Source organism: Hyperoodon ampullatus (assembly GCF_949752795.1).
Source record: "Hyperoodon ampullatus genome assembly, chromosome: 2".
Lineage (NCBI taxonomy): Eukaryota > Metazoa > Chordata > Mammalia > Artiodactyla > Ziphiidae > Hyperoodon > Hyperoodon ampullatus.
This window is the reverse complement of record NC_136915.1, coordinates 118,010,718-118,135,164: the sequence shown is the minus strand read 5'-3', so window position 1 is coordinate 118,135,164 and position 124,447 is coordinate 118,010,718. Positions and strand designations below refer to the sequence as shown.

The 124,447-nt window shown below is 50.6% G+C and overlaps 6 protein-coding genes across 7 annotated transcripts in view; 1 reads left to right on the top strand and 5 right to left on the bottom strand.

Annotated features, from left to right (window-relative positions):
* The window catches only part of PEA15 (proliferation and apoptosis adaptor protein 15), a gene marked incomplete at its 3' end in the record, with an annotated part of 7,287 nt that extends 6,096 nt beyond the window's left edge, over positions 1–1,191 (bottom strand). The window contains exon 1 of the mRNA XM_079696948.1: positions 1,099–1,191. The remainder of the gene's footprint in view (positions 1–1,098) is intronic.
* A 3,487-nt stretch (positions 1,192–4,678) lies between these two features.
* Positions 4,679–13,041, bottom strand: CASQ1 (calsequestrin 1; the record flags this gene model as incomplete). The annotated part of the gene is made up of 11 exons (XM_079697855.1): positions 12,742–13,041; positions 10,860–10,944; positions 9,999–10,099; positions 9,667–9,778; positions 9,242–9,315; positions 8,764–8,894; positions 7,566–7,611; positions 7,098–7,152; positions 6,763–6,863; positions 6,039–6,113; positions 4,679–4,813 (listed from the first exon to the last, which is right to left on the bottom strand). Exons 1-11 carry the CDS (start codon positions 13,018–13,020, stop codon positions 4,679–4,681), a joined length of 1,194 nt encoding a protein of 397 aa, XP_079553981.1. The 5' UTR covers positions 13,021–13,041.
* Positions 13,042–16,999: 3,958 nt separating this feature from the next.
* On the bottom strand, positions 17,000–47,698 carry LOC307065324 (sodium/potassium-transporting ATPase subunit alpha-4-like; the record flags this gene model as incomplete). Its single annotated transcript, XM_079722147.1, is given in 24 exon segments — positions 17,000–17,028; positions 17,312–17,419; position 20,033; positions 20,036–20,138; positions 20,232–20,252; positions 20,254–20,360; positions 23,146–23,291; positions 24,555–24,678; positions 24,835–24,989; positions 26,803–26,971; positions 27,292–27,442; positions 27,842–27,978; positions 31,917–32,089; positions 32,455–32,644; positions 36,949–37,083; positions 37,274–37,383; positions 37,620–37,818; positions 39,311–39,381; positions 42,703–42,820; positions 43,046–43,180; positions 44,771–44,884; positions 45,480–45,683; positions 47,247–47,306; positions 47,555–47,698. Coding segments are annotated over 24 exon segments (2,904 nt in total).
* An 8,721-nt stretch (positions 47,699–56,419) lies between these two features.
* Positions 56,420–80,588, bottom strand: LOC307070074 (sodium/potassium-transporting ATPase subunit alpha-2; the record flags this gene model as incomplete). Its single annotated transcript, XM_079728350.1, has 23 exons — positions 56,420–56,448; positions 57,419–57,510; positions 57,608–57,709; positions 60,163–60,293; positions 60,499–60,644; positions 60,851–60,974; positions 61,596–61,750; positions 61,986–62,154; positions 62,243–62,393; positions 62,849–62,985; positions 66,479–66,654; positions 66,770–66,959; positions 67,686–67,820; positions 67,962–68,071; positions 68,207–68,405; positions 69,562–69,830; positions 71,543–71,660; positions 72,359–72,493; positions 72,746–72,859; positions 73,361–73,564; positions 75,044–75,103; positions 75,289–75,393; positions 80,577–80,588. 23 exons carry the CDS (start codon positions 80,586–80,588, stop codon positions 56,420–56,422), a joined length of 3,063 nt encoding a protein of 1,020 aa, XP_079584476.1.
* A 21,579-nt stretch (positions 80,589–102,167) lies between these two features.
* Positions 102,168–109,304, top strand: IGSF8 (immunoglobulin superfamily member 8; the record flags this gene model as incomplete). Of its 2 annotated transcripts, XM_079697078.1 has the most annotated exons (7): positions 102,321–102,372; positions 105,473–105,850; positions 106,550–107,011; positions 107,338–107,745; positions 107,966–108,379; positions 108,743–108,873; positions 109,057–109,304. In XM_079697078.1, 6 exons carry the CDS (start codon positions 102,321–102,323, stop codon positions 108,856–108,858), a joined length of 1,830 nt encoding a protein of 609 aa, XP_079553204.1. In that variant the 3' UTR covers positions 108,859–108,873; positions 109,057–109,304. The 2 variants fall into 2 exon arrangements, with proteins under 2 accessions (XP_079553205.1, XP_079553204.1); XM_079697079.1 differs by having other exon boundaries at positions 102,168–102,372; positions 108,743–109,304.
* Positions 109,305–112,681: 3,377 nt separating this feature from the next.
* KCNJ9 (potassium inwardly rectifying channel subfamily J member 9) lies at positions 112,682–116,446 on the bottom strand (the record flags this gene model as incomplete). The annotated part of the gene is made up of 2 exons (XM_079697599.1): positions 112,682–113,013; positions 115,597–116,446. 2 exons carry the CDS (start codon positions 116,444–116,446, stop codon positions 112,682–112,684), a joined length of 1,182 nt encoding a protein of 393 aa, XP_079553725.1.
* Between the last annotated feature and the right edge of the window lie 8,001 nt (positions 116,447–124,447).

Below are 124,447 nucleotides of genomic sequence, written 5' to 3'. Positions count from 1 at the left end.
ATACTCATTCTTTCTTTTTCTCTCTCTCCCTTTCTTCCATCCCCCCTCCATCCCTTGGCCACTCAGATGCCCAGAAGCCAGCCACTCCTAGCACCCTAAGCTCCAACTGGACCCAGCAAGAGAGGCCACCAGCAACCCCTACCCTCACTACTCACCCAGTTTCAAAGCACCAGGCTCACTCACCCTCAAGATCCTGTCTCCCTGTCCTGGATTGAGACCAGGATTTTCTACCATGTTTTCTCAGTGTTTTAAAGAGGGGCGATCTGAAGCGCAGGGCTGGGAGAAGATGCCCAGAAAATCAGGGTGGACTTGGGGACGGTGGCCCCCACTCAGCTGTCCTGTTAGACTGATATTCTGCCAGGAGACTTGCACATGGGAGACAGTGGGAGTGAGGTGGGGGCTTGGATGCGTAGTGCAGGGCCCTTTGTGATTTGCTGTGTGCAGTCGATGTGTGTAAGAGTCACATGGGTGTGTGTCACCGTGTGTGCTGGCGTGTCTCTTGTAGGTGTGTGTGTCCCTGTCAGTTTTGACACAGATTATATGAAATTAATTAGGGGCTTTACGTTAGCTGCTTCTCTCCTGTACACCCCCCAGCTCCCGACTCCTTCCCTCTGGACAAGCCTTCGACAATCCCACCTCTACCCCCGGTGCAGAGGACTGGGTGAGGGCACGTGGTGCCAGCCGCTGGGTTTGAGCCCTCGGAGCAGGGGCGGCTGCCGGCGGAACTGAGGCAGGGCTGGGCCGGGAGACCGCCAGCCGAGGCGAGTCCAAAGCCAGAGAACGGGAGGGAGGGGCGGGAGATGGCCCGGCCGAGCCGGCTGGGCGGGAAGCAGGCTCCATCCTAATCCCCAGGCCCCGGTCCGACTCCCAAACTGCTGGTCAGAGTGGAACGGGCGGCCGGAGCCACGCCGCCTCCAGCACACACCGCGCTCGGAGCGCACCGACAGAGACGGAGCCCGTGGGGCCTGACACGGAGCGGACCCCTCCGGGGCCCCCACGCTCCGCATCTGTCCCCAGGCGTCCCGGATCGACGCCCCTCCAAGCCCAGACCCCCAAATCTGCCCCTCCCCGCGACACGTCCCCTCTCGGCCCTCTCACCGCCTCCGGGGCTGAGCGCTCGGGGAGCGGGCACTCCGGCGTCCCCGGTTCCTGAGCAGCGTCCGGAACCTCCTCCTCGGCTCCCGCCGCCGCCGCCGCCGCCGCTTCTGCTGCCGCCGCCGCCTCTTCCGCCCGCGGAGCCAGAGCCCGAGCCCAGCGCCGCCTCACCCCACCCGGCTGGCCCGTGATGTCAGAGCCGGGGAGGGGCGGGGGGCGGGGAGCGGCGGGAGAGGGGGGAGGGGAGGCAGCAGGGGGTTGGGGTTCTGGAAGACTCCTGGGACGGGGGCAGAAGTGCGGGAGGGCTCGAGTAGCGACGCCGCCTCCTCCCCTAAACAGCGAACCCCAATTCTCAGATTTAATTCTTCCCAAAGGGACACACTCCTCCCCTTACGACCTTTCGGTGACCACAGTGGCTGGGACCCTGGGAGGCAAAGAGTAAGTTAGGGTTTAAGGGTTTGGAAGTCGTTTGGCCTCTTGATCCTCTTCGATGCTTGACTCAGTATTTGTAAAAACCTCTTCCCCTTCTGGGTCAGGGGAGCCGTAGTAAAAGACTGCTCAGATTTATCCACCTTGGAAGGTGGGGGAGGAGGAAGGAGTAGGGCAAGAAGCAAAATGGGGGCCTCCTTCGCCTGCTCTGGAGCCACAGATCTTCTCTCTCCAGGGTGATGCCAGCTGGCCCCTTGTGTTCCTCTCACCTTTCCCAAATATACCACCCTCCCGCCCTCCCCCCACCATGATGTAATTTTATTTCTGGGGAGAAAAAGAGCAGCAGTGAGCTCAGCATGCAAATATAGACAACTTGCAGAGCCGCGCTCAGCTCTGTCTCCTAGCTCTGCCCCTCTGCCCAGGCCCGGCACGGCCTCTCTCACTTCCCTTCTACCCCAGGGACTTTCCTCCCCCAGATTCTCAGCCAGACTGAAAGAGGGAAGGAAGAAGATGATCTATTATCATCTCCAACCTAAGAGGTCTCTCCTCAATTCTGGCAGAACCTGGTCCTCTGAGCCCCATCGGTGTCTGTGCCACCTCCAGGAATGCCCCGGCTTCTCTTCAGTTCCAGCCTGGCAGAGACCCCTCAGGAAGCCTCAGGTGAGCCCATCCTTTCTTGAGTCTACACTGCCCCTAGAAGAGGCTCAGACTGCTGCTGCTTTGGATTTCACAGCCCTTCTCTTTGCTTTCGCCATCCTCTTCCCCCAGTGTGCCATGTCACTGCCCCTTTGATAGCAACACACCCTCATAATTTGCCTTTGCATATATCTCATTTGTTCTGAGTGGTAGGGCCAAAACTCATTTTGTTGACCCATCTCTGAGACTCAGAGAAGCTGAATGACTTATCTACAGTCAGTGAAAGGTCCAGGTCTTTCAGGTACAGGGGATTTGGGCTTCATGCTGACTCCGCTCCTTTCTTAGGCAGGTTATGCCTCTGAGCCTCATTAAGGGCAAGACGGGGACACTGATGCCTATCTCACAGTGTTCTTCTGAGTTTTAGAAATTGTTAAGTCTCTAGTGACTGGCACAGATGGGTGGTTAAAACATGGGAGCTATTATTTAGCCTGGGGCCTTCCACTGACCTATGCTAGAGAGTTAAGTTCCATAATATTTTTGTATTGGCCCAGTGCCCGTACTGTGTATTAAACATTTATTAAATGGGTGCAAGTTGGATGAATACGTGGTTTCTACTCTATACTCCTGCCACCAATTCCAGGAAGACTTCCTGGATTTGTCTGTGGAGGGTGAAAACTTCTCTCACCTCAGGTCTCATTCTTCCATACTCAGAGATCCTCTAAGTTGTCCAGCAACACGTTTATACCCAATCCATGAAAGCTGTAACATCTGTTAGTTACGGGCTTGTTCAGTTGTGTGGTTCCTCCCCCTGCCTACTCCTGACTCCTTTACACTTACCCCAGCCTGGGCCTGTGCTGGAGAGAATGTGGGTCCTTTCTGCCAAGATCGCCAGCAGGCTTAGGTCTGGGGGATGCCCTTTGAACAAAGCTCAGCGCCTCCTCTGCATTCCCATGGCCACCACTCTGATCCGTGTTCTCCCACCTCCACCAGATTATTATAACTGTCTGATAAGAGTTGGACTCCCTGCCTCTGGTATCTCCATCAGCTTCCTTCCTTCCATCCATCCTGCTCATCACTGCCAGATTAAACGTTGCCCTTCCTCCCCAGCTCACAGGACTAAATCCAAACACCTCTGCGACCTAGCCCCGGATGCCCACCCAACCTCGTGGCCACCACTTGAACCTCTCTTCTTGTCTCTTTGGTCTACTCTGTGCCCCAACATGGCACACGCATTCTGGCAATGCTTTTGATGTTTTCACTACTTGAAATGTCTCCTCCCCAACTCCTTTGCCCTAATCAAATCCCACTTAAGGCCTAGAAAATGCTCACTTCCTTTATGAAGCCGTCAAAGCCCACTCTCATCTCTCTCTTCTGAGGCCATTCTATTCATTTGTTCCTTCTTTTAACAAACATTTATTCGGGACTACTTTTGGTGTGCCAGGCCCTGTGGACACAGAGAAAAAGCCTGGGGTCCTGCCTTCAAGGGGCTCACAGTCTGGTGGGGACGACAGACATGTAAATGAAGAGCTAGTACTAGAATAGAGGTGGACAGAGAGAGTGCAGTGGGACCCCAGAGGAGGGAGCTGCTGGAGGGGCCACCTCTGGGCAGGCCGCACCGAGGAAGTGTTTTTTGGGCTCAGTCTTGCCATTCAAATAAGAGCTGCAAGGGAGGGTGCTATCAAGCAGCACATAATCACTTAATTACATATTGCTTTGTATTTTTCTTCAGTTCTTCAGTGTGCTTGTCTTGACTTCCCAGTGTCTTGACTAATCCGCTGGAGAGCAGGGACAGGCCCAGCACTCTCTGTTCTCCCAAAGCCTGACAGTGGTGCTGGACAAACACCATGTGTTCAGAAAAGCCTTTCTGACTTGCAGCAGATAAATAATCCAAGTTTCTCTGGGATAACTGCCTGGAGGGAGGAGCCCCACCCCCCTGCTCTCACAGTCCCCTAACAAAGTACCCACACCTTAATTCCCCCATCCTCTGGCTGCCTCCCTCCTGCCCTAGGGGTGAGACCTCATCAGCAGACACTTGCTCATGTTGCTCCAGATCCTTTATTGAGGTCTCTCATTTGACCCAAGTACATTAACAAGAGATTGCTAAGATATAGCCCCAAACACAGTACCCTCCCGTCCCCCTGGCCAGGGACAGGACAGTCAGAAGGATAGAAGACTTGAGAGAGTGGGGGAAGAGTGTGCTCAGCTGGAGGGAGCAGAAGAGAGACGGGGGCCCATAGATATGGCAAGAGGGAAGTCACAAGAAAGCATGTAGGGAGTGATGGAAGAAACAAATAATAGATACAGGGACATGGTGGGCAGGAAACAGAAGTCAGATGAGATAGCTGGGCTGGTGTGTGGGGAAAAGTAGCTCCTTGAATCTCAGCACACAGCATAGAGACCCCAATGGGCCCCATGGCAGAGAATGACCTAGTGTCCCTGGAGGAGCTCAGGGAAGGACAGGGAAGGAGGAGCGGGCAGGAGGACAGCAGGTGGGGCTAGGGGATGGCTGCCACAGCAACTAGTCATCATCGTCATCATCGTCATCATCCTCTGTGTTGATCTCGCCCTCCAGTACATCCTCCAGCCAGTCCTCCAGCTCCTCAGTAGAAGGCAGGTCCTCTTCATCATCCATCTCCATCCATATGCTGTCCGCCTAGGACATGGCACAGACAAGGCATCAGAACTAAGCCCGATTCAGGTCTTTAGACCTGTCCTCCCACTCACTGGACTCTGTACATCCTCTGTCCCTTCTCTTCATCTGTCACTGGGCAGGAAAACTGTCCAGGTGGGGGTCTAGGTTGGAATAGTGACAGTGGGAGTAGAAAGAATTGCTGGATCAGCAAATAGACCTTCTCCCTTCAGTCTTTCTTACAAGCTCTTGCCATGCTGAGCTTCCTAAAACAGACCTCTCTATCATGCCCTTAATGCAAAACCACTGGTGGCTCTTCATGGCCTGGAGAATAAAGTCAGCAACTCTTTAGCATTCAAGACTTTCCAATACCTGCTTTTCTAGCACCATCCTCAGAGATCTCTAGACTCTCAAGCCGTAAGAAACAACTTGCCCTTTCCCAAATCTGATATTCATTTTCCTACTTTTTGACCTTTTGCACCAACTTTTCCATCAGTTTGGAAATGACTCATATAATTTTCACTTGTAGAACTCTTATACACAGTACAATCTCCAGTGTGTTTTAATTTTTTTAATTGTTTAGCTTTAATTAATTTTTTATATTTTAAAATTGAGGTACAGCCTGATTTACAACAATCTCCACTTTAAACTCTACCCCTTTTAAACCCTCTCTGATTCTCAAGCAGAAGTCACTTTGATTTCTGTGCCTTCCTGGTGTTTTATTGGTATCTCTATTATAGAGTTTATCAGATCTGGCCTGGTAGTTAACAGAATACCTACCTCCTCAGTTAGACTGAGAATTATATGAAAGCAGGCTGTGACCTATTCAACTCAACAAATATTTTTGAAGCCTATCTGTGTGTGGGTGAGAAGATTTCTGCCCTCAAAAAGCTCAAAGTCTACTGGAAGAGACAGACATGATACATAAATAGCCATATAAAAGTCATGTTCTCAATGCCACATGGGCTCTGGGAGTGCCAAGGAGGGAACAATTCCAAATGGGAGATCTGGAAAGACTTCATGGAGAAGAGAGGATTTCAACTGGGCTTTGGAGGACGAGCAGTCAGTTCCAACAGGTAGAGGCAGGGGTGTGTTCAGGGCAGGAATCTCTCCCTCTTTCCAGCCATTAGACTGGGCATGTCTAACTCCTGTGGGGAGGGCTCAATTCCTAGTTAGCAGAGCAGAGGAGGACTAGCTATGTTGGGAAGGAGAGTTGGGGGTCAACCGGGGATGAGGGAAGGAAACTCACATCAGTAACATTGACGACTCCTATTTGTGGGGCTGACAGGTCGATGTTAAACGTCTTCTCCCAGTATGGAACCAGCTGTGGAGAGACCACATATGGCAACGTAATGGAGGCTAGGAGCACCTGAGTCCAGGAGGGTGAGTGTGAGTGTGAGGGTCAGCCAGGGGGAGGGGGAGGGCACTGAACCCACGGTAGATTGGTGGATAGGTCCAGCTATAGTGCCTGAAGGGAATGGGTAGAAATAAGCAGTTAAAGCGTAGATATCCCAAAAGGAAAGTATCAAGAGGGTCAGCTGGGGACATTGGTCCCTCCTTTCTGAGGAAAACTTGATAGGAAACCTTGTTCTGATCCTGAACGAAGAGTGTTAGGTGTTGGGGATTCAGCTGGGAACAGAGCCGTGCCCTGAGACGTGGAATTTCTGTGCTTTGATTCTGTGATTGTGGACACCCACATGCAGGGTTAACGTGCCCTTCTGCTCCCCCAAACTCTGGTTTTCTCTAGAAGGAGCCAGCCCTGGGCACATGAGCTATCTGCTCAGCCTCTGCTCTGGGAATCCTGTTGTTCCCACACTTCCCATCATCCTGTGTCCCCTTTCTCAGGATGTGCTCAGTGCCCCTGAGCATGCGACAGGCTCCTCCACTAGGAGATGGGGATAGGAACTCTGAAACAGGCTCCACCTTGGGATGTGCCCTGCCTCGGACAGCAGTGCCTGAGTGATATCTCTTACCAGGGGGAAGTCATCAGGGTCAATCCAGATGATGCTCAGGTCAGGATTTTCAGTGTTATCTTGGGCCACAGACTTGAGAATCTCTAAGAACTCATAGCCATCTTGGAGGGAACACAGGTGATAAGTGCACGGTGGGGCACAGAGGAAACAGGAGTCCAGCTCTCTTTTCCCGCCTCCCACAACTCCGCATGTCTAGCCCCAGGCTGCTTGTAAACTGTGCTCTAAAAAAACCCGTCTTATGTGTTAAAAGCCTATGCTCTGATAAATACCCCATCTCCCTCTCTCACCAGTGCCCCCGCCCCTGCCCCAAATCCAATCCAGTATTCCTCCCTCACCAGGATCAGCTTCCTCTGCAAAGGCCACAATATGGGTTCCATCCAGATCGTCCTCCTGTGCGGGGCAGGGAGGGGAGACCTTAGCTATACTCACTGAAGTTAGAGAGCCCAGAACAGGCCCTAGATCTACCTTGGACCTAACGTTTGTGGAAATCCACCTTCTGGAGCAGGTGTATTCTTGTGGTGGTGACCCTTTTCCAAGTACACTGCCCCCTTCCACTCCAGGGTCCCCACACCTCCGCTGGCAAACCCTTCAGCCCCAGAGCTTAGAGCTCCTCCCTTGTCATCGTCATCAAGTTTTGTGTGTCCCCCAACTCCTGACATGTTCTTCAGAACAGAAACCCTCCACCTTTGTGGTGCACTGTCTTTCCTATAAGCAAGACATGAGGAGCAGCAGCGTTGGATGTTTCTAGGACTTGAGTTTTCCCATGCTCCTGCGAGGGCCTGGGCCCCATCTGGGACACTCACCCAGGTCTCATACATACTCTCAGGCTTCAGTTTCCTCAGGGTTGATCTAGAAGAGAAAGAAAGTCACTACTCAGTGGGCAAGAAGGACACCCTTGGCTCCAGAGGGTCCCCATAGCAGAGGCTGCCACAGGGTCATGCCTAGGGCATAGACAGCTTGCAGTCCTGAACAAAGCCATCTGGCAAAGTCTAAGCTCTGGGCACCAGGCCCAGATAATTGCATGGTTAAAGCAGGTAGGAGAGAGAAGCGTGGGCAAGGGGACTGGAAGAGAGACTTTCGGGAGAAAGAACTGGACATTTGGGTGTTCATTCATTCATTCTTTCATTCACTCATTCATTCAATAACACTGAGTGTTGGAGATGTTCTCAACGTTATGCTAGGTGCTGTGTGCTGTGTAGACAGAGTTGGACAAGGCAAACCTTCCTGCCCTGATGAAGCGGACCATAATCTAGTGGGAGGGAGTAAGAGAAGTAGTGTTTGCACTGATGAATGGGTATTTCCAGTTGTGGAGTACTGTGAAGGAAGAGAATTATGTGTGAATGCAGGGCAGGGTTTCTCAACCTCAGCACTAGTGATATTTGGGGCCAGATAATTCTTCATGGTGGGAGAGCTGTCCTGTGCATTGTAGGATATTTAGCAGCATCCCTGGCCTCTACCCACTAAATACCAGTAGCTCTCTCGCCAACCAAAAATGTCTCCAGCCATTGCCAAATAACCCGCTGGAAGACAAAATCCTCCCCCTCCCTCGCCACTCCCTCCACCCCTGTTGAGAGCCACTGGTGTAGGTAATGTATGAGAAAGAACACAGGCCAAATCTGGATTAGAATCCAGTTCTGACACTACTCGTGGACTCTTTTTAACTGAGGTTGTTAAAAGGATTAAATATAATAAGAGAGAGAGCACCTCGGAGTTCCTGGCAGACCACAGGCACTCAACACTGGTCTCGGTCAACATCACAATGAACCGTACACATTCATGGAGCACCTTCTATGTGTGCTCCAGGCTCTGGGCTAAGTGCTGGGGTGCAAAATATTGTGCAAAATGGTCAGTATATCAATAAGAACTGATACCACAAGTGTATTCATCTCTAGGAGAGACCCGCCTCCTGGTTGGCTGAGATTCCCCTAGCCCATGTCACAGACACGTGTTCTAGCCTGGGGAGGAGCCTACCCTGCTCAGAGGGTTGCCCCTGCTGCCCACCTCCTGTGCTCCTCCACGAAGTTGACAATCTCCTCTTCGCTATTGGGCTTGTCCGGGATGGTCACAGGCTCTTCTGTGAAGGCCTCGTAGAAATCGATCTCGTTCAGCTTCAGGGTCAGCTTCTTTGCCACCTTTTCGGGGAGGGGATGGGGGGGTGGGGCAGGGGACATGGGGTCATGGTGAGAAGAAGTATTATGGGGGAGAAGATGTCAGGCAGGGAGTGAGACAACCTGGGCCCTTGTCACTGCCTCTGTGACACTGGACAAGTGTCTTAACTTCTCTGGGCTTTGGTTGAAGATGAGAGAGGGGTGGGTTAGATAATTTAAAATCTGTGGGATGGGGGAGGCCCGAGGAGGGGTGGGGTTGGGGAGTACTGATGTGTAGGGAGGGAGGAGGTCCCCCATTGATTCTGGGAGAGGGGGCTGGAGGGCAGCTGAGGGGAGTGAGGGAGACCCAGTGCAGCAGCAGGGAGGAGAACCTTGCTGTCGAAGGTGGCGAAGAAGGGGATGTAGGGATGAAACTCCTCCGCTGCGTCCTCGAAGGCTTTGTAATCTGAGGGGGGAATGCAGAGTCAGTCTCTGGGGAAACCAGGGTCTGCCAGGGAACCATCCCCCCTCTGTCATTCCCCAATTCTTCTTCGGCAGGTGGGGTTCATTCTGAGACTCACCCCCTCTAGTCCTCTGAGAGTGGTTACATACAGTGGTGGGGTGGGGGTAGGGGAATGCCTTGGTGCCTGTCTGTGAAACCCGCAGAGTGCAGGGAGATCAGAGCAGTCGATGGACCCACCATGGCAAGAAGAGTGAGGAGGTAGGGATGCTGAGCCAGCGGGTGAAGTGGGGAGGTAGGAGGATAGGTGAAGTGGGGGACCAGCGGAGGGGACAGTGGAGTCTGAGGGTTACCCACGCTCTGAGTCTTTGCTCTTGAAGTAGCCAATGAGTTTGTTCTCATCTTCGATATTCTCAAATGCCTGCAGCTCTCGTTCACCCTCGATGAATTCCACAGGGTCGTCTAGGACCTGGAAGAGCAAGGACATTGAAGGAAGAGAGTGAGTTTCTGAACTCAGTGGTAGAGGCAACGAGAGGGATCAGGGAAAAGAGGGCTGGGAAACGGGGAGGAAGGGGCTCTCTGTTGCCTTGTGTGTGTGTGTGTGTGTGTGTGTGAGAGAGAGAGGCTGCAGTTGGTCGGAAGGGTGTGAGGTCTTAAAGCAAGGCTATTAGGTCCAGCGGAGTCCTCACATCAAGCAGAAACTCCACCAGGGTGTCAGCAGAAAACTCGCCATCATACTCAATGACTTCATCTTCCTTGAATACATAAATGCTGTCCTCTTCAATTAGTCCTAGGGAGTGAGCCAGAGGTGTGCCATGATTGCAACCTTCCCACAGGTCCAAGGGTCCAAATCCAGGGTTGCAGCCCATTCCATAATCCTTCACTAGACCACACATCTTGCCCTGTCCCCGACCCTGCTCACTGCCTCTCAGCCCCTCCATCCCCGGTGTCTGTACCCCTGGATTTAGCCTAGGTGGCTAGTCTGGCCCCAGGGGCTCTCCAGGGGGAAGCTGGGGTCAGGTGGGAATGCTAGGGGAGGACGTAGGGAGATATAGGTCCTAGCAAGATGTCTCCCCCCTTTCTCTGCCTGCCATAACCAGAGACAGATCTTCCTGTTACCTCCTCTGAAGACTCTAGTTGCTGATTCCCAATCCAGCACTTTAACCTTCAGCTATTACTGACCAGATGACTTCATTACTGGCCACCCCTCCCCCATCCACTTCCGGAGTCCAGTCTCAGGCCTGGGCTGCCCCCTGGTGGCTGGTGCTGTAATACCCAGCCCACGGCTCTGGAGGGGGAGGGGTTGGAAGAGGAGTTTGCAGAGGTCTCTCCAGCCCCACTTGTGTTCCCTGATTCCCCCTTTCCTCCAGAACCTAGCCCCCTTTTTTGGGTAGGTATAAAGAAGGCCACCTTCTCCTCTTTCTGGGATTTGAGCATGGGTCTCTATAAGGAATAAAGGAGAGGCTGGAACCCCCAGCCATAACCCTCCAAATTTCAGTGTTTTCTCACCGGTCACCTTCCCCTCCCTGCTCTTCCCACCCCTCCCTTACCTAGTTTCTTGGCTACAGCCGCGTCCTTCTCAGAGTCCACCATCCCGAAGCCAACACCCTTGTCTTCTAGGACTTGGGCTGCTAACTGAAGGGAGAGTTAGGGTTAATATCAGCCTCTGGAATTCTTAGTAACCACTATTCCCGGTCTCATGCTTTCGAGCCGGGTCATTTGGGATGCAGGGAATATAAGTTAACCTGGACACGGTGCTAGGATGCAGGATATCTCCACTTTCCCTACCACGCCCCCCTCCACCCTTTTGGTCTGTGGTCCAATTTTAATTCCTGAACACCTATTGCTCATTTACAATGTGCTTATTCTGTTGAACTTTAAGGCACTGTGCATGTACTTCCAGGTTCCTTAGGGATGCTGAGGGGTCTAGCTTCAGGATGACTGAGGCTCTTTCCTCCTTCGGAGCTGAGCCCTGTACTCCATACTGATCAAAGACCGCGCTCAGTGTGGGGGTGATGTTACACGTCCCTGGGGTTCTTCTGAGTGAGTCCCAATGGGGAGAATTTTGGAGGGCAAGAGGGTGGGGGGCGTGGGGCTCTGTCCATGTTGCTGAGGAGCAGCGAGAGCCAGAGAGCTGAGAGTAGAGGTCACCGTGGCCCCCACTGGTCACTCTTGAGGCAGAGAGACTGACAAAGAGATTAGAGATGAAATAGGCCTGGTTTTCCTCAATGGGGTGGGACTTTCCCTTTCACTCTCTACTTCAGGCTGTCCTTAGGCTATGGAGAGTCACACCCTAGGTCCCTGTCCTCATGGGCCTCCCAGCGGGGCTCTCAACCCTGATGCACTCTGCCTTGGCATGGTTCGCAGCTTTTCCCCACCTAACACAGACTCGGGGCGCTCGGATTCTCAGGAGGGTGGGACAGGTGGATGGCCAGGGATGCTGAGCGCTCAGGATAAAAATACTCAGCTCATTAATCAGGCGGCGGGTTCCAGCACCCGGCAGGGGCACACAGAAATGAGAACCTACAGTCCTGGTGTCTTGCCCTGAAATACTCCAAGCTCTGGGCAAGCTGGGGCCTCTCCATCCTGCCAAACTTGAGGAGGGGCTGCGGCAGCTTGGACAAGGAGACTCCAACACATCCCGGCTCCTGGAGGGCTGTGTGACCACATTTTCCAGTCATCTCCAAACATGGGCTTTTTTCTTGTAACAATAGGCTCTCTCTCTCCTTTGTGCCCCAGCTCAGCTTGGGGGTGAGGAGAATCTTCCCACAAAGACATGTTGGGGAAGGCATGGTGAAGCCTCCTCCAAACACAAGAATTTTCCAATCGGGGTGCCCAGCTTGATCCAATAGGGGCAGATGGCAGGGGAAGGGGACTGAGAGGCCAGTGGGAGGCATGGTGGGCTCTATTAAACCTTTAGCCATTAAATCAGTGACATGCAAGTAAAATGTCAATAACATTTAAATTTATACTCAGTTTGGATCTCTTTGGGGCGCAGCCCCTGAAGTGTATGGAGAGAGGGTACGTTTTGGTTAGGAAAGTAGATTTGGGGGTGTACTGCAGTTCTTCACCTTCCCCTGAAGAACCTCTCTTTTCCTTTTTTGCCCCCCTTCCAGGGTCACCCCAGTCCTAGCCAAACCTAGTACTACCACCCTCCTCTAGCATGGAGGAGAGATTCCCCCTGCAGCACCCCCCTCCCTCCTTAAATTGCCTGACTACGGTGGTACTTTGGGGGTTCCTGAATCTCTGTTTCTCTTCTGGCTCAGGTCATATGCCACTTGGGTCCTGTTGGTCCTGTTGGTTGAGACAGGGTCCTGCCGCCCTGCCCCTCACGCCCAGATCCCACTCTTAAAGATCTACATGGAGTTGCAGGATAGAGGGGTGCAGAGAGGGACTGGGCTGCTCTGCAGGCCTGCGGAGCCCGCCACTCACCTCCAGGATCAGCTCCTCCATCTCAAACTGTCTTTGTGAGGCCTTGTCGTCCTCGGGGGGTTCGTGGTAGAGCAGTGCCAGCACCTCGTACTTCTTGAACACATTCTTGTAGTTCTTTGCGTTGACATTGACCACACGGTCCACACCATCATACTCGGGGAACTCCAGCCCGTCCTCCCCCTGCACCCCTGACTTGGGTGTCCCTAGCACCAGCAGTAACAGCAGTGCCAGCCGCAGGCCGGGCACAGCTCTGGCCCCCATCCTGTCTGCAGCATTCATGGAGGTAGTGGGATCTGGGTCGGCTCTCCCGGTCCAGAAGAGGTTAGCTGGGGTAGGGAGAGGCCCCTGGGTCCCAAATCCTGAGTTAGGGGCTCACGATGGGGGTGGGGTGGGGAATGGCCCAGAGCAGTGGACAGAGGACACTGCTAGGTCCTGGAGAAACTGCCGACAGAGCCAAGAGAAACAGGGTCAGGGGGAGGGCTAGGAACAGGGGGCGGGGAGGGAACCGGAGCTGCCCTTGAGGTTGGCACCCCTCGGCCCCCACCTGGTCCTGTCTAAATATGTCTCCAGGATTGGCAGGAGAGACGGATAACCTCCTGAGGCCAGGACGGCCCCGTGAGGGCCAGGATCCTCCTACCTCCAACACCTCTCACCCAGGCTCCCAGAGCCTCCTCCCCTCCCCCTCCCCCTCCCCCCCAATGTCCAGGGCTCCTCGGCCCCTGTGCCCACACCAGCCTAGGAGCTCATCGCCATATTAAGAAAGGAAAAAGCTGGAGCTAAAAATAAGACCAGATGAGTCGGAGGTAAATGAAGCTGGGGCTGGGGGAGGGGAGGCTTGGGGGTAGTTAGGGAGAGTGGAGCGAGGGCAAGGGTACTCAGAGAGAGGGAACTGGGGCCGCAGAGGAGGAGGAGGTATTCTGGGTCAGAGGTTAAATTTGTCGTCCATTTGTAAAAAGGGGGGCAAATGTGGTATTGCCTCTAAGTCCTAAAAGCTGGGACTCTCCTCTAGGTCAAGTCTGTTTCTTTGATCCCGTGGAGGAAGCGGGGGGAGTACAAATGCAATCCAGGCTGCAGGAAAGAGACCCCCTGCACTTCCCTTTAAAGAACCAAGACCAAGGATGAGGTCATTCTCTGAATAAAAGATGGAGCCGAGTCCAGGACTGGCGCCCTGGCTCAGCTCCAGCCAGTTTCCTTTGCTTCACTCAACACTCCTAACTGGAGTATGCAGAGGAAGGACGGGGCGTGGGGCGTGAAGTGCTGGCCCACGTCCATCCTTGGAGATGCGCATCTGGGGCTTCTCTGCCCACAGACCCGAGAGGAGAAGGAGAAAGTCGTTGGGCTGCTGCCTCCTGCTTGTACTCTCTACTCGGATCCTACGGGACTGGTTTTCTAGGGCACAGTGGGAAGGAGGATTCCCCTGGCTGAATGATTCCAAGGAGAGCGAATTGTGACTGTTCATTCCTACGTCTCTGACAAGACAAAAAGGATCAGGTATCAACGGTAGGGGAAAAAATTAACACTAGGAAACATGAAGAGGTGGTGCCCTGTGCCCTGAACCAAGGATGCTGCTTAATTCTGTGCATTGAGAGCCAAAGCAGAGCCGGCGCAGAGGGGCTCGAACTTCCTGGATCCCAGCTTGAGGGTGAGGGCGGAGTGGATGGGCTCAGCTCTGGGTACCTTCAAGGACCCTCTTCACGGCCCTCCAGGGCTCACGCACAGGTAAGCAGAGGCACGAGGGAGACCAGAGAGAGGCTAGATCAAAGTCAGAAGCCCCCATGCCCACCCTGAGGTGTCTCCGATGTTGGAGGCACAGCGGGTGTTTTGCACCATGGAGTTATGTTAGAGGAATGACCTTTCCGCACTCCCACAGGGCAGACCTTACACGGCTAAGCAAGGAAGGCCAGGGAAAATCTCAAGAACGTGGCAGGAGTGGGTCCAAGAGAGACAGCTGTCATTGGCGCAGGAGAGGCCAGAGGTAGCTAGGCAGGGCATGCTGGAGCTGGAGAGACCTCAGAACCCATCTCAAGGGAGTGACCAACGTGCCCACAGCCCCATGACCAGAGCAAAGACAGCAGCAGAGACAGGTGGACCCGCCCGTACGTATATGACCTAGATGACGTTCCGCCCCAGTTTCTCCTTCTGCTGCGCTCTGGAGGAGGGGGGAACACTGGGACAGAGGCATTGGGACCTTAGACTCGTTCCATCCTGAATCTGACCTCTCGTACCCCCAGGTTGTGAGATGGGACAAAACGGTGACCCAGGCCTGCCCCATTCCCTCTCTGCTTCTGCAGCCACCAGGCTGTTTCATCCCATCCTCCTCCCTCTCCTTGGCCCTGGCTCTCCAGAGCCACCCGGATCCCTTTCAGCAGCTGCACCCCTCCCCTCCTTCCTGTCCTCCTCTCCCATACTTTGCTCTATACTTTCTATTCAAATCCTTCCCTCTAGGCCCCTGCCTTCAGGCTCAGCCACCGATATCAAATGACCCTAAATTGGGGCCTCTGTATTTTTAACCCACCAGACACCCAAAGCTCCTGCTACTGAAACTTGAGGAGCTGGCCCCGCCATGCTCCCCCACCCCAACTCACTCACACACACCCTGGCCCCTCCGTCTTCCGGGCTCTGGTTCAGCCCTGTCAGCATCGGGGAAGGACCCCAGACTGATACAGCCCTGTCCCTAGGAGACCTTGTGTTGGAGGAGGGAGGGGAGCAGGTGGGAGAGAGACCTCTGAGGAGGGCCCGATGTAGGGGGAGAGTGGCTGGTGTACCTTATGACAGCCTTCCCTTTGCTAGTCCATGGCCTCTCATCCTCCAGACTCGTCCACAGCCCTTCCTCTATCACCATCCTATTTTTCTTCTTTTGCATTGGTATATTTTTGGCCCAGCCTTCATCATAAGACTAGCCTGAAAAGTGGTTGAGGGCACCAGTTCTGCAATCAGACAGACCTTGGTTTCCTCATCTATAAAACCGGGTGGGGTGGTAAGAATGTATTTGTTGTATGGATTAATGGATGGTGTGAGTAAGGCCTTTGTCTACCGCCAGACAGAATGTGCAGTCACCTAACACATGTGCTTTGTTTTTGGTGACAGTCTACGATTTCCACCAGCTTTTCTCAGCATTTCTCTCTCTCTCTGTATGCGGTTCGGCACAGCCAACCCTCTCCTCTAAAAGAAGCCTGAGAGCGAACCGATCCACAGGGTAAAGTGGACCAGCTCACAGGGCAAAAGCCAGCGAGTGGGTGAAGAGGAAGGAAGAGCTGCCACCAAGGGTGGGCAGGAGAGAAAGGCTCCCGGGGACTCCTCACGTGCCTGAGACGCAGCAAGTGCTGGGCCCAGGCTCGGAGGCCAGGCTTTGGGGAACATCCATCACCTGTGTGGAGCTGGGGCATGAGGGGGCGGGTGCTTTGCCTAGAGTAAAGGCTACAGGGATCCATTCAGCGTTGTTCCAGCCTCTATTTCAAGGTTACGCCAGAGAAAACAGCTGAGGGCTGGCATGGGGTCGAGATGCCCTGATGACTGGGGCTACGGGAACACCAATCCCTTCCTCAGAGGCAGGGCAGCGGCCCCACATTCACCACTCACCACGTGGCCCCTTCCAAGTCATTTAACCTCTCTGGACCTCAGGTTCTTCATGATGAAATGAGGTCTAGCACGAAAAGTCTATGCGTCTGTAAGTTGATCTGAGGACCTGAGTGGGCGCTGTGGCCCCGCTGTGAGGTGTGGCTCCCTGCTCCTCTCTCACCTCCTCTGTTTCTCTGATCCCAGGACTTGTCCTGTCCTTGCTCTCTGTCGGGTTGGAGAGTGACTTTGAGGGGGTAGCCCTCAAGGGGCAAGGATGCTTGATTCTGATCCCTTCTCAGCCTTGACTCTGGTCCCTGAAAGACTTCCCCTGCCTGGCTCCCATGAAGATCTAGGGAGAGAGTGTCACAGTAATCCCCATTCTCCAAAAATCAGATGCGACACATCCAGGAGCTAAGGGCTGTTGCAAACATTTACTCTCTTGACTGGCTACTGAGCCCCCTGCTGGGCTCCAGTCAGATGCAGGCTGGGCTCCCCTCAACCCACCTCATCTCCTATCCATGGTGCCCTCAACCCAGCCCTAGGATCACCTGTCTCTCTCATCCAAGGTTCTTCCTCCTGACATCTCCCTGCCCCAACTAATGTGCACTCTCAGATGTTTTCCCAAACTCATTACCCCAACCCTCCCCCACCTGGCGCTCAGGACACCCTGATGTCATGTGAAGATCTTCCTCTGTTGAGTTTAGTAGTAGGTCTCCTTCTCCAGCCAGCCTGTGGAAGAGAAGAGACCAGAGTGAACTGGGGAAGGCCTCAAGGGGAGAAAAACAGAAGGGTGAGCCAGGACAAGGTGGGAGGCTTGAGGGTGGAAGGCAGGGCCCTGAGGGTTAGAAGGAGCAGCGTGCTGGGGTCAAGGACTAGAGGGCAGGATCCAGGCACAGCACAGGCTGGGCAGTGAGCTGGGGAGAAGGGCAGTGGGCCTGGAGGAACCAGGGGGAGTGGGGCAGCTGGTCAGGACGCTGGCAGACTCTCAGGCCAGGGTGCAGGGGAGCCTTACCGCCAGGGTGACGACGGATGATGAGTTTTCTGATTTCATCATAGACAAAGATGAGGACGCTGTAGGGAGTGGCACAGAGCCACCAGGTTATCCTCAAGAGAGCAAAAGCTGGTCAGCGGGGGCGGAGATAGAGGGGCCAGTGAAAGGCAGGTGCAGAGAACAGCGCCTGGGAATCGAGTGTTTGGTTTGTTGTGTGGGAGGTTGATCCCTACCTTTGAGGAGGTCAGAGCCTGGGGAGTGAGGGCAGAGGGGCCAAGACAGGAGTGTAAAAAGCCAGTGAGAACAGAAAGGGATAAATGCCGTGTTAGAGGTACATGCAGTGTTCACAGAGATTGTCTACCAGCTTTTGTGGAGTCTCTGAGGGAGACTTCCTTTGCTTTCTGGGTTCTCTAGACCTTGCACCCACAAACTCCAAGCAGGATGGGTCTGAGACTAGATGTGGGGTATATCTTGCCAGGGAATATATACACTGTTCTATATTGCAAAGATGAGGAAATCTTTTTCTTCCTGAATCTCTTCTATAGACCAGGAAGATGGACTCTGGGGAGGGCTTGAATCAGGACCGCATTTGTCCCTTGGATGATAGAGAGATGGCTTAGAGCAGCATTGTCCGATAGAAATATACTGTGAGGGCTTCCTTGGTGGCGCAGTGGTTAAGAATCCGCCTGCCAATGCAGGGGACACGGGTTCGAGCCCTGGTCCGGGAGGGTCCCACATGCCGCGGAGCAACTAAGCCCCTGCACCACAACTACTGAGCCTGCGCTCTAGAGCCCACGTGCCACAAATACTGAGCCCACATGCCACAAATACTGAAGCCCGCATGCCTAGAGCCTGTGCTCCGCAACAAGAGAAGCCACCGCAATGAGAAGCCCATGCACCGCAGCGGAGAGTAGCCCCCACTCGCCGCAACTAGAGAAAGCCCGCGCCCAGCAGTGAAGACCCAACACAGCCAAAAATAAATAAATAAAATAAATAAATTTATATAAAAAAAAAGTATACTGTGAGCCACATGTGCTAGTTAATATTTTCTAGTAGGCACATGAAAATAAGTAAAAAGAAAAAAGTCCAATTAATTTTAATATTTTATTTAACCCCAAATATTATTGCTTCAACATGTAATCAATATAAACATAATTAATGAGTTAATTTACATTCTTCTTTTTATCCCGAGTCCTCGAAACCCAGTGAGAATTTTACACTGACAGTGTATCTCAAGTTAGACACTAAATTTTCAGTGGTTAAAGGAAAATGTAGTCTAACCAAAACAATAAAGTTGTATTTAATTGAAAAATATTTGACACTGGTTTAGTTTTTAACATTCAGTCAACTAAAATTATAAATTCAATTTCTCAGTCTCACTAGCCATATTTCAAGAGCTCAATAGTTGCATAAAGATGGTGGCTACCATATTGGACAGGGCAGGCCTAGGCCATGGTTCATTACACACACACACACACCCCTCAACCAATATAAACAGTTACGGACATACAGCCATGCATTCATTCAACAACAATTATCATGTCTACTCTGTGTATGTGCTAGGTCCTGGGGAAATAAACATGATGACACGATGGTCTTTGATCTCAAGAAGCTCAAGCAATCAGGGAAAAGAGGTTAGATAAACACACAAAATAAATAATCACAGTATTAGGTGATGAGTTTTATGGTCAAGGTACGTACAGGAGTGTTTGGGAGCACAGTTAATGCTCAACCATGTTTACTATCATTTATATGTTGACATTAATAGCAGCAACAACTGAGCTACTATTAACAAGGTGCCCACCGGGACCCAAATGTCGTGCTTCATGTATTATATGCATTTCTACCTGTAATTATCAGAACAATCTGCCAGGTGTGTGTTATCGAGACTTTGCAGTTGAAGCTGAGGCTCAGAGCGGTTACCAGCTTGTCCAAGGTCATAGAATAATACACAGTACAGCCAAAATTCAAACCTGGAATTGTCAGTATCTAAGGGCAGTGCCAATGTCTTTTATTAAACATTAATTGAGCAGCTACAGAATACAAAGCATTGTGTAAAGCACTGCAAGGGACAGAAAGCTACAGAATACAAAGCATTGTGCAGAACACTGCAAGGGACAGAAAGGTGAGCAAAGTGTGTAAACACATAGAAAATCAGTTGGAAGACTACACACTAAATTATTAATAGAGGTTACCAATGCAGGGTGGGGGAGGAGTGGGAATGAAATGGGAGTTTTGCTTTTTTCTTTATAAAAATGTTAAATGGAAAAGTTTCACAAGCATATACTAATGTAAAACCACAAAGAAACAAAAACTTGGGACTTGAACCAAACAAGGTACCAGACAATAAGAATTTCAGTGTGCCCACCCACCTATATGAACATTAAAACGGATTTGCAGAAGTACAGCAGAGTTAGCCATGCATAGATTAGGCTGTTTTATGATTACACCAGCTCCAAGCAATGTGTAGCCTGGGACAGCTATACCACACATTATCATAGAAAAGGTACCACTCTGTTAAGCACTGGCAAATCTGCTAAGTTTGCATGTCTAGTGGGTTGCGATCACTTGGTACAGTCCCTAATTCCTCCCCGGATAAGATGCCCTTCTGGGAGCACAGGCAGTTCTCTCTACATCACTGAGTGGAGCCTGCTCCCCTCTTGAATTCCTTGCTCAAACATGCCTCCTCCCATGTGCTCTCCCTGTGCCCAGAGACACCCTGCCTTGCACCCCTCCCCTTACTCAGTTGAGTGGGTACATTCGCAGGGCCACGTCCATGCCTGGAGTGTAGGACAGAAAAGCAGCCAGGAACGTCTCCTCCAGGATCCCAAATATTAGGATCTTGTTTCTGAGGGGAAATGTTTAAGGGTGTGTTGGAGGTCGGGAAGGAGAGTTAGGGGTGCAGTTTGGGAGAGTGTTGGGGCCGGTGGGCGGTGCTCACTTCATGCCCTGCTGGAAGACAGTTTCTGCGGGTCTTGCAGATGATGAGGTCAGCCCACTGCACAACCACGATGCTGACAAAGAAGGCCGTTTGGCATGTGAACTCCAACACCTTACGCTGCTCATAGGTCTAGGGGAGGGCGGGCAGAGGGGAGCCATCAGTGTCAGGAGGGATTCAAATATGCCTCAAAGGCTTCTTCCTTCTCCTGCCTCCCCGGACCCCAAGGCTGAGATAGGTCCTCTATTTAGATTCCTGCAGCCCTTCACATGTATCTCTGTCTTAGCACTTTCCATGTTGTAATTGTGAGTTGTTTATATGTTTGCCTTCCCTGACTGAGAGCCCCTCAAGGGCAAGCACCTCGTCTTACTTATCTCTGTGTCTCCTCTCCCCATGCTTCATTCAGTGAATGGCAGGTACTATGGCTCAATAAATATTTACTAAGAAGAAGGGTGGTGTAAGGGAAGAAGGTGGACTTCAAGAGGAAAACAGGGTCAGAGGAAAAAGGTAAGGAAGATGGGGCCAGAGGGGAATCTGCATGCAGAGGGGAAAGGGATACCCGAAGAGTGGTACCAGATGGGAGGCATTCACTCATCCATTTGTTCATTCTTTCATTCACATTTTACACAGAAGGAACTTAGAGTCCGGTGGGGAAGATAAATATGCTATGTCAGCACAGTAGGTAGGTTACAAGAGGGAGATCACAGAGGGCTATGGAAACACAGGAGAGGAGCATCTAAATTAGACTGGAGAAAAAGCCCATTAAAAAAAAATAAAACAGCATGTTTATAAATAACTTGTAGATCGAATAAAGAATTTGAAAATATGTAGGACTAAACAATAATGAGATACTACAGATAGACCCTCATGGGATGTGGTCAATGTTGTACTTGGAGGGAAATATAGAGCCCTAAACAATTAGAAAACAAAGGCTGGAAATCGATGAGCCAAGCACTGAATTTAGAATGAGACCTGTCAGCACATTTCTGTGCATCAGATCATACCACCACTATCCCCTGCAGCCAGCTACCAAAACTGAGCCACTCCCAACATCACTTGAAAATTTTAGCTCCTGACTCACCATCACTCTAACTGCTGTGTCCTCGGTTTTGGAGATTTAAATATACATGTTGATGATCCTCCCCGTACCATGGTCTCACCGTCTTGATCTTCTCCTCCAACTGTATCCTCTACTCCCCACCCGGCTGCTTACTTCCATGGTTAAACTCCAGACATTGTCTTTTCCAATAGCCACAATTTTTCTGTGATTTTAATTTCAAGCACCTCTTTTCTCTCTGATCACTGTCTTTATCTTTCCATCTCACCTACTCTAATATCCCAATTCCAACACTTCTTGGACTTGGACTTAAAATCCATGGACCCAATATGTTATATATTTGGCTATTATCTTTCTCCCCTCCCACTCTGTGCCCCTAACTAGAATATAAGCTCCATGAGAGCAGTAACTTGGCCAAATTTGTTCACTACTATATTCCAGGGACAAAACAGTACCCGGTGCATAGAAGATGCTCAACAAATACTTGCTGAATGAATGAATGAAAGAATGGTGATCAATGGAATTACTGCTAGAGGTATTTAGAAGATAAGGAGCTATCTAGCAGTATGTAGGGTACTTCCTGGGTGGGCAGCTATATACTCGATTATCTGAAGATTACAGCAGTGGAAGAGGCAGAGACCTTGCCTTATGGCCTTTATTCCACAGGGCAATTGTTCTCAACCCATTTTGGAATATCTCAAGACGTCACTGATGTAATTTGACGTTAATTCAAATTAATTATCTTTAATTTATTGTAAATAAACATGTGTCAAGCTTCATCTTGGTAGCAGGGAGATGGTATCAAGATATAAAACTAACAAGGGTCTTGATCTGAGGACTGAGGAGATGTTGACAAGGTACATAGCAATGAGGACTCTGGGCATCTTTGGACCCTGGAGCAGTGTTGGTAGCTGGGAACATTGACATCTGTTGGTCTCATGAGGCTCAGATAGTGGAAGCCTACTGTGTATGAGGGGCAATGTTCCAACAGCCCCGATTTTAACATACTTTTGAGAGACCTGCAGTTATCTTGGTTTGGAGACATCATGGTGAAGTGGGAAAGTGCCAGGCAGGAATCAGTCCAGATTTCTAGTCCAACTGTTATAGGGATTCATTGTGGGACTTTAAGCAAGTCACTAAATCTTTCCAGTGGACCATAATGTCCTCTGTAGACTGTGTGAACTCTATGGTCCTATGATTCTAGCAAAAATTGGCATCACATCTCCCACTGTCTTAGAAATTGGGATGGGAGTGTTCACAGATGCAAACAAGCATACTCACTAAAATTCTTAAGCAAATATTTTTGGTTGGAGGGCTTCAGTTTGGACCTTATTCATCTTGGGTGTTAGGAATGACTAATACAGAGACGCATCCCCTAAGTTTAAAAAGTTTAGAAGAACAAGGAAGAGATATACAAAGAAAATACATTTTCAGATTTAAAATCATACTCTTTGACTACCCATAGAAAAGGAGCATAACAGGAGAAAGTGGACCCAGCACTCATTTCTGGGACAAAGATGATTAGAACCTGGAAAACCAGAAATCAGCTCCAAAAAGTTGATTGACAAAGTAGACTTCCAGGTCCAAGGAAGCCAAAAAGACCCAGGAAGATAAGGACAGACAACAGACAGTAAGAATGAATGGAAATGAAGTCATCGTAAACAAAGAGAAGCATATTTGCGGATGTGATTGGAGACTGAGGACAAATGTTAGAAAGCTCCTGTAGGACTGAAGATGAGGATCATCTCTGTCTGCCTGGTGCCTCCATTCTCCTACTCTGCAAAAACTTGCTACACTCACTCTTCCTCATTACTTCTTCACTCTTACTGGTCACAATCTACTACCCTACCTTTTACTCACCCACTGTTGTCCATAGCTGTCCTCCAGGTCATTGAGGTATCGATTTTCCCAGCTGATGCGGATGCCCAGCAGATCAATAGGTTTAAAACCATTCTCAGCCAAGATCACAAAGTAGGTGAAGAATCCTGCCAGAGCCTGGATTATCCCTGTGAGTGATAGAGTCTCAGGTCAGGGGAACCTGATTCAGAGAAGGATCTCAAAAGGCAGACCATGGAAGGGGTGCTGCCTGGGGCTTGCTTCTAGCAGGGTTGATGTGTGTCTGAGCTGTATTGCTGAAGATTCATGCCATTAATGATCTGATCCCACCATCTCTGTAGGACTTGTCTCCAAACTCTGACATTTCTTTCTAAGCTGTAATCTAGAGTCATCTTTTTATCATATAAGCTTAAAACTGGAAAGGACCTTAGAGGGGATTTGTTCCCTCTCCCCACTGAGTGAGTGCTGGACTCCTCCCTGTCCATTCTTTCTGACACCAGGACACTCATCAAGTCCTCTCATCCCCTCGCATCTCTCCCATCTGCCCCTTGTCTCTCCCTTGGTCAAAACCTCCACCACCTCATGCCTGGACCACGGCTATGGCTGACGTTAATGTTTGCCTACTGACCACAGATCTGTGCACTGTGTAGGTACTGGTGGACATTGATTCTTACAACAATTCTGAACTATCATTTACATTTCATAAGTGGGAAAACTGAAGCACGAAAAAGACTCAGTCATTGTCCAGGGTCATACAGGTCGTGAAATTGGGATTCAAACATAGGTATGGATCCTAAATCTGTGCTTTTTTCCTATGTGTTTCCACCTCTAGATATTAGGATTGTCTCCTCTGTCCCCATCTCTTTCCTGTACCCCTATCGTATCTAGGAACTAAAGAACAAAGACCTCTAATGGCTCTCAAATGTCTTTCAAGGCTGGCCCTGCTATAAATGCTACCTGTGTCCACAGCCTCATTTTCCACCACTTCTTTATCAGGAATAAGCACTCCACCAAACTGGTTTATTCACTCTTCAACAATCAGGTATCCTCTGGTCCCCCACACCAGACCATCCATTTACTAGTCTAAGCCCTATCTTCCAGCACCAAGTTTAAGTCCTGCTTCCTCCATAAGGCCTCTCCAACTGTCCTCAAGATTGGTGAGTCCTCTTGCTTTGTACTCCTGCAGTATGTCCTATCTATACTCATTTGGCACTTGGAGAACAACTTGCCATCATTTTATGTACTTTTGATCCTTTTTGACTAGACTCTTAAGTCAAGGGCAGATCAGAGATCAATGTTTTTTTGTGTCCCAGAGCCCAGCACAGTTTGTTGTTAAGAAAATCTCTCCCTGACTTCCAAGCCAAGATTGGTCCAGTGGCCACGCTGGTGCAGCCGCTCCCCGCTCCCTTCACCCCTCATTCCTCTGGCCACACCAATCTGTCCGTAGGCCATGCCAGTGAGACGGTCATTCACCAGCTTATCAGTCTTTGGATTCCGTGGAGCCCTCTTCACGATGTCACTTTCAGCCGACTCATAAGCCAAGGAGATAGCAGGGACCTGGAGGATGGAGGGTGGAAGCGACAGGGAACACACAGTTCAGAAGGAAACTCAGAAGTAACTCGAGCTCTGTCCCTCTCCCGGGACACAGATTTTTCCTACTCCTCAGTCTATTTCACAGGAGTTCCATGAGCTAGATCCCAGCTTAGTCCTCACCATGTCAGTGCCCAGGTCAGTGCAGAGGATGGTTATGGTGCCCAGAGGCAGGGGGATACCGAGGATGATGAACAGCAGGAAGGGGGTGAGCTCAGGGATGTTGCTGGTCAGGGTGTAGGTGATGGATTTCTTCATGTTGTCAAAGATCAGGCGGCCTGGGAAGGATGGTCAACCTTCTGTGAGAAGCACGGAGACATCACGCCTCCCACAAACCAGCTCCTGGACAGAGAGACCACTACAAAGCAGTGTCACAGTCCATGAAAGGGTCCGAAGGTCTTAGGCCTTGGCAGCCCCAGTTTTGTTTCTAAATTGTGTGACTCGTAATTAGAGCCGTGATTTATTAACGTGCCATATCTGTATACTCTTTGTTCTTGGGTTCAACATGGCTACTATCATCTGATCTCTGAAAATTAAGCAGGGTGGGGCCTGTTAATACTTAGAGATGTGTGAGAATGCCAATATAAAAGCCATTAGAAGATTAAGGCTGATTCACAGTAACATGGATGGACCTAGAGGTTATCATACTGAGTGAAGTAAGTCAGACAGAGAAAGACAAATATCATATGATATTGCTTATATGTGGAACCTAAAACATGACACAAATAAACTTATTTACAAAACAGAAACAGACTCACAGACATAGAAAACAAATTTAGGGTTACCGAAGGGGAAAAGGGAGAGTCAGGGAAGAGATAAATTAGGAGTTTGGGATTAGCAGGTTCAAACTACTGTATGTAAAATAGATAAACAGCAAAGTCCTACTGTATAGCAGAGAAAACTATATTCAATATCTTGTAATATACTATAATATGAAAAGAATATGAAAAAGAATATATGTGTATATATATGTGCATACATATATATGTATGTATCTATCTATCTGTATCTGAATCACTTTGTTATACACCAGAAACCAACACAACATTGTAAATCAACTATACTTCAATTGAAATAAAAGTCTGAAGTGGAAAGAGCCTGGGCTTGGGTTCCAATTCCATTTTCTGCCATAACTAGCTTGTGATCTTGAGCACCCCTCACCTTCATTCCTCCTGCCTTGCAAGATGGCTTGAGTCCTTCCCTGACAACCTTTTCTAATATTGTCATCCCTCCCTCCACTCCCTGCTTTACTTATTTTTTTCCATTGCACTTGTCTTCTTGTATTATACTGTTCAGTTTACTTTATTGTCTGTCTGTCTCCACTGGAAATTAAGTTACACAAGGGCAGGGATGTGTGTTTTTATTCCCAATTATAGTATCCCCAGCATCAAGACTAGTGCCTGGTACATAGTTGATACTCAGAAAGTTAATTGAATTGAGTGGATATAAAATACTGAGGATCATACAAGGTCTAAATAAAATGTTAACTATTACTATTATGTGAATTGTCATAGATTTTAATAACATAGCTCCAGGCAGAAATCAGAAATCAGGGAGCCTGGGAAGCAGAATTCTGGGGTTCTCCTGTACGCTAGTGGGTATTGTCTCTGGGAAAGAGGGGGCTTAGTTTAGCTCATGCAGTCACTTCATAGATCAGGCTCCAGCTGATCTTGATATGTCAACATCATTCAGACAACAGGTTGCTAGAAAGTCCTCCTGAGGTTGTGGAGTACAGAGTAGTCTCACGGTATAGCTACACCCTGAAACTTACTGTAGACCCACTTGAATCCCCATGAGAGAAGAAAAACAATGCTGTGCTGCACTAGAGCCCCACTCTCCCTAGAAAATCTGGACTTTCCTCCAATCTCATAAGGGCTCCAGAGAGTGATGTGCTAAGTACCAGCTGAATCTAATTTGCAAAATTTTGACTTACAGTGATTTCTCCCAGTCTGTACAGGAGGTTGGAGGATGGGCAAAGGGAATGAGAATAATGTATCCCAACTCTCACCTGAGTCCGAGCAGGTGAGAGTTGGTACCTACCAACCTGGGCACCTGCTTCCTCACCCTACCTTGGGCACCCTGCTTCCTCACCCTCCTCCACACCCATGACGATGGAGGCAAATTTGTCGTCCAGCAGGATTATGTCAGCTACCTGCTTAGACACATCAGAGCCAGCAATGCCCATGGCAATGCCGATGTCCGCCTCCTTCAGCACTGGGGAGTCGTTCACCCAGTCCCCTGCCACCGCCACAATGGCTCCCTGGGTGAAGCACAGAGGGAGTGAAATAATTATTGTGTCAGATTGAGGACCCATCCCAAAGGTCAGTTTGATTCCATCATCCCTTGTTTCTTGATGTAATCATGCTTGCTTTAGGCCTCTTGGCCCTTCCTTCTCCCACACGTCCTGAGATAGCAAAACTCACAGGGAGCCCCCAAATGGATGCCTGTCTCAGGGGTTCATGATTGGATGCTCTCTGGAGCCTCCTCTAGCCCAGCCCACACATTCCTATGCTTGGTTTGGGGCTGGGCTGTGCCTTGTGATTCCCTCCAGATTCTCCAAGCCTCCTTGGTCTCCCTTACCAGCCTCTGACATCCCTCTACAATGATGAGCTTCTGCTGGGGGGAGGTCTGAGCAAACACGATCTCAGTGTGGTTTTGGAGGATCTCATCAAGCTGCTCTGAGTTCATATTTTTTAGTTCTGAGCCGTGCACTACAATGGCTTTGACATCCCTGAGGGAGAGGAATTTCAAAAGACTAGTTCAGAGTGTTGAGAATTCACCAGGTGTCCTGGTGCCCTCTAAGCCATCTTTGCTTTAACCTCATTGTTTCTCCTTTCAACCTCATCTCCTCACTTGTCCCCAGCCATGCACTGTCCCCAGATTGTCACATTGCATTCCTTCCCTCCTCTCCCACCTCCTCCTCCCTCTTCTCTACCTCCTTCTTTGTCCCACCTTCATCGGAAAACCCACTGACATAGTTGCTTGGTCATTTTCCTATTATGTTTTACTTTGCAGTAAGTAAACTCTGCACATCCTACCTATAGAAAGAACCTCTGAAAATTTAGTGGGTGGGGCAGGCTAAGGATGGAAGGAAAAAAATGGCAGATCTGAGTCCTTTCAGGGATCTCACCCGGCATTGACCTGGCTGACAGGGATCTTGAGCCGGGCAGCAATGTCCTCTGCTGTCTCAGTGCCTTCTGATATGATGCCCACACCCTTGGCAATGGCCTTGGCTGCAATGGGATGATCCCCTGTTACCATAATCACCTGGGTTGGAAGGGGAGGGAAAAGGAGCAGAATCATCTTCAGGGAGGTCCCGGGTCCTTCAGCTCTCTCTCTAAGAACTAACAGATCACTGCTATCATTCCACAGGGGTTTAAGTAGCTCATTCCCAAGAACTTGTGCTGTCAATCAAAAATCTTGCTACGGTGGCTTCAACCCATGGGAGTGGGTCAGGGCCATCAGAACATAAAACATAGGATAATTTGAGCTCTAGTTTTCCCAGGAATAAATCAGGGATTTGGGTGTATCTACTGTATTCAGAATTTCATTTAATTGCTCCAGAAGATATTCTGCTTCTTTAAGCTCAAAGACAGAAACACCTACCCGCAGAACAGTGGTAATAAAGGAACATTTGGAATAATCCATCTGCCTAGCAAAATTTCATCTAGGCCCTCATTCATCTCGATCCTCAGTCTACCTCTCTTCTTCCCACTGCCTCCTTGTGCCCCTGGATTCCAGCCCTTTTCTGGATACCTGGGGTCAGCCCTAGTCCTGTCCCTTTCCTCCCCAAAGATCAGGTGCTCATGCTCTGTGCTCTTCTAGCCTTCTGTTCGTTTAGTCCTCCTCACATCTCTGTGTGATGGCTTGTCTGTCTCTCTCCCCTGCTGGAGAGAGTGGGGCCGTGCCTATGATTCCTCGTTAAGCTTCCAGCCATAGCATAATTCCTAGCACATAGTAATCCATCAACAAGCAATTACAGAATGAAGGAAAGATCGCTTCCTGGGAACCACTGCCCGTGGGTCCCAAGTGCCCTCCAAGCACATAATTCTCAGGCTCTGGTGGGAGGGAGAAGGAAACTATCTGACTGTGGCTGAACTAAGAACAGAGGTCCTGGAAAGGTCAGTCTGTTTACTTCCAGAGCGTGGAAATAAGCTTTGAAGGAGTTTTCCCATGAGCCCTCCTCATTCCACACTGGCACAGCGGGCTTGCTGGAAGGAGTGCTAACTAATCTGGGATCACCAGAGACTCAGGAAAGGTGTGCTGTGAGCAGTTACCCACACCACTGGTTTCAAGTGCCCTGGCTTGGTTGTGGGGCACTGGGGCCTCACCAAGTTCGGCCTGTGGGGCACGAGGTAACTGGTGAGGATCTGAGAGGGAACTGCACAGAAGATTAGAAGATTCCAGAGGTGGTTCAGATTAAGCCCTCAGTGATGCCTTTCCAGGCTTACAGTGCCCTGAACGTTTCCTACTGGTTCATCAATAATGACCTGTAGGACACGTGTGGTAGCTAGCCCAGCTTGACCACTCAGATGGGCCGATCTGCAGTAGTTTCTGGAAGTATCACCTCCATGCCAGGCCGGAGAAATAAAAACAAAGTCAGTCATCCCAAGAGTGAGTTCCTAGGACACAATTTAACAGAACATTGAGATGCATACATACAATAGAAGTGCAATTCTACAAAGAATGGCTCCCTTTGAAGTAAAGAGCATCTAGTGGTTTCTGGAATTTGTCAAGTACTAAAAGAATTTCATTTCCAACTTCTCGGTGCTGACTGTACCTCTGGTGTTCCCACGCAATCTTGCCAGCTGCCCTCTTGTTCCCTTGGACTCTCTTCCCCCAGATCAGACCCATCTGAGAGAAACGGTCCAGTGTTGGTGACCATTCTGTAGGCCCTCACGGCTCAGCTGCAGTTCTTAGAGGGGGCTGCGTTCATAGCAGGGGCCAAGTATCTTTGTACTACTAAGGGCCTCAGGTAGTGGCAAAGAGGATGGCATCATTTTATTTTAGTTTTTTTTTGTTTTTTGTTTTTTGGCCACGCCAGGCGGCATGTGGGCTCTTAGTTCCCCAACCAGGGATCAAACCTGCGCCCCCTGCACTGGAAGGGTGGTCTTAACCCCTGGACTGCCAGGGAAGTCCCTTATTTTAGTTTTGTAAAATTAAGTTTATTCCAAAGGTCTGAACACGTGGCTCTGAGAAATACCAGTCCCACAGTCAATTGTAAAAACTTTGCTGCCATGCAGCCGTTAACCAGCCTCTTTCAGCAGCCTCATCATATCCATTAGCTTGGCATCAACACCATTTTGGAGTTGACCTTGGAAGGGTCTCCCCTATGGGAAAACCCCCTGTATAACCATTACATTTTGTCCTCCTTGAAGGATGGCCTCATGTGTTCGTCTTACATTTCCTTAGAGGGAAAAGGGTGTGATTCAAAATTCCTCACCAAGTCTGCCAAATTCCTGTCAGCTTCAGGTCCAGAAGAAGTAAGAAATTAAAATGTAAACCTGTGCCCAGAACAAGGGCTGGCCCAGAAAGCACCAGGCCTCCTGCTTCAGGTGTCAGCTCCAGGCCAGCCGGAATCTTATTCAGACGGTTACCTATCACAGCTCGCCCTGCCTCAGGCCGTGACTGTGTCCTGCTCTGGCAGGCTACCTGGCTCAAATCACCTCTTTGTCTCCTGGTTGGGCCTCCCCCCCACAGTAGGCACAATTGTAACTCTCCTTCTTGCTAAAGAGATCCATAAATTCCCAGGTGAGGTGAATTTTAGACTGTGTTATTATGTGCACAGCAATAACACAATGCACAATAATAACCACAATTTTATTCCTCATGCTGGCAGCCCACCTTGAAGCTGAGAAAATGCAAATGAACCCCTTCTCCATTTATCTCCCACAGTATGTATGACGTGGTAGCTTATAGAACCACGGAGGAGTATCAAGATACGTGGCTATCCTATGCAGACGTGTTATAATAATGCTGTCTCCGCAAAGAACTGTACCACCCCAAACATCTTGTAGTAATTAGGGAATTCACTCAGAATAATATCCTATATCCATTCCTTGGTTCCCACTGTAGTGACGAATCATTGTACTTAGTGCAGCCCAGGCTGCTCCAAGACAAACTGCCAACAGTTAAAGGTCAAGATGAAGCCATCTCTAACAGATAGCATCCAGTTCTCCTTAAATACTTCTAGCCCCACTCCCTCCAACCTGCCCTCCCAGATATTCCCAGAATATCAAGTATGAGCAGGGAAGGTGACAATACCTAATCTATGAAGATGTATAGGAGTCTTAGAATTTGAAATGTGGGATACAGAGCATCTCAGAATTAGAGGAATTTTACTGCTGCTATCCCATGAAGTCCAAAGCCCACCCTGATTAAAGAGGAATTCCTATCTCTAGGTTTGTTCTGCAGCTGCGTTTTACTCTTGAACCACTTCGTTTTGGTTTCTAGCTTTTACTCCTGGACGTACACCTGTTAGGGCAGCTTCTCACCCTGAGTCAGATCCGTTGAGGGGCCCCAGCTCTCAATCTCTCATTCTCACTAGTGCCTGCTCCAGGCCCCCAGCCCTCTTGGCCTCACCCTTTTTACAACCCATCCAGCAGTACATTTATAGGACACCTTCTACCACTTTGCTACTCCTAGTGTGGCCTGCAGACCAGCCGCAATGGCATCAGCTGGGAGTGTGTTACAAATGCAGAATCTTGGGGTGTCCTAGTCCTACTGAATTAGGATTTGCATTCCAACAAAAACCCCAGGCGATTCACATGCACATTCGTTTGAGAAGCACTGTCCTAGGGTGATGGTTCTCAAATTTGTCTGCACATCAGAATCTCTAGGAAAGTTTTTAAAAATACAGATGCCTGGGCTCCACCCTGAGCGTTTCTAATTGAAAGGGTCTGGAGTATGGCCAAGACATCAGATTTTTAAAGCTCCCCTGGTGATCCCATTTTATTTTTTAATTTTATTGAAGTATAGTTGATCTATGATGTTGTGTTCATTCCCTGGTGATTCTAATGTTCAATGCAAGGCAGGATTCTAACTACAGAGGACACTTACTATTAAGTTCTCTCTTAAGACTGCAACTCATAAGCTCAGGAGGAGAAATCAGTTCAGTTAAACCAAGAACCTACTCTGTCCGAGGTTTTCTACTGTTGATCCAGTTTATGACAAGTGAGGGGCATCTGGGATGCTCCAGTGTTTACCTTAATCCCGGCACTCCGACACTTGCCCACGGCATCAGGCACTGCAGCTCGGGGAGGGTCAATCATGGAGATGAGCCCCACAAAACAAAGGTTATCCATGGGAAAATTGATTTCATCAGTGTTAAACTTGAATCCCTTGGAGTAAGTGTTCGGCAGATTCAAGAAGCAGAAACCTAGAGAGAGAGAGAAGAAAGGACCAGTAGTCATTCCACTGTCTATGTCTCTATCCTGCTCGCCCCAACCTCCTAGATTTTTCACCCCACAAATAATGACTGTTTGTTTTTTTGTTTGTTTGGTACGCGGGCCTCTCACTGTTGTGGCCTCTCCCGTTGCAGAGCACAGGCTCCGGACGCGCAGACTCAGCAGCCATGGCCCACGGGCCCAGCCACTCCGCGGCATGTGGGATCTTCCCGGACCGGGACACAAACCCGTGTCCCCTGTAACGGCAGGCGAACTCTCAACCACTGCGCCACCAGGGAAGCCCAATAATGACTGTTTTGATGCCACTCTTCAAAGGCTTCTCCCGCAGCCCCCTCACCTAGCACGCGTTCCCCCAGACCTCCCAGTTCCAAGTAGGCATTCTGGAAGGCTTTCTTCATTTCATCATCCATTGGGTACTCCTGCCCTTTCAGAAGGTAAGTAGAGCAAAACTCCAAGATCCTCTCAGGCGCCCCCTTCATCATCAGTATGTGGGTCTGGGAGCCGTCCTCCTGAAGGTGGATGGACATCTAGGGAGAGGAGAAGAGTAGGAGGAGAGAGCGAGGTTTGGGGCAAAGAAGCAAGGGTAAGTTTTCTGAGGGTAAAGCCGACAGGCAAGCTGTGTCATACCTCCATTTCCTTTGTCCCCTAAACCAGCGCAGCCCCCCTCCCTCCAGCAAAATCCGACCTTTGGTTGAGCCCACCCCTCCTCCCTTGCAGGAACCTCCAGCCTGGTATTATTTGCACAGGAATCTGTTATCTTCTCAGCCAGACTGGCGTTAAGGGCAGCCCAGGCACTCTCCCCTCCCTGCTTCCTCTCTGTCTGGGTGGCTAGAAGCAGAAGTCATGGGGACACAGAGACAGCAGAGTAGACAGGAAAGAAAACTTAGAGTCAAACACCTGTGCTAGGGCTTCCCTGGTGGCGCAGTGGCTGAGAGTCCGCCTGCCAATGCAAGGGACACGGGTTCGTGCCCCGGTCCGGGAAGATCCCACATGCCGCGGAGCGGCTGGGCCCGTGAGCCATGGCCGCTGAGCCTGCGCGTCTGGAGCCTGTGCTCCGCAATGGGAGAGGCCGCAGCAGTGAGAGGCCCACGTACCACAAAACAAACAAACAAACAAAAAAAACCACCTGTGCTCTAGGGCCAGCAGGAATGCTTTCTTAGCTTTATGACCTCAGGTCAGTCCACTTAACCTCTCCAAACTTTAGCTCCTTTGATAAAATGTAAAAGGTTCTACGTTGCCCACTTCATTGGGTTTTTATAAAAGAAAGATAATATTTGTAAAGAATATATTGAAAAACACTGACAGTTCTTTACCATGGTTGTTTGAGCCTGAAGGACAGGATTAGGACGAATAGTAATAACAACACTTATTGAGCACTTACTATGTGCCAGCCACTGTTCCAAGTGCTTTACATGAATTGTCATTTAATCCTCTCAGCTACTACCCTGTAGTAGTACTATCAATTTCTTTATTTTGTAGATGACAAAATTACGGTTAAGCTGTGTCCAGAATCACACAGCTAGGAAGTAGATGCTGTCAAGGAAAGAACTCAAATAGACTCACTTTAGAACATGCTCTCTTAACCATCCTATGCTCTAAGTTCTTTGTTAACTCTGTCATCACATATTTAGTGATGAAGTCTACTTAAAATTTATGATCGTTGCTTTGTTTCTATTAATGCTGTCTTTTATTTTTTCCCAAAAGACTAAAGTTATCTATTCACTTTGAGTTACCAAACTCTTTAAGCATTCTGACTTGTTTAGTTTGACACTGAATTGTGGTTGCTTCTTATATTTTTATGTTCATTTTTGGGACTGATGAATAAACTGTTTTCCAAGTGTTGCCAGTAGAATTTGTATAATCACATCTTTAAGAATTTTGTTTATATGTTGAATGTACTGTTATTTTGTGTTTATGAATTTTTTTACCAATAAACAGAACACGTCTCAAAACCAAAAAAAAGAAAAAAAAGAATATATCGAAAACTGTGAAGCACAGAGCAAAAACTGGTTAGCCGTTCTAGACCCATGTCTCCTGGAAACATGGCACGGCCCCTGAGAGGGGCTCGACGGTGTGAGTTGGGGGTCCCTGTGGCTCAGCTGGGGAGGGGAGGGCGTAGTCAGGAAGAGAACCTGAGGAGACAACTTGAGGACAGAGAAATAAGATCAGTTTCATTTTTCATTATCCTGTGATCTCTGATCTGGGAAAAGGAACTGTCTCTGGGTTTCCTCTTATGATCGACAGGAAATTCCTGCTACGTAGCCTGTTGGGTAACAAAATCAGCACATTGAGAGGAATTGAGCTTGTGGTACCGAGGGGACCAGACTGTACTGGCCCAAGGAGAAGCCGGGTGGGAAACCTGGGTGTAAAATGTGGTTAAAATGGCTTCTTTGGAAACTTGCCCAAAACTGTTATATTCAAAATATGCTTAAGCCGTTAAGAGGGAAAACCTTAACTCATGTAAGCAGAAAGCTGTAAAAAAATTTTTTTTAAATTTTCTGAGCACTTAAAACCTATTTGTTGGGCTTCCCTGGTGGCGCAGTGGTTGAGAGTCTGCCTGCCGATGCAGGGGACACGGGTTCGTGCCCCGGTCTGGGAAGATCCCACATGCCGCGGAGCGGCTGGGCCCGTGAGCCATGGCCGCTGAGCCTGCGCGTCCGGAGCCTGTGCTCTGCAACGGGAGAGGCCACAACAGTGAGAGGCCCGTGTACCACAAAAAAAAACCAACAAAAAAACCCCTATTTGTTGACTATTTATTGGAGATTCTCAGAGATGACAGCAAGACCTGCTTAAGCTAGTAATTTGAGCACAGAAACATCACATCTTGATAGAAAATTACAGGTGAAAAAGATGGGAGAAATCTGGAAATATCAGAACAGAGAAACTTCTTCCTTTCATTTTGATCTCAGAGACGGAAAGAGACCAGGCCTTGCAAACGACCGCCAGGCTAAGATGTCCCTTGCAGACCGGAGCCTCTGACTGTCCCAAGAACAAGCTGACTAAGGCAAGTTGTTCTTGGGTACGGAGCAAAAGGAGCCAGAGGTGTTTTCTTGGACTCCCCAAGCAAGCCCCGCCAGAGCTGGGTAGCTTGCAGGCTGGCCAAGCACACTTGGTGCAGAGAAGGATTTTGCTGTTTGAACTTGATATTCGGTAGCTCAGAAAAGGCACTAACGTTGTCATTTGGGGGAAAGGTTGCTATTTTGTTGGACGTCCCATCAAATGTCATGGGTATGTTTTATTTTATTTTGAATCTTGTGGAAGGAGAGGTACCTAATTCTTTCCAGTCGAAGGCTTTAATTGGGCCCTGCCAAGCACAAAATTCCTGTCTGGTTAGTGAGGTCACTAAACGTCAGGAAAAAGTGGAAATAAATTTGCAGTTTGGGCCTAGGGGACCTATCTTATTACACTGATGAAAAGTCAGATGAGACAAAAAACTATGGATCTGTTTCTTTAACTTTTACTCGTTCAGCATTCAGGGTGAAAATATAGATAATTTGGTTTAAAAAGATCTATATAGCTTTTGTTATTTTGTTATGGCTTTTATTTTTCTTTTTGGCGGTACGCGGGCCTCTCACCGCTGTGGCCTCTCCCGTTGCGGAGCACAGGCTCCGGACGCGCAGGCTCAGCGGCCATGGCTCACGGGCCCAGCCGCTCCGCGGCATGTGGGATCCTCCCAGACCTGGGCACGAACCCGCGTCCCCTGCATCGGCAGGCGGACTCTCAACCACTGCGCAGCCAGGGAAGCCCTGTTATGGCATTTTTTTTTAGTTACAAAAATTGTTTTTTCTTGTGACAAAAATTTTAAGATCTATTCTCTTAAGAAACTTTCAAATATAAAAGTATGGACCGCCTCATGAATTTGCCTGTCATGGGGGGGCCATGATGATCTTCTCTGTATTGTTCTAGTCTTAGTGTATGTGCTGCTGAAGTGAGCACTATTATGTGTTTTTTAAGACACAAAACCAAAGCTGACTTTTGGGAGTTGACTTTCTTCTCTGTTACCCACACCTGATGTCTGACCTTTAGGGCAGTACCTGAATTTGGAGAATTCCACTACCCTAAGTAAATCATGATTGTCCCATATGAGTCAAAGCTTAGCTGCTAGAGCTCCCATCATGGTGATGCCACCATTCCCTCCTTTCCACACTTTCCTCAAAGTGTGCCAGGGTTCTCACGTGGGAGGGAAGTACTGGGTTTCTTGTCCCAGTAAAATCCCACATGGATTTTACTGTCAGGGCCACCACTGTCCCTCCCCCAGCAATTTTTCCTTCCCTTGTCAGTCCTCCCTGGATCATGGACAAAATGGCCCTGGGAAAACAGCTTCGCAAACACTCTGGAAAGCCCTGACCGCCTACCTGATGGCAGCTGCTAGAACTGCAGGCACGGAATGAAAAGAAATACTTGATGACTAGTGAGATAAGATGCCTCAGGGAAGTGACTGGCAAATCCAACATATTCTGCAGAAGCAAATTTCACAGCTGCCGCGGAGACGCCTTTAACGTGACTTTCCCCAGCTGGCCTTTAAAGTGACTTTTCCCTGCCAGCCTTTGCTGCCTATGGACATTTCAGAGAGCACTTTATGACTTGCTCTCTGCACAAGTGGCGTACCCTCAAGTCTGCTTACGACTGAATGCCTCTTCCTTTATCATCTATGCCTGCATTTACCTGTTTTCCACTTTCCCTTAAGGTGACCCTTCCTCCTAATTGGGGTGCTGATTATCCACTGTATCTGTTCTACAGCTCAGACATAAAGGCAAAGGCAAAGCTCCCGTTTCCCCAGATGACAAGCCCATCCCCCACTGCTATTTTCCTACCTTTGTCGGTTCTGTGCCTGGTACTTGTTGGTAGAATTAAAGGGAATTTCTGCCACCTTGGGGCTTTTCTCTCTCATCTCCTTCACAGAGCTGTAAGACTGCTCGATGAACTTGAGGAGGGCTGACTCAGAAGCATCCCCTGCTGTTGCCCGCTGCGGGGATGGGGTTGGTATAATGAGCCCGAGAGGCAAGGCACCTGGGCTTGCCGGTGGTGTCAAGGAAAGGAACAGAATGGGGAGGGGTGCTGGGGGCATCACCGAGGGTCAGGAAAGAGATATTGAGGGGAGAGGGCAGGTTATACCCTGAACACTGAGGTACCCTTTACTCCCTTGGGCCTGACACCTTAGCTATGGGAAGGTACTCCTGATTAGCTTTAAAATCAGCCCGGTTGCAGAGGCCAGCGATGCGGGCCAGGATAAACCAGGTATCAGAGCCCTTGGCAAATGAATTCCCTAGGGAGAGAGAACAGAACAGTCAGCAGGGATAGGAGAGCTTAAAGCAGGAGTTTATTCACACCCCTTCTGCGCCCAGATGCTTCTCAGAGACAACGTTTCATCTCCTCCACACCTCCCTGCTCTCCTCTCACTTTGCAGCTACCTTCTTGCTGTCTGGACTCACCACGCCCTCTCAGCTACTCATCACATTCCCCACATCCTTCCACTCTCCGACCACCAACGCCACTAGTCACCAGTCTGTTCTTCGCTGGTGTCGGCCTCACAGATGGTCCTGTCGAACCACAGGTGGGCGACGGTCATGCGGTTCTGGGTGAGGGTGCCAGTCTTGTCGGAGCAGATGGTGGAGGTGGAGCCCAGCGTCTCCACCGCCTCCAGGTTCTTCACCAGGCAGTTCTTCCGAGCCATGCGCTTGGCTGTCAGGGTCAGACACACCTAAGGCCGTGAACAGGGGAGAGGGGAAACGGAGAGGAGAGCTCGGCTGCTCACAGCGCTTTGTGTTTTTGGAAATCTGATCGCTTTTACTGCTCTTCTAATTTCTTATATTTATTTCCCTTTTGTTACCACCTAGTCTTTAGAAACCCCATCTGTGGCTATGGGAAAGGAAATTAGGAAAGTGATTTCGGTTTGTACTTTATGGCAGAATTTCAAAAGAAGAGTGCTTTCCTTTACCAGGGTATCGTAGAGAATGATCTCCTATTCCTCCTGGAATATTCCTCTCCCCCTCGATCCTTTCGTCTTTTCTATTCTGCAGCCTCTTCTCCATTCAAGTTCAAGCCACACTTCTTTCTCAAGTCCAGTCTTTCCAGGGACCACGGTGAGAGCTAACCTTTGACTGTGGTATAAGATGCTCTGTGTGGAGGAGGGTTGTACCAGTAGTTTAAAAAAGGAATGGGGAGGAGAGAATGATGAACCTGAGAAGGACTGTTGCAGCAGTGAAAATGACTTGAGAAGTCACTTAAACCAAAAGATTTTTGTTGACCATAAATCCAGTGAAAGTCAGGTGTGGGGCAAGGTTATTTTAAAAACGAATGAATTCTTAGGCTGCGGTTATGTACAGAATTCTAATCATGGAGTTATTATTTATTTACATAATATCATGAATACTGATGTTTTTGTGCTAGTCTAACCACACCGTGCGTATTTTTCTCATTTCCATTTTAAGAAGGGTATTGATAAAAGAGAGCATACCCCAAACAGGTGATCAGCAAGACAAGGGGTCTGAAGATCGTGCCACAGGAAGAAGGGCTAAAGGAAAAGGGATTATACGACCTCTCCCCTGGAGAGTTTGAGGGGACATAATGGCTACTGTCAAAGATCTAAAGGGTAGGTTTGTAGAAGAGAGAGAATTGACTTATTTTGTATTTCTTCGGATGGGAAGACTGGGACCAAACAGGGAACCATATGTCTGCTCAACATAATGAAATCTAACTAGAGCAATCCAACAATGAAATGAGGTCAGATAAAAAGGGGTGGGCTTCCCATGACTAGAAATCATCATCATCTCCTACAGATTTTATACAGGGTATTCGGCATTGGTTGAAAGGTTGAATTTATATGGGCTTTGAAGTCCTTTCCAGTAAGATTCTATAATCCTAAATTAATCTTCTTCTATGAACTGATGAATAAATTGAGGTCCGGAGTGCAGTGAGTTGGCCAGATTCACCAGCCAGTACACCCAGGACTGGAACTCACTCCCCGTGATTGATAATCTATGCTTTCTGCATCGTAACTCACTTCTTTTCTCATTAAAGAGAGAAGGCACCAGAAAATAGGGGTGAAGGAAGTCAGTGTAATTTGGGAGCTCAGTGATTTGACATTTGTATACGCATCAGAGTACTCTGCACTGAAGAGGTTCAGCCACGAAAGAGGTACTAGTGATTTCATTTCCTTGGGGTTGTTTGTCTGCCCTGGGGCCACACTCCACCTTGGTCAGCGAGGCAATTTGGCCCATCACCGTGGAGTCCCCTGTGGCAATCATGATGCCCCGGGCTGTCCCTGTGGATGAAGGGGGAAGTCTGAATTGGAAAGGCTGTTGGGTCTGGTTCCTACAAAGAGAAAACTGTCAACAGTCAAAAACAAGGTGGAAACTCAAGGTCCTCTGAGAGGTCATAATGTTCTACTGTCTTTACATTTCGCTTATGCAAGTGAAGGTCTCCTCATCTGAAAAATCTCTGAAGAGGTTTCACAGTTCTCCAGAGATACCCAATTTTATTGCCTAATTGCCTTCACTGTCAAGAAGGTCTTTGTTACGCTTAGTCTAAATCTCTTCCATTGCCTATATGTTTCTTATTTTGTCCTCAGCAGCTGAAGAGCCTCTCGAGCCCCAGGAATAGTGGTTACCCTTCTGCTAGAATCCTATGTTCCAATATCTCCCCATCCTCTAACCCAGGGCTACTCAATTTGCCGCCCCCATCCGCAGGAGACATTTGGCAAGGTCTGGAGGCATATTTGGTTGTCACGACTGAGGTTGCTACTGGCACCTAGCGGGCAGAGAGCAGGGATGCTGCCAGGCATCCTGCAACTCACAGGACAGCCCTCCTCTCCCGCTACCACGAAGAACAACGCGGTACAATTGTCAGTAGTGTGGAAGCTGAGAAACGCTGCTCTGACCGAGCCTCTTCCCTGTTTTGCTGGCTGGAGCCAGTCTGCCCCCTGCTGGGTGGCACAGGCCATAACATGGCCCCTGAATCAAGGGGAACTTGACACACCCAGGCTGTAGCTTGAAATGAGGGGCCCCACAAGGTTCTTTGCTCAAAATAATTCTTCCTGCTTTACCATGATGGCTGAAATTCCTACCATTAAAGTTACAGTCAGAATCACCCAGAAAAGCAACATATTATAGAAATAGCACTTATTTTCGAATCAGAAGGACTCAGGGCTAGAAGTTCAACTTTCAATGTACTAGCTGTTCACACTGGGGCATGTTACTTAAACTCTCTGAGACTCAGGTTTCCTCATCTTTAAAATGGGGTAAAAGCATCTACAAAGCTGTGAGAATTAAATGTTTTTAAAAGAGCCTAGAACAGGGTTGGGCACATAGTAGGCACTCAAATATTTGTTTCTTTTTTTTCTCCATTTAGATGAAGTTAAGGTCTCCAGAAGGATGGCTAGAAAATCACACACATGCCTTGCAGGGTAGCTCTAATCTGGCAGCTCCCACGAACATCATAGCATGGAGCGGCCAGTCCATTTTCAAGGTCACCTTCAGCATTATGAGTCTGAGAGCAGGTTCTGCTCTGACCGACAGCAGACGAGTGAGGTCACTGCTATGTGAAGAGTGGTTCTGGAACGCCTCACAGTATGAGGCACTCTGCAGATGAGCAGGAAGATACTAAAATAATTGAGAGGTGCTGAGAGGGTTTATTTTGGCAGGGGGTAGGGGTGGTTAGGGTATGGTGTCACTTATAGTCATTTTGTGCCATGGTTTAATCTAGTTCTTCATTTTTCTTCCCTCTGCTATGGTTTCCCCATGCTTGGAGGGACAGGATTTAATAACTAATCCCAATGTGTCTAGAGAGGGGAAAGGTTGATGTCAACCTTGGGGAAGGTTAAGAAGGCCAAGCCTCCCATATTCCAGGCTAGACTGACTTCTCCCTACGCCTTCTATGCAATGCCAGAGAAATAGCTTACCATCTCCCCCTACCCTGCATGAAGATACATGAGAACCCAAAGAGAGATGTTTGTACCAGCAGCCCCATCAAGGGCCACAGTGATGAAAGCAGAGAGGCAAGGGCCTAGGATAAAGGTTAAAGTGATGCTACCTGTTTGCAGATTGCACAGGGATTCCTCAGTTGAATAGTCAAGAGCTCTTTCAACCTAGCTCCACCCTCTTGGTCACATCTTGGGTCCCTCTAGTCTCCTATTAGAGTCTTCTCTATTCTAGTCAGATCCTTGTTTCTTAGATGGAATTCCATCATCCACTTTCCCTGTTATTTGAAGCATATAATTTGTTGATGAAAAGCCTACTTTGGAAGGACAAATCTGAGCAAATTTCTTCCTCAAATTTAATAATAGGAATCTCATGTTTTTGGAGGAAGCTTGCTAACTTGCATCTTTCTGTTCGATCAAGTTAAAAAAATTTTTTTAAATATATACTTTATTTTCTAGTTGGATTCTTCTTCAGTCTTAATGGCACTCTACTCCTTTAAGCTATTTCCAAATTAAATAATTTTATTACCAGAGGGGTCATTAGCAAGCTTTATTCCAGGGGAGGCTCTGTGGAAAGAGCATGGGCTTTGGAGACAGACCTACATTAGAATCCTTGACCCTCCTCTTTTTTGTTGAGTTGTGCTCTCGGGTGCTGCATTTAATTTCTTTGAACCTTGGTCTTTCATGTGTAAAATAGGAATAATATCTGTTGTATAGTCTTGTTAGAATCAGAGATTTCTGTGGCACTTGACACGTACTAGGCATTCAAATAAAGAATAGCTATTTCTTTTTTTTTTTTTTTTTTGGCCGTACACGGGCCTCTCACTGTTGTGGCCTCTCCCGTTGCGGAGCACAGGCTCCAGACGCGCAGGCTCATGGGTGCAGCCACTCCGCGGCATGTGGGATCTTCCCGGACCGGGGCACGAACCTGTGTCCCCTGCATCGGCAGGCGGACTCTCAACCACTACGCCACCAGGGAAGCCCGTGAATAGGTATTTCTTAGACACCCAAATATTTATTCTTAAGCATAAATGATGGTTTTCATGTGTGTTCCAGAGAGTTTTGCAGGCCTTCTTAAGCAGAAAGGATGAAGGAGAGGTTGACATAATGATATTGAGCCAATTGGTACCACTTTGGCCAGAACTGCCTCCCAGTTCAAGGATGCCCTAGATTCTAAGAACAAAGCCAAAGGTGTGAGTGGCACCTCTGGTAACTCAGATTTCCAATGCCAGTACCCTCTCTTGGGATAGTGAGAAGTTAGGGCTTACTTCAGGAGAAGAGTGACCTAGCAGAACTGAATAATTTTCCTCCCTTCTGTGCTATTTTCAGCTCATAGAGCATAGTCCATTCACTAGATAGAATAAAAATAGCTACAATTATAGGGCACTTACAGTGTGTTAGGTCTTGCGCTAAGCATTTTATTATGTATTATCTCCTTTAACCCACATAAAAATCTATGGAGTAGTGACTTTTAGTATCATCAGTGTACAAATGTGGAAATGATGGCTTTGACCTTTCATCAAAGTTTGTATAGCTCATGAGGGATGAAGAACATAGACTATTTACTGGCTGTTACCTTCCCTACTGCCCTTAGAAGACAGAGAGGTCTGGAAATCTTTGTTTCAATCTTTGCTTTTGAATCTAGGCTACTTATGATGTGATATTCACCTTCCACACAGTTGGTGGAGAAGAAGCAGATATTTTGGGTCTCCAGGGGGTTCTCATTGGTGAAATCAGAGGAACGGGATTGGGGCTCTGACTCTCCTGTCAAGGACGAGTTGTCCACCTGGGATGGGAGAGAGGACAGGTCATAGAACAAAAGCACCAACATCATCATTATTGACATGCAGAGAGAAGCATAAACTTACACACCACTGTAACCTCAAATCTGCACTTGTGACTTCTCAAGGTTCTGAACAATAAGATCATATTTTTTTGAACAGAGTCCAGGTCACTGCAGTGCTCTAAGACCATATTTGGCCCCCTTCCATAGTGTTTCACATCCCCTCACCTTACATCCTTGTGAAGAGATAAGCCGGATGTCAGCAGGGATCCGGTCTCCCCGCTTCAGTTCTACCAGGTCTCCTACCACCATGTCTTGTACAGGGATCTGAATCTTCTCTCTGCCTCGGATTACCAGAGCTTGCTGTGGGAAGATAGTGTAGGGTCATTTCCAAAGCTTTTTGCTCCCCTCATCCAGTTCCTGGTCTCTTTCCCTCTGATTCCCTTTTCTTACATTGTCACTCACCACATCATTCTCGAAGGTCTCTTGGGTAGATTGCAAATTCTTACTATCGCTGTCTACAGGGCCCTTTGATGTTCCTCTCACTAAATTATGAGGTCTATCTTTCCATTCCTACACTTAGGCTTGGCTGTTGGCTTGCTTTGGCCCATAGGACATTAGCAAATGTAGTGCAAGCAGGCGCATAGAAAGTGCTTGCACACTGGGGTTTGCCCTCTGCCACCATATTGAATGTGCTCAAGCTACCCTCCTGGAGGGAGAAAGATGATAAGGAGAGAGGCCCCAGCTGTCCATGACATCTCAGCTGAGGCCCCAGACACCTGAATGAAGTCTTCCAAGGCCACCCAGCACCAGCCAAAGTCAGCCCAGATCAGAAGAACAGCCCAGCCACAGAATTGTGAGAAATACTGTGTTCATTGTTTTGAGCCACTATGTTTCGAGGTGGCTTGTTTAGCAGCAAAAACTGATAGTCTCCAAACTCCTACTTCATTCTACCAAAACGTTTCCCACTGAACTCTTACCCAAGGAAGGAATTAAGTTATGTTGACACCAAAGGGAGAAGAAGCTCCTGGGCTATAATGCTAGAACATGATCGTGTCATTGGGAAACTTTGGAGCCTATCCCTTTCCAAGTTTTCAATCCCTGTGCCTAGGAACCCCCTTCTACTCTCATATTATTTCCAGGTTCTTTAGAAAAGTTTTATTTGAAGGTAATCTAAACTTTCAAAAGAGTTGCAAGAATAAAAATTGTACCAAGAATACCCATATAACCTGTACCCAGATTCATCTGTTAGCATTTTACCCCATTTGCTTTGTCATTTGTTCCCTGTCTCTATATATGTGTGTATGTAAATACATTTTTTCCTGAACTATTTGAGGGCAAGTTACATACATCATGATCTTTTATTGTACATACTTCAATGTGCATTTCCCAAGAATTAAGATATTAAATAACCATAATACAGTTATCAAATTCAGTAAATTACACATTGACACAATACTTTCACCTGCTGTCTGCATTCCAGTTTTGTCAATTGACCCAATATATCTTTTACAGCATTATTTTCTGCTCCAGCACAAGATTTGGTCTAGAGTCAGAGATTACATTTAGCTGTCATGTCTCTTTAGCCTCCTTTAATCTGGATCACTCCATCGTTGTTCTTTGTCTTTAAGGCCACCGACATTTGAAGAATCCACCCTCCCTTTGCCCCCACCCCACCTTTTTGGAATAGGACCCCAAAAGTTTTGGGGTTTCAGATTATGCTCATTGGATTCAGATCATGCATTCCAGACCAGACCACTTCATGGATGTTATTGTGTTTTTCTCAGAGTAGTTTTAAGGCCTGATAAAGTAAAACCTAAGTGAATGTCACCCTCATTACCAGCCTCACTCAGTTCACTCACTGTAGGAAATAATTCTTCAGGGGACATACAAATCATGTATTTGGCTACATTCTACACATCCTCCCACTATATCCTTCCACATGAATCTTACCTGAGGTACCATGTTCTTAAAAGATTCCATGATCTTGGAGCTCTTGGCCTCCTGATAATAGGAGAAGCAGCCGGTGATGATGACCACGACTGTTAGTACAATGCCGAGGTACAGCTGAGGGTTGGGAAACAAAGGGCTCATCAGTAGGTCCTTTTCTTCCTCTTCATCCTCAGAAAGTCAGCTTTCAAGGGTAACAGCTGTTTTTCCAGGTGGAAGAAACCATGGGACTCAGTGGGAGAGCACAGGGGCTGAGAAGAGTCTGAGACTGGCCCAGTTCTCTGGGCTTCCTTGTTAAGGAACCCGGAGCTACAGTGAGGGGCCAGCAAAATCCCAGGCCCGAGAAAGCCTATATCTTCCTCTCCAGGAAGGCTATTCATGGGGTCGAGTGTGGCTATTGAGGGAGATGGAGAGGAAGGATAGGAAGAGATTAAAATTCTATGAAAGAGAATGGACAGCAAAGTGCTTTGATGACCAGTTGGGAAGATAATAAAAGGACAGCAAGTTTCTGGGGGGAATGTTATATCTCAGGGAGCTGAATCAGGAGCTATCTAGATAAGAGGGAAACCAGGAAGGACAAAAGCTTCCTTAGAAAATCCTGGGAGTATAGGGATTTGGGCCAGAGGACTTCAGGAGTGCTAGGCTGCTGAGCAGAAGAGTATCGAGGGCTAAGCAGACACTGGACTTGGCAGTAGTAGTTGAACAGACTCACATTATCTTTGGTAGGGTCCTCATGGAAATATAACTGGATGCCATAGGCCACGAAGCAGAGACTGGCACCAGTCCACAGTAGGAGGGAAAAGCCACCAAACAGTTGTTTACAGAATTTAACCCATTCTGGAGCAGTAGGGGGTGGGCTAAGTGTATTGGGTCCATCTCGAGCCAGGATTTCCTGTACCTCTTCAGGGCTATGGCCCTGTGTGGAAAAGAAATAGGAATGGATGGAGAACCATGAAAAGAAAAGCAACTATAACAAAGGAAAACCTGGCTTCAAAACTCAAGTCTGCCATTTATTGTGCTAGGATAAGTCTAGAGACTGGTCTAGAGACCAGTTCTCTGAAGGTCATCCTGGAAGTTCTTCCTACATAAGTGGGATTCTAAAATTTGCATTATAGAAGGATCTCATTTAGCCTCCTTACATAGGAAGAATTTTTAGTTTATGGGTTGACTCACAAATCTTTTGAACACCTATCCTGGGCCTGGTACTGTGGTAGGGTACCAAAGCGAGTAAGAATGATCCCTACCGTTATGGAGTGCCAACTCTAATGAGATACATATAAATGATTTATAATAAAGTGTGCCAGGCTGATGGAATGATGAGATATGATACATAATGTTGATAACATATGGACCTCCACACTTTGACTCTTTAACTTAGAAATAGGAAAAAATACCAACTAAATCCAACATGAATGTGTAGATCCTCACTCTAGCCTTGTGCATAAGCTTGTGTGCTTTTTCCTCTTAGTGAAAATGAGAGTAGAACCTACCAGAGGATAGTAAAAAAAAAACCAAAACACTCCTTAATTCCCATCAGCCACTCCCCAACCTCCCCTGGAAAAACATGCAATTTTAATAAAAACCGGAACAGTCTCCCATGCTCCTCCTTGGTTACCAGATGGCCATCCCAAGCCCCTCCAATGAAGAAATTCTAGAGCTAAGAGGAACTTACATTTTGAGAGCTTTTATTTAAGTTTATTTGTGGTCATTGTATTAGTGGTTATAGTAGCAGCAGCAGCAGTAATAGTGATAATAGCAGTAATAAATGATTTTGCTGTTGAACCAGCAGTTCTCAAAGTGTGGTCTGGGGACCCATGGGGTCCTGAGACCCTTTCAGGCGGGGTCCACAAGGTCAAACAATTTTCAAAATAATACTAAATTGTTTGTCTTTTTCACTTTCATTCTCTTAAGTATACTGTAGAATTTTCCCAAGGCTACAGGGCACATGATAGCACAATAGCGTTAATGCTGAAAATATATGAGAATCTAGCTGTCTTCTATTAAAAAGCTAGACATTAAAAAGATTTGCAAAAATGTAAAATGCCACTAATATCTTTTTGTTTTGAAAAACATAGTTATTTGTCATAAAAATATTATCTGTACTAATATATAATGGTTGTTTATAAATGAGTTAGGAAATACTTTTTAATTTTCTCAATTTTAATTTCTAATATGATAAATGTAAGTAGATGTAATCCACATAAGCAAAAGCGATTTGGGGTCCTTGATGGGTCCCGAGGACAAAGGTTTGAGAAGTGCTGCCCTAACCCATCCTCATTCTCTCATCTAATCCTGAACTCTCTTTGGGTAGTTACCATTTCATCTTTTTCTGAGTGTGTGTCCTTGGCTGGGCGCAGGTTAAGGGTAAGAGAATTGACCTTGAATTTAGGGGCTAGATTTCTAGCCCTGCTTTTGTCCTGGCAGCCTCAAGGTCGGGAATGGAGACCCTCTGCCTCCCTCAGGGAGTTCCTTCACTCACCTTGGTTAGGTTCACAGAATATTTGGTGCTCAGCTCATCCAAGGTTAATTTGTGATCATCCTGAGGGGACAGTAGAGTCATCGAGGGACAGGGGGTGATGCATCATTTCTAGGGGAAACATTTTGGGGAAGAGAGGTGGCCCTGGTTGAGGGACAGGTGGTGATGCATCATTTCTAGGGGAAACATTTTGGGGAAGAGAGGTGGCACTGGCCTGTGTGATCAGTTTTCAAGGTGAGATGTTAGAAGCCTGAGGGTTGAGAGAGGTTTTTGGAGGGCAATTTGTCAGCATCCATTTCGGGTGTTCTTACCATGACCACTTCCTTCTTCAGGTCCTCCATCTCTCTCTTTTTTTCCCTCTTCATCTTTCTTTTACTCATTTTAGTACCCTTAGGTCTTGGGCTTGGATTCTGCTCATGAGGTGTCACGGTCCCTTTTCTCCCTCCAAGCACCATGGCTTTCCCTGGATATGGCTGCCCCAGATCAACTGGTGGAGAGAAAGCAAAGAGAGTGAGGGGTGTGAGGGAATCAGTAGGAAGGAGGGGGAGAGGAGTGAGAGGAAGAATGGCTGAGGCAGGGGGAGGACTGAAGGAGAGAGAGAGGGAGGGTGGGCGGGCGGCAGCAGTGAAGCCCTTGATGGGGGAGGAGGAGGTGTCAGGAAGGAGGGCATGGAGGGATGAGAGGAGCCTGGGGCCTGAGGTACAGGAAGGAGAGGGGTGAAGAGAGGGAGTCGAGGAAATGAAGTGTGGAGAGTACTACGTGCCTAGTGATGAAGATGCTGCAGGGCCCTGAGCAGGGGGCAAGTGCGGTGGGCTTCAGGGCATGCTGGGAGCTCCCTCCAGCACCAAGGCAACAACCAGGCCTGTTGTCACAAAGGCCTCAGGAAAGTTCTAACTGAGAATCCACAAGTCTCAGTCTCTGGGTTTGAGAATGATTGGAGAAGTTTCTGCCACAGAGAGAACTGCAGTCTGATGACAAGGCTAGAACAAAGTCCCAGTCTGGTCCTGCTGACTTCCGAGACTCAGAGGTACCCTAGATAGCTGACTCAAAAAATAAAGCAGGCAGTCTGTGTGTGTGTGTGCTTTTGCTGAGGTGCCCTTCCCACAGACATTGACTTTGAGCTTTTGATTGTAGGAGATCAGATAGCAGAATAGGTCAGATCTTTTACTTTTGAATCTGTCCTGGGTTTGGGTCCTGACTCCTCTGCTTACTGGCTGTGTGGCTTTGGGCAAGTTACCTAACCTCTCTGTGCCTCTCTTTCTTCATTGGTAAAGGGGGATACCATCTACATTGTAAGGTGGCAAAAGTAAGGATTAAAGGAGGGTGCTCCATGTAAAACATGATGTCTGACTTATATAGTATGTGCTCAATATATAGCTTGAATTAAATATTATAAGTCTTACTTGCAGCTTAATGTGCAGCTCTTCTCAGTGAGAGTAAAAATATGCTTTTCATGTAATAACCCTGAATTTCCTCACTTTAGTATGACATATTTCTCTCTTCCATTAACCTTCTTTGACATCTCAGTAAGTGGTTTGACTGTATTAACTTTATATGTTTTACGTGTAAATTATACTCTCCCTCCTTCTGTAAAAGGATCTGAAGCAGCTGTATATTTCTATAATTTACACATTTTTTTTCAGTTATGCATGTCAACATACATTTTCCCTTTCTATTTTTGGGTATTTATTTAATTGCATTTTGTCTTGGCATGCTTTTAAAAAATATGACTGTATCAGAAAACATCCATCTTGGTGCTGATGTAACCCTCCTTCAGTATTCAGAAATAGAAATTTTCTCTTCCCAGCTGGGTCAAATAATAGTCTGCTTCTTTAATAGATTGGATAAGATTTTTCTTCTCTATTAAAAGTGTACCAAATAAAAACGGAAAGTCCCACTTTCTCTCCCCCCAGACTCAGATTCCCCACCACTGATGTTACTGCTGTTGGCAGTGTGCTGGGTATCCTTCCAGTCTTTTTTCTACATTTATACCAATAGTATCTATAAGGAGGTACAGTCTTACCTTTTACAGCATCATTCAACTCCCCTTTCATTTATGTAAAGATTTGCTTTTTAATGGCCACAAGGCATGCCATATTCTGTATTGACGGCGGTCTATTCAATTATTCTCACTATGGATGGATTTACAGGATATTTTCCTTTTTTTTTTTTTTTTTAACCACTGAAAACACTGCTGCAGTGGCATCCTTATATATAGTACCTTTCGGCCCTTGAGCTTCAATTTATGTAGAATCGATTCCTGTTGCTGAATCATAAGATACTCTTATTTAAAATCTTAAAATGTTCTACCAGATTGCTCTTCAAAAGAGCTCTTCTTATCCATATCCCAGCAACAAGATGAAAAAATGTCCACTCCCCACACCTTTGATTATATTGGATGACCTTGACTGTTTTCATTTTTCCTATTATAATTGGTGAAATTTGGTATCTTACAGTTTTAATTTGCATTTCTGTATTGTCCAGGTAGCATTTTTTTCTTATATTTATTGGCTTTCTGGAGTTCATTTTCCTTTTTCTGAATTGTTATTCTTATCATTTGCCCAATTTTCCATTGTTTTCTTTTCCTTATTGATGTGTTTGAAGGGGTTCCAATGCCTTGTCATATACATTACAAATATTTTCTCCCAGCCTTTGTGTTTAATGTAGATCATAAAATCCCTAAGAGCAAGGTTAAAATTAAAGTTACAATTGTTAAGTTAATCTATGCATCATCTATGTGACAACAGCATTTAGCCCAGCCTTGAACATAGGAGATCCCTCAAGGCAACTTTATTGACATAAAATCAAGTGAAATTAGTTTTGGAAACCCCGTTCTGTTCCACAGTTCTTAGCTCAAAAGTCTACCTCTTCAGAGAGGCCTTCTTTAATTGCTAAATCCAAAATAGCCACTCTCACACGCAGCCCTCAATCCATCACTCATTGGCTTCACTGCACTTTTTACCCTCTGAAATTATCCTGCCCATTTATCTGTTGACTTCTTGTCTGTTTCTCCATGACAGTGGGGACCTTTTCTGGCTTATTCACGGCTTTACACCCAGCCCTTAGAATAGCACAGAGTGGTTCATCCACAAATAGTTCCTAAAAATAAGTTGAATGATGAATTTTCAGGTTGTATCTTAATGTTATAAGGTTTGATACCCATCATTTTGGTCTGCTATGTTTTAAAACCTATTAGGGTAAATATGCTAGCATCACAGTTATCTACTCATTTGCTTCATAATCACTTATAAAAAACTCTGATATTCTTGCCTGATCACGCTTGCTGCAGAATGTCACAACCAACATGTCATGTTTTATAAAAATACAATGAGGCTTTTAATTGATACTGGATTGGCTCTTTATAGCAACTTATTTTTATCTTTACTACATTCTGTCTTCCCAAACAGCAGTTAAGTTTAGCTCTCCATGTATTCTTTTTTTTGTTTGTTTGTTTGTTTGTTTTGTGGTATGCAGGCCTCTCACTGTTATGAGCTCTCCCGTTGCAGAGCACAGGCTCTGGACGTGCAGGCTCTGGACGCACAGGCTCAGCGGCCATGGCTCATGGGCCCAGCTGCTCAGCGGCATGTGGGATCTTCCCGGCCCGGGGCACGAACCCGTGTCCCCTGCATCGGCAGGCGGACTCTCAACCACTGTGTCACCAAGGAAGCCCTCCATGTATTTTTTTTTAGTACTCTCATTGTGCTTTTTTTTTCCTAATATTTTAATTTTATTTATTTATTTAGCTGCGCCAGGTCTTAGTTGCAGCAATCGGGATCTTTTTTAGTTGTGGCATGTGGGATCTTTAGTTGCGGCACGTGGGATCTTCGTTGCCTCGTGCAGGATCTTCCTTGCGGCACATGGGATCTTTAATTGTGGCCTGCGGGATCTGGTTTCCTGACCAGGGATTGAACCCGGGCCCCCTGCATGGGGACTGCATAGTCTTAACCACTGGACCACCAGGGAAGTCCTCATTGTGCTTTTAATCTTCTTTAATAAGTACCATATGTCACACGCACTAAATCTTGAGTATAATTTGCTCTGGTTCTGTTGTAAATAAAAGCACTTTGTACTGTATTTTCTAATATTTAGGGCTAAATTTGATTTTTTAAAAATCGATATCTTGTACCCTGTAACTTTGAACTCATTACTTCTAGGACTTTTTTTTGTTGTTGCTGCTGTTGCTTTGTTTTGGTTGACTTCTGTGGATTTTTTAGGTATTTAATCATGTCCTGTACCAAAAAAATATGTTATTATTTCTTCCAGTTTGTCTCTTTATTTAGACCATATAAATACAAACTTCTTATCCAAGGTTTCAAATGTTGCTGCTATTGCTTTTGTTATAGTTGTTGTTATCATTGTTTCCTAGACTTATGCATCCCTTCCTTGCTTCTCTGAACATGATTACAGTTTCCTATATGCTTTTTCCTCCAACATTTTAATCAGGAATAAATGTTAAATTTTACTGATAACCTTCTAACATCTTTTGAAATGATTATGTAATCATTTTTTCTAGTGAATATTCATGGTTAGTTTTCTGTATAGTATACCGTCCTTGAATTTCACTATTTGGTAATAAAGTTATATATATATATAAACAAATGTGTATATAAGCAAATATATACATTTGTTTTTATTTTATTAAATTCTATCAAAACTGTATTTGTCTCATTAAATAGGCTGGGCCATACAAAATTTTCTTCTACATTGTAGTACAGTTGAAATAATATAAGAATGTTCTTTGAGGTATTTGGAAAAATTCTCCACTGAATTCACTGGAGCTGAGGATGTCTTTGAAATACTCATTTTATTTTTTATTATTATTACTTTTTTGCGGTACGCGGACCTCTCACTGTTGTGGCCTCTCCCGTTGTGGAGCATAGGCTCCGGACACGCAGGCTCAGCGGCCGTGGCTCACGGGCCCAGCCGCTCCACACCATGTGGGATCTTCCTGGACCAGGGCACGAACCCGTGTCCCCTGCATCGGCAGGCTGACCCTCAACCACTGCGCCACCAGGGAAGCCCTCATTTTATTTTAAATGTCTTCCTTGAATATTGATCTAATCATTTTTTCTATTTCATCCTGCATTCTTAGCATTATGAATATTTAGCTTGTTGTCTGTCTCTGATGAATCATCATATTTCCTATTCTGTAGGTAAAAAGGAAATGGCATGGAAAGCATGTCTGCCCGGGTCAGAGGTTGGCCTTAACCTCTAACACTATATCCCATAGTAAGATTCTCTCACCTTTTCAGTAAGATCCTCTAAGATGGTTGACTCTTAATCCCCTACCGCAGGTCATACCCTCTCCCTTTCTCTGGTTCTAATCACTTGCGTCTGCCCAACCCCTACTGGTCAAATGTTCATCGTCCACAGATTCCTGGTTCCCCTTGCAGCCTCCCCAGTTCACTAAACCATTGTGCTAATCAGGCTCACTCCGTGCTCACAGGTTTACTGTTCCCACAGTTGCCGATAAGTATGGCATGGTGGTGAAGAGGGCTGCCCTGTAGCCAGACTGGTCTTGGGTTTGAAACCTGATTCTGATGCTTACCATCTTTGAAACTGAATGCATACTTTTGCCTTTCCAAGCCCTAGTTTTCTCATCTGTAAATTAAAGATAACAGTAGTCTCCCTCTTACTGGATTAAGAGGATTCTTTCAGTGATTCAACCAATATTTATTAATTGCCCAATACATGTCAGGCATCGTTTTAGGTGGTAAATAAAGGTGGTGAAGAGAAAAAAAATCCCTGTGTACGTGGAACTTATTCTGGAGAAGGAGTCAGGCAAATAAAGTATAAGCAAAAAACTATAGATATATATTTGTATACATATGAATATATGTATATATTTTAATATATTATCTATATCTACCTATCTATCTAAATTTGAGGAAGTTAGTGTTTATGACTAGAAACAAAGAGAATGGTGAAAGAGGTGCGAGAAGTGTTACTTTATTTGGTGAGGTCTGTGAGGGCCTTGCTGAGGAGGTAACGTTTAAGGAGTGATCTGTGTAAAGCGAGGAAGCCAAGCATGTGAGTAACTAGGGAAAAGTGTTCCTGAGAGAGGGACCATCAAGAATAAAGGTCCTGAGGTGGGATTAAATGAGACTATACAACTAAAGGTCTGACGTAGTTATGGCACAGAGTGAGCTGCAGTTAATTCTCCTAAAACTCCTATTACAATCACCATCACCACCACTGCTAGACTTGTAATAAAGGGGCCAAGAACTGACTCCTGATTGGTATTCCAAGATCCTGGCACAGGGCTGTAAGTTTGGTGTCTTCCTTTCTCCAGTTATTAGGGAGAAATGCACACCACCCAGCCACCCCTCCATCCCCAGCATAGAAGCATTCCTCCTTACTGCCCATCACACCCTGTCCGTGAAGGTTTTAGATGTCTGCTACTTAGATGAATTTCAAGGATTGCATCTACTTTTCCCTCCATCCCCTGCTAAAGACAGCACCCAGAACAGTATAGACTGTTAATTGGTGTTGGCTATCGGGGCCGCCTCAGCCCATCTCCTTCCCCTATCTGCTCATATTGAGAGTGGCCTGATTTTGGTCTGGGACAGAAAAAAGCAGAAGTGGCCCTGAGGGTTTGGGCCCATAGATTCATGGGCTCTTCCCTGTGCTAGAAAAACCTTTATGGTTTTTGGGGTGGGTTCACCTGTGAGGAAGGAAGGCCCCACTGTATTTTCGTCTAGGTTGTTTTGCAACCTAGTTTCTTCCCCTCTCTCTTGCTCCACTGACGTCGTCTGTTCCCAGATTGTTTCCCTCCTGTCCTTATCTCCTGCCCTCTCTTTATTGCTTCCTCTGCAAGCCAAATCTTGCCACAGCACACACTTCAATACCACAGTTTGGGAGGGAGGCAAGTATTAAGGATAGAAATCTGAATTATGGAAGGGATTTCTTCTTTCATAAAGAAATGCAACTTTATTATTTTCAAGTACATACGTAGTGCCTCAAACTAATGTCTTACAAAAGGTCACCAAGTAAAGGTCTTGTAGATGTTTCTTAACAAATACATAAGAACTGATGACAATTAGCCCATGCATTCACTATTTCTAAATGGATATTCCTAAAGTGCCCCAAAAGTATTGTTTTAGGAGACTACATATGCCACCCTAGCAATATTGTTTATGCTCTTAATTTACTAAACAAATGCCATTTTATTGATTGTGCAAAGATAAACTTTTGTCCATGGTCAATAAATCTCAAATTAATCAGGCCCAAATTCATATGGTTTCCCATTTAGTTTTCCAAGCCCAAGGCAATGACTCATTATTTCAAGGTACCTTTGATAAAGTAAAGTTCCAGTGTAATGAAGTAATAGCCCTTGGGAGGTTGTTTACGGGCCTGATGTTTGTCTTTTTTGCTTCCTTCCTTTCTACCTTAAGTCTTCCATTTTCCTTAGGTGTCTCTCACACTTGCTTGGTTCATCTAGGATTCTCTCTACAGGACATTCCCTAAGCCTTCTAAGCCAGGCTTAGACAATGGGCAGAGCTGCCTGCAGAGCAAAGTGGAGGTGGGGAGGGGGTTAGGGAGGGAAAAGCATCTTCCTGTAGGAACCTGAAACCAACTCCTCATCTCAGGGGAAAGTGGGTACAGTGATCATCAGCGTGAAGGGCGTTGGTCTGGGAAGAACAGCCCTGCTGTCCAAGAAGGTCAAAGGCAGGTCTCCTAACACTCTCTCTTGTTGTCCAGAGTTTCTAACCACATCCATGACCTAAGCTGATTCTGCATGTCCCTGGAAGAGAGGACGTTTCTGGGAACTTCTCTACCCGAATTCCAGCTTATGGCCAGGGACCTCCTTTTCCAGGGCTGGCTTGGTAGTGCCTGGGAGTGACGCAGGTTCATCCGGATGGACATGAAGGGGAAGGGGGGAGGGGCAGGGAATGAGCTGGCAGCTCCCCCTCTCAGCACCACTTGGAACTTCTGAGGACTTAGCATTCTAAGGGTGGGGTGTTACCAAGCACACTGGTGGAGAGAACTGGAGCATCTGTGACACCTAGGCCTTGGGGACCAACAGACCACACACCAAGGGTCAGTGGGGAACACCACGGGCACATGGTTGTGGAATCTCAGTGAAGCTCCTCAGATAGCCTCCTGGTCCTGCCTCTGCTGCTACTCTGGTGACATTGGAATTGGTTCTACTGGCAGGGTGCTCTAAAGCAGGGGTCCCCAACACCTATCGGGCCTCCAACCGATACAGGTCCACAGCCTGTTAGGAACTGGGCCACAGAGCAGGAGGTGAGTGGTTGTGAGTGAGCAAAGCTTCATCCGCAGCCCCCCACTGCCCCCCATCGCTGGCATTACCTCCTGAACCATTCCCCTGCACCACCCTTCCCCGCCTGTGGAAAAATCGTCTTCCACGGAGCCAGCCCCTGGTGCCAAAAAGGTTGGGGACCACTGCTCTGAAGGGCAGGTCACAAAGCTGGACCCCAGAGATCTATGTCAGACATCCTGAACTGACATTCTCTCTCCTTTCCTGTCCCCCTGCTCCGCCATACCACCCTCTCCCACCTGTCCGCCCAGCTCTCTTCTGGCGCTTCCTAAATGGCTTTGACTGGGAGATGGGCCAGCCTCTCCAACTGGCTGGCTTCCCTTTCTGGCCTCAGGTCCTAGCACTCACCAGGAGGCACCATTTGTGATTTGCAGGTCTGAAGGGGAAGCAGGGGACAGAGTTGGGCAGGAAGCAAATGAGGGGTGAAGGTGGGAAGTGGGGTGAGGTTGGAGAGATAAAGGGACACTGGTGATCTGAGACAGTTCCCCTCCTGGTCTAGACAGACCCTTGCCTTTCGGTGTTGATGTGTTCTAGTGGGAGGTGAGGGTGAAGGAACAGGGACCAGGGAGGGCTGGGGTACCCCTCGGGTCCTCAGGTGAGATAGACAGCACATGGAGTGCAGCAGAGCAGGACCTGGGGAGGGACCCCTGACATGTAGTGTCTGGGCTGATTGCTCCTAGACAGGCCTCTGGGGCAATCACCCCAAGCTGAATTACCCACTCCCCACGACTCGGCCTGCTGAGTTGCCTCATTCTCTCGCCCCAAGTCTTCTCCCCAAATGCCACCCCACTGTTTCCCACCCCTCCCCAACGCCATCCCTGTGACTACTTCGGGGACCGCACACCCCGCCCCCCCCCACCGTCTTTCCCATGCTTGGCTCTTCTTTCCAACGGGCTCAGTAGTACGTCTCCTTCTCCACCCAGCCTGTTAGAGAGATTAGGCACGGGGGTTGCAGGGTGAGCTTAGAGAAGACAAGAGATAAATGCCCTAGGGTCTTGGTGGTTGAGGCCAGGCAGAACAGGAGCCTGGGGGAGGGGCTGAGGAAAGCAGCTGTGGAAGGGGAGGGGCAGAGGGGACTCCATGAGGCCATGGATTAGGGGGAAGGAGAGACTTGCATTTAGCACAGGGGACGGTGGGCCCGGAGTGGTTTTGTTGGGGGTGAAAATACAAACGGCAACAGGTGCTGTTCAGGCAACAAGTGAGTTTCTAAAGGGCAGCCGTCCGTTGTTGCTGTCCAGAAATGGGGCCCTGGGATCGACAGCACCTGTGATTTTTCAGGAGAAGCCAGAAACTTGGATTTTATGTGAAAGCCCCTACGTTTTAGATATTAAGCCAATTGAAAAACAAAAAACAAAAAACACCCATGCAAGATAGGGCAGCCAAACCAAACAATATCCATGGACCATATTTGGCTTGTGGGCCATCCATTTTCAACCTCCAGTAAGTGATCAAAAATGCTTGTTGGGGAAAAAAAAATACTTGGTTGATGACTGGGAATTAGGAGGGCTGGGTTGTAGTGCCAGTTCTGCTGCTTCTGGCTTTATGACCCTGAATGAATAAATTCACCTCTGCCCCTCTCTTTGTCTGTAAAATGTGGAGGTGGGACTAGATGACCTCAGAGGGCCCTTCTAGTTCTGATGTTCTGTGATTTCAGGTGGAAGGCGGAGGGCCTCAGAGACCAGTTGTGTGTTGGGTGGGACGGGAATCTGAGAGGAGGAGTTTCAGCAGAGTCAGGGCTCCTAGGACCCCGGACCCAAAGATCCGAGGGCACTGAGGAAAAGGAGCAAGGATCCGTAGTAGGAATGGAGTTCAGGTTTGGAGCCCTGCATGGGTTGGTAGCCACAGTGGGGAGTTGCACTTTGCTGGGGTAGGGGTGCAGCGCCGAGGTGCTTACCACCTGGATATCGCCGCAGAATCAGCTTTCGGACCTCATCGTAGATGAAGATGAGGAGACTGTAGGGGAAGGCACAGAACCACCAGGTGACCCTGAGGAAACAGAGGAGAGTGTCAAGAGCATCAGCGGTTGCTTCAAAGGGACCAGAACTTGGATCCTAGCAGGGGGCCCTTCTAAAGAGACACTCACTTGAGCGGGTACATGCGCAGGGCCACACCCATGCCCGGGCAGTAAGACAGAAAGGCCGCCAGTGCTGTCTCCTCCAGGAGCCCAAAAATCAGAATCTTGTTCCTGGAAAGGCAAAGGGTAGGTAGCGTTGGAGGGGAGGGCAAGGAGGGGCAGAGATCCAGGGTGACCCCTGGTGGTGGAAGGGAAAGAGGCGGGAAGAAACGCTGGGGAAAGGCTATAAATGACGTCTTCCCATGCCTTCTTCAAATGCTTCTTCTCATGCTAAATGTAACCAAAGAAAGATTGTCTTTAATTTTTCTGCTTACTGATTTTACCTCCGATTATTGTTTATAACACATACTTTCATTCATCAAATACATGTTTCCTATGTGTTGGGTGATACGCTCTGTGCTGGAGATGCTGTGGTCAATGCAAGCTTCCTTCTGGAGACCTGGAACCTGCCCTCACGCAGCTTATAATCTTGTTATTGATCCAGGCACGTGGCCTTTGAAAGTGTCGTCTCCCCAGCAAGATGCTTGTTCCTTCACTTCAGGACTGAATTATGTCTTCTACCCTCTGTGTCTCCTACAGCCCCAGGTAGTTGTTGGTCATAGATATTCAATAAAGAAGGGAATGTTTGTAAAGTACTCAGAAAGGGAAAGCTCACTGGATAAAAAGTGCTGAATATGTATTCACCACATCAGAACTGAAGAGCAGGAGAGAATAAGGCTCTGAGGACAGTGTCTGGAGTCGGACGGGGGGGTCTAGTCCCAGCCAGGCCACTTACTAGCTTCTGGTTGGAAGCAATGCTGCCTAACTTCTCTGACCTTCATGCTCCTTCTCTGGAGGAGATAGTGTCTTTATATCCTACGATTGCTGGGAAGATTGTGGGAGATAATGCGTGGAGAGCTCTTGAACGTGGAACATTCTTAGCTGTATTTTATAATCTCATGCACTGCACCTCTTCATGGCTTAAGCCAGTTGTTCCCAAACTTTTCACTCATTAAGCATCCCTCTTGTTTTTCCTCTATAAAGACCACATTTTAATTGATTTTTGTCTCTCCAGCTGCATTTGTTAATAAGTAATGAATACAGGGAATTCCCTGGCAGTCCAGTGGTTGGGGCCCCGTGCTTCCACTGCAGGGGGCACGGGTTCGACCCCTGGTTGGGATCGAATGCTCCACAGCGAGGCCAAAAAAAAAGGAATGAATATATTTTCCCAGTTAAAAAATTAATTAGTCATACACACGACTTCCAAAAAGAATCGTGCATTAACATGTGATCGCTATAGTTCATACTTAGGCTTCTGCCTGACAATGACACTTTGGTAAGCTTGGGAGGTGCTTTATTTCCATAAAGGTGTTTGAATAATGCACAGAGCATCTCTGAGGACCCCTGAGGGTCCAGACACCCCAGGGTGGGGCATAAGGTGCTAAGGCTGCCTCGGGCCAGGTTTCTTGTTGGTATTAGTACTCCTTCCCTGTCCCAGTCTGACTTTTGTTTAGTTTCTTTTCCACTTGCCTCTCAGATGGGCAGGATTTAGCTGGTCTGGTTATGTCCCCTGCTTGCTCTGTCACCCATGCCCTGCACAGTCAGTCACCTAGTGTCTTGGACCCTCTGCTCCTTGTTCTCTTCTCACTGCCTTGTCCCCATTAGTGTTTTTAGCCCAGTGGAGTCTCCTTCCTTCATCTAAGAGACTTTTCCCTTTCCTCTCCCTAGGATCTCAAACGCTATTAAATTCACTGGAGTTTTGGCATTTTTTTCCCTCAAACTAAGAAATTGTGACAAAACTCACGTGGGGAATTGTGCCCATTGTTTGCAGTAGAAGAAAAGAAAGATAATGGGAGTGATACCTTCGGCACAGACCACCATCCAGGCTGGAGCTGCAGAGGAATCACTGGGTACCCCTCAGGTGCCAGGCTCTGTGACAGGTGAGACACCCAGTGTAGTAGTCACAAGCTTAGGCTTCAGAAACAGAGCTGGCTGAGCTATTTCCAGCTGGGTGACCCCAGGCACACCATTTAACTTTTTGCGGGGGTCTCTTATCCATAGAATGAAAATAATACCTCCCTCACAGAGCTACTGTGAGGTTTGACGATGTCTGTGAATCACTTAGCACAGTGACTGGCAGGTGTAACTCACACTACAAGAACTTGACCCTGAGCAGCTCACAGCTCCCACAAGGCCAACATCACAACCACAAGGCAAGTGCTGTAAACTCGAGCTACCTGCCGAGTGGAGGGGAGCCCAGGGGACCCTGTATTTAGGGCTGGGCCAAGGGGTGGGGGTGAGTATAGAGTATAAGATAGAGGAAGGAAGGGAGGAAGGAAGAAGGGAGGGAGGGGAGAGGTATGGGGAGAAGATGAAAAGGAAGGACGATGGAAGGAGACCATATGAAGGAGATTTTAGGAGCAAATGAAAACTCATCAGAAAGAGTCATAGCCCTCCTTCCTCTTTGCTCATCTATTTCCAAAAAAGGCTACGGATATACAGCCGGGCAACTACAATCGGAGACCCCAGCCGATGTGGGTGGGTGAGTGCGCCCTGAATGCGCTCTGCCTGGTGGGCATGCTCACTTCATGCCCTGCTGGAAGACTGAGTTGCGGCGGGTCTTGCAGATGATGAGGTCAGCCCACTGCACGACCACAATGCTGGCAAAGAAGGCCGTGTGGCACGTGAACTCCACCACCTTCCGTTGCTCATAGGTCTGGGGGAGGGAGGGAAGAGAGAGGTGAGAGTGTGAGAGGAAAAGGTAGGAACAGGGTGCAGCATGGTCCAGGGCAGATGTTAAACCCTGGGCACCTACTCCACCCTTAGCCCCCAATCCCATTGGCCACAACTGACCACTCCTGCCACACGTTCAGCCCTACCCTCTCATATGTGTGCATCTGCACTTACACAGCTCCACTTACCCACTCCTGTCCGTAGCTGTCCTCCAGGTCATTCATGGACCGGTCGTCCCAGTCGAGGCGGATTCCCAGCAGCCGTGAAGGCAGAAAACCATTCTCTGCCAGGATCACGAAGTAGGTGAAGAAGCCACCCAGCGCCTGGATCATCCCTGTGGGTGGTGGGCAAAGGACAAAGGGCAGGGCCTGGGTCATAGAAGGTAACAGGATGGGGCCAGCCCCTATGGGCCAGAGAAGGACATCCCTGACCCTCGGCGAGTTGGCCCGTGTCCTGGAATTTTGCAGGGATATCATCCCTCCAAAGGCTGGGAAAAACATCTTCTTGGGGTTCCCTCCTGAGCCCCGGGCCCGGCCGCACCGATCTGTCCATAGGCCATGCTGATTAGCCTCTCGTTCACCAGCTTGTCTGTCTGCGGGTTTCTCGGCTGTCGCTTCATGATGTCACTCTCAGCTGCCTCATAGGCCAAGGAGATGGCAGGGACCTGTGCAAGGGGGCAGTTGGGGAGAGGACGGCATTTGAAGGGAGAGGGTGGGAGCAGAGGATGATCAACAGCGAAGAATCTTTGACACAATTCAAACACTTATAAAGACCCAAGACCCTGGACTTCCCTGGTGGCGCAGTGGTTAAGAATCCACCTGCCAATGCAGGAGACCCGGGTTCGATCCTTGGTCCGGGAAGATCCCACATGCCGTGGAGCAACTAAGCCCGTGCGCCACAATTACTGAGCCTGCGCTCTGGAGCCCACAAGCCACAACTACTGAGCCCACATGCCACAAATACTGAAGCCCGCGTGCCTAGAGCCTGTGCTCCGCAACAAGAGAAGCCACTGCAATGAGAAGCCCATGCACCGCAATGAAGAGTAGTCCCCGCTTGCCGCAACTAGAGAAAGCCCATGCGCAGCAACGAAGACCCAACACAGTAAAAAAAAAAAAAAGAGACCCAAGGCCCTATCATCTTCCAGGCTTTGAGCTCATCTTCTCTGCAACCCTCACAGCCTGCTCAGCTGTCCCTGATGCACCTTTCCTTCCATCTGTGGCCCACCCTTACCCACTGTGCTCCCATGACTGCCTTGCCTGTCCCCTCCTCCAACCCATGGCCTCACCATGTCAGTGCCCAAGTCAATGCAGAGGATGGTCACAGTGCCCAGAGGCAGGGGGATGTTGGCGATGATGAACAGCAGGAAGGGGGTGATCTCGGGGATGTTGCTGGTCAGGGTGTAGGCGATGGATTTCTTCAGGTTGTCAAAGATCAGGCGGCCTGTGGGGAGGTTCTGAGGGCATCAGGGAGATCAGAGGGACCCTCCCCACCCCTAGCCCCTGAAGCATGGCTGCTCATCTACCCAACAAAGGGAGATTTTGTGTTAGAGGGAAGCTAAAGCAGGCGGTGGATGCCTGAGATCCTGAGTTGAGTCTGTAATTGGGGTAAAAGGCAGGGAAGCAGATGTGCCAGCTCAGACATCCTGGATGGCATCCCAGCCCGTGTAGCCCCTCACCCTCCTCCACACCCGTGACGATGGAGGCAAAGTTGTCATCCAGCAGGATCATGTCGGCTGCCTGCTTAGACACGTCAGAGCCAGCGATGCCCATGGCAATGCCGATGTCCGCCTTCTTCAGCGCGGGGGAGTCGTTCACTCCGTCCCCTGTCACTGCCACAATGGCTCCCTGGGGAGAAGGTACAGCCAGGCTGGGGGTGCAGCCCCTGCACGTGCCTGGCCCTGGCCCTGGCCTTGACCCTTACCCCTTTGCTCACCTGCCTCTGACAGCCCTCCACGATGATGAGCTTCTGCTGAGGAGACGTCCGGGCAAAGACAATCTCCGTGTGGTTCTTGAGGATCTCGTCCAGATGCTCTGACGTCATGTCCTTCAGGTCAGAGCCATGCACCACACATGCCTTGGCCTCTCTGGAGGCAGAAGCGGAGCCTGTTGATTCCCTGGTACCCCACCACCCCTCCTCGCCACTGCCGGGTCTTCCCCAACAGCTTCAGTCTTCCTCTCCCTGACCCTCAGTGACCTGTCTTTCCCATTTCTCTCTTTGAGGGGGTGGTGCTCAGTCCTCACCACGCAGCAGCATCACAGTCATCAGTACAGTGTGCTGGGCCAGACGCTACTTCCTTTATATGTATCTCGCTCCTATAGCAACCAGCAGTGTGGATACTACACTAATTTTGAAGTTGAGAAAATGGAGGCTCGGGAAGGTAAAGTGACAGGTCCAAGGTTACACAGCTAATCAGTGGCACAGTCTGGCCACAGGCTCGGGACCAGGGAACCGGCAGTTAGGACCAGATACCCTCAGGGGCTGTTCAAGCATCTGTGGGAGAGGCTGAGTCGATGGGGGAGGGGTCCTGCAGAGCCTCACCTGGGGTTGACTTGGCTGACAGGAATGTTGAGCCGGGCTGCAATGTCCTCCACCGTCTCGTTGCCCTCTGATATGATACCCACACCTTTGGCAATGGCCTTGGCTGTGATAGGGTGGTCCCCGGTCACCATGATCACCTGGCAGGAAGGAGAAAAGAGAAAAGGAAAGCAGCATTAAGGTTTTTTTTTTTTTTTTTCTCCTTTTATTCCTTTCCCAAAGTCAGAAGAGCTAGACCACTAGACGGTGGGACTGGAAGATCCCAGCCAAAATAATGGAACTCTGTGTGTGTGTGTGTGTGTGTGTGTGTGTGTGAGAGAGAGAGAGAGAGAGAGAGAGAGAGAGAGAGAGAGAGAGAGAGAGAGAATGGGTGATGGGAAGAGACAACGACAAGTTGTTTTCAGGAGATCAGAGATAGTTTGCCTAACTGGAGGAAAGCCTCTCTGACAGAGTTAACAAGTTAATGAGGGTCCCTTGGAAAAGCAGCCTCAAGGATTGTTTAAGAGTTTGAATTTCATGGGATATGAGGTTGTCACAGCTGGGAGGACCCCTAACAGCTCCTTCATTTTACCAATGAGGAAACAAAAGCTTAGCAAGGGGCCCATGATTTGCTCCGGGTCCCAGGGGACCAGAACAGACATGGTTTACTTAGTGCCCAGTGTGAGGTCTGATGGGAGGGAGACATTCCCTCCCATCCCTCCCTGCTGCCTTCCACCACCTGTTCCTCTGCCTCTGACATCCCTTCACAATGTGGGAAGAAGGTGATTCCTGACTGAACCATGATATTCATTGCTGCTGTTGCAGAATGGATGAAGCCGGATGGGGAAGGTGGTTAGCATCTGAGAGGCTGGTGAAGAGGATGTTGCAAAAGCATCAGGAGGTCAGAGCTGGCTTAGGAGACCATTTGCCTGTGGGGGTTTGTGGGGCAAATCCCACACATACTGAGAAGGAAGCCTCTTCATGCCCTGCTGCCTTCTCTTCCACCCCCAAAAGTCACATGGGCCTCCCAGCGGAAAGACAAAAGCATCTTGGCAGTCCTCATCCTACTCAACCCTCTGAGGGGTTTCGCACTGTCCACCACCCCCTCCTTGAAGCCCTGTCCTCCCTTGGCTCCCATGGACTCCTTCATTCCCAGTTCCCCTCCATCCCTCTTCAGGTGCGCTTTCCCACCTGAATAAGGAAGCAGCTTTGGTGTCGCCTAGCAGACCTAAGGTGAAACACTGACCTTCCCCAAGTGCCTTCACTGAGTCTCAGCAGAATGGAGATGATGAGTCTTTCCTTCAGGGTTGCCTTGAGGAGTTAGCGGCCTTAGGTGGACACTCACTAAGGGTTACCTGTCACCACCTTCCCCCTCATCACTGTTTCCTCCTCCACTTGCCCTTTCTGTTGGTGTGGCCCAGGGTTTCCTTCCCCTCCCCTTTCTTCACCCCTGCTCTTTTCCTGAGCAATAGAATCAAGCATACTAGCGTGTCTTTAATCTGTACTCACGTGGGAATGAGACTGAACTCTCCTGTCCTGGCCCGCTTTCTTGAGCTCTCAGCCATATTCCTACTTTCCCTGAAACATCTCCCCCTGGGCATCTTACAGACCTTCTGATCTCAGGGCGAAGTGAACTCCTTATCTCTACTCCCCGCCCCCATGGAGCCTTCCCTTCTGCTCCCCACCTGAGATACTACCCATTCAATTCATTCAGTCCCTTTATCTCCTGGATCTTCTCGCCTCCCCATTTGAGTTTGCTCACCAAGTTCTCAAAACACCTCTCAAAAGTAACTACTCCACTCCTTTTGTCGCTGCCCTAATTTGGGTCGTCATCTTGCCATCATCTTGCTATTGCAATAGCCTCTTATGCTGTCTCCCCAACCCCAGTTCTGCTCCAAATCCAGCCCCTTCTCCATCCAAGTAGCCTCCTAAGGGCTAGCTCTGCCCTGTGACACCTGCGGCTCTCTGTGGCTCTCAGGATAAAGCCCAAGTCTGGCATTTAAGCAAAATCCTTCCAACTGGCCCTGGCCCTGATTGCAGTCTCCATCTCCGGTGCTCCTCGGCCACCTCCCACTGCCACGCGCACATGCCCCGTGCAGTCCAGCCACGGCTGGGTACACGCTGTTCTCTGCTCTTGACATGCCTCTGCTCCCTCCCTGCCTTACAAAATGCTCTTCACCCTTCGGGGCCCAGATCAAATATCATGCCCTCTGTAAAACATTGTCCAGTGCTCCGAGGTGGACTTAACTGCCCCCTGCTGCTCTGAGTTCCCTGGACATGCTTTCACCAGGCCTCGGTGACTGTTCTGATCATGGTAACAGGCTGCCTGGTGAGAAGGGGTGCACGGGCTTTCCGGATGAGCTGGCCAGGCTTCCTATAGCCAGTCTCCCTCTTACTAGAAGCTTTATTTTGGGAAAGCTACTTACCCACTTGGAGTCTCAGCTTGTTTTATTTTTAAATGGGGATAATGATGCCTACCTTAGAGACAGAGTGGTTGCAGGGGTCAGAAATCACATATATGTGCATATATACATATAAGCCCTCTAGTGTGATGGTTAAAAAATAGCAGATATCTCAGTTCAAACCCTGGCTCTACCACTTACTAGCTCTGTGGCCTTGGGCATGTTACTTTGCGTCTCAGTTTTTGTCTCTGTAAATAAGGGAAAATACTAGTGCCTACTTGTAGGGTTGTTGTGAAAATCAAATGAGATCATACAGGTTTGATGCTTAGAATAGTGCCTGATGCATATAAAGCCTCACAAAACAATAGGCTCTTTTTATTATTAGAATATCTGACCCTTAGCGGGTGCTCAAAGACCCTATCTGTTAAAATTGTTCTGTGATTAATTTAAGGGCATTTGTTTCCCCTGAGGGATCATGAGCTCCGGAGGCCAGGCACTGTATCTTATTTGTCTTTTGTTTCCCCAGTGCCTGGTGCAGTCCCTGGCCCTCAGTAGACAGGTTGAGTTGAATTGATTTGGAAGTAGGTGAGAAGTTGAAAAAGGAGGAACAAGCAATGGCATCAGAATTGGTAACTGGACAGGTTAAGAGTGGTAAAGAGCTGTATCTTGGAAACAGAAAGTACAAGATGGAAGGGATTTTTGTTTGTTTGTTGAACTCCAGCACCTTGAACAGTGCTCAGTAAACAATAAATATTTGTTGAATGAAGCACAGATGTCGTACAGAGAAGGGAGTGGTCATTGAGAAGCAATTGCAGTTGGAGAAAAGAATGAGGGAGAGGTAGGCTTGGTGGAATGAGGACCGGAGCTAGTCTACAGGGTTATGGGGCGGAGGTGAGCGGCCAGAGGCGAGAGCCTACTAATCTCATCCTAAACGGCTAGAGAGAGTAGGAGCTAGCTGGGAAGGGGAGGACAATCAGATCTCCAAGATAAGAGTGACTGATGGGCTTGAAACAAGAATGGAAGGAGCCGTGCGCCAGAGAGAAAGGATGGGTGTGGGAGACTGGTCACTCTGAGCAAAAGGGACAAGGGTGAGAGCTACAAGGCAGGGACCGACCTTTCCTTGAAGATGGATGGCTTCTCCTCTCAGTCAGCAGGAAGTAGGCCAACAGTGGCCCAGGTCTCCCCAGGGCAGCAGCCTCTCCGGCCCCTGGACTTTTGGTGTTTGGGAGGAGGGACGAAGTGAGGCTAGTACCTTGATGCCTGCACTCCGGCACTTGCCCACAGCGTCCGGTACGGCAGCCCGTGGAGGGTCAATCATGGACATGAGCCCCACGAAGCAGAGCTTCTCCGTGGGAAAGTTCAGCTCATCTGTGTCGAATTTGAAGCCCCGAGGAAACTTTCCAGAGGGCAGATTCAGTTGACAGAAGCCTGAAGGGGACAGAAGGGAGGAGTGAGAGCAGCAAGGTGGCTGCCGGGTTGCCCCCAGAGCCCCTCATCCCAGGGAAGGCTTTCTCAGCCCTGCTCCCTGCTTCTGGCCCCTCACCTAGCACTCGCTCCCCCAGTCCTCCCAGCTCCAGGTAGGCATTCTGGAAGGCGTCTTGCATCTCCTTGTCTAGAGGGACCTCCTTGCCCTGCACCAAGATGGAGGAGCACCGGTCCAGGATGCGCTCGGGGGCCCCCTTCATGACCAGCACGAAGCTCTGGGGGCTGTCTTCTCTCTCGTGGATGGACAGCTGGAGAGAGGAAAGGCAGTTACAGAGGGGCCACACTTGTCTTGAAGCTCCAGTGCCCAGCACGGGGCCTGGGACAGAGCAGAGGCTGGTAAGGAAAACTCTCTTAATAAAATAACCCCTGATCCATCAACCCTTGTCAACATAGGGAGAGTCTCCATGTGTGGATGGGTGTTTGGACCTCATAGTCCTAACCCTGTAACCTGAGAGTCACCTTCCCATAGGACATTCATTCACTCAGCAAATATTTACTCTAATCAGTTAGGACAGGCACTGTACTAGGGCTGAGGTGGCTTTGTCATCAGCATGCCCCATCACCACACTGGCCTTAGGGGATTTTACCCCTATGGCTTTTACAGGACATAGCTGAGACTGCATTCTTGGCATTTAACAGATGCCTGTAGGCTGAGGGATACCCTAAGGAAATTTCCAACGTATGGTTCAACTGAATGGGATGGAAGGGTTGGGGGACTGGAGCCAGAGGATGTGGAGCCCTGGGAAGAGGAGTTGAGAAGGTGACAGGTTGTAGTAAAGGAATGAAGGTTTGGGAGCTGGGTGTGGGGTTGGTCATAGCAACCAGACATCTGGTCACCCACGTTGCCCCGGGGGATGATGCAGGGGTGAGAGGGTGATCAGATGCCTTCTCTCCTGCTGTTGATTCCCCTTTGACTCTGTGTGCCCCTCACTTCCATCTCTCCCTCTTTCCTTGACCTGGCACCCAAACCAGACCTGGTACTTATTGGTTGAGTTGAAAGGGATCTCCGCCACCTTGGGATTTCTATCCCTCATCTTCCTCACGGAGCCGCAGGACAGCTCAATGCACTTGAGCAGAGCTGACTCGGAGGCATCACCAGCTGTGTCCCGCTGCCAACAAGGAGAATTCAGTGTCACAGTGGAGGACCAAGGCGGGAGGGCACTGATGTCCCCGAGGCAGCCACAGGGTGCAAGAGAGGAAGCTGGGCATCAGCAAAGTGGGCAGGCTGTGGCGATCCCCCGACCCCCTACCTTAGACACAGAGATGTTCTCCTGCCCTGCCTTGAAGACAGCACGGTTGCAGAGACCAGCAATCCGGGACAGGGCGGTCCACGTGGGGGATCGTTTGTCGAAAGTGGCCCCTGGGAGGAAAGGAGAGAGAAGCAGGAGCTTGGCTCTCCTTTAGACCTCTTATCTCACCCCACCTGCCCCGCCAGTCCAGTGCCCTGAACATCCTCCGGTCCCCTCCTCCCACTCTGGGTAGAGCACCCAATCACCAGACTGATCTTCTGTGGTGTCGGCCTCATGGATCTGGTTGTCAAACCACATGTGGGCGACGGTCATGCGGTTCTGGGTGAGGGTGCCCGTCTTGTCGGAGCAGATGGTGGAGGTGGAGCCCAGCGTCTCCACCGCCTCCAGGTTCTTCACCAGGCAGTTCTTCCGAGCCATGCGCTTGGCTGTCAGGGTCAGACACACCTGGTAGAGAGAGAGGGCAATAAAAAGGGCTCAGCCTGAAGCTGGAGATATCCATGTCCTTACCCCAGACCATGGCTCTGTCCCTCCTCCCTTGATCCTACTCCAGGAACACTGAGAGAGACCTAGGTGTAAGTCAAGAATGTGTTCCATTTTATTTATTTATTTTTTTAAAAAAATTTTAATTAATTAATTATTATTATTATTTTTTTGCGGTACACGGGCCTCTCACTGTTGTGGCCTCTCCCATTGTGGAGCACAGGCTCCGGACGTGCAGGCTCAGTGGCCATGACTCACGGGCCCAGCCGCTCCGCGACATGTGGGATCTTCCCGGACCGGGGCACGAACCCGTGTCCCCTGCATCGGCAGGAGGACTCTCAACCACTGCGCCACCAGGGAAGCCCATGTGTTCCATTTTAGATGTGTTGAGCTGAGATCATGAGTGTATATTTAGGTGAAGTGTCCAGTAGGGAGTTGAAGATATTTGGCCAGAGCTCCAGAGAGGGCCAGAGTAGAACAGGGTGTAGGTATGTGTGAGTCATCAACACCGAACAGGCATCAGAAACTGGGAGGAGATGAGCTTACTCAGGGGCATCAGGAGGAAAGCAGAGCATTGAGGACTGAGGATCAGTGGAGGTGGGGAGGAGGAGACAGTGCAGGGGACTGGGGAGAGAAGAACCAGGGTAGTGATGAGTCACAGTCATCAACGAAGGAGAGAATGCTAGGAGGGCAGACAGCAGTATCCATTTCAGCAGCAGAGCTAAGGATGGGAGCTGAGGAAAGGTCACTGGATTTGCTAATTAGTCACTGGTGACCTTGGAGAGAGCCTTGACAGGAGAGTTAGCCAGGATGAGCTCCAGAGGGCAGTGGGGAGATGACTGGTACAAGGGTTGTGAGAACAGGCGACCAGGACAAGCTCTGGGAGAGAAACTGAGAGCAAAGGCACAGCCCAACTTAAAACCTTTCAAATTCAAACTCTGAGCCATGTATTAAATGACCTTTTTCAGACTCACATTCTAAGCCATGTATTAAAGGAGAATCAACTATGTGATTTTAGGGGCTGGAAGTAAAAAAACTGCAGAGAAGCCATAGCCTCTCTTGCTTTTGATGCAGGGTAGCAAAGCCCTCTCCTGGAGGCCCCTTGACCTGACCCACTCACAGTGACAGTGGCCAGCAGCCCCTCAGGCACATTGGCCACAATGATGCCGATGAGGAAGATGACTGCCTCCAGCCAGCTGTAGCCCAGGATGAGGGACAGCACGAAGAAGGATACCCCCAGGAACACAGCCACTCCCGTGATCAGCTGGATGAAATGCTCAATCTCCACGGCTATAGGTGTCCGCCCGACCTCCAGGCCTGAGGCCAGAGTGGCTATGCGGCCCATCACCGTCCGGTCACCTGTGGCAATCACGATGCCCCTGGCAGTGCCTACAACACAGGAAGGGACATGAGGTTGGGTGCCTTGGGGTCCCAGGAACTGAAGTCTCATCCTACTTCCTGGGAGAGGAAAACTGTCACAGAGTAAGCAAGCCAAAGACTGTGAGTCACTGTGATTAGATTGTACCTCCCTTGGCTTCCTCTCCCAGCATAGATGGCCAATCCCAGACTCAATACAACAGCAAATTATTTTCTCTTATACCTGGACCTGGGGAGAAACCTTGCAAATAAACTCAAGGTTCAAACTGAGGAGATTCAGTAAATGACATAAAAGTATTGCCTGTGGTATTTCAGTAAAATCAATCTCATACTTGTTATCATCCAAAAATATATTACAAACACAAAGTAAAGCACTTATGGATTTTCCCTGTAGTCTTAAGTTTTTCTTTCTCAACACTAGGCATGAATCTCTATAGAAGAAGCTAGGCAATCTCTAGCCCTTATGTAGACATTCCAGGGGTCTTCAGGGGAGGAAGTGTGCTGGAGTGGAAAGAGCATGCATCGGAGCCAGCCAGACCTGGGTTTGCATCCATCTTTGAATTTCTACCTAGGGATTGCTTTAATAATGAAATGAGACAGTGTTGTCATACACCTAGAGCAGTGCCTGGCACATAGTAGGCACTCAACAAATGTTAGTTCCATTCATTTCCTCTCCTCTCTTCAAAGCCAGTTCAGAGTAAGCAATGGACATGTTTTACTAGGCATTTTTATCAATTGTGGGAAATGTAGAGCAAATTTCAGAATCTCAGTACATTAAGAATTTAGGAAACAATGTGTGGTGATTTTCACCATGATTCTAACTTGCTGAAGGAGGGGGAAAGCTGAGAGAAACAGAATACACAGTGAAGAGAAATGAGAAACGGGAAGGGAAAGGTATGTGTGAGGAGTGGGGTGAAAGGCCTCCTCTGACCCACTTTCTGAGGCCCATGGTCTAGTCAGGCTCTTCCTCCCACCAGCTCTGGCCCCGGCCTCCCTCTCCGAGTCAGCCCGACGCTGCTCACTGGCACAACCAAAGAGGGCAGGGGTTTTGGTGGTGCTTGGACTCTGACCACTCAGTGGCAGCAGCTCTGGGAGCTGTTCCTGGCCTTTGGTCATCTCTAGAACCCAGAGCAGTGGTGGGGCACACCGGGCAGCCTGTGCATGACCAACAGTTTCTTTTGGTGAAGCGCAGGCCAGGATGAAGGAAGGCCTGAATGTTCACCTGGACTGAAAGCTTTCCTTTCCCTTCCTCAGGCTGGGCCCTGGTCAAAGCAAGGGCCAGAGAATGAAGCAACTAGTCCCAGAACCAGGAGAGATGGAAGCCATCAGTCAAACCAGAGACTTCTAGGAATCAAGGATGGTTTGGGGCGTGTGCGTGTGTGTGTGCATGCGCGTGTGTGCATATGTGTATGTGTGTACGGGTCTTGGCCCATATCTGAAGGCTTGGGAATCTGCGCTGTCCTGGGGTGGGCAGAACAGAGCTGTTTCTGTGGGGAGGTGACTTTTCCCTGGAGTCATGCCGCCCCAGCCAATTCCCTGCTCTCTGGAGGGGACTACTTCTGTAGTACTCAGGGCTCTCTGCCCCTTCAATTCCCTCCTCCATAGCCGGGCTTTTGACAAGTAAGTACAGCCATAGCCCCCAGTCCTGCCTGGAGGCTCAGGATGCAGGCTCCTCCCTCAGCTGATGGTGGGACCAGGGGCTCCCCACCAGGCTAGCCTCTCACCTTCCACGCAGTTGGTAGAGAAGAAACAGATATTGCGGGTCTCCAGGGGGTTCTCGTGGGTGAACTCGGGGGAGCGGGTCTGGGGCTCCGACTCGCCTGTTAGGGATGAGTTATCCACCTGAGGAGGAAGGCAGTGTGGAGTCATCAGATGGGCAGACACATTCAGGCACACACAGCTGTGTCCTGACTCCAGCCACACTCAGTCTCCATGACACCCAAGACAGAATTACACTTGCCCTCATCACATATTTATAGCATTACTCAGCTATTGTCCCTGCTCTGCTTTGGAATCTGGGCTCTCACTGACTTCTTCTGTGACCTTGGACAAGTTATTTAACCAACATTGCCTCCCTTTACTCATCTGTAAAATGGAGAATGGAAGTAGAATCTCTGCACTGCACAACTACAGGGGGTGCCATTAACACCGTAGTCAATGAAAATGGCACTGGCTAGGGTTGTGCATGGCATGACTTGTGTGGCCACATGCAACCACCTGGCATGATTATACCATTCTTGCAGAGTTAAATTAGGTAGCCTATGTGAATGTATATGAAGCATCTGACACATAATAATACTCAATACATGATTGCTATAAAGTGGATATCAAAGAAACACCGGGGGTGCAGAGCATTCATGACACACAGATACAAGGATGCATACGTGTAATATGTGAAACAAGGTGTGGCTGGGCAGTGTGGGGCAGGTGTTGACATCTGGACCTGGGCCTCCCAAACTTCAAACTTCTAACAGGTCCCCCTCAGCTTTACACAGCTTGCTTTGTGGACTCAGCCAGTGGATCTGGCCTGGCCCCCTCACCTTACAGCCATGAGAAGAGATGATCCGGAGGTCGGCAGGCACTCGGTCTCCACCCTTCACCTCCAACAGGTCTCCCACCACCACCTCCTCCGCATTGATCTGCATCTTCTCTCCTTCCCGCACCACGAGGGCTTGCTGTGGGGAGGCCCCGGGGATCTCAGAAGATGCTCATCTCTACCCCTACCTTCCTCTTTTGCTGGTGCCCCACCTCGCCTCCAACCCCACCAAGGAGGACAGACCTTGCACCCTTAGCAACAAGATATGTCCTGTTGTGAAGAGCTGGAGGGTCTTTTTTGCCCAAGCCTCCATCTCAGAGCCCAAGGAGTTGAAGAGATGAGTCTCCCAGAAACCTTATGCCCCAGCCTGGAGCCCAGCTCTGCCATCTACCTGAGGCACCATGTTCTTGAAGGAATCCATGATCTTGGAGCTCTTGGCCTCCTGGTAGTAGGAGAAGCAGCCAGTGACGATGACCACAGCTGCCAGCACCACGCCCAGATACAGCTGGTAAGGAGAAAGGTTTTGAGGGACCTGCCCTTTTCCTAACCCTAGAGGGGCAGCTGCCACTCAGGATGAGCATTCAGTGCCCCCCCTTTGTCTGCATCTGGGAGTGAGAATGGTGGAAGAAAGTCCTTCTCTCCAACCTCTCCTTCAACCTTCTAATCCCCAGCCTCTTAAGACTGGAGGGGGTGGGGAAAATCATAGGGAGTTCCCAGGACTAGGACTTCTCTAGGGGGTAAAGACCCAGGGATGCAGACAAGCCCACCCATGTGTGAAGGAACAGGGAGGGGCTGTCTCAATCGTGAATGATTGTGTATGTTTGTGTTGGAGGAGGAGTGTCTGTAGATATGTATAGAAGTCTCACCCCCTTTCAGCCTAAAGAACAGAGGGGCTGTCGGACTGTACAGGAAGGTCTTGCTCCCTGACCCTCACCCACCGTACTGGAGATTCAGGGTTGGAGGACAGAATCATGGGCTGGTCCAGGGGTCAGGCATGCTGGCTCACATTGTCATTGGATGGTTCATCCTCCATGGCAGCCTGGATGCCGTAGGCCAGGAAACAGAGGATGGCCCCAATCCACAGCAGGATGGAGAAGCCCCCGAAAAGCTGGCGACAGAACTTGACCCACTCAGGGGTGGTCGGGGGTGGGGTGAGGGCATTGGGTCCATCCCGAGCCAGAATGTCCTGGGCCCGCTGGTTGGTGAGGCCCTGAGGGAGGCAAGGAGAGGTGTGGGAGCTGAGCTCGCATCTGGAACAAGCCATGCCCCTCATCACTTCCCACCAGCTCCCTGGCAGCAGAATAACGTCCAGGTGGAGAGAAAAATCCCACCTGGTCGGAAGGGGTAGGGGACCATCAGGAAAGGCCACAAGGAGGAGGTAGCATTTGCAAGGGGTGTTGGAGGACTTGAAGGCTGAGTAAGATTTTGGCTGTGGTCCCTCCCACCTCTGGTCAGCCTTGGGTTGAGACACATTTTGGTTAGGGCCACAATAATCTCCTCTGGAGGCAGCCTTGATAAGACTCCCTGGAAAGACATCTCAATTGATCTCCACCTCCCAGCCCCATCTCTCTGCCTTCAGATTCCCCCCTTCACCAAGGATTCAAGAAGAGTCCTACATTATTGACCATGAATGTCACACAGCTTTGGTCACCATCCATCTCTTTCCCCAGAGAGCTTTGCCTGACCCTGTTGCCCTAGCCCCAGGCTGGTTCACATGCCCCCTCTCTGGGTCCCATTGTATCCCAGGCATGATTCTAGAGCTGTACTCCCTATATGGCATTGGAATTCTGTTTGCCTTCCTTTCTGCTGCTGGACTTTGAGCTCCTTGAATGCAGAGGCCACTTCTTATTTCTCTTTCTATCTGTCCCCTCATTTATTTAATAAATGTGTATTGAGTGCCTACTACATGCCAGGCAATATGGTCAGTGCTGGGGATCCAGAGACGGACAAGACCCACAAGTTCCTGCCTTGTACAGCTTATGATCTCATGAGGTAACACACTATAAATAGACATTACTGCCAGATAGTGAAAAGTGTTATTTAAAAAAATAAGGTAAGGTAAAGGAAGGGGGTGTAGAATTTTCAAAAAGGCAGTCAAGGAAGGCCTATAGGAGGAGGTATGCACCCATTACATTTCTGATGAACGATTTTTTTACTTTTCACAATGATGGGCTTGGCAATGTGACTGTGCCACTAACTACTGATATGAACGTGGGAAGCTACTCTCTCTCTGAGTCTCCTTGTTTTAATGAACAGGTCTCCACACCTGGCTTGTTGTAAGGATCAGAGGAAAGTATGTAAAGCATCTATCCCAGCGCTACATGCACAGCAGCGCCCAACGCATTACTCTGATAATAGTCATGGGTTCCCCCACTATTGCATGTATGTCAGTTCCACGAGAGGAGGTGTGTCACTGAAGCTGCTTGGGATACAGCCCTGCCCAGAGGCCCTCCAGGTCCTGGGTTTTAAGGAGTTCTGGGTTCCAGGCACTCAGGAAAGGAGCTGTAGACCAGGAAGCAGTGGATCTGTGTTCTAGCTTTGGCCCTGCCACCAACTAGTCCCTTGTCTCTGGGCCTCGGTTTCCTTAACTGTAAAGACGGTTGGCTTTGAGTTTTAAGGCCCCTTCTACCCTGAGGCTGCGTGGTTCTCTCACTTCTTTGGTGCCCTCCCTAGAAGACCCTTCACTGACCTTGGACAGATCCACTTGGTACTTGCGGCCCAGCTCATCCAAGGACAGCTTGTGGTCGTCCTGGAGAAGAGAAAGCAAGTTGCTTTGGGGAAGGAGGCAGACTGTGTGTGTCTAGAATGCATCTGCGGGTACTGAGAGCACAGCAGTGAGGCAAGGAGCATGGGGGAGGTTTGTGTCACGAGCTTCCCTGAGGGGCAGCTTTCCCATCATGGGAGCCCTTTTCCATGGCCTGGCTGGGGGCTCACCATGGTCACCTCCTTCTTCAGCTCATCCAGCTCCTTCTCTTTCTGTTTTTTCTTGCCGCCCCCATTTTCCGCAGTAGTGGCTGCAGGTGAGTACTCGCGGCCAGCCTGCAAGAGGAAGGGAGAGCCCAGGGAGGCAGGGAGGATGGAGGCTGGAGCCTCTATTCCCACTGGATAGCCTGGGACTCCAGGCATCGGGAGTGGGGGGGCCAGTGGATTCAAAGTCAGTGGTCATCCCAGGGGAGGAAAGGGGGTTGCAGGGTGGCGGGGACCCCAGGCCCTCAGTTTGAAAACTATTAACAGAGCCCCAGGGCTCTACATTTGAACTTCGGGAAAGGCTGAGGGGCTCAGGACTCAGGAGCCCACTCTTAGCTTTTGAGTAGTCGGGCTCATGCTAAGATTTTGTTTGTTGAAAGAACCCCGTTCTTAAAGCAAAGTAAACAAAAACCTTAAAAAACACCATCCTACACTATTTAGAATTGTAGAAGGGACTGGACAGGGCTGGGGGTTCGTTGAGGGAGCAGTACCCTGTAGGGATGTCTTTGTCCCAACACCACGGCTGCTTTACTCAGAGAGGAGTAGACACAGTTAGGAATTGGCGGGGGGGCACAGTTAAGAGTCTTTGGGGAGTCAGGGGTCAGGGCAGGGAAGTGTCTGGAGGAGGAAGGGAGCCACAGGGTCTGGTGGTGGAGTGTGGAAATGGGATGAGCAGGGCTCACGGACTGAGAGATCAGTAGTCGGAGGATCAGTGCGTCCAGGAAATGGGCACGCAGAGCGTCCTGGGAGCCTTCGCCATCCTGCTGCCACCTCCCACCAGAATGCAGGATTTGGGGTTGGGGTGAGTCATGGCCTCTTGCTGGCAAAGGTTTGTGGGGAGTACCCCCAAGCCCCCCTTCGCCTCCAGCCTGGAATGTGACATGACTCCCCAACCCCTTTGGCCATGGCACTTTTGGGACTAGGCTGCCGCTGCTTGGGCAGGATAAAAGGTGCTGGGAAGATCATGTGTCTGCAAGTCCTGTCAGCCAAGAAATAAAAGTTGACCTCAGGGCTGAAAAAAAAAAAAAAAAAATTGCGACTGGGCAAGAGGCAATTCACAGGACTTGAAGCCCCAGAGCACAATTGGGTGAGGAGGGAACTGGGCCCTGTTTGTCTAAAAATATAAGAAATTGTCTCTGAGCGTAGAATGGACTTGAGGACATGGGGAGGGGGAAGGGTAAGCTGAGACGAAGTGAGAGAGAGGCATGGACATATATACACTACCAAATGGAAAATAGATAGCTAGTGGGAAGCTGCCGCATAGCACAGGGAGATCAGCTCGGTGCTTTGTGACCACCTACAGGGGTGGGATAGGGAGGGTGGGAGGGAGACGCAAGAGGGAAGAGATATGGGAACATATGTATGTGTATAGCTGATTCACTTTGTTATAAAGCAGAAACTAACACACCATTGTAAAGCAATTACACTCCAATAAAGATGTTAAAAAAAAAAGAAAGAAATTGTCTCAGGATAAATCTAAAACTGAAAATGCATGGAACTCTTAGGTCCAGGCATTCCTGGGTCCTTTAGTGAAGTCAGGTGAACATTTTAACAGGAGCCTCGCGAGGCTACTCTTTCCCCCTCCTCTTACGGGCCTGTGGTCTCCTCGCTGCCAGCAGGCTTCCAGGGTCTCACAGGGGCCTTCTGGGGGAGAGGGTGGGGAATTTCTCCTTCCAAGGGGTCTTGGGTGATAGGATAGGAAGTAGCTGGGGAGGCCTGGGGTGGCGTGACAAGTGCCTTCTCGTCCCCTCTACCTCCCTAGGCTCCTCTCCTCCCACCTCCCTCGGGATGTTGTGTCCTTGTCACAGAGGCACTGCTCAGTTCCTGTCCTGTGTCTCCACTTTTCCACTGGACCCTAAGGGCCATGCCAGGGTTTCACGAATGAGCTTTTCTATACTATGATGAAATTCATTTTTTTTTTTTTTTACTGTAAAGAGGGAACACCTGGGTGGGATCTACAGTCAAGGTGCTTGTCCTTTTTTTTTTTTTTTTTTGCAGGATAATTCATTTTTTAAAAACAGACTTTTTCTTTCAGAGCAGTTTTAGGTTCACAGCAAAAGTGAGCGAAAATTACAGGCTCCCATATACCTCCTACCCGCCCCTGCACGGCCTCCCCACCATCAACAGCTGGCACCAGAGTGGTACATTTGTTACAATGGATGGACCTACGTTGACACATCATTATCACTCAAAGTCCATAGTTTACATTAGGGTTCATTCTTGGTGTTGCACATTCTGTGGATTTGGATGAATGCATAACACATATCCATTATTATAGTATACAGAGTAGTTTCACTGCCCTAAAAATCCACTGTGCTTGGGGATGATACATTTTTTTTTTCCATCAAAGAGGAGCCATCCAAGTAATGTGGCAGCTGCCCTGATCACAAGAGATCACGAATCTAGCACCTGGAGATACAGAAGTCTGACCAGTGAAATCAGGAACTGGGGTGGGGGAGGTGCCGTGAGAGGTGGACACCGTTATCACCCAGACGCTAATGATCTAGAAGGATATGAGCTCTTTGCAGGCTGTGTTGCTCAGAAGGGCTCTTCTCAGCAAAGGTGATCAGTAAATCTTGCATTTGTTTCCATGTGAAGCATCTATGGATCAAGGCTATTTTTGGCTTCCTGAAGGCTGATCTTCCTGGGGAGACTGAAGCAGCCCAACAGTAGGAGTGGGAAAGGGTTGTGAGTAGTGCTACCTCTCGCTTCCCCAGGTGACTCAGGGGGGCTCATTTAATTGAATGGGTTGAAACATCCTGGATTCACAAATCTAATGCTTTGGATACTGTCCTTGGTGGGACAGCACTGAGAAACGGATGAAAAGCAGCGAAGAGACAAGAGGCCAGAGACTGGGGTGGATAAGCTTCAATGCGACCCTCCATAGCTCCCGGGGCAGGAACAGGGTCTGGGCATTCACAGAGGAGGGGGCTGTGCCTGGGGGCCAAGGATCAGAGCCCAGAGAATTTCTGTACATACAGGCATGAAGTAAAGTTCATGACAATTAGAATCAAAGGCATGGTTTAAAAAATTTCCCAGCCCACCTATGTACGTCTGGCATGTACAGACGGTGGCTAAGCAAAGAAGCTCTCAGCAGCAGCCCCTTTCCCTAAGTGCCCATCCTGCTTTCCTGCAGGCAGGCACAGAGCTGGGGACACACTGCCCCGTCCCCCCTCCTGTCCTGGCAGGGATCTCAGGCTCTGCAGCCAGGAGCCTGCGGAGATTCAGGGCCAGCGGGCTGCCCAGGCAAGAAAGAAAGAGAGGAAGCAAGGACCACTCCCCTCCCCTCCTCCCTCCCCCATCCACAAGTCCACAAGTCCCCCTCTCTGGGCCTTGAGTGCTGAAGGAGAACAGAGAGTTCTTTCTGAGAAAGCCCAGGGCTGGGACAGAGTCGGGGCAGCTGGAAATCAGCCAGCCCTCCCCCCCACCGCTGCCCTTTGGTGGCAGCTGGAGCAGGCCGGGCTCCCTCCCACCAGGGCCGTCCCTTCCCCCAACTCCCATGCTGCCCTTCACAGTCACAGGGTGGTGAGGTGACAGTGAGCCCTTGCTCTGCAGGGAAAAGGGGGATTTGGATGGGGGGTGCCTTCCCTCTTCAGGGGTCTCCTGGCTGGGTGAACTCCAAGCTCCCCCCCCACCAAGTCCCCCCACTCTCCCCAGCCTCAGTCTGGACAGAACCAGACCTGCTCCCTGACTCGCTCCTGGGAGTGGATGGGAAGGGAATTCAGGGATGCTGGGGGAGAAGCACAGAGCCATGAAGAAGTCAAGGTCAAATCACTTCTCAAGCAGGACCTCTTGAGCTGGGTCCACCCTGTGCTAAGGTGAAGGAGGGGAGAGGTTCGAGGTCCTGCGCCTCAGCTGGGGACTCCCGTTCCCTGGGGGAACAAAAGATGTCAAGGTGCAGCTGAAGGTCCCCAGACAGTATCTTCCCATGGTTGTGAGCTCTTCCTCTGTGAAGCCCACACGTCAGACACAGCTCTTCACAGACCTCACGTGCCCTCACACCGTGACATCTATGCTCACTCATGCTTGAAGGTCTGCACGTTTGCAAATTTGTCTGCTGAGACACAAACACAGGTGCTCACCCATGAATGTCTGTATCAACTGCAGCCTATGAAGAACACATGAAAACACATACACACACACTCACACACACTCACACACCAGTTCTGTTTATAGCTCCCACCCTAGCTCAGGAACCCTGGCGTCCAAGCTCTGAGTTTTCTCAGCTGCTAAACTCAGTGTGATACCATGTCCTTGCCTGACCCCCCTGGGGCCAAAGCGCCCTACAGCTCCCCGCAGGCACCTTCTTTCCTCAGCACCCTCCCGTCGCTCCCCAGGCCCTTTCCCTCCCTGCTCTCTTCTGCCAGCATTCCACAAAAGGAAAGCCGCCAGGCGCAGGATGTAAAGGGATTGGGTCACTTTTCTCCATATGGAAATTTCATTTCCAAGAATTCAAAGCCCTGGCCCTGGCCCCCACCCCCCTTCCCTGGTAGTTGTTAATCTTCCCCTTGGCATACCCAGTGCTGCAGAATGCCACAGGATGGGGTGGACTGAGGGGGGTGCCGGCGGCTCTCACCAGCCTCTGGGAAAGTCCTCAAAGCACATGGCTTGCAGCCAGAGGACAATGCTGCCCGGGACATCCGGGGGCGCTGGACGGGGGGCTGGGGGCACATCACTCTTCCTCCGCACCCTCCGCCCAGCTGCCCCTGGAGCTCAGGGCCCCTGGAGCTGGTGTCCGGAACTGCTTGGTGACTCTGGAGTGGATGGCCCCTGCTCCTCTCTCCAACCTCAGACTGGACCCCCATCCTCTCAGGCTGGGACTCCCAGAGGAATGGATACTTTCAGAGGGTGGCGAAGGCGGGGAGGATTAACAGTACCAAATGTCCCTTCAGCTGGGAGGCTGGGAGATGCGGTGAGAGAGGAGGAACCGTGGAGATGTGGCTGGAGGAGCGGGGACAGAGATGAGGGAGGGGGTGGAGGGAGGGCCGGAGGGGATGCGAGTGGTGGGCTGCGGGGCTAGTGCTGGGGGTGCTGGTGGAGAGGACAGCGCTGGGGCGGCTGAGCGCTATGGGTCTGTGCTGTGGGGCTGTGCACACAGTGGTAGCTGGGACACTGTCCGTTCCAAGTTCAAACCAGCCCACTGCTCCTCCCTCCGTATCCCATCTCCACCTCATCCTTGCCCTCCAGCCTCCCGCACCAGCCAGAGAGCCCTACTGCTCCCCCCAGAGAGGCCCCTGCTCTTTGGGGATACTCACCCCACGGCCCATCTTGGGGCAGAGTGGCTGAGGGATCTAGATGGGGGAGGTCACCGGGAGGATCCCAAGCTCACACCACCAGCCTGGGGTGTCCAGAGACCCCAGCAGACAGACAGAGACAGTGAGCACCAGGGTAGCTTTAAATAGGTCCCTCTCCCCCTCTTCCCCCCGCCTTCCCCTTCTCGGGAAAGAAACGTTTGTTGAAACAGGATCTCTGAGGACTCCTCCCCTCCCGCCCCTTAAGCAACTGGCCTGTGGAAGGTCCGTTTGTCCCGCTGAGTGCTCCCCCTGGGCTCCCCTCACCCTCCAAGCCCTGGCCTGGGGCCACCACTGCTGAGAGCAGGGAGAGGCTGTGCCGGGTTGGGAACATGCCCCATAGGGACAGGCTGAGGGGGAGCAGTCCCCTCAGCATCCCAGAGGCCAGATGCCATGAGATCTGACCCTTCTTCTTGTTTTCCTGATGGGGAAACTGAGGCCCAGGGAGACTGAACAATTGGAGCTGATAAAACAGAGTCAGAATCTGGGTCTCCTGAGTCTTCATCCAATCTCCCAGAGAAAGAAGCAGAGACTGTTCGTTCCAACTGTAGAGGTGGTGGGGAGACTGAAGCCAGGAAAAGGTAGTGTTGGAACCCCAGGCCAGCCCTTGTGTATGAAGGGGGCCCTGGTGAGAGTCAAATGCAGCTCAAGGAGTAGCACGAAGTCTGCTTGGAGATGGAGGGGAGAGGGTCTCCCAAGCCCTCCAGATGTAGCCTCTCCAAAGTTTGAGAATCAAGACTCCTGGGGCCTGGGAGGTGGCTGGCGGATGGACAGACTGGGCACAGAGGAGACAGCCCAGCAGGCTTCCCAGATAATATCTCTGGGTTTCTTTCACCTTTGTTACAGGCAGGACACGCCACTCCCTTAGTTGAGGAGCTCTAGGCTGAAAGTATGCCTGGGGTTTGTGGGTGTGTGGGGAGAAGCCCCAAAAGAGGCAAATTCAGAGCTTCTAAGAGATACATGGAGATCAATATCCTAACAAGTACCAGACCTGTGAACTAGAAAGGAGGGCTACAAGCTTCCTTCTTCTGGTGGGGAAGGGAAGGCAAGTCTGCCGCCGGCAGGATGGAGGGTAGTAGACAAGGGGCCGCTCTTCAGGGAAGCATGGGAGAAACTGAGGAAGTGCCTGGGGAGAGAAGTGGGCCCTCAGTTCTGGCAGGAAGGGGGTCTGGAACCTGACACCAGCCAGAAACAGTGGTAGAGGAGATGGCCAGGAAAGGACCCTCTGGTCTAGAGGTGGTGTTGCTGCTTGTTTGTTAAAAGAGCCAAAGAATCGGGGCAAAGCGAGGAAGCAGGGAACCAGAAGGGGCAGAGAGTGAAGAAAAAATCCTGTGCTTGCCTTCTCGTGGGAGCAGTCAGCAGACAGGGTTCTCCTGGTGGAGGGAAGCCAGCCGATAGGGGGCAGGTCTGAGCCCTGGCTGGGAAGCTTGAAAGGAAGTTAGGAGGAGAGGAGGGTGGGCTTGGGGTCCTTGGGCCAGAGGCCTGAGGTTTCTGCTGGCTGGGCTGGTCCCTCTCTGACCCCAGAGGGAACTCCCCACAGAGGGTTTATCAACCTCTCCTCAGCAAGTCCACTCTCAGGGCACAAGGCTCTGAACTCCCCAAATAACTGGCCCCCTCCGGGCCTGCAGTTGGGATTTTCCATTACAGGGATCCGGTAGGTTACACCCTGCATGTGTCCTCCTTCTCCACCTGGGTTGCAGCAGGAAGGGTGGGTGGAATGGGGTAGACACCTTCTCCACATGGGCTCCTCAACTGGCCTTGAATTTGGACCTGGGGGGAACAGGTAGTGGGAAGAAACAATGAGGAGAAAACAGATCCCAGTTCAAGCCCAGGTGTGTAGAGGGGAGAGCAAGAGAAGTAGCTGAAGATGTAACAAGAAGGCTGGTGGTTAGACGTCAGGAGAGACTGCCTGAAGAAGTCAGGGGAAGAGTGCCCCACGTGTGGGGGACGCCCCACGTGTGGGGGGCACTCCACACAGAGGGCAGCCTTGCCCTGGGGTAGGGGTGGATGAGAGATGACTTGGGATTTAGGAAGCACCTGTTCCTCGGTTCCTAAGTTGGAGTATCTGGGTTATCTTCTGCCTTGCCCTCTGCAGGACACAAGGTGAGGTAGAACACAGCCCCGGAACTTGAGGGTCTGTAGAATTCTGGCACTGGGCTCTCCTAGCTTTCACTCCCCACCCTCACCCCCCTGGTACCTCCCACTACTGCCCAGTCTTTCCAAGGCCCTGGCTCTGGTCCCCCTTGCCAGGCCCAACACTGGAAGGGACTGTGCCCTTCCTCTGCCCACGCAGCCTAGTGGGGGGTCCCCACCTCGCCCTGCATTTGGGCTAGTGTGCAGCTCCAAGGGCACTGGTGTGTGCACATCTGGGGCTCAAAGGACAGGGTGGACAGGACACCTGGGGCCCATTCCTCATCCCTGACCACCCTCCCTGCCCGGGACATTGTGGAGGCTCTGGGAGTCTACCTCCTCCTCCACGGTGGACCTCAGACTCCAGGACATCAGCCAGTGTAGACACCACCTGGTCCTTTGATCTGGGGGGCCTGGTCGGGCTCCTGCTTCCTTTGAACACAGCCGGTGGTGCCAGCTTGGATCAAGGCCCTTGGGAAAGAAGAGCAAAGCAGAGAGTGAGAAAGACTTAAAAGTAGAAGGTGGGAAGGCCGGGGGACTGGGCTGGGGGGTGGGTTTGAGAGAAAGTCATAGATCCGATAGGGGGTCCACAAAGGGCAGGGTGGCCGGTTCTGAATCAGGTGTTTGGCTAGTATGGGAGGATCTGGGAGGGAGGTGTGCGTGTGCGTGTGTGTGAGAGAGAGAGAGAGAGACAGAGAGAGACCGAGAGAGGGTCAGAGAGAGGCAGAGGAGGGCGTATTCTGGTGTGTGTGTGTGCACGCACATGCCCCTGTGTGCTCGTCATTGACTGAGGGAGGCGTGACTGTGTGGGGTCCTGTGTGTGGGGAACAGACCATGGGAAGGAACCAAGGTAACTCCAGAGGGGGATGTGTGGTCAGTGTAGTAAAAATCAGTTCTTTGTGTACCAGTGCATGTTAGTACCCCGGTGTGTGTGTGCGTGTGTGCGTGCGTGCGTGCGTGTGCACGTGTGGCCGGTGGGGAGGACGTGTGGAGCCGGGTGGGTGTACGTGAGAGGCCATGGGAGAATGTGTATGTGCACAGGGAGGGGGTGGGGACGCCGCTCAGCTGCAGATGGGCTTTCAAGGTCTCCAAGAAACAGTTTTGTTTCCTGAGTGACTGGTCTCCTGGGGCCTCCAGCCCAGACTTGAAGGTTGTTTCAAGATCATGAAAGAGAGCGAGGGAGGGAGAATGGGGGGGCCGGAAGCACTGCCTCCCCTCTGGCCCTCTGCCCGCCCCTCACCCCACTTCTCTGCCCCCGTCCTGGTCGGGGCCCAGCTCCCCGGTCCTGCTCTCGCTCTTCCTCCTTTCCCGCTGCCAGCCCGCTCTGGGCGGCCTCGCTTCTCCCCCCTGTCATTCCCTCTGAATCCCTTTTCCCATTCTTCTTCAGGGCCTGTGGTCTTGTCACCACTGCCAGGCCCCCAGGGCCTTCTGGGGGAGTGAGTGAAAACATCTCCTTCCATGAGGAGGCTGTCTTGAGGTGACAGGATGGACGGGGAGCCTGGGAGGGTCTGGAGTGGCCATGACACGTGTCCCAGAAAGGTGCCTCTTCCTCTCCAGCCCTCTCTCCTTGTACTTCCCGCAGGTTGCAGTGACCCTGTGGTGGGCAGAGTGGCTGTCCAGGTCCTGCTGCTGCCTCAGTTTCACCACTGCACCACAAGGACCATGTTGGATTTTCTCTCTCACTTGCTTTCCCCCCTTTACATCGGCGCCTGTTTTCTTTCTGGTCTTTCTTTTCAATCTACGCAAAATGTGTTGTAAAAACCTCTTCTGTCTCTCCTTGTTTCTGTCATCTTTAATTTTTCCTCCAGATTATTCTCATTATCTTTTTTATTGTTAAAACCACATTATAGGGCTTCCCTGGTGGCGCAGTTGTTGAGAGTCCGCCTGCCGATGCAGGGGATGCAGGTTCGTGCCCCGGTCCGGGAGGATCCCACATGCTGCGGAGCGGCTGGGCCCGTGAGCCATGGCCGCTGAGCCTGCGCGTCCGGAGCCTGTGCTCCGCAACGGGAGAGGCCACGGCGGTGAGAGCCCGCGTACCGCAAACAACAACAACAACAAAAAAAACCCCACATTATAAAGAATTCAGGGATGTGGGCCTAGAGAAATGGGAGGTTGGTGTTTTGTTGTACTTTGGTTTCCTGTGGCTGGTATGAAGGCTTATGTTTGTATGTCAATGGTAATTATCTGGTAGAGAAGAAGAAACTGATAATTCAGAAGAGACAGAGATAAATTCAGGAATTAAGTCCTTCAGAGTGAGGATAGAATCCAAAGCACAAAAGGAAGTCCCGGGTTACATGTCTGATTGTAACAAGGAAACAAAAATAACTATAAAGTGCCTTTCTTCCTTTTGATTCAATGTAAAATTATGCTTCCTGATTGAATTTAATTTTTTCATTAAGTTTGTCATATTAAAGTAACTAAACAAGGAGACCATTAGATTGAGGTGGCAGCCTATGTAAGCAAACCAAAATCCAAACCCAATCATGTAAATGCCTCAAGATCATGAAATCAAAATGCTAAGGACAACAAATTCTAGGCTTTAAACTACGGTCATTAAATAATTTCCTTCCTCTTCTTCCACAGTTTCTTTATGTAAGTCTTTCTCCTAGCTTCTTTTAGCAAAACACTCCTAACCACTTCCAATTTGGTGGATTGGAATGGATTTTTGCTCAAATAAACTCTTGAAATTAAAAAAAAAGAAAAGAATTCAGAAAACAGAGAAAAGAGCACCCAGAAGAATTTCCCTCCATCTCTCTGCCTCTGCTCCATGCCCACCTCTTGGCCCTCTTTACTGCTCTCTGGGTTTGGTTAGCTCCATGCTTGTGTCCTAGACGCACAGTGGAAGTCCGGGGGAGGAAAAGGAAAGGACCGGGGTGTGGCCCAGGGGGAGCGTGTCAATCCTCCTCCTTGAGCACGATGGCCCAGAGCTGCTCTGTGCCTGTCTTCCCACCGTCCTACCTGCGGCCCACACCATGGTCCAATGCAAAAGGCACATGTCTGCAAGACAGGCCAGCGAGGTTGGTCTCAGTGGGAGCACTCATGTGGCCTTGGGCAAGAGGCATCCCCACCCTGGCTTTGCTTCTTCGTCTGAATAACGAAGAGTTAGAGCTAGAAGATCTCTGAGGTCCTTTTGCAGCTCTGATATCCCCAAATTCCAGGCTACTTCCTCCTCAGCTCATGGCTCAGCTCAGGTAAATGGGAACATTTACCTGTGGTTCTACCACCCGTTGGAGACCAGGGTTCAGAAGGAGATATAAGGGGGCAGGCACTCCTATTTTGTTTACTAGTGTGACCCCCAGAAATGGGTCTGATTCCTTCAACTCTTGGCATAGAAGCAAGGAAGGGCTCAGGGTTTGGGCAAAGACTACCCTGGTTTCTTACAGAGAGCCTGTGTGAGAGGAGGAAGGGTCTGGCTGTCTTTGGGGGAGAAGGGCAGGGCTAGGAGTGAGCTTGGAGAAACCTGACATTTCTCGGCTGGCATTTGATCCATAAACAACAGATGAGTCTGTTTCCAGAGATTCTTCAGGCTGGGAAAAATCTATTAGGGGTAATGGGGAGGATGGGGCCCCGCTGAGCGTGGGGGGCAGGGGTCACAGCTGGGCCCTCTAGGGTTCCTGTTTGCCTTTGATTCCATCTGGGCAGGGAGGGAGCAGCCCCCAGCCCCCTGAGGCAGGTTTGCTTTGGCCCGAGATCTGACCCAGCCACTGGCCCAGATCTCCCCGCCTCCCAGCTCCCCCTATCAAGAGGCAGCCGGGTTCCCCCTTAGCCTCCTCCTTTCTACCTCCTTCTTCCCTAACCAGGCCCCCTCCACTTGGCCCAGAATACAGCTCTGCTTGTCTGCCTGTCCCCTTTGGCGTTCCAGACGCCCGGCTGGGACAGGATGCCCTGCAAACATCTGGCACACAGGGCCGAAACCTTGTGCCACACAGCGAGCTCTCCTTGGGACCTTGGGGAGCTTGGCCTCCACTGTGCCTTGGTTTCTCTGCAAGTCCAGGATCCTTTCACTCTTGTGCTCCTGTCTGGATGTTCTCAGCCTTGTCCCTTGGGGAACCCAAGTACCCCCACAGATGATTCAGTCAATGATGTGGGCTCACGGTCAGTCCACTGCATCCTTCAGACTTTCTCCCAGTATTTCTGGAGCACTTACTGGGTGCCAGGTTCTGTGCAAGGTACTGGAGAGACTGTTACAATCAAGGCAAATAAGGTTCCCACCCTCATGGTCCTGTTGTCAGAATCTCATGGCCTTTTAGTCACCAAATCCCTCTACCCCATCCCTTGACCTGGTCTTCCCAAGGGCAGCTCTGAGCCCTCGGGGATGCCTCATTTCCTCTAGCTCCCCTCACTTCTTTATTTTCATTTATGCTAAGTGAGATTGGGTGGGCCTGGGCTCTGCTTCCCACCTGGGCGATTCTCCCATCCCAAAGATGCAGGAGCAAAGGCTGGGCCATGGAGCACTAGACATCACTCTGGGCTGGACCAGAGGGAGAGCAGAAGCTTGCCAGATAGGACTCACTCCACCATGAACTAGACGTGTGAACATGAAGAAGTCCTTTACCTCCCATCAATAGAGTGAGGAGGTGTACTGGGTAGTATACAGCTCACCTCTAGCTGTATACTAATAACCCATGCCTGGGCCTCACCCCAGGGAACACGTTTTAGCTGGTCTGAGGTGGGACTCAGCCATCAGTAACTTTTAAAAGCTCCCAGATGATTTGATGTGCAAGCAGAGTTGGAACAAATCATGTCTCAGAGCCCTAGCTCATCAGAGCTAACAGTTAATGAGGCACCATGCTAAGCACTTTAGCACTTCCCATGAGTTATTTTATTTAATTCTTATAACAACTCTTTTATAGATGGGGAAACTGAGACATGAAGATCCCAAGATGCTTACTCAAGTAAGGCAGCTGGGATTCAAACCCAAGCAGTTTGGTTCTAGAACCTGCACATATAACTTCTGGGTTATAAGGATGCAGAGAAGGAGCTGCTCTATCCCCAGGAGCACACGTGCAGAATCCTCCAGGCTGCAATGGCGAGAGAGAGGAATGCCCCAGAAGATACAGGGAAGGAACAGTACAGCTGGCTGCTGGCTGCACACAGTTGTGTTTAGAGGGTGATGGGAGCTCGGAGAAGGAAGAGATGGTTCTCAGCTGGAAGAATTAGGAGGCCTGCAGGGAGGAGGTGGCATTCTAGTTGGGTCTTGATGGATAGGTAGGATCCAGCTGTGGCTCAGAGAACCAGAGAGAGCACGTTCTGGGTAGAGGAAACACAATGGGCACAGGCACAGAAGCCTGAAGCACCCAGTGCACAAAGAAACAAGGGAGCTGATACTGGGAATGGGTGTGGGAGCCGTTTCATGGGGGGGGCCTTGAACACCAGACTAAGTGCCATTCTAAAGGCCAGTGATTCTTAAAAGGCTCTGATGATAATAATCACTTCGGGGGCTTATTGCAAATACAGGAGAGCAAGCCCATCTCTTAGAATTTCCGATCCATAAGGGCAGGGGTGGAGAGAGGGAATCTGTATTTTTACCACCAAGCAACTTTGAAAAATATTGTTATAAGCAACATGGAGCCACTTCAGATTTTTGAGCAGGGGAGTGATGCTCTCGGAAGGTTCACTGATTGCAGGGGGTGTGTGTACATGGACCGAGGTGTTGGGCTGGAAGGGAGAGACAGGTAGGAGGTTATGGCAAAAATTTAGCCAAGAGGTGATAAGGGTCTGGAGCAAGAGAGTGGCAACGGCAATGAGGAGAAAGGGACTCTGGGAGGTAGAATTTCAAGATTTGGCAATTGACTGTACGTCAGGATGAGAGAGGAAGGCGCTGGAGATGGGGGAGGATACTGGTGCAGAGTGAACTAAGATAAGGGTATGGAAGAAAGGAGGTTGTGTGAGAGAGAAGACGCACATTTGCCCCGGGGCATATTCAGTTTGAGGTGTTCCTGGCAGGGTCTCCAGATGAAGGCGCTCAGTGGGTGGTGAATTGGGGACTGGAACTTGGGAGAGAGGGCAGGCTGTGGAAGTCACCTGCACACAGGTGATCACTGAACCAGGGGCACCAACTATCTTGGACGGAACCTTGGGTAACACCCGGTGTAGAGAAGGAGGATCCAAAAGATGGAGAAGTAGACAAGCCAGAGAGATGGGGGAACTAGGCCAAGTAGGAGGCCTGGAAACCGAAAGAGGAAAAAGTTTTAAGGAGCAAGGAACTAACAGCTTCAGATGCTACAGGAGGCCAAGGGGAAATGAAAGCTGCTTACTTTTGGGGGAACTCAGAAATTACTGGTGTGACCTTTGAGAAAACTATTTCCATAGAGGGTGGAGTTTGGAGATAAAATTGTGAAGGGATAAGGAGTGTATGGAAACTGAAGCAGGCGTGGAGGTTACCCTCTTCCAAGAGGAATACAGGAAGTGGAGGGAAAAAGACAGTGGGAAACAGAGAGCAGAGGGGGTGGGAACCAGGGGACAGACACGGCTCACTTAGAAGAATTCCCTGCCTCTGTTTGCTGCAGGTCCTGCTCCGCCATGTGCCCTAGCTTTGATCATAGCCAGGCACCGAGATACCTACATTCTTATTTTATCTTCACAATAGTCCTCAAAAAACATAAGGTCAAGACTGTACTAATTCTCATGTTCCACACGGTGAAACCAAGGCTAGAGGAAGTCAGTAACAGGATGGAGGCAACACAGCCAATAGAACTAGGTTCAGCCAGACCTATGTTGTCTGATTCTGGAATCTCAGCCACGAAGTTTTTTTTTTTTTTTTTTTTTTTTTGTATAAATTTATTTGTTTATTTATTTTTGGCTGCATTAGGTCTTTGTTGCTGCACATGGGCTTTCTCTAGTTGCAGTGAGCAGGGGCTACTCTTCATTGCCATGCACGGTCTTCTCATTGCGGTGGCTTCTCTTGTCGTGGAGCATGGGCTCTAGGAGTGTGGGCTTCACTAGTTGTGGCACAAGGGCTCAGTAATTGCGGCTCGCGGGCTCTAGAGAGCAGGCTCAGTAGTTGTGGGGCACGGGCTTAGTTGCTCCGCCACATGTGGGATCTTCCCGGACCAGGGCTCGAACCCGTGTCCCCTGCCTTGGCAGGTGGATTCTTAACCACTGTGCCACCAGAGAAGTCCAGCCCCAAAGTTTTTGACCAAGTTGAGAACACAGAAGTTTTACTTCATATGCCTGAACTCCTAAAGCTAACTGGCTTCATCCCCCGACGTGGGGGTCTGCTCTGTCTAGTCACCTGCCCCCAGGGACATCTAGTTCAGAAGCTGGCATCCTCAGCACCAGCGCTCGGTGCCTCAGTGCCCTCTGGATGAGGCAGTCCTGCCCACCTGGATTCCCATCACCCTGTCCTGCCAGCTGGCTGGACCCACACCCTTGTCGTTCCCCCAGATACTGGCTCTTCGGGATTGCCGTTTGTCCTACGCAGAAACTGCATGGCAACGTAGTCAGGAACTACTGTGGAGTTAGAATGCCTGGATAAGAAACCCTAATCTACCACTCACTGGACAAAAGTTTAGCTTCTCTGAGCTTCAGTTTCCTTATCAGCTCTAATTCACAGGGTTATTTTGAGAATTCAAATGCTCAATGCATGTTCACTACTATATTTTCTGCCCTGGCTTTTCCATGTCCTGGTCTTGGGACTGCAGTTTCTTCCTTAGCTGAGTCCAGTCTCCAGCACACTTCCTCCCCAGAGGACAGAGCTCGGCCCTTCCCAGGCTGCCCAGGAAGCCAGGCTGGGTTGTCTGCTGAGGGATGGAAGGTTAGGGCTCTGAAATAGGAGGAGAAGTTTTCTGTCAGCTGTGGATGGTCTGTTTGTCTGTGGAGTGTCAGACAAACTCCAGAGGGGGCAACAGTGCCCACCGTGGAGGCGATCTGGCCATGAGAGAAAGGACACAGCTTCCCCCTCTCTCCGTCACCCATTTGCTCCCTCACTTCCTCAACTGCTTGGCACTTATCTGTGGCGCTTCTCCTCCTTGCCAGGCACTGCGCTAGGCATGGGGGCAGAGCCAAGAAGAGCCAACGGTGGCCTTGAGTGGCTCGCAGCCAGGATGGAGAGGCAAACATAAACCAGGCCTGGGACAGCAATGCAGAGTGGAAAACGCCATCAAAGGGCTGAGGACAGGTGCTGTGGGAGCAGGGGAGGGCATGTCAGCATCAGGACCCCAGGCCCGCTCCCCCCACAGGGTGAGCTCCTTCACCCTCACCATCCTCTCTGTTTCTTTGTTTTTGTAGTCTTTGTTTCTGGCTTTGTTTTCCCTTCTCTTTTCCAACAGAGAGCCTTTGGAAAAATTCCACCCTTGTTTCAGTTGGACTAGGGAAAAGGGCATTTGTCTACTCTTTGGCCAGGAGAACCAAGGGGTGCCAGGTTCCTGGAGAGTCCAGGTGTAGACAGTGGGGTGCCGGGGCTGCGGGGAGGGAGGCTTGGAGAGCACGAAGCACCGGGGCAGGGAATGGTGACAAGCAGGGACTGCATGCTCCCATACCCTCTTCCCAGAGCTTGCCTCATATCCCCCGTCCTCTGTCCTGATTGGAGGGGAGAGTTAAGGCCCCCATCCATCTCAGGGAGCCCTGTGAACCCCGCTTTCAGTCCTCTTTCCCCACGCAGGGTGCTTGGAAGGGCTGGGGCCCCAGGGGTAGAAGTGAGCCTTTGATATCGGCAGCTCTAGAGGGCTGTGTATGTGTGCGTGTGTGCACGTGTCTGAAATTCCTTTCGCCCATTTCTCCCCCCACCCCACCCTCCATACCACACACACACACACACACACACACACACACACACTCCTCTTATTGATTCCTCTTTTCCTGAGCCTCAGCACTGCATGCATTCATCGAACAAATATTTATTAAACATCCATTATGTGCCAGGAGCTGGAGATACACTCGTGGGAAAAGACTGTTATTTCAAAATGTTGCATAGGCACCAGGAGTGCGTGTGTGTGTGTGTGTGTGTGTGCGTGCACGTGTGTGTATATGAGCAAGTGTGTGAGGGTGAGGGGAGCAGGAGGGAGAAGAGTGTTAGCAGCTTAAGTTCAGGAGACAAACGGCTTGCACTTGCATTCGGATGCTACCATGTGCTGGCCTGGCGGCCTTGGGTGGGGGATATACCCTCTCCAGGCCTCCCGCTCCCATCTGCAAAGCAGGTGGCAACAGGACTCAGCCCTCGTAGTTGTTGTGAGGACCGGGCCGAGGGAGTGAGTGTGTGTGTGCAGGCTGTGCAGAGCAGCGCCTGGCGCGCAGCAGGTGTTCAGGAAGCATTAGCAATCGCCCGTGCCTCCTCCTCACCTTGCTCAGAGCTGGGTGTGGGCAAACTTGCGAACGACCTATTCTCCAAACCTGTCTCCCGCTCACTGACTCAGAGGCAGTCACCAGGCGCTTACCACCTCCTGCCCCCGGAGGCTCATCTACAACACGCAGCCCACAGACCTCTGTCTAGCCATACCGCTGCCATCTTCTGCCCTTGATCGGTCCCACTGCCCCACCCCGGCTGCTTGTGATGGGGGAGAAGTGACGTCACACAATGGGAGCTGCCTCAGCCCCATGCCACCCTCCAGACATAGGTTTGCACCGGCAGCTCCCTCTCAGCTAGCTGGGAATGGAGGAGAGAGATGTGGGAGCACCTGCGGTGGAGCCCAGGCTCCCAGCCTTATGGGACTGGGGACCAAGGGACTTGTGGGGGGGGTGGAGGGGCTTCCAGCAGAGAGGGATCTATCCACGGCCTTCCAAAGTGGGCAGCCGCTGGCACTAATCCTGGCTTTAGAAATGGCAGGGCTTCCTCCGGAGTCAGGTCTAGGCCAGCAATGGCGTTGTGGGTTCTCTGTTCTTTTTCTTCTTCTTCTTCATCTTCTCCTCTTTTGGGCCACACCACACGGCATGCAGGATCTTAGTTTCCCGACCAGGGACCAAACCTGCACCCCCTGCAGTGGAAGCTCCGAGTCTTCAACACTGTACTACCAGGGAAGTCCGTGGTTTCCCTGCTCCTGAGGAGCTGTGCCGCACCCTTGGCATAGGGGTTGAGAACTGGGGGAGGAGTGTGGGCTCAGCCAGGGCTAGAGAAGGGTTCAGGGAGTAGATACACACACATACACACACACACACAAACACACACACACACGATCCCCCATGAGGGTGCAGATGCCTGGGTAGGAAGGAAGGAGGGAGAGGGTCTGGTGTGAACGTGTGTGGGTGTGGGAGGTAGCTTTGTGGTTGTGTGAGTGGGTCTGGGTGTGCATGCTGCCTGTGTGTTTCTCTTTTGGTGCACCCAGTTCCCTGTGTCTGCATCTCTGTTTCAGTGTGTCTCTGCATGAGTTGGATGTCAGGGTAAAAGTAGGTTTTTTGCTCCATCTCCGTCTTGTCTCTTTACTTGAGTCTCTCAGCAAGTCAGCAGAGAGAATTTTCCCTTTTGGGAGGGTGGGAAAATCTGGCTCATCGGGGCAGTATGGGTCAAGGCTTCCATAAACACACACAAATCACAGGACATTCTTGTGTGTGATCCTGAGCTCCCACCAAACTGGGATTTATACACATTTAAGAGAAAGGAAGCCGAGGACTGCGAGTGTGTTTGTGGCTCCTCTGCATGTCTAATGTCTGGTGGGTATGTGTGCTCGCTTCTGGATGTGTTTGTCACTCTGTCCCCAAGGCACTGTCCGTATCCATAGAGGGGTGTCTGCACACACATGCTGGTCCACGTTTGCCTCTAAGAAGCCGTTTAACAGAAGAAGCACCGGCTCCTCACTCAGACGACCCGAGGTTCAAGTCTGAGTTTGGACAGTAACTAATCCATTAACTTTGGACACGTTCCTAAACTCCTGTAAGCCTCAGCCTCCCCACAGGGGTGATAATAGCACTCACCTCACGAGGTGCTGGGAGGATTAAATGAGATCATGTTACACACCTGGCACAGGTGAGACTATGTCAACAGCCCCATCTGTGAATGTGCCTCTCTGAGAAAAATGTCTCCACGGTTGTGACTGGTAAAGTGTGACATCTCAGCCAGATTATCCATTCCTTTAGGGCACAGCGTGGGTCTTATCTTCAAGGACTCAGGACACCACCTCAGTGCCTTGTATATGTTTCATCTTAGGCGAAGTGAGTTAAATAAGCCTGGGAAACATAGGCCTGGTGTCTGATGTATGCCCACCCCTGGCGGTACAAGGAGGGCGAGTTGGCTGGTGATGGCATAGTGACAACAGCCCCCCATGATCACTACCGCCCGCTTCACTCACATCTCTGCAACCCCAGGCTCCCTCCCTTATGGCTGATGAGGCTGGCCCAAGACTCATGGAAAGGCCGCCTTCCTCCTTTCTCTGCTCACCCCACCGCAGGCATCAGCCTCGGTGCTGGGTAAGCCTGGGTGGAGTTTTTAGGGACCAGATCGGGAGGGTACAGGAGAGCTCTCCCCTCCCAATGATATATCCCTCCTCTGCAGCATGTGGGTGTGCTGTGTGTCTGTGCATCGCTCTGTTGGGGGTGTGACGTCTTTCTGTATGAAGCTTCTCTGTGTTATTGTAGGTACGTGCGTGTGCTACTGTGTGACGCGCCTCTGCCTGGGGTTTGTTCTCCTCCCCCAGTTTTCCCAGTTACATAAGCAGCTGAGGGGCTACTCAGGCCTGGGCAATGGGCTCCCCCTGCTGGCAGCCTCTGGAACTTACAACCTGGGGAGGGACACGTGCAAGAGCGGGTCTCCCAGGGCCTCATTCCCACTGGAGAGGCCAGCGCAGCCCTCAACAGCTGCCTGCCCTCGGCTCCCTCCCAGCCCCAAGCCCTAGGGTGTTCTCTGCTCCCTGAGTGGCCCTCTCATGACACTCATTCTGGGAGTTGGTTATTACTTGCTTATGGTACAACTCTCTGGCACGACTGTATGTTCCCTGAAGGAAATATTTCTGCATGTTTACCACTGCATCTCCAGTGCCCTGCATGAGGTGTGGCCCAGTCGGTATTTTTGTGTGTGCGTGTGTGCTTCCACAGCATGTCCATTTTTTGGAAAAATTTTTATTGGAGTATAATTGATTTAAAATGTTGTGTTAGTTTCTGCTGCACAGCAAAGTGAATCAGTTATACACATACATATATCTACTCTTTTTTAGACTCTTTTCCCATATAGGTCATTACGGAGTATTGAGTAGCGTTCCCTGTGCTATACAGTAGGTCCTCATTAGTCATCTATTTCCAGTCGGTATTTGTTCAATGAAAAGTTTATAGGGCGGAGAGGCTTGGGAAGAGAGACAGTGGGGTGAGGGAAGATTTGGAGTTTTGGGGACAGATAGGTCTGAGCTCGTCATACCTTGGCCACTTAAAAGCTGTGTGGCCTTGGGCAAAATGCTTAACCCCTCTGAACCTCAAGTTTCTCATCTGTTAAATGACACCATTTGGCACAATATGCTGTAAACACTGGAAGTAATGTCCAAAAAGGCCTTATTGTACAGGCATCTGTGAAATTGAACAAAGGAAACCTAAATCAAAATGGAGTCAGGAAGTCATGAAGGGAGGTTTCTCATGCACTCATTGCTCACCACAGCTTACAGATCCCAGCAGGAAGAAGGAAGGCTTCCTTTTGGCCCAGCAACAAGCTGCCCGCCACTTGCAGCCAATAAAAATTCCCTGCCACGGCCTGCCCTCCTCTCCTCCCATTTCTTCCTAAAACCTAGTAAAACTTGACCTTCCCTTTGTCTCCTTGGACTTGCCTGTGGTTCACCATAGTTTGCTTGTCCTGAATTGCAATTCCTGTCCTATTCATGAATAAACTTATTTTGGTTGGCTTAAGACCTTGTTTCATTTTTGTTTTATTTTTTAACATCTTTATTGGAGTATAATTGCTTTGCAATGGTGTGTTAGTTTCTGCTTTATAACAAAGTGAATCAGCTATACATATACATATATCCCCATATCTCCTCCCTCTTGCATCTCCCTCCCACCCTCCCTATCCCACCCCTCTAGGTGGTCACAAAACACCGAGCTGATCTCCCTGTGCTACACGCAGCTGCTTCCCACTAGCTATCTATTTTACATCTGGTAGTGTATATAAGTCCATGCCGCTCTCTCACTTCGTCCCAGCTTACCCTTCTCCCTCCCCACATCCTCAAGTCCATTTTCTACATCTGCGTCTTTATTCCTGTCCTGCCCCTAGGTTCTTCATAACCTTATTATTATTATTTTTTTAGATTCCATATATATGTGTTAGCATACGGTATTTGTTTTTCTCTTTCTGACTTACTTCACTCTGTATGACAGACTCTAGGTCCATCCACCTCACTACAAATAACTCAGTTTCGTTTCTTTTTATGGCTGAGTAATATTCCATTGTATATATGTGCCACATCTTTATCCATTCATCTGTCGATGGACACTTAGGTTGCTTCCATGTCCTGGTTATTGTAAATACTGTTTCATCTTTAAGGGTGACACTTCATCACAACCATTAAGGGATCCGAAGGAGATGAATCCCCTGGAACTGCATGCCCTCCGCTCCTGTGAGATGTCTTCTTCTTAGAGGTTCACAAGCCTCCTCTCAGATTCGAGCTCCCTCTTTTTGGTTGAGTTCTCTGACTTTATTCAGGATCTGTTTTCCTGAAGGCATTGTCCTTTTGGTGAGTACTTGTTTGTTTTTCTGAACTTCTAAGTTAACATTATGGGATCCCATAAACACTCTCAGGATGGCCCTTCCTTTGGGACCCTGGCCCATTCTGTGTTTAAAAACTATGGTCCCTCCTCACTTGCATTTTTAATGAAACCTAACCAAAGATCATTTAGAACTTCAATGGCCATTATGGAGAAGCTTCAATATCCCCAAATTTGTTTCTCTCAGAACTAAACTTGAGGACCACAACTCTAAAATACAACAAATTGAATGGGATACCTATTTCAGTTGACATCTTGAGGCTTTACAAAAAAACCTTTCTAAATTGACAGAGGTGAATAAACCATTACAAGAAGATTAAAATGCATTGGAAGACTCTTCATCCTCTTCCCCTACTGCACATACTCCACCTCCTTTGTACCCACCACATCCTCATTCCAACCCTCCCAGTGAATTTCCCCTTTTCTCCAAACCTTTCCCAACTTTCTCTTCATCCGAACCTCTTAGAACCTGCTCCTTTAAAATCAGTCCCTCTGGGACTTCCCTGGTGGTCCAGTGGTAAAGAATCTGCCTTCCAATGAGGGGACACGGGTTCGATCCCTGGTTGGGGAACTGAGATCCCACATGCTGCGGGGCAACTATGCTCGTGTGCTACAACAAAAGAACCCACAACGAAGATCCGGCATGTTGCAACTAAGACCTGACCCAGCGAAAAGTAAATAAATAAAATTTAAAAATATTAAAAAAATTTTTTAATATCAGTCCCTCTGAGGATCCTATTGCTAAGCCTCTAATTTCCTATGTCCTCTAGACTAAGGCCAAACTAAAAGCCATAGTCAAGGATTTTCCTAGAGCTACTGAAGATCCTTATAGATTTTGCAGAGGCATTTAATACAGTTACCCAGACTTACCAGTCAGGTTCCTCAGATTTATACCAGCTAGTTCACATGCTTGTTGGCAAAGGCCAAGCCCAACATTGAATGAAAACACCTAATTGGGATAATCCTGAAAAATCTCTAGAACTGCAAATGAGAGACCTACCCCCTGCCTTGTTACAGGATCAGGCTATTACAGTCAACTCCAAATGTTTTTGAGATTTCTGGTTTCCCTCTGGATGTCCAATCCAATTGGGTAGGCTTCAAATCTGTGTTCATCAGTGGGCTAAACCAGGACTTTTCTCTCTTGGTTAAGAGAACCAGAATAGAATGGGAAACCATGTCCATTGCAGACTTAGTTTGGCAAACTAATTAGCCTGCACCTTAGATGATTATACTAAGAAAAAGACCATTAAAATCCTTAATCTCTAGCTTCAGCAGATGGAAGCCTCTAAGCAAAATGCCCCCGACCTGTTGTTACTGTAAGAAGTCAGGACACTGAAAAAAAGGCTGCTATAAACTAAATGGTCCAGGAGTCTTCAGTCACCCAACCAATCTTTCCAATGTCCTTCCACATCCCAATGATGGGACCCTGAGGAATCACAGGGGCTTTCCCCAACCCTTCTCCAGGCTGGGAATGACATTCCACTGGAGCTACTATTAAACAGCCCCTGCTTCAGAATACTAAAATGATTCATATAGTGGGGATATCTGATAAACTTCAACAAGTCAAGAGAAAAAAACCATTGCATCAAAAATGCTTAGTGCCCTTTGAACAAGAGTGAACAGACTGGTGATGACAAAGTGAGGGAGCAGGTTGACACACTGTTTAAAGTGTTGCATATCGTGAATTTTAACACCAGGGTGCAGACTTTAATGTTGCTTTCCCAAGTATTGAATTCTCAGCAGATGATATCAGACCAGTATTATGCAGCATTGCATAGGAAGATGTTGGATCCAGGGATGATGTTTATTCCTAAAATACAACCCAGAAAAATCTGTCCTCACTGCTTCTAGGCACTTTACATTGCTTGACGGACCATGTGAGCCTTGGCAGATGGATTTCATACAGCTTCCCCCACCTCACGGGCGTAAGTATGTCTCGGCAACGATTTGCATGTTTTCTTTCTGGACTGAAGCTTCTCCATGTAGGCAGGCTACTGACTCCTCTGTGGCTAAGAACCTATTGGAAAAGATCATTCCTACCTGAGGGGACCACCTCCAAACTTCATAGTGATAGGGGAACCCACTTTACTGGTCACGTGTGACAAGAAGTCTGTGCCATATGGCCAGTTCTACAACATTTTCACCGCAGTTATCATCCCCAGTCTCCAGGACTAGTCGAATGTACCAATGGCATCATCAAAACCCAATGGGAAAAATCTGTAGAGACCCTTCAAATACCCTGTCCAAAAGCATTGCCATTGGTCCTTCTGAACCTTAGGGCCACTCCTTTCGGAGCCCACAAACTATGCTTAACCATATATTAGAACAATCTTTCCATGGCATGCTCCCAGGACATGAAGACCTTAAGCACCATACCTTACAACCTGGAGAGTTGTCTATTGGAAAAGACATCTCCAGAAAGACTCTCTTCAACCCCATTGGAAAGGTCACTATCAGGTACTGTTAACCAATCCTTGTGCCATGAAACTCCAAGGAATAGGCTCTTGGATCCATATATCACATCTAAAGAAAGCACCAAACCCTGACTGGACCTACACCCCAACTGGTGACCTAAAAGTAAAGATTTGCAAGAATTGAAGCATACAGTAGCTTAAGGAAACAGCTTTCCCATGATGACCGGCCTGTATATCTTTTCCCTACTCTTACTTCTTGCCTTATCTTCTCCCTCTCTTTCTTGGAAAGACCATGATCTTACCCATATTTCCTAATCCATTGCCAAAGGGGGAAACCTTCTGACTGTTGAATATGTTACCAGAAACCTCGATATGTCCATGACAGTGGTGACCCTCTGGTATTAAGTCTGCTTGATGTAACGAAATAACCCCTCTCTTTGCAGCCTTGAGGGACAAAATCCACAGGACAGAATGGTTTCTTCTTAAATATTCCCCAAACGTCATTGACTCTTGGCTCTAAAGGACCAACTGGTAAATTCCAGATAGTGGTACTGTTAATAAGTCGTATGTGCACCACCTGGCTTTAGCCTTGTCTGTGGCAAATGAAACTCTCAATGAACTTATGTATGTTTCGACAGCTGGTAAATGGAAGGCCAGTGTTTACTGGGATATTTAACCATCCCTGTTAATATCTATAATAAATCTGAAGCTTCCCACTGATCTTCCCCATTAAATCTTCGTATGGGAATTACCTGGGGCATACATGACTCCAGGCTTGCCTCCATAGCGAGAGGCTTTCCCCCTTGGGTCAAAGTGCCAATGAGAATATGAACATAAATCTCTCCCTAACATTAGAAGAGCTAGCTGATTCTGCAGCCTAACAATGATCACTTGATTCCTTGGCTAAAGTAGTTGTTGACAATCAATAGCCTTGATTTTGAACAAGGTGGCATTAGCATATACCACCTGTTGCATATGGGTAAACGCCTCTGGAGAAGTAGGAACTCAATTACACAAGATCAGGGAACAAGTGCACTTGCTATTTGTTCAGTTGACTACTTTAGGATCATGATTTAAAGCCATCATAGAAACAAAGTCATATTACTTTTAATTTGCTTTGTATAATCTTAAAATTTTGCACCTGTTGCCTGCCCAACCTCTGCAGAAACTATACACCAAACAGAATGTTGACTCAACACGATGTTTTCAAGGACAGATTTTGATCAAAAGGGGAAAATGTGAAAATGAACAAAGGAAACTAAATCAAAATGGAGTCAGGAAGCCATGAAGAGAGGGCTCTCACACACATATCACTCACTGCAGCTTACAGATCACAGCAGGAAGAAGGGTTTCCTTCTGACTCAGCAACAACAAGCTGCTCACCAGTTGCAGCTAACGAAAAAGAAAACTGCCACAGCCCTATCCAGTTTCCTCCTAAAACCTAATGAAAGCTGACCTTCCCTTTGTCTCCTCCGACATGCCTATGGTTCACCATAGTTTGTTTCTCTCAAATTGTAATTCTTCTGCTATTCCTGAATAAACTCATTTTGGCTAGCTTAAGACCTTGTTATTTTTAAGATCAACACGTCCCATAAATTGCATCTATGATGATGATGATGATGATGATGATGATGATGATATTTGGCAACATCTCTCATCTCTCAAGCATCAGGAAGGCATCATGTTCACTCCACTCCCCAATAAAGGGAGAGTGGCTTTCCTCCAAAAGCTTCCCTATACATTTCAGTTTTCACACAGCTCAGTCTGGCCTGTGGATGAATTTAGATGGAATGAATCTGGAGATATCAGGCTGTAGATATGACAAAGTAGGAGGGAAAAGGCACCCTGCTGCCCTGTTCCTGGGCCAGAACTGGAAGTATTGAGAGGGGAGGGCTGGACCTCTGATTCCCTCAACTGTCCCCAGCATTCTGTCTCAGAATTTCTCCAGTCTCTTCAGGGTTCCTGAATGTGGCTTCAACTGAGCACCTCCTCTGATCTAGCCACTGTGCCAGGCTCTGGAAAGACAAAGTCAAGAAATATCTGGTCTGGCCTGTGTCACTTCCCCTCTCTGGGCCTCCATTTTCTCCTCTGTAAAAGGGAGTGAGGAGTGAGTGGGAGGGTTGGGGGAATGAGTGGGGACTGATGGAAGTTTGAGGATGAAGGTGCTAGATGAGCTCTGGGGTCACCTCCTACGGATGGCCACTTTGACAGCCTTAGCTTTGCAGACCCGGCTGTCCCTTTTCCTGGTTCTGGCTCACCCTTTCAGCTCCTCCCCACTCCCCACATTCTCCATAGTTGAGAAAGAAACAGAGTGCCTAGGAAAGATGACTTTTCCTGTCTCCAACCTCCAGGGCATGCCCCACCCCTCCCAGTGTAGAGTGTTGTCCGCTTCTCCTCACTGGAACTAGAGACTCCTTCACCTAAACCCAGGCTCACCCTTTCCATAGGTCCTAACTAAACCTCTTAGCAAAGAGTTTAAATAACTTATCCCCCGGCCCCATCTCCTATTTAGTGTATTCTGTGCCGAGCACCTTCTGTACATTATCTCAATTAACGTCACAAAAATCCTTTGGGATAGATGTCATCCACCTCGATTTGCCAACAAGAAAACAGGTTGGAGGAGGTTAAGCAAGTTGACCAGGATCGCCAGCCAGGAAGTGACAGCATCCAAACGGCCCAGCCTTCTTCTTCTTCTGGTTCTGCCCCGAGGGGGTGGCAAACAGGTCTCCAGTGACCTTGCAGAGCCCTGAAGCGCCCTTCAGACCAGATCCTCCTCGTTTCTTAACTCCTAGATCCCGCCCTTTCCCACCAGCAGGGTTTGCGGCGAGGCCTAGAGGCCCAGAGCAAATGGCTGGACTCAAAGTGAGAAGCCACAGTCACCTCGCCGACCCCAGGGCCCCTGCACCCAACTCTCAGGGAAAAGCCGGAAGGTGCAGGGTACCTGTGCGCTCTGCGGAGCTGCCGGGGATTTGGCCACGACCAGGTGCAGCCCGCCCCCGGACTGGGGTCGGGGCGGAGACAGGGCTGAGGGGGGCGGGCCTGGGTGAGGGTCGGGGCGGAGCCGGGTACTGAAGAGGGGGCGGGGCTAGGGCTGGAGTCCGGGCGGAGCCTGGAACAGGGGCGGGGGGAGCCGGGGCCAAGGTCCAGGACCCCGTTGGGGCACACCCGGGGACCTGAGCGGGGCCGAGGTCTGGAGGGGTCAGGTCGGAGTTGGGGACCGGAGTGGGGCCGGGGCCGGGAGCCCAGGGCGGGGGCGGGGGCGGGGCCCGGGTAAGGCGGGGCGGGAATGGTCTTCCGAGTTGCCAAGGCGGGAGGGAAAGCAGTAGGCGGAGGAGAGGAGGAGGGGAGAAGGGAGGAGGGGGGAGGGCAGAGGGAAGAGGGCAGAGGGAAGAGGGCCGTGACTTGGCAGCTCCAGCTTCGCTCAGCTTCGCTCCGCGCACCCACGCCTCGCTGCTCCGCTTCGTGCCCCCCACCCGGGCATGCGCCCCCCGAACCCCCGGCCACCCAGAGCCCGTGCCGCCCCCCAGAGCCTTCGCAGAGCCGGCTGCGCAGGATGGGCGCCCTCGGTCCCAAGCCGCCGCCGCCGCTGCTGCTGTTAATCCTGGGTAAGCCCGGCTCTGGCTCCCAGCCCCGCCCGGCAGGTGCCTGCCACCTGGTGACCAGCCCTGCCCGCCTCCCCAGCACTTCGGAGCCCCTCGCACCCCCTTCTCCGTCAGGGGCTCCCCCAGCCTCCCCGGGCCTGGCACCCAGCTGCTCTCTGTGGCCGCGCTCCGAGCCAGTCTTGGGGCGGGCGGGGGTGGGGTAGCGGTGAAGGCTCCCCAGTTCTAGGCCCCGGGCTGGGGCACAGTGAGGACCCACCGAGGTGTCGCCCCCAGGAACCGCCAGGCCCCACTTCTCAGCCGGCACACTCAGGTCCTGAGGTCGCTGCGCACAAATTCTGCGACTCCTCTCTGCCTCACTCAGCTTCAGGCCCAGCCTTGGGTGCTCGCCCTGGTGGGCAGTGCCTGTCCATCTTTATAATTGCCTAAGTTGGCTGGAGGCCCAGGGGCCGGTTCTGCCCACAATCTTTGAAGTACATCTCCCCTAATTGCACCCCCCCTACCCCCCTTCATCATCTGAAGTCGGAGGCAGTTCCATCTCCATCCTGGGCTGGGTCTTTCCCCCACTTTCCCTCTCCCAGATAGCAGCACTTGGCTCTGTAGCCTCCCACTGGTTGTCACACCCCCTTAGTCCCAGCTTCCCTGCCTCAGGAGAAACCAGGCTCCATGGAGACTGATGCTGAGATCTCCAAGCACCCTGTATCTGTTGTGGTGGGTGTTCATGGTGGGATGTTCTGGGCCACCGCTGCATGGATGCATGAGGACAGTGACAGTGGAAATGTTTTTGGCGTGAATGGGAGGGTTCCCTGTAGGGATGGTCTGGGGAGGAGTATGGTATCGAGGCAGTGAGACTGCCTGTACAGATGTTCACGAAACTGAAACCCTTGAAATAAGAATACAGGGTGGTGACGGGGTGGCTTTGGTGCCAGGATTTGGAGCTGCCATAGTTAAGGCAGGGGCTGACGTAGCCCCAGCCGCCTGTTTCTAGACCAGAGCTCCATCGCAGTGCCAAGGAGCCTCCATGTGCTGCATAGGTCCCTGGGCCCTGTGGGACTAGAATGAGTCCTCTCCTTGGGGCCCTGGGTGGGAGGCAGGAGGATATACAGAGGAAGGAGCTGTGAGGCCTAGCTGCCTAGTACTTGGCCCTTTTTCCCCAGTGCGCAGCGTGGAGCAGAGAGGAGCCCAGGGTAAATGTGGTGCAAAGAGATAGAAGAGCTTGCCGAGATGTGAGCGCCCTGGGTGTAGGCACTTACTTTCATTTTGAAGATGAGGAAAATGAAGTCACTTGCCCCAGAGAACATATCTAGTGAATGTTGGGGCTTGGATTTGAAACCACTCCCATCTGACTCCAAAGCAGGTCTCCTTGCTCTCCTTTCCCTCTCCACTAACACAGAGGAGGGGACCTGGCTGGAGAGAGAGCTGCCTGGCAGCTGGTTTCCCAAGGCGGTGGGGATGACTTTCCCATGGGGATCTCCAAGCATCAGCAGTTGTGGAGCCAGGAAGATGGGAGGGGGCCCTCCTGAGCAGAGTCTGTCCGGAGCCCAGGGAAAGTGTCAGCTCGCTTGTCTCCACCATCACTCTGATTATGAAACATCCTCGGGCAGAGCCCTGCTGAGACACAGGCTCACTCACTGTCAGGGTGGAAGCTCTTAGCTGTCTTCCAGAAACTGAGGCCTGGGAATGGAAGGGGCTGGTCCAAGCGGTACAGCTGGGGATGGGGATGGGGCTGGAACCCAACCTCCTGATCCCAGTCTGTGCTCTAACCGAGCAACCACAAGTTTTCCCTCTGACTCAGCCGCAGGAAGAAGGGAAAGGTAAGGGTAGTGCTTCTGGAGGAGCTGGAGGACAGTTCGACTACAGATTAGGTGTTTTCCTCCAGCCCCTGAAGAAAGGTGATGGTTATGCCCCTGGGAGTGACAGTCTGGTTGGTGAGGTCAGTGCTCTCAGGCCTCTCCTTGGAGTTCCCCATTGCCTCTCTGGCTTTGTCCCTCTGCAGGGGCGTGTGGAAGCTAGCCAAGGATAGTAGGAACTTGGCCAAGACATTATACTTCTTGTACCTTAACTTTCTTATCTGTAAAATGGAGGCAGAGGGCTGACCCAACCCTTCTTACATTCTGAGGTTCTGTGATCTGGGGCTGTGGAAGGATGGAAGGAGAGAAGGAAGAAGCTGAGCCCTCCAAGGCCACCGGGAGTATCTGCGAGGGCAGGGTAGGGGTGAGGGTGGGGTGAAGAAGAGCTTTGGCCTCTCTGAGGAGAGAAAGATGGGAAGGGGCAGCTGGGGGCTTATTGCCTCCCTACTGAAAGGGAGCGGGGATGTAAATAAATGCACACCATATGCAAATGAAGGCTTCTGTTAGAGAGCTGGAGGGGGTGGGGTGAGGGTTATTTGTCAGCTGGGCCTGCCCGGGAAGATTGGCAGGCACTGGTGGGGGAGGGGAGCTTCTACCCCCAGAGGCCAGGGCAGAGGCTGGTTCTTGCCCCATGAGCCTCAGCTGCCTCGGCAGCCCTGTGGGGTGGAGAAGCAATGAGCTCATGGCACAGCTGGAGTGGGGAGGGATTGTGTGGTGAGAACTGACTGGGCCTGTGCCCTGTCCTGCTCGGGCCACTGGCTCCATTGTCTGGAGTCCCCTGGCCCAGGTGACACAGCTGAGCGAACCAGCCCTTCTGATCAAGATTTTGCCAGCTCCCTTCAAACAAAGGAGGGGGACATGTGGTCTCAGGATCCCTTAGCTAGAAGGCTCAACTGGCATAAACGTGGGGAAACGGGGTGGAGGGGGAATTAGGGGACAGCCGGAATCAGGAATGGTTGAATCAGGAAGCAGATACACTCCTTTCTGACCTTAGGTGCCCTGCTTCTGGCCTGCCAGTAATGGGGTGTTTCTGGGTTCCGAGGCAAACCTGGCTCTATACCACCACCTCCTTGAGATCCAGGTGTCTTACCTCCCAGCATCCTTTGCCTGTTCTCGGAACAGGGCCCAAGTGTATACCAACTTTCCTCAGGTTTCCTTTCCTTTCACAAGCAGAGGTCAAGAGTGATGCGGGGGTGGGGGTGGGGGGATGCAGTAGGGACCCAGGCATCCCTAACTTCTCCTGTCCTTCCCTATAGGAGTCGGGTGCTGTGCCCGGGAGGTGCTAGTCCCTGAGGGGCCCCTGTATCGCGTGGCTGGCACAGCCATCTCCATCTCCTGCAATGTCACTGGCTACGAGGGCCCTGCCCAGCAGGACTTCGAGTGGTTCCTGTACAGGCCTGAGGCCCCAGAGGCTGCCCTGGGCATTGTCAGTACCAGGGATACCCGATTCTCCTATGCTGTCTTTGGGCCCCGAGTGGCAGCTGGTGAGGTACAGGTGCAGCGTCTGCAGGGTGATGCCGTGGTGCTCAAGATTGCCCGCCTACAGGCCCAGGATGCTGGCATTTACGAGTGCTACACACCCTCCACTGATGCCCACTACCTGGGCAGCTACAGCGGCAAAGTGGAACTGAGAGGTACTGGGCCCTGGGATGGGGTCAGGGCCGTGCCCTCCCAAAAGGCAGAAAGTCAGGGCCAGCAGGGACCTAAGAGGAACCTGAGGCCCAACGAGGTTAAGTGACTTGCATGAAGTCACCCAACAAGTTAGTGGCTGGCCTGAGACTCTAACCCAGAGCTCTTCATTCCAGTCCACTGCTCTTATTCTGTCAAGCTACTTCCTGGGAGAGGAGAAGTGTCCTTAAGCTGTCCAGCCCTTTTCCATTCCCTGATAGGGTAGGGGAGCCTGATAGGGTGAACAGACTCCATTCCTGGAGATTCCAGGATCCAGATCTGGGGGAGTGGGGGTGGCGGGGGAAATAGAGGCAGGGTAGGAGGAGTGAGACCACTTGACATTCTTGCTCTCTTAAGTTTCTTTGTCTTCTGAGAAGGAAGACAGAGCCACTCTTCTGAGTATTTCAAACAGGGGTCAGTCTCAAACGTAAGGGTCAGTAGGCGATGGGCTGGTTCTATGAAATTCAACACGTATTGAGTGCCTGTTTTGTGCCCAGCACTGTGCTTGGCATCATTGGGTTACAGAAGAAATAATACAGCATGAAGCCTCTGCCTTCTAGGAGCTCACAGTCTATTTAGGGAAATAGGTTGTAGGTAGGAAACAGTACCAAGTGTTAGTTACTGTACAGCTCCCAGCCCTCCCTCACTCTAGCTGTTCTCTCCAGTTCTTCCAGATATGCTGCAGGTGTCTGCTGCCCCCCCAGGGCCCCGGGGCCGTCAGGCCCCTACTTCACCCCCTCGCCTGATGGTGCACGAGGGGCAGGAGCTGGCACTGGGCTGCCTGGCACGGACGAGCACGGAGAAGCACACACACCTGGCTGTGTCCTTTGGACGAGCCGTGCCCGAGGCGCCAGTGGGGCGAGCAACTCTGCAGGAAGTGGTGGGACTCCGGCCCGACATGGCCGTGGAGGCCGGAGCTCCCTATGCTGAGCGGCTGGCAGCAGGGGAGCTGCGGCTGGGCAAGGAGGGGACTGAGCGCTACCGCATGGTGGTGGGGGGCGCCCAGGCAGACGACGCGGGCACCTACCACTGCACTGCCGCTGAGTGGATTCAGGATCCCGACGGCAGCTGGGCCCAGATCGCGGAGAAGAGGGCTGTCCTGGCCCACGTGGACGTGCAGACGCTGTGTGAGTGCCACGTGTCCCACGGCGCCAGCTGGGAGCCTTGGTATCTCAGTAGGCACCATGGCCACCATGGGCACTAGATGGCCATCGTCTGACTCCAGGGAGCCCGCCTTCCCTAGAGTGAAGTCCCATCAGTATCACTTCCTGTTAGCATCTGTACCCATGATGGGCTTTCTCTGCTCAGAAATTGGGTGTGGGGATGGGAGGGCCATGGCTGAGGGGTGAGAGCCAGGCCCCTGGGTGGCCTTGAAGTTTCTGCTCTCAAGGAAGGACAGGTGCTCTGTGCCCTCTCCTGCCTCCCTGACACCCCTTCCCCTCCTGTGTTTCAGCCAGCCAGCTGGCAGTGACAGTGGGGCCTGGGGAACGTCGGATCGGCCCAGGGGAGCCCTTGGAGCTGCTGTGCAATGTGTCAGGGGCCCTGCCCCCACCAGGCCGTCATGCCGCGTACTCCGTGGGCTGGGAGATGGCACCTGCAGGGGCACCTGGGCCCGGCCGCCTGGTTGCCCAGCTGGACACGGAGGGTGTGGGCAGCCTGGGCCCTGGCTACGAGGGCCGGCACATTGCCATGGAGAAGGTGGCTTCCAGAACCTACCGGCTACGGCTGGAGGCTGCCCGGCCTGGGGATGCGGGCACCTACCGCTGCCTCGCCAAGGCCTATGTCCGAGGGTCTGGGGCCCGGCTTCGGGAAGCCGCCAGTGCCCGCTCACGGCCCCTCCCCGTGCACGTGCGTGAGGAAGGTGAGAGGGGGCGGGTTGGCCCTGGACAGGATACGGGGTCTGCAGAACCTTTCCCTTCTGCTTCTGTGCCTCTCTGCCTCTCCATCGGCTGCCTCCGTGTCTCAGCCTCACATTCCCCTTCTAAGATTGTGGGAACACCCGGAGTTTCTGGGGTGTTGCTTTGACAGCAGTCCTAACCCCATGCCCCCTGACCTTTCACCTTCTGACCTTTGTTCTGCAGGTGTGGTGCTGGAGGCTGTGGCCTGGCTAGTGGGAGGCACAGTGTACCGCGGGGAGACGGCCTCCCTGCTCTGCAACATCTCTGTGCGGGGCGGCCCCCCCGGGCTGCGGCTGGCTGCCAGCTGGTGGGTGGAGCGGCTGGAGGAGGGGGAGCTGAGCTCTGCCCCTGCCCAGCTGGTGGGTGGTGTGGGCCAGGACGGTGTGGCAGAGCTGGGGGTCCGGCCCGGAGGAGGCCCCATCAGCGTGGAGCTGGTGGGGCCCCAAAGCCATCGGCTGAGACTGCACGGCTTGGGGCCCGAGGACGAAGGCGTGTACCACTGTGCCCCCAGCGCCTGGGTGCAGCACGCTGACTACAGCTGGTACCAGGCGGGCAGTGCCCGCTCGGGGCCTGTCACGGTCTACCCGTACACACATGGTGAGTGGTGCCCCGCCTTGCTCATGCCCCCCAGCCCCCCCTCAGCCCCATGCTCTTGTTCTCCCTTTTGCATCTCATCCTCCTGCTAGTGGTCCCTCTGGTTCCTCTGTCTCTTCCTCTTCGCTTCACACGGAAAGTCTGAAAGTCCAGCTTTCAGCCCTTCAGTGCCCGGCTGCCCCGGTGTCCTGGTGGTAGGGGCTGGCTTGAGCGCAGAGGGGGCAGGGAGCAGGCGGGGGAAAGCCGTGTGTGAACGGGAGGAGGTGGTGTGGACAGCCTGACCGAGAAGGTACTGGCATATGGGTGGGGACGTGGGTGGAGGGCAGTGACACCCCAGGCTGAACACAGCTATCCTCTCTCGCCCAGCCCTGGACACCCTGTTTGTGCCCATGCTGGTGGGTGCAGGGGCTGCCCTAGCCACCGGAGCCATCATCCTGGGCTCCATCACCTGCTGCTTCATGAAGAGGCTGCGGAAACGGTGATCCCTCACACCCCAGGTGAGGGGCAAGGACCCCCAGTCCCAGCTCTGTCTTCCCTAGTCCTGAGATGAGCAGCTTCCTCCCTGGTCCCAGCTGGAGAAGGAGAAGCCCGTCTCAGCCCCTCTCAGCTCTGCGGGCCAGGGCCAGGAGGAAGTCACACTCTCCTTAGCCCCCTCCACGTGCGTTCTCCCGTTCCTGCAGGTGTGACTATCTTCCAGCCCAGCCGCAAGCCCGCCTCTGGTGTCTGAATATCCTCTCCCTCTGCCTGCCCTTCCTTTAATTTATTTGACCTACTCCCGCCCAGAGTGGGGGACACGGCCCCCATGCCCCACTCCTTCCTTCCCAAGCTCCTCCCTCTGGCCTTCTGTTCATGATCTCATACATAGCCCAAAGGGAGGCCGTTCCCTGTCCTAGAATTAGTTTTTGTAAAATGTGAATAAACTTGTTTTATAAAATCCAGGGCTGGCTGTGTCTTCCCCGCTATGAGGCTCTAAGAGGCAGGGGCGCGTGGCAGGTGGGCTACTGGGGGCTGACAGCCTCTTCTGGATGACCCGTGCCTCTCTTCCCCCCGCTCAGAAACACCATCTGGCCTCCGTGGGCCGTGCCACCCACCCCGGGAGGGGAAACCTGGGTCCCATCTGCTGTCTGAGCTGTCAGTGCAGAGCCAGTTCCTGTTGGGATTCCTCCTTGGGGTGGGGAGAGAGAAAGGGGGATGAGTTCCAGTTGAGCACGGCCTGTGCCCCTAGACTTCTCCTAGGTTGCAGGGCAGGGGCTTCCAGGGCCCGGTGCCCTTTTCTGAGTCCCCACGCTATTCTGCAGTCTCATTCTCTTGGTCAGGCTAATCTTGGACCTGACTCCTCCCCCCAGGCCCTGGGGCCTCAGCCTTTCTGCTCCTGATCTTCATTATTCTGCCTGACAGCAGCAGAATGGAAGGCCCAGAACACAGCCACCTGGGCAACGGGGACGCCAGCAGTCAGAGGGGCCCCTGCATACACACGCCCCACCGCCTGCGCGCATGCCCCCTTGCTTCACCCGTCCTCCCGTGCCCCCGGGGCTCCCTGCATTTGTCTCTGCCTAAGGATTCTCGGATCCTAGAATTCTTAGCTGCACTGCACCTCGAGAGGCACGCAGTCTACCTCTTTCAACTCAGTTATTTAAACATTTATTGAGCATTACCAGTTTACCAAGTGTTGTTTTTACAGATAGGGAAACTGAGGCCCAGAGAAGTGATGCGACTTGCCCAGAGTCATAGAACTAATTCGTGACAGTGTCAGGACTAGAACCCAGGTCCCCAGACTCCTCGCACTGCACACAGTGGGGCCCTGAGTGGTCGCTGAGTGGCAAGGAGAGGGGTGGCGGGGTCTCAATGCCTTCCATCCAGCCTCAGTTCCTCTACGGTGGGTTCACTTGCAATGGGTGAACTACCACGTGAGTGAGTGTGGACACCCAGAGCCCGCTCCCTCCTGTCCAGACTCCAGATGTTTCAGCAAATTAAACCAGAACTGCTCCTCATCCCATGCCCCAACATTTGTTCTTTGGGAACAGCCAGCATCAGGGTTCAGGGACCTCATCTTTGGGTGATGGTGACCCAAGTCACCCTGTGACCTGAGGCAAAGACGTTCTCTCGGAGCGGACCCAAGCTGGCATGGGCTCCCTCTGCAGCCCCCTTTCCTGCTTCCAGGAGGCACGGCATCCCCCAGGACCCCAGCTTCCCAGCCTGGAATGCAGCACACTAGGGTGCTTCCCTGCAAAGGGCTCAGACTTTTGTTAAAGAACAGAAATGGGGTGCAGCCAGGGCCAAGGGCTGGAGGTCACTGCTGGGCCCGTGTGGCGGAGCGTGTGCCTGCCTGTGTGTACACACGTCTCTCCCAGAGGCAGGTCCCCCTACCTCTGCCCTTTATCGACTCGCCATTGCTCCTCCTTCACAATCCTGGGGTGGGGGGTGTCCCTGGTGACCGCGATGACCCCAGGAAGGGGGTGCACGTGACCACCTCTCCAGGGGCTCCTGCCCCAGCTGGGCAGACAGCAGGTCACAGTCATATCCAGATATTTGGACTCCCGTTTGTCTCTCACATCTCCCACATTTAATCCTGCCTCTTAAGTCCTACGTGAGATTCTATCCTTTGCCACAGGTGCCCTTCCTACTTCAGCTCACCACCACCTTGCCAGCACCTCCCCTGAAGCCCTCCTGACTGCTTTGTCCCATCTATCTTGCCTACTCATCTTGCCCGAACACCATCTCTAGCTTGTCACAGCCCTATTTCCACTGACGGGTGAGTCCCTAGGCCCAGAGTCAGACTCTTCAGCCTTGGTTTCATGGTCTCCTTTCCCCCCACCACAGTTCTCCATACCCATTATATTTCAGTCTCCTCCCCAAGGACCCTCAGCTACTCCTCAGCTTGATGCCCACCTCCTGACAGGACCCCCAAGTCTGCTTAGGGAAGGGCTTCTCAGAGCGTGGTCCCTGTTCCAGCAGCGTCAGCAGAACCTGGGACTTGGTAGAAATGCAAAGTTTTGGTCTCTACCCCAGACCCATTAAGTCAGAAACTCTGGGAGTGGGGCTCAGCCATACGTGTTCCCAAGCCCTCCAGGGGACCCTGATGCCCACCCAAGTTCATGACTGCTGGCTCAGGTCACTCTCCAGGCCTGACTTAATCCCTAGCTTTCTGATTACCAAGCCCTTCCACCCCCTGCTCGGAGAGATCGCCCAGGTTCTCAGCTTGAAAGAGTTGCCACAGGCATATTTCTCTGTTTTTCCCACGTGTACTGTATTCCCAGAATAGGAATTGGGTCTCTGACTGTCCTCCCCACACATGCCCGGGTCAGTGCTCTGGACCCAATGGGCACCCAGTGAACCACGTGAATGACTCCCTTTCACTGTGCCCTAAGACTGATTCTGCTTTCCTGAGGACCCCGTGTCCCAGCTCTAGTGAACTCATATTTCTCCATCTCTCCCCGGCCCTTCTTCCTCCTCAGAACCTCTCTATCCCCTCCTGCCCCTGCAGTGGTACTCACAAGACCTCACTTCACTGTCAGAAAATAGCCATCCCTGGTTCGCCTTTCCTAGGCCCTGCCCCAGGGCCCCCAGCTCTGGCATCTCCCCCATCGCCGGTTTCCCTGCACACATGGACAAGGTCATTCACACCCTGCTGAGCCGCCCTGCAGCCTTTTACCCTCCCTCTCAGCCTGTCACAGTGGCAGGGGTGCAGCTGGGAGGGCACCCGCCTCATCTCTGCCCGCCTCCGTCCAGCTTTCTCACCTCTGGGTCAGCTTGGGCTACTGTGTCCAGTGAGACAGGTGCGCCAGACTCAGGGAAGCTGGCTGAGGAGGTGAGTGGGGACTAAAATCCAGCCCACACTCTGCTCCCCAAGCCACGCACCCTAGTTTGGGGTAGTGTCAGTCTGGAGGAAAACGGCGCCTTTTTAGAATTTGCACCAAGATGCTCTATGAGTTAGCGGCAGCCCTGAGCACACCACCTGTCTGTTGGTCTGTTGGCCCATTCACCTATCCACTGGCTGGCTGTCTCTCTCTGTTTCCACCTTCTCATCCAACCCGCATAGGTCCATCCTTCTGTCCATCCATCCACGCGTGAACAGAAGTGAAGGTCAAACACAGACAGGCTGGCAAGTTTACCCATTCCCCACCCTCCATTCTCCTGAAATCAGGATCTCTCCCATCCATGTTGGATCCCAGACCTGAGATTCTGAGGAGGCTCCCCAGCTTTAGTGCGTTCCCAGGGACCTTGCCTGCGCCCTCCTCCACCTTCCACAACCAGCTCCCCAGTTACTTGTGTCTGGCCCTGCCACAGGGGTCTGGAGGAAACTGGTCACACCTTGGACTCACTCTCCAGGGGTGGCAGGCAGCCATTCTGCTCTTTGTCAGCCCCAGCCTCTTCGCCCGCCCCCTCCCCCAGCCCCTCCTCCTCCACCTTCTCGTCCAGCCGGCTGGGGATGGACCAGTAGAGATGGGCGTCAAGGCGGGCTGCGGCCTCAGCCAGCTCCCGGGCGCTGCATGAGGGTGTGGGCACCTCAAAGGTCTGATGGAAGCTGGCATAGTCCACCTCGTAGAAGCCATCCTCCAGGGTCAGCACTGACGTGAAGCGGTGACCCCACAGCACCTCATCCACCAGGTAGGAGCTCCGAGCTTGGCATGTCATTCCTGGGGGTAAGGTCATGGGTCAAGGGAGATCCCACCCCCAGCCTTCCCACCCCTGCCTCATTCCACAACCCTATTCCTAGAACTCTTCCCTGGAGCCCTCCTCAAGGACCCCCACCCACCCCCTTTGGTCCAGCCCGCTTTCTCTTTCTTCCCAACTCTTGTACTGGTCCAGCTCCCCCTCCTCCTCTCCATTTGCCCCAACTCCTCTTAACCTCCAGCCCACATTCTCCCCTCCTCTCCACTGGAGATGCCAATCAGAGAAGCTTAACCTTGAAACTCACCTTGGGGATCATCTAGCCCAATTTTCCTCTCCATACAGGGCTCCCCACTGGAGCATTCCCAATAATGGGCAACTAGCTTGCACTTGATTACATCCCAGGATTGAGAGCTCACCACCTCACAAGGAGCCCACTCCTTTGTGTGACGGCTCTAATATTTGGGTTGTTCTTTATACAGAGCTAAAATCTGCCACCCTTATTTTCATTCTCCTGCTGTATGACACCCCTTCAGGTATCTGAAAGCAGGAGTCTCAGTTTTCATCATGTCTTCTCTCCTTCAGGCTGAACATCCCTGTCTCCCTCGACCATTCCTGATGTGACCTGGCTTCCAAAAATTTTACTTTCTTGACTGCAAACCAGAATGGCCAAGGAGGATCCTTTAAGCACTCTGAGTATGATAAATACTCCAACTGTGGCCTGATCCATGCATAAGAGAGGGCTCGCCACCTCTCTCTTCTGGCCATGATGCTTTAGCTAATAGGGCCCAAGATTACATTACGTAAACATTTTTGGAAGCTGTATCACATTGCCTGTGGCCAACTAAAACCCACAATTCTTTTTTCACCAGAGCTCTTCCATGCTGTGCTTACATAAGTGATTTTTTAAAGCCTAAATGTAGAACTTTATATTTATTCGTTTTAAATGTCATCTTGTTGGATTTTGGCTCATTATACTTGCCTTTCAGAAGCATTTTGGATACTGACTCTCTCACCCAAAATATTACCATCCTTTCCAGCTCTGTCTCTCTAGAAAAATCCAACAAGCTCCCCTCCCTATCTCCTCCACCCCACCCTCCCCTGTCCTCCTTGCTGTGGGCCTGTGTCCTGTTTTCCCTGTGGGGTGGGCACACCCACCGGGGCAAGTGATTTTCCTTCTACCCTGAGATCTCTCATATTCCCCTCAGCTCATATCCACCTCCGAACAAGGGGGAACAGAAGAGTGAACATTAGCTAACCAGAGACTGGCTCTCAACATTGAAAGCCCTGCCCTGAGCAAACCTGGGGACACTGGTATTCTTCATTCCTTTGCTGAAGACTGGCATGTGTCCGGTAGAGGAGGGGAAGAAGAGGCAAAAGGGACACTGGGGAGAGGGGCTGCAAGGAAGAAAGGGAAGGGCTGGAGGTACAAAGGGAGAAGAGGGTTGGGCAGGGACTTCTCAGGTACCAGCAAAAATGTGCCAGCCGGTGAGATGAGAGGAAAGGAAGCAGGGTGAGTGGGGGAAGGGGAAGGAGTTAGGGGAGTATGGGGGTGGGGAGAAGGAGTGGGGAACACTGAGGCAGAGAGCGGTGAAGTAGAGGCTCAGCATGAAGGGCCAGGAAAAGGGTTTGATGGCACCAGTCTGGGAGAAGCCAGCAGAGGGCAATACTGGCAACAGTGGCAGGAACTGCAGGGCCCCCTGGTGGGCCTTTGGTTATCCCACTTGCAGTTTTCTTCTCCACTTCCGGATCTCAAGTCCCAAAGGACTCATTTGCTGCCCCTGCACTGGTCTTATCCTACCTGCTCCCAGACCTTTCACTGTATAAGCCTGAGTTGGAGGTTCTGACATCACAGGTACATTGCTAGTTCCTTCTGGAAAGGGGCTTGAAATGTGCAGATCATCTATCCTTTGTCAGTGGAAACCGAATCTTCTGATGGGTGGGGAAACTGAGGCAGAAGTGAGCTCAGCCATCAACCTCTCCCTAAGGTCCAGCCTAGGAATAACTCAGACCGTGAAAAACCTGCACCATCACATTCCAGGGGCCTGGACCTCTCAGTATTGAGAAAAACCTGGAACCTAACCCCTCCTTCCTACTCTGCACCCTAAATGCTGAAGCCAGACTGCCTGGGTCCAATCCAGACGTGGCCGCTTATTTAGCCTGTGACTGTGGACAACTTAACCTTTCCCTGGGGCAATTTCCTCCCTGAAAAATGAGCACAGTAAGAAGAAATTACCTTCATGGGGCACCGATTAAATAAACCAGGAGGTGTAAAGTGCTTTGGAACCGTGCAGGGCACAGAGTAAGCACTGGGTGTTGTCTATTATCATTACTCTCTCCTATTCCCAGTGACACAGACCTCTCAGCCCAGGGCCCCAGGCCAGGGCCACTTCGGAGGATTCCTCCCAGCTTTCTCTCGGCTCTCTGGGGGGGGGGGGGGTCACTCTTTTCATACACCCCCTCCCAACCCATCTCATCTCAGCCTCTCATCCTCCTCCAGCCTCTCCATCCACCCCCCCTTCCTCCGCCCTGACCCCAATTCCCCGCCCACCCGCTCCCCTCCTCCCCCTGCTCTTCCTCCTCTCCCTTCTCCTTCGGCCCGCCCGCACCCGTGGCTTCCACCATGCCCTCTAGGATGACGACGATCTCGAAGTCGTCCCTCTCTAGGGCGCGGCGCGACGCCTCCCAGAAGGGGCTGGCGGCGTCGATCTCGTGGCTGATGACGAGCGGTGAGACGAGGAAGAGGCGGTCGTCGCCCGTGTCAAAGCCCACGCTGAGGTCGGTCTGGTGCAGCGGGATGAACTCGCCCTCGAGCGTCTGGCGCGAGCGGATGAGCTTGGCGCGGATGGAAGCCTCGACTATGTGCGACGAGCGCAGGTCGCCCACGCGGAACATGAGGCAGAGGCGCCCGTCGCGCAGCGACACCACGGCGTGCGAGGAGAAGACGAGCGTGGCGGCGCGCTTGTTGGGCTGCGAGATCTTGACGAACATGCAGCCCACCATGAAGGCGTTCACCATGGAGCCCAGGATGGCCTGCAGCAGCAGCAGCACGATGCCCTCGGGGCACTGGTCGGTGATGACGCGGTGCCCGTAGCCGATGGTGGTCTCCGTCTCGATGGAGAAGAGGAAGGCGGCCACGAAGCCGTTGAGGTTGTTGACGCACGGCGTCCACGTCGTGTCCTCCAGGTGCTCCAGGTCGCCGCGGCCGTAGGCGATCAGCCACCAGATGGCGCCGAAGAAGAGCCAGGTGAGCGCGTAGGCCAGCACGAAGAAGAGCAGGCTCAGGCGCCACTGCAGGTCCACGAGCGTGGTGAACAGGTCGGTCAGGTAGCGGTACGTCTCGCGCACGTTGCCCTGCTGCACGTTGCAGCGGCCGTCCTTCTCCACGTAGCGCTGGCGGCCGCGGCGCCGCGGCTGCTCCTCAGGCCCCGGCGAGAAGGCGGCGTTCTCCTGCGCCATGGCCGTGGCCGCGGCGGGGAGGTCACGGCCCGGGCGGCGGCGCGGGGCCTGGAGGGGCTGAGAGGTGGGCCAGATTAGCCGAGCCGCGGGAGAGGCCGAGACGTCCAGGCCTGCGCCCAGGGGCCGGGTGGCCCAGAGCGAGTCCCTTGCTGTCTCAGCCTCAGCTTTCAGCATCGGTAGAATGGGAACAGTACACACAACCCTAGCCGCCCCCACCCCCAGCTCACAACACCGTGAAGATCAAATGGGATAGTGTGTATGAACTGGATCGCACTCTGCACGGCTGAGTATTTTCAGGGAAACGGGGTACCAGAGGTCTTGGTCCTACTGCTCTAACTGGGCTGTGCAGCACCTCACGGCCACCCCCAGACGAGAGGCCCAGGCAAGGAGGGAGTTTTCTGAAACGCTTAGACTGTGGGTTCCTTCGAGGCAGGTGCTTAATCTTCCTCTCCTGTGCAGAGCCCTCCCTGCCCGAAGGTCACCCCCGCCCCACTCCGCCCTGGCTAATATCAGGCAGTCCCCTAATCCCTGTCTCCGCAATTCAACCTGCTGTCTAACCAGGCTCTTTGGAAGTTCACCTGGAGACTGACACAAAGTCTTTCCCATTCCTCCCTCCTTGGACCTCGCTTACTCTACCGCCTCCCACATCTTCTTCCTCTCAACAAGCTTACAAAGGAGAAATGAAAGTGGTGGAAAATGAGTGAAAAAATCTCCAGTGGGCAAGGGTTGAACCTTCCCACCTTGGGAAATTCCCACTGGAAATCCTCCCTGAGGACTGACCATGATCATTTCGGCTGTAGCGTCAGCCCCATTTCCCCTAGGTTATTTCCACAGTGGAGACAGCCTGCAAATGGGCAGGAGGACGGGAGAATATGAGATCAACACGGACAGCCGGGGTAAAGGAAGCACAAAGTTCAAGGTAGGCTTGTAGCCCTCTAGTATCCTATTCTTCATGAGCCATTAAATCAGATAAGTGATTTAAGCACACACCTTTACCTCCTTCCTCCCTTCAGTTCGCCCCTCCCTCCCCAGCCTCCCACCTCCCTTGACTATCCTTAAACAGCCCCCCTCCATATGCCGCAAAGCTCACATTCCAAGGGAAGCCTACCTGATTTTGCTTTAAGTTCTTCCCCGTGAGGAGCTCTCTGAGCTAGCTGCAGGCTGCCCTGAGAGAGAGAGACCCAGAACCCTTCCCTAGGCACCCAGGGGCCCCTAGGTGGTATGGCTCGTATGAGGAAAGGTTAAGAATTCAGGACTTTTCAGCTTTCCCTTCTTCTTGGGAATCATCCTCTTTCCCCACTCCAAGGAAACCTGGGCTGGCTCGGGTGGGGTGATGGAGGGGAAGAGTGTGACATAAGGACCACAGATGGCCTGGACGTTTGACCAGGTCCTGGGGAGAAACTGCCTGGGTATGTAACTCCAAACCCAGCACTCTCGAATTTAAGTTCTGGAGTGAGGTGTTCTGCAGCCAGACCTTTGGAGGCTGTGTGTGTGTGTGTGTGTGTGTGTGCTGGGGTAGAGGGCAGGAGGAAAAACCAAAATGAGACGGCTTGGAGCTTAGGGGCATCCCCTACATTTCCAGGAGGAATCAGAGGACACAGGATCCAGGAACCCCAATGCAATGGCAGATTAGGGTCTTCCCCTCCCCCAACCATGAGCTTGCTTTTTCTCTTCCTGCAGCCCACAATGTCCTCGATTGGCTTAGAGATCACAGGTCATTCAGAGAAGTACCTGGGCCCACTTATTCCAGCTTCTGCCAAGGTGGGCTTTCAGATGTTCTCTCAGGGTCTTAGGTAATCTGACCCCCAATCTGCCTGCTGAGGCAGATTTCTCTGCCCAGGTGTGGGGAAGAAACGCCAGAGTCTGATGGCCCCCAGAACTCTCTCACCCGCCATTGCCCTGGGAATCTAGGTGAGCCTCACTTTGATTGTGTTTTATCTCCTGTCTTTGGGCTGCACTTTCTCAATGGGTAAGGAAAGGTGTGAAATTGTTGCCTCTATCTCAAAAGCAAAGACTCGATTTCTACACCTTCCCTCCAAAGAGTCCTGTTCCTCCAGCCTATTCCTCCCTATTTCATGTGCATGCTGTGCCCCCTTTCCAGAAGACCCCAGTGCTGCATTTTCCTGGATATCCCTTTCTCTGGCCAGAGAGTGCTGGCCAGCAAGGGGGCTTATTTTTTGGAAGGGGATCTGGCGAAAACTCCCTCAGGAACCAGCTCTTCCCAAGCCCCCACTTGCCTGGGAATAGGGGCCCAAACCCAAGTCCCCTGGAACTCAACTCACAGCGTGTGGAGAGGAGAGTAGCCGGCAGCAGAGACCCCTGGGGGTGTAGCGTCCATGCCCCTGACACCGCCGCCCCCCAACCCCAGCCCCCTTGGAGGGTGGGAGCCGCAGGCACCGCTGTTTCTCCTAAATGTAGCGGCAGCTCTGACTAGGACTTGCTATCTGTGTCATCCGCACTTCCCAGGCTCCCCTGCTCCTCTCCTGTTTCCACAGCAACCAGTCTGGCGACAGCTCTAGAGCATCCCCCTCCCCTTCCCAGTCCTGGGTACCACTAGAGGCTGATCCATACGCCATGGCTATTTTTAGCCAAAGTTCCTCCTCCTGGACAACTCAGAACTCGCCTCTTCACCCCCTCAGGAAAAAAAAAAAAAAAGAAAAGCTAGCATGCTGACTTTTTCCTAAGAAGCTCCTTGCTCTGGGAAAATACAGGCCTTGATGTGTTTGGGAATAAGGCATTTGGTTTCCTAGGGATTCACCTCCAGCCGGGCTTCTGGGTGCATGTGCTGCTCTTGGGTCAGGCCTGCCATCACAGTCTCTGTTTTTGGAGAGGTCACCCTGATCCAGAAGAAGGTAGCTAGAGGGAAAAGAGATCCACCCAAGGAAGGGAGGTAGGGTCAGAGGTTCTAATCTTTGTCACTGATTTGCGATGTGACCCATAGGAATCACTTCACTTCCCTCAGCCACAGTCGCTCCATCTTTCACAAGATGTGGATATGTGCAAATAGCCCTTTCTGCCTACTTTACAGGGTGTGCAGATCGAAAGAGGGAATATAAATAGAAGGGCTTTGAGGAGTAGTTTCTTAACAGCAAAAGGTCTAGAAACAACCCAAATGTCCAACAGAGAGAAAAGGCTAGTTTAGGGCTTACTAACTCTTCATTCAACAAATTTTTGTGGAGCCCACATGCCAGGTAATGTGCTAGGTGGAGCTGGTTACAGAAATGGATAAGTCCCTGCCCACCAGGAGCTCATGGTCCAGTGGGGGAGAAAGATACATAAGCACAGAATACTAACACTACTACTAAGAATTGATTGAGCATCAGCTCTGAGCTAGACACACACCTTATTCAACAACCCTGGGCAATACCCTATGAGACAGGTATTATTTTCTCTATTTATAGATGAGAAAATTAAAACTGAAAAAGGTTAAGTGATTTGCCAAATGTCACAGAGTTGGACATCGGCAGAGAAGTAGTCACACTCGTACACCTGTGTCACACCCCCATGCTCTGCTCCCTCGGTAATGCAATATTTGTGGCAAAGCGATATAATCAGTTACTATGTTCATATATGTAAATGTGCATGCAGGCACACACACTGTTACATAAAAAACAGAACATGGGGCTTCCCTGGTGGCGCAGTGGTTGAGAGTCCACCTGCCGATGCAGGGGACGTGGGTTCGTGCCCCGGTCTGGGAAGATCCCACATGCCGCGGAGCGGCTGGGCCCGTGAGCCATGGCCGTTGAGCCTGCGTGTCCAGAGCCCGTGCTCCGCAACGGGAGAGGCCACAACAGTGAGAGGCCCACATGCCGCAAAAAAAAAAAAACGAGAACATGAAAGTATTCTTTCTTATTTTGGGCCACAGCACCACATGTCTTACAGGAACATGTCTTACAGGATCCCAGTTCCCCAACCGGTGATCAAACCTGTGCCCCCTGCAGTGGAAGCATGGAGTCCTAACCATGGATCGCCAGAGAATTCCCCAAAGTATTCTTATAAACTGATCATAACTGTATAGAAATAGCTTTAGGAACGCTGATAAAAATCGGGAAAAAAACTGGAGAAATGGAAATACTTCAATGTTTATTTTCCCCAGGGAAATAGTTAAAAGCAGAGAGTGGTAGACGAATGCCAGGTGTTGCTAGTCTCAGCATTATTATACCCAAGATATTGATCAGTTCTCCAGCTGCCTTAAAGTTGGAACAGGAAGGTGTGAGCTAGAGAAGCAGGACGATGTAGAAACGGATACCAGCAGGTTAGAAGTTCCTGGAATGGCCTGGCAAGGTGCAAAAGGTGGTGCTGAGTAATACAGTCTCAGGAGGCAGTGTCCTGGGTTCAAGTCCCAACTCTGTCCCCTATTAGCTGGGTGACTTTGAGCAAGTTACTTAAGCACTCTGACCAGTTTCTTCATCTAAGGACTGAGAACAGCTGTATTATCCATCTCTGGGGGATTGTCATGAGGAATTTATTAGGCAGTGGTGGCACATTGTAAGTACTCAGTAGATGCTAGCTGTGGTCTTCCTTCTTATCATCATCGTCTTCATCCCAGGCATCTCCTGAAATCTCCACCTACCCTGTGCCGCCTTCCTCTGTGCTGGTGCCACCCAGTGAGACCTGCAGGGGGCACTCCTGGTACACTGCCCTCCTCTCCCAGCCCTCTCGCCTGTGTTTCTTGTTCCAAGTGGAAATATCGAGTTTTCAGCCTGAGATTGGCATCAGGAGGGCTGTTAAAGCCCCAGTCAACATCCCCGTCTCCTGGGCCTGGCCCTGTCACCTGAGCCTTGGGACTGCCAGCCTGCCCTTCTCTGTCCTGCCAAGCAGCTGCTCACGTTGGTTCCACTGTGCCAGGAGCTCAGAGAGAAGAAACCAAACTCCTGGGCAAGAACGTATTTGCATAGAACTGGCCCCATTTCCTGGAGGGGGAAATCACAGGGCTGGCAGGGTCCTCCGGAAGATGTATCAGCCAGCCCCCTGCCTCAGTGCAGGCTGCCTTGAGCATGGCCTTCCTGACAAAGGAGAACACCACCCCCTCCCCTGCTTTATGGATCCGGCAGGTCCTGGACTTTACCTGGTATCTAACCTCAATTCTTTGTTTATCATTGAACTTGAACAGAGTGAGGGAAAAAAATGTTTTCTTAGGTACCAGGATACAGAAAAATAAGCAGGATCCTAGCTTTCAGGTATTACGAGGTAAAGAAAGCAACTTTACAAGGAGTCAATTAAATATGTCAGTACAGTTGTGACGATGGGAGATTGGGTTTGGAACTGGAGAATGTTGAGGGCAGGAGGGGCACAGCTGGGGCCACATTGCTGGTCTATAAAGAAACTTGGTACAAAATAGAAAAAAGGAACCCCCTCTGGGCAGATGCACTCCTTACGGCATGTAGCAAGTGGTACTTCGGCGTAAAAAAATAAAAGGGGAATCCCTCCGGTAGACACGGCTCCAAGCCGTGATGCAAGGAATGGCCAACTGAACGTGGTTCAGTCCTCAGTTTGCCCCCTCAGTGGGTGCCTTTATGCAGTGCACAAACTGTACACCTGTATGTGGCAGCCTTGGGCTCAACCAATCTGGGAAGATTTCCTTGAGCAATATCATGAGACTTCTTAGGTAAAAGGTTGGAGGTGGGAGAGGAAGCGTGATGGGGAATACAGGAGATGGCTGAGGATATGAACTTAATGGAGTAGGGAGGCTAATCAGATAGATTATAACAATTTCTATAAATTCAAGGGAGATGGGGCCCTAGAAAACTCAGAGCAGAGGGAGCATAGGTTTGCAGGAGTGAAATGTGGCTGGATATTAGAGTGAAATGGGGAGAAGCAGAGCACAGATCCAGGACAGATGCAGCCCCACTGGGCTCCTGAGGCTGAGGGCTTTGCTGGTCTTCTGGCTGAGTTCAGGACAGCAGGAGGATCAGAACCTTCTCATACACAGGTCTATCTTGCTTTATAGGACTGGAGGAAGTAGACCAGGATTTAAAAGTCATGGACTTTAGAGGCAGTCCAGAATTAATCCTCACTTTACAGGTAAGGGATGGGTCCCAAGCACTTTACAGACAAGGATGGGTCCCAAGTAATTTACAGGTCAGGGATGGGCCCCAAGAGCATAGACAGAACTAAGACCCAGGCCTCCTGGCTCCTGGTCCCTGGTTGTTTCTTTATTCCCTGTTGCCTCCCTCCTACCACAGTATATTGGGTGTTTTAATAGAATTTCTCTCCATTGGACCCAATTAGAAAGGTACTAGAGAAACCACCTAGTTAAAGAAATTCTGGATAGAACCCTTTGGTATTGTGATTAAACATCCCCTAACTTAGGTCTTATAAATGTGAGTTCTTGTAAATCGCATTTACTGAAAGGAGGTGGTATACCTAAATAATGATCCATTCATGACTTGGTAGGGGGCTGTAGCTCAGTCCCTCTCTTGGATTTCTCCTCTGTGGTCTGGATGATCCAGCTATTAGGTGCCCTACTACTAATGGAAATTGTTCAGCCTTGTGGGGCCCAAACACTAAAATGCCCCTTGGAATCCTGTGGTGGGCGTTGTCAGTATCTCTATTTCCAGCCGATCCCTCTGACTGTGATATGGTGCCTATTCTGAGCCTCCTCATGCCTCCTGACCCAAAGCTTCCCTCATCCCTTCCGTCCGCACTGGCTTTTCCCAGCAGAAGCCCCTCATACTGCTGCCCACTTGTGGATTTTCCTTCCCAAACAAGTTACTCACCCCTCCTGTCCTCTGTGCTCTGAAGGAGCCCCTGCCCTATTACGAATGAGGTAAAAGAAGAGATGAGGCCAAAGTTGGGAGGAGTGAGTTAGAGAGGAGCAACTGAGAATAAGAAAGACAGAACTTGCGGGCTTCCCTGGTGGCGCAGTGGTTGAGAGTCCGCCTGCCGATGCAGGGGACGCGGGTTCGTGCCCCGGTCCGGGAAGATCCCACATGCCGCGGAGTGGCTGGGCCCGTGAGCCATGGCCACTGAGCCTGCGCGTCCGGAGCCTGTGCTCCACAACGGGAGAGGCCACAACAGTGAGAGGCCCGCGTACCGCTAAAAAAAAAAAAAAGAACTTGCTAAAGTGAGGAAACAGAGGGGTGTCCTTAAAAAAAGATGGTTCCCCTAATGCCATTTTGTGTGGGAACACTGGACATCGCAACCCTGGCAAATTTTTCATACCAATGTGTGCTCATATTGACAAGTTTATGTTTCAACCATGCAAAATCACTCTAGTATTACCTCGAGACAAGCTTTGGAGTTCAACGTACGTGGATTCAAATTCCAGATCGAATACTTTCTAGCTATGTTACCGTAGGCGAGCTGCTGAAACTCTCTGAACCACAGTTTCTCCATCTCAAGTAATATGTATATCTTGCGTAGTCAACACTCACAAATATGAATTTCCTATGCCGTTTATTATTGATTCCCTATTGGGCTCCTAGTGACAGTTCTAGGACTTCTTTCTTTTGTAAAAAGACTTAGAAATTAAAAACTGACATTTGATATGTACAAAGGAATGTATACATGATGGATATCTATGTGTATGCTATAAAACATAATTTAAGAACAAAAACTCAATTTAAATCACTCTTGTAAAATTAGAAACTTACAGTGCCGTTCAAGCTATCTGTGTCTTTTTCCACAACCTCTGCACACCTGCTGTTCTGGAACTTCTAAATGCTTTCTAATTGCTCAGTCCCACTGCCACCCTGAGTTTCAGTAAATGACTTTTCTGAACTACAGAAAAGTGAAAACCATTTGGAAGGAACTTCTGCAGAGACTTCTTCACCACCAGGTATCACTTTCTGCTCCTGCCCTTTGATTCTTTCTTCCCTCCTCTCTCAGAGGAGTACTCCAAATGTCGAGCTGAGGAGTGTGGACTGTGACCTGCAAGCAAGGGCCACCAGTTTGGGGTTTTGATCCAAGGGCACAGGGACTGACATTGTGAATACAGGTTACCTCTTCCTTTGAGACTAGAGAGAAGGGTGAAGGGTGGGTCAAGGTCCTGGGCTGCTA